General features: G+C 38.6%; 1 protein-coding gene and 1 long non-coding RNA gene across 2 annotated transcripts; both read right to left on the bottom strand.

The window, feature by feature from the left end:
• Positions 1–50,304: 50,304 nt before the first annotated feature.
• Positions 50,305–63,707, bottom strand: LOC119262429. Its single transcript, XR_005129625.1, has 2 exons — positions 63,612–63,707; positions 50,305–50,666 (listed from the first exon to the last, which is right to left on the bottom strand). It is a non-coding gene; the product is annotated as an uncharacterized LOC119262429 (long non-coding RNA).
• A 20,977-nt stretch (positions 63,708–84,684) lies between these two features.
• Positions 84,685–97,459, bottom strand: sall1a (spalt-like transcription factor 1a). Its single transcript, XM_017693222.2, has 3 exons — positions 97,211–97,459; positions 87,739–91,151; positions 84,685–86,357 (listed from the first exon to the last, which is right to left on the bottom strand). Exons 1-3 carry the CDS (start codon positions 97,281–97,283, stop codon positions 85,914–85,916), a joined length of 3,930 nt encoding a protein of 1,309 aa, XP_017548711.1. The 5' UTR covers positions 97,284–97,459; the 3' UTR covers positions 84,685–85,913.
• Between the last annotated feature and the right edge of the window lie 46,720 nt (positions 97,460–144,179).

Raw genomic sequence — 144,179 nt, 5'->3', positions numbered from 1 at the left:
ATGTACTTGTTCAGATCTCGTGGTACAACACACAACAGCAGTACAGCACACATGACAGCATAGAATGCAGATACACATGCTGTACATGACAAACACACGACGCAACTAGACGTGACAGCAAAACAATACTCAAAGACTGGGGTCCCACAGCAGCATTACAGATTAAATAATTGAAGAATTCACAGTGCAGGCATGCTGTGATAGTTAAGGGCTATGTGCTCAGTCTATGGCTGACGTTGGAAGAGTCTAGATTTGTTCACATGGATGTTGGGGGTCATCAGTGCTTTCAGTAATCTGACTGCCTCAGGGAAGAAGCTGTTACAGAGTCGGGTGGTGTTTGAATGGATGCTGCAGTAGCTTCAGCCATATGGCAGGAGGGTGAAGAGTCCATGAGAGGGGTGGGGGGGCGTCATCCACAACCACAATGCTAGTGGCCTTGTGGATGCAGTGCTTGTGGTAGGAGGTAGGTAAAGACACCCCGTGATATTCTCAGCTGTCCTCACAGTTTTGCAGGTTTTTAGACAAAGCAAAGCTAAACATAAATCTAGGTTAGAGCTAAGTAGCTGCTAGCTGTGTCTCTCCCTGTCACACAGTGCTAGCAAGCAGGGAGAGTGAAGGCTAGCACATGCTTCCTCCAAGACAAATGAAGCACCACCATGTTTTCAAAATTTTGCTAACGCCATTGGAAGCTCAACACACCTAGGGAAAACACTAACTGCCAATTCTGTTGTGTCAACTAATATCACACTCAGTAACGGGGGAAAGGGAGAGCCACCCTACTCCCCCGGAAAGTGTGAGGCCAATTATATTAGACTCCCAGCCACGGATGGAGGTGGTATCTCTTGGGGTTCAAACTTGTGATGATGGGCCAACACTTTTTTTTTTGCACCACATAATATACACTTAACAGGTTCTACAGTTTAAATTGTGCAAACATTCATATGCAAAAGTTTGAACAACCCCAGTCACATGATGCTTTATTGATAGATGAAGTGGAAATAGGCTAACACATCCTTTACAGCGAACAAATGTAAATATGAGAAATTTCTGCAAATTTTAATACAACTTTTCTCTATTTGCTGAGTTCAACATTTTGCACAGACAACATTTTTTCATCAGATATGTAAAATTCAGCAAATACATAGTAATTTTGCATTAAAATGTGTAGAAGTATGTTCTTAATAGAATATGTGTTATGTAATTGAGACATGTAGTGTAGTTAATTGTATTATGCAGAATTTAAACCACTATAAACAACTGATTTTGGACACTACGCATTTATAATCAATACAAGTAAATGTTAAAAAAGAATTCATTTTTATGTTGAGAAAATGGCTTAGAAATGTGGATGTGATAACACTGGACAGAAACTGCTAATTGCTCTATTTCCTATAACAGCACAGCAATAACATGTCAGCACCAAAAATGGCAGTCAATAGAATGTTGTAGTATTTAGGCAGGAAGGATGGCGTAGTGGTTTCAGTGGTTAATATTCATCACAAAGTAATATTTGATTTGTTGGGCAATGATGAAAATGTCTTTGAATGAGTCATCTAGTGGATCTGTGTCGTCCCCGGGATAATAAGCGTAATTCAGAAATAAATAAGATATGAAATAGCGGTGCAATACAACGGCCGTCAGAAATCAATAGCTTTCTTTCAGAAATAACAAGGACATTAAGTTATCTTTAAGGCCAGATAGAATTAGAGAGCCATAGAGGCGATATCATGAGCATCTCTTGATTGAAACATCCTATTAGTGGAGAGCTCGGTATGATACGACAGACCATTCTTTTCGTCCATATCTTAATGGCCCATCATTAGTCATATAATCAATATGCTTCTTGATTAAGAGGACTCAAGAATGCACGCTTCATCTTCAAGCATTTTTTATTTTTTTTTTCCAGATCGATGGTGAGATTATCTGGCAAATGACAAGGATCCTAGAGGAAACTTCAGGCCAGTCTCTCTCTCTTTTTTTACACTCTTAGTCTCTCACTTTTACTCACACAAGCATTACAAAGTAAATCATGAAACACTGTGATCAGTGGGCCAGTATAATTGGAGGCAGAGGTTTTAATTGCCAAAAGTAAGACATTAACTAAATTACTTTTTAAAGATTTAAGGCGGTCAAAGATTTCATTCACGATCTTGTGGCTTTGAAATATCTGTAGAATCAGATTGATGGGGGAAAGAAAATGGGATGTTTCAGCTATGAGTCAGCACAAATCTTCTAAATCAAACCTAAGGCCAAACACTAAATTATCTGCAATCCTAGCCGGCAGAATTGCGAGATACCTTAGTAATGTAGAATGACAATTTTACTAGTAGGTGCTGCCAGTAGTACTTTCTTACGCATTGGTTCTTTGTAGTTCAATTTACGTTTCACTAGATTTGCCCTGTGTGTTCAACTGCATCCTTGTTTAAGGCTAAAATGCAGTTATACCTTCAACTATGTTCTATTAGCTCCTTCTATCCTCTGTCTACAGCTAAGATAATCATAAATGTACTTCTATATAAATGTATACATTTCAGTGTAAGCTACTATAGAGAATGTCAAAATAATGAGAATGTCTCTCATAATTATGACTTATTATATTATAACTCAGTATCACATAATAGTGACTTATTGTCTCATAATAAATAACAATGAGGAAGTTACGTATTGTCTTATAATAACGACTTGTTATGGGGTGGTAATGAGAACATTTTCTCTAATTTATGAGATGGTAAGTCATTATTATGAGATACAATGCGATAACTGTAAGACAAGTCATAAATATCAGATGCTTATTTATTATACTAATATATACTAATTACTCTCTCTCTCTCTTTCTCTCTCTCTCACTATATATATATATATATATATATATATATATATATATATACGATATAGTAAGTTATTCTTAAGAGATAGTAAGCCATTATTAAGAGATTATAAATCAAAATTATGTCATAATAAGTCACTTTTATGAGATACTAGGCCACAATTCTACATCAAAATTATAAGACACTAGGTCAAAATTATGATAACCTTTCTCTGTATTATGAGATCTCATTATTACAAGATGGCAAGTCATAATTGTGAGATATTAAATCATAATTATGAGCTAGCATGTCAAACTTTTGATATGTTACTATTATTAGTAAATCAAAATTATAAAAACATTCCATAATATAAAATTTGTATTAACATCATTATTGTTTTTATTGTATATTAAATCATAAATATGAGATACTAATTGATAATTATGAGAACCATATCATTATGAGATTAAGAACAAGTCATAAGTATGAGACACTAGGTGATAACTATGACATAGTCTCTCATTCTTAATCTTATTATTATTAAACATTATGCGATAGCAAGTCATAATTATGAGATGCTAATGTATAATTATGAAATACTGAGTCATAGTTATGGAAAACATTTTCATAATGACAACTTGCTAAAGGGATAATTGTTTCCAGTGGCGGACATGAGCTTCCATACATATAGCTTCCATACAGTTTGTCAACCAGGGTGAACTCAGCATTCTGGTCAAAGTCCCCTTCCAAGGACATTAGCAGTAAAAAGAAAGACCACATGATCCATTTTTCCATAGCTGAGCAGAAATCAAACATTTAAACATTTATAGGTCATCCTGTTAAAGACAGACCACTAAAGTCACTCTCACAGACTTCAATTAACCTTCTGAGCTGATAGCCTACTGTCTAGAGACATGAGATTCTTATTTTCTCTCTCTTGCTCTCTTTTGAACTGCTGACACAAAAGGAAACAGGGAGAGAAGCTTCGTTGACTGCAGTAAAAGATGGTGTGAGTGTAGCACTGCCATCACATCACATTGTACATCCTTCCTTTGTCCTTTGTCAATAACTTTCTCAGCAATTCCAATCACATTTTTGATATTTGCTTTGTATGATGGGACATTAGGCTGGAACAGCCAGGTGAATCTATTGGCAAATTCGGTTAGCCCTTTTAGAGGCTCTTGGGAAGTCAGTTCCTATGGAATAAAACTAAGGTCCTGTTGGCCTGTATAATGATTTGTGCTAGTGCATATTTACACATAGTACAGGTGCCCTTGATAAAGCCTAGTATGACACTAATGCCTAATGTGGGAAATGGTTGTATTCTGGTTAATACAGAATGTTTCCATAACATCAGTAAGGTTTCACTGCCCTTTCTGAAAATTGTGCTTTCACTTAGCTGCCAATCTGTATGTTGAGTAAATGAAGACGCTTTGCATAGTGCCTAACAACACCCTTAAACTGAGGTCAACACTGCTGTAACACCCAGTCAAACAAGGTTTATGGAGGCAATACAACATAAAACAATGCTTAAATGTTTAAGAAAAATGATTAATAATAATTTTAATGAACAATGCTTCTGGCAAGCAATGTAGTTTATTAGCTATAGGCTAAGGGTTGACCATATCGTCAGAAGATTTTGAGTTTGGTCTCGATGCTGGACAGCCATTCTCCTCCTAACTCCTAACACTGAGCTGTCCAATGAGATTACAGTAGACAGCAAACAGTTCAGAAAGATGCAATGGCTGGCTTCATGTGTCTTGGAGGAAGCACACGTTAGCTGTTAACCTCCTAGCTTTGGTAGCATCATGTGATAGATGGAGATCTAACTGGAGGGTAGGAACTGGCCATGACAAAACTGAGGAAATAAAAAACTGGGGTAGAAAATGGATATAAAAAATGAAAGAAAATAACTTGGCATATTAATAATACATTTTGTTGCCATCATATGCCTGTTATATTAAGTATTTTAAAATGGCTCCACATGTGTCACCTAATTGAACTGCAGAATTGAAACAATCTATTTTATGTGCTTTTTTGAACATTAAAACATACAACTGCATGCAAATGTTTGCACATCCCCAGCCAAATGTCATGTTTTGTTGATTTCTTAAACAAGAAAAAGGTAAGACATGCCCTACAGAGAACAAACTTAAATATGGCATTTTTTCTGCAACTTCTACCGCACAATTTCTGTTATTTTCCTTATTGTAACATACTGGAAAAAATAAAAAGTAAAATATAAACTGTGCTATAACTTTTGCACCGGCCACATTTTATTATTAACAGTAATTGTGCATTAAAGTGTGCAAAAGTGTGTTCTCTGTAGAGAACGTGTTATCAACAGAATATATATAATTTGACCAGGGGTGTCCAAACTATGGTAAAAAGTCTGAAAAATTGGCTTAAAAGCAGCTGCAAAAGATCTGACAATTCTGCAAAGCTTGGCCAAGCATTCTCACAGAACCTGAGCTCATATGAAGCATGCAAGATAGTCTGTGTTAATGAGAGGAGAAATACATTTTGAACACAGCTTACGTGCTGTAGAGGGATGAGAACGGCTCAATAAAATATACACAAGAGGTCGAAACGGGGGAGTGAATAAAAAAACCTTTTTGACAATGTTAAGCCAGGCAGAAGCTTTGAGGCAAGCAAGAGTTTTTTTTTTTAATTATCTCTTCTGATGTTGGATCATGGGGAGAGCAAAGCTTTCCAAGGGTAAGCAAAGTCAAAGCCAATCCCATACTGTAACACTAACAGAGCTATGTACATGCTATGCACAGAGAGACCAGAGAATATGTCCAGGAACACTGTGAAAACCAAATGGCATTGTGAGAAACCACAACAGGCCTTGACAAGAACTCTTCAGATTTTTCAGTTTCGCAGCCATTTGTAGACATTTATAACAGCTGCATTCATATTTAACCCCCATGACTTTTTAAAACACTAGCTGCCTCATGCATTTTGTGAGTGACAGGATGTAATGAATTCTAAACATTAACACAACAAGTATGTCATAATTCTGTATCCTATAAACCATGTAGAGATAAACACAGTGCAATCCATTTCTCAGAGCCAATCAATCTCAACGCTACTTGAAGAGTGTCTACATAACACATTCACAATATCTTATATAAACACTTAATGTATTAATGAATGTTTACATCAACATTTATAAAATATATGGAGTACTGTGTAATTTTGCTGAGATACAAGTCTCAGATTAAAATTCCTCATTTTTTATTTTGAAAAAGTTTATTATTGTCAATAAGACACCTCATTTCTGAACAGCCAAAATAAAAAATGACCTCACTTTATCCCTTTGATTGTTAAGTGATTTGATACTCAGGCATGTTTCGCCTATACTTTTAATTTCTTTTTATTTATCTGTTTTTTTCTGAAGCATTTGTTGCTTTGCATGTCACTTTACTACACGGACAGTAAATTACTTTTAAATATGCTTAGGAACAGTCGTTTGACTGAAATTTAGTATGATGGTGTGCCTAAGTGTCAGAGCACTTAATGGCCATAGGCATAAAGCGAGTTCAGTTTTACTTTGGCTGTCCAGAAATAAGGCATTTTAATGTACTGTTTCAAAATAAAAATGAGAGGAACGTCTCTCAGTATAATGACATAATAGTCCATATTAATTTCATGTAAAACATGCATGCTTTATGAATGTTGATTTAAACATGTTTGAATGTGTTATGTCACCCTTCAAGTAAAGTGTTACCACATTAACATATAGTAAAGTGAAGAGCTGTTGTTCCCTCTTCTGAAAGTTACTATTTCAGAATTAAGAGGTTTATTTACATCATTAATGGTATACACATCTCATGGCAAAAAAAAAAACAGACAACAATAAAAAATTCTGAGTAGCCTTGTTTCTATGTTGCATTCTTCTACAGGCATGATTAAATTCACCCCAGGCATGACTGAATGCCGAACGTGATGAAGCACCAGGGCAGTGTCATGCTTAAAACCATGCATTCTTGAGGTCAACAGCTGCTTATGTGAGTAGGAAATGAGTGTATTGATGCATGCCAGTGTCTGCGCCTGGTCGAATAAAGGACAGGTCAGGTAACAAAGTCTGCTCTTTCTCAAACAGGGGAGGCTCCTCCATCCCATAATAAGCTTGCTCTCACGCTGCAGCAGAGGTTAATGACTCTACACCTGGCCTCAGTCGGGCCGGATGATATTTTAGCCCCTTCGCAGGACGTAGGGTGATGTATGAAGAGCGGAGTCGTTTTGGGGGGTGTATAAATTAAAGCAATAGGCTCGGCTGACGGGCGGGATGATGAAATAACAGGCACTTTAGGTAATTCCTCTGATAAAAACAGACCAACCCTGGTGCGGGTGAAGAGAGGAGGGGTGGTGATAGAATCAAATGCACTTGTAGAGGTCGCTGGCAGGATCATCAGTCTAGTCAGGGCCATTACAACAGCACAAAGAACAACCACCTGCCAAGAGCATCGGCCAGGTGTGTATGTGGAGGGGGGGGGGGGGGGGGGGGGGGTGTTAGGGGGGTGAAAAAAGAGAAAAGGAGATGGGTAGAGGGATAGACATGTTTTATTTTTTTAACCAAAGGAGGGAGATACGTACTAGTGTATTTTACCCAATTCAGAGTAAATGGAGAAAACTCTAGAGAAGTCTGTACTGGAAGAAGGAAATATATTGCTTTAAATGTATATGATTCAGATCTGCATATTGGTTTGACATTAATAAATTATATCACTGGACAAAAAATAGTCACCTGTTACTAAAACACATCGTGTAATACCTCCACAAGCACAAATAACAGCTGCGATTCAATTTGGTATGGACTAGACAAGTTTCTGGATGTAGATGATATCAGTGATCAGTCACTCTTGCATCAAACACTTGTGCAGTGTTTCATGGATGCCTTCTACACTGTACCACCTCTTCTCAATCTATGAATCCTGTCACACACCCCGCAGGTATTTATAGCCTGATAATCCTTGTACAATGTCATCTGCAGGAGCCTGAAGTGATTACCACCTTAAACATTTAAGGTGACAAATTTTTTCGACTGGGGAGCTTACGGTATTGCCAAAATAAATAGACTCTTGAAAACATTTGAAAGAAAGCTTCTAGGAAAAAGCTCTAACTGGCATAGAAACTTCACATTATGTAGGTGTTCTTTATCCCCTAATATTTTCAGTTAATGTAATGAAATATTTCTCTTGATATTTCTGTTATCATATTAACTATAGGATGCTGTGTGTGAACCTGTGGCTTTGTGTTGAGCTGATAGCAAACAATGAGAGGTGAGAACTCATCACTGTAATTGGAGTTCAGGTGTCACAGCCACACCCATTGATGACAGGTGGATAAAATTATGCACATAGCCTTTCTCGTTAGACAAACACTGGCATTAGAATGGGTCATACTGATGAGCCTTGTGACTTTAAATCTGCCACTGTAATAGGATAGCAGATAGAGTCTGTGTTTGGTGAATGCTAGGAGAACGGTACCTACTTGACTGCATTGTGCCTTGTGTAAAGTTTGGTGGAGGAGGGGTAATACCATGGGGTTGTCCTAGGCCCCTTAGTTCAAGTAAAAGGAAATCTTAATGCTTCACCATACTAAGACATTTTGGACAATTCTATGCTTCCAAATTTGTGGGAACAGTTTGGTTAAGATCCTTTTCTGTTCCAGCATGACTGAGCCCCAGGGCACAAAAAAGGTCTATGAAGGCATGGCTGGGTGAGTTTGGCATGGAAGAACTTGACTGAACTGACCTCAATCCCATCAAACACCTTTGTGATGCCTTAGAACCGAAATTGAGAGACAGGCCCTCTCGTCCAACATCAGTGTCTGACCTCACAAATGTGCTTTTGGATGAACTGACAAACATTCCCACAGACACTCTCCAAAACCTTGTAGAAAGCTTCCCATAAAAGTGGAAGCTGTTATATCTGCAAAAAAAATGGCCCAACTCCACATTTGTGCCTATGGATTTATAATGGGTCGTCATAAAAGCTCCTGTGGGTGTAATGTGTGGGTGTCCCAATACTTTTGTCCATATATTATATGTCCATTTAAAAATTATTTAAAGAAAACCAAATGGTTCTTTCATGGCTTCACTCCCCTTCTCTCAGTCAGTAATTGTTTTGTTGTGATTCATCAATTTGACTGAAATAAATTTGATGCTTTTTACTGCAAGATGCAGTTTTATAATATTGAAGCAGTGCATAAAAAGCCAAACTAGTTATTAGTAAATAAGTCCTAAATGAGCCTATTTAAGAAAGCACATACAGGCACATTTATTCAATCATGTGTTAATAACTTCAGTTTTGAAAATTGTTAATTGAGCCAGTAAACTATGGCACTGCATCATCTTACTGCTTTACAATGTTAATCCCTTAAGAAGAGACAAAGCTCCAGAGTCAAGGGGGAAGGGATGCTTAACATTATAAAAGATGATGCTGCATTGAGGCGATAAATAAATGAGTAAATATGTGTCTGGAAGCTGGATGACAAATGCCAGCACTTGTGCTGGTCCATTAGTAGCTGACAGGCATGCTGCTGGGGGTTCGAGCAATGCCAGTATTTCAGTCTCATTACCTCCCCTCAACACACACACACACACACACACACACACACACACACACACACACACACACACCTACACATGCATACACACACACACACACACTTCCCCACTTCGTCTCTCGCACCACTTCCTCTCCCGCCCCCTAATTCACCCCTCATAGCCCATCTTGTCTGAAAGCGCTTGTTTTACTGCTAACTAACTCATGCATCGCACCCGTGATTTATGGCCCGGATTGAGCTCTCGCAAATCAGGGAATATTTTCATTGATTACCACAAATTGTCTAATCTGCACGATGTTGGTGGATCTTGATTGGGTGGCGCTCGCCGATTGCCCACTGCTAACTTAAAAATCAATCAGGAAGCACAATAAGGGGGAAGGCCGGATGGATCCGGTCCAGGCCAGGCAAATCGTCCTCAATCAAATTTGTGGCAAATTTCAATCCATAAAGCCATCAAATGAATTCTAATTTGATGCCTACATGTGCACTTTCTCAAGGAGCAGGACCGAGCAGGAAATCGATGGGCCTCTCTTCTATTTGCTTAAATGCAACTTTAATGCAACAAACAACACATTAACAAATTACACTTAATAGACAAAATGCGAAATGCAGAATGCAGTAGTAGTTTTGATATTTCATTGTCTTGCTTCTATTGGGCGTTGATAGGTCGTTGTGTAAATTCATGCATGGGATACAGATCATGCATATCTGTAGGCATTTGAATTGTAATCTGCTAGAGTGCAATATTTCAGCATTCAGTTTTCAGTATCATATCACATCAGCTGTTTTTTTAGCAGTATTTTAATTTTTTTACACAATTTGAAAATGGCAACTGTCCTTTGCATTGTGTGAGCAATTTATGACAAAAACTCCTCATCTCAACACTCATTTTATCATCTTCACTTACCATCTAGACACCCTTTGTTGTTCTAAAATTACAGACTGCTGTCCATCTGTTTGTCTGCATACCTTGTTATCCCCAGTTTCCCCTGTTCTTCACTGGACCCCCACACGATCACCACAGAGCAAAAATCATTTGGATGGTGTATCATTCTTAGCACTGAAGTGACACTGACATGGTGGTAATGTGTTGATGTGCATTGCACTTGACCACTGATGAAGGACTAGAGCATGACCAGCACAAACTGTGCAACAACAGATGAGCTACTGTATCTGACTACATCAATGAAGTGGATCAACAAGATAGGTGTGTCTAGAATGGACAGGTTGTAGACACAGTGTTTAAAAACTCCAGCAGCACTGCTGTTTCTGATTAATGTCTTTTAATACTATGGCTGATTAATGTATAAGAATTTTTCTAGCAAACTTGTTAAAAGTTAGTTCAAAAACCTTTTCAGGCCCTTAACTTACTTCGAACTTTTGACTCAAATTGTTTTTGCTTTGAGTGACCATATACCTTGAGTACGTTTATTTGATTAAAATAAATGAAGGAACATTCTATTTTGTCGCTCTCAAAACAATCAAAACTTTGCTAAATGTTTCAGAAGTTACTGTTTCAGTTTGAGCATAACTCAAAACGCTAGCTAGTACATGACTTACAAACACAGCTTTGAATAGTACACAAAAAACCCCACCAAATACGTGTTTTAGTAGTGACAGTTCTTACTCACTGATCTTCAGACTTTGGGACACATTTGCTTCAAAACATTCAAAACAACAGGATCTAACTGTTACCATGTGGCCAGGGGGACAAGGATACAGTCTCACTTCTTGCTCTAAAATGCAGGGGTGTGGCTAAAATAGGGCTCCACATATGGACTAAAACTCTTGCACAGGATAAATCTAAAATGTTCAACTTTAAATTAAATAAATATGATCAAAAATATATATATATATATATATATATATATATTTATTTAGCTTATTTCTATCTCAATTAATACCTTGAGTTTAAGTAAATCATCACATAATTCTTATAAATATCCAATTAAGATTGTAGTGAAATTAAAAAATGGTAAAATCTTATTCTAATTCTATTCTATTCTATTCGATTCTGTTCTATTATTTTTACATAGATTTCCACTAATTTGTTAAGCTGTAAAAAAATGAAGCATTTAAGATATGTACAGAAAGATAAACAGCTGTAGAGAAATACAGCCGTAAACCATTGAGACTGAAATTATGCTTAAATAAATATCTGGAATTTTACATAGCATACATAATTATGTTTTTGATGTTTTCCAAAAAATGAAATATTAAAGAAAACATCTTAAAGTACCTTCTAGGACCTAGCTTATAGCATTTCAAAAATAATATAGCATTAATAATAGCATTTATTAGTATGACAAATTTTGTGTGCCAAACTTTGGCACTACATATTAAAGTTGAAAACATTTTTCTGTGCCCTGTAAAATAATCTTTCTGGAAATCCTGAATTTTGCTGCGTCAGTGACAACATATAGTTCACTGCACTGGTGCACCACCAGTACATGTATTCCAGAACATCGTACATGTATTGCATTGCACCAACAGCTGCAGAATTGTTCAGTTTATAAAGTGATAAGTAGGACTGAGATGTCACCATGTTGTTGGTAATGTATTTGTCAGCTGTGTTTTGCTTCAGGTTGTGTCTCACTCTGCACTCTGCCCTAAACTTTGCCTTGCACTTTTAACACCAGGCAGCAGGTGTCACGGATACTAATTATAGCAGCCAGACAGGTGTGCAGCGAATCAGACAAATCGCATGCAGTCGGATCTGCTTAGGATCAAACTGTCAGAGGGCTGCAGGGTCCGGGGGGAAAGTGCTACACGGCCAAACAGTAGCGTAACCTTTCAGTGGACCTCAGGCACGACGGCATCTTTGAAGGCTGAGTGTGTGTTATATGAGGTGTGGATGACAGGTGGTGATTTTTATTAAGGCAGACGATGAGGTGACCAACCTCAGGGGGCAGTTCAGCTAGCCACACATTACCATCACTGTCGTTCACTGTGTTTCCATTTGACACTCACATATATTTGTATTCCTCCCGTTGTAGGGGTATTTCTGCTTTACTATAGCCAAAAGTTACTCTATCTGCACCTACAAGCTAGGATCCAAAAGATTTTTCCTCATGAACGCTAGCCAACCACAAAATTGTCACATTTTCAATCATCTTGAGGAGGGTTGGTCCCTGCAAAGACCTAAATATATGGACACACAGATGTTTATGTGCGACCATTGTTGCTTTTAGAGTCTTAGGTTGCGAATGTACAACAATCCACTCAGTAAGTCTTGACCAAAGTACATGCACAGCTGAAAATGAAGGATTTTACAAATGATACTCACTAATTAGCAATAATTTGTTAGGATTCGTTCATTAAAGTATTAATAAAAAAATCTGAGGACACATTTTTAGTGATGGGAGAGTTTAAAAAAATAACCCATTACAAATTGCTACTACACACACACACACACACACACACACACACACACACACACACACACACAGACACAGACACACACACATTTTCTAAGCCACTACTCCCTCAGGGTCGCGGGGAGGCAGGCTGGGGGGGGGTTGTGCTGGAGCCTATCCCAGCTGTCATCGGGCAGAAGGCAGGATGCACCCTAGACAGGTCGCCAGTCATTACTTTACTAATAGTTACTAATTACTTTACTCAAACTTTAATGAAGTTTTTTACTTTTTGCTTCCTGGAAAAGTCTCAGTACTCAGTCTCAGTTACTTATTACCACTTATCCATGCTCACTTTTTATGGCACTATTTCTTTACTTCTATGTTACTCTCTAAAACATATGCATGTCTGTATCAGCTAGAAATTAAATAAACAAACCCAAGTGTCTTTTTCAGTGTTTTATTTGAATAAAAACAGCTAGTTATATTTAACCCTTGTGTGGGTTTTATTGATGCAATTTATCATTATTTCAACCTCAGGTCCTTGGCCTTTGTTCATTTTCTGTGAAGAACATATAAAACAACACATTTTCAATGACTTCACACTGTTCACCCCCTACACATTTATATTACACATGTAGTGTTGGGCTGAACCCAGAGTGAATAAAAGTGTGGAGGTGTTGTGTCCCTTCACTCTGTTCTCCTACATGGCCTGCGTTGTTTGTATATGTGTACATGTGTGTGAGGGTGGACAACATGGACAGGCTGCTGACTGGCTACAGCTGCTAAAGGAGAACCCTATGCCAACCATTGTGATATTTTTAACATCTGATATTTTTACATCAATTGTTATGGCTGTATAGATAAAAAAAACAATAATAATAATGTGGTGGGTCCACCAGAGCACTGAGTAACAAAAACCTGAATACCATATAAAGGTTAATTAAAATTCTGAATGGCTAGTCCTTTTTGAAAACTCAGAGACTACCCATACAGAACAAAAACATTTGTGAATGTTTCTTTACGCAGAAAATATAAGTGCAAAATATCAAAATATGCAATACAGAAGCTTCATAAACAAGTAAACAGAAGCCTGATCAAAATGCAGTTTCAAGGAGTGGTGTAAAGCTTGCCACCACTGGACTCTGGAACAGTGGAAATATGGTCTCTGCAGTGATGAATTATACTTCACTATCTGGCAATCTGATGTACAAATCTAGGTTTGTTAGATGCCAGGAGAACACTACCTACCAGAATGCTTAGTGCCAACAGTACAAGTTGGTGGAGGAGGGATATAATGGCCTGGGGCTGATTTTCAGGGTTTGGGCTCAGCTCTTTAGTTCCAGTGGAGGGTAATGTTAATGCTACAGAGTACAAAGATATTTTAGACAGTTGCCTGCTAACAGCTTTGTGGCAATAGTTTAGGAAAGGCCTTTCCCATCACAGCATGACAGTGCTTCTGTCTATGTTATTAGACATCAAGGGAGTTTTTATATTATTTATATTATATTATATTTATATTATATAATTCCCTATGAGTCCAACATGGTAATTAAGGTTAATCAAAACCTTGACTGAAGCTATCAACCAAAGATTCACCTAGAGATTCAAATGTATAAAAGAAATAACTATGTCATAACAACACTTGGGAAATATATCATATTTATATGGCATGTATGGAAGTATATGCAGATTAAATATGTTATCATAATAAATAAATATATGTAAATAAACATTCTTTGCTTATTGGCAGGTGCTAGAAATAGACCAAATACCTGTGCCTCAAAGTAAAATCTTTAAGAATAAAATGCAGCTTACAAAGCTGTTCTTCAATTAAAACAAACAAAAAAACAGGACTGTTTAAGTGAGATTAGAGTTCTCATTGCAGCATGACAAGATGCTCTGACAGATACTTCCTGCACATGCACTGTGAAGCTCATATTCATAATCTAAGGCACACTACACAAGGACACACAAAACAGTATAATTTTTAGAAAATAAACGTTAATTTTAAGCGCATCATATCTGATTAATATTGTTAGAGACGTGAATAACACAAGTATCAGAATTCTTACAAAAACAGTAACTAATGTGATTAAAGGAATTAAAAGTATCAGGTGTTACATTAAGAAATCACATTACTGTTCACATCACATCACATGATCTCAACAATGCTCATACAGGGATGTTATAAAGAAGGAGTAGACAGTTCACTGGCTGAAATATGTGCAGGACAGCTTGTACAGCATGGTGACTGCATTACTGGAAGTCTAATCCTTCAATGAAAAGAGTCAGTCACTTTGTTGGTGAAAGCGTAAGTGATACCCTCTCCCTTGCTGTGTATGTATGCATATTAGCCAGAATACCTTGGAAAATATAATTGTTGTGCATTGTTTATAGGCAAACACCACCAACAATTTATATAACTTTAGTCAGACTTTTGAAAGTGATTTCAATCATTTCTTGAAACAAATGAAGCATAATTTGACTTTCAGGTTTAGGTCTATAGGTCTTAGGTTTAAGTAGAGAGGAGCTTGGCTTAGTATGACTGTGCAAAGGTGTTGATAAGATTGCTGCAGGATGAACAGACTTTTGACTTAATATGAATTGAAACTTTCTAGAAAGAAATCTTTAATGTAATGAATTTTGGACCGTTGCTGTTTGTCCATTCATCAGTCACACAATGTAAAAGACAGCTGGTGTTTCAAATACTGTTAAAAAAGGTTTACAAGGTGTTGATATGACAGCGACAAAGTGCTGATGACGTTCATGAAGGCTGAAAGTGACTTCAGAGCGAGAGAGAGAGAGAGAGAGAGAGAGAGTGAGAGAGGTGAGAGAGGCGAGAGAAAGAGTAATTACTCAGTAATTTCATCCCCTCCTCCTCTGATTGTGGGATCATTTTAAACCTGCCGCTCTGAAATGGAAATTTTTTAACTTGGCCATTAAAAAGTAAGAATTCATATAACTTTCTCCATCCAAAGGTTTATAGATTCCAGGTTACAAATGACCTTGAAAGGAAAGAAAACGATAAAGAGGAGAAGGCTTAATGAAAAAAAGTGGGACATGGATAGAGTTACTACGATAGAAGGAACAGTTAGACAGATACATATGGGTGTGAGCAGAACCAGCTGGATATTACAGCAAGGAGATTCATAGCACTTATATAACTCATTCTAACAAAATAATAAAAACAAGTGACACAATTTCATTTTCATACTCAAGTTTTATCTTAACTGATATTAAAATGTTGGATTCAGAGTTCATACATCATGTATTTGGCAGAATCGGTTGAAAGCCCATTATCTACTGTAGTGTGTTCTATTTCTGCGTGTGCTACGATAGCTGGGTTATTCAAAACATAAGCCAAAAATAACTAATGAGAACAAGTCATTATTGTCCATCAGCACTGTAATAATGTGGGAAATTTGGGGGCGTATGGCGTAATCTACTCTCACACAGATGTACATACACACACACACACACACACACACACACACACACACACACACACATACTGACTGCTGGCATTCTGAGCTGATTAAAAGCATATTTATAATGAACTTCCTGTTTTGACTGCTTCATATCCTAGGCCTGCAGTGATATGTATTGTGGGTTTTGTATGCTATGCGTGTGTGTGTGAATTTGGTGTGTAAGGTTGTGTATGCTGTGTGTTTTGTGAGTTAGGCTTCATATGTATCAGTACATCTCAGATTTTCCTGCAATCACTTTCGGTCCATTTAACTTGAGTCATCACTATAGTTGCACAAAAGTATTTTCTCAAACAGTGTCTGCTCCATTGTGTGCTTAAAATACTCTGTCCTGATTGTCTTTAAAATTAGAATTGTGAGCAGGCTTGCTTTTGTTTTTTTCTGTTCATTTTTAAGGCTGACAAATGATTAAAATAATTGATTGTGTTAAATCACTTTATTATGTGTAGTTAGTCAGGACTGACCATAAGCAATGTTTGATAGATAGTGATAGAAAACATTGGTAACATTGGTGTTCATAATGCTACCAGATACCCACATAAGGGCTTAATGACAACCAGTGGTGGATTAAAGCACAAGTTACTCTAGGCTGCAGCCTATGGGCCCACACAAAGATTGGGGCCCATTGATTAACCAGAGAAATATTTTCTCTTTTCTTTTTTTGTTTTAACTCCTTGCATGGCCAGTGCCTGCCAGCAGGCCCAAAGTTTTATTACTAGCTTCTTTAACCTAAGAATAGCTCAACCAGTTTGCACTGAGGTCCCTGTAGTTACTAAATAATAAGCATTAGTGTTGGAAAGGTCTATTAAATGCATACTGGCTACAAGGTTTAGCTGCAGCCAGCTCAAATACTAGGCTTGACACAAAGTACACTATTTGCAATCAGGTCCAAAAACAGGTCCCGCCACTGAATCAAAAGAAGAACATGAGACCAAAGCAAAGTCACCTGAAATACAACCAACAGCTGCCACAGCCTCCACAGCTATTAGCTGCTGTGGTGCTAGTGTCAACAGAAGCTGAAGAGTGAAGGCAAGAGACATTGACAGTAACAACAGCTCCCTCTTTGTACAGCTTGGAACCAGCGTGCTGAACTAAAACTGATGAATAGATGCAGGTATACTCGCTCTTTTTCAAAACTGGAACAGGTGAAAAATGATCACCAGTGCACAGACTGAGTCACTTGGCCCTGATGTGAAGAAGACTAACATTCGTTGCAAATTTGATTTCTCTGCAAGAAAGACATAGGATAAAATTTTAATGGTATATTAAGAGGTTTTTGTGTGTCTGTCATAACTGGCTGCAGTTCAAATGTGAAGCTCTTGTGTAATGTGCTCATCCAAGGAGGTGGATCTCAACAGCACTGTTATCTAGTGTATGATTGGTCTCACAGCTTATTGTTTAATCAGCTCAGAGATTTGCTGTGTACTGGTTTATAAGCTGCATTACTGTACTTGGTTACTTTTCAAGCTTTAGTGTCGAGTGTGTGTACACATGTGACTCTGTTTCACCTGACAGTAGCAGTATTTTCTTTTGATGTTTTCTAATATCTGTTTGGTGGTCGATAGATAGGATGTTTGGGGAAGGGGGGGTATTCAAGTGCAGCCACTGATCTCATCAGATAATCTGCCACTGATGACAACTGACATAGGCCTACACAAACATTTCTAAACACTTATTTTAATAGATGACATTTGTCAAGGTTGTATTTGCCCACTTTGATGTCAAGTTTATCTATGTCAGGAGTTTATTTCTTACATTAATTTGTGTCATGACAGTTTCTGGTGTGAAATGACAGACTATGTAGCTCAGTGTAAGTCACAGTGACATAACATTAAAACTATGACTTGCCAAGTCAAAAGTAAGAATGAGCTGGATTAGTTTTCCTGGGGCGTTGCTGTAATCTGGGTGATTACTAATGAGTGTATATTCAGTTTTTACAAGTCTGCTAAGCAAAAATAATTATATTTTGCTGAGCTCCTTAAGTAATAATACCATATTTAACAGTTGATGTAATTTTCTGCACTATGATGTTTTGATCCAGGCTATTGGGTGATTTAAAGACATGACACAGATCTTGTATCACATACAAATCAGCCAATCAATTCCCCCACAAATTACATTACCAGACCTTTTCTGGTAAAACTAATCTTGCTCAAACTGAGCCTAAATCATCATCAGCATTGTGGGACTGTGATATACACTATGAAGTCAACTGTTATAATTTACATGCAGATTAAGAAATTTAGTTTATTTAATTGTATTATTATTATCATTATTATTGTTGCTCTCTCTGAACATATGTTTCCAAAAGTGCTGTAAAGTGGGAGCTTTCCTTTTTAAAGGACTTTCATCTTTTTCTCAGTCCAACTACACCTCTCCTTTGTGTGTTTATTGTAAGAGGCACATGAGAGAAATCTGTCACATGACAGTAGATTTATATACAAATGCATTTTTTTCTGAAGAAAACAACTTATAATGTGTATTTTTTTCACATTTCAGGTATCAATATTATTTTAAATTTTAAAATGAACTGAAAAAGGTTTGATGACATTTATAAAGTATTGCTCACAATACCCATTTCCAAAGTCTACATCAACAAACTTTTTATACCATTAAAACTTTTTTTTTCATTTAAAAAATCCTTTGAATGGTAAACATCACTACATTCATCTTACCTCAAATTTGACCCTAAAGAAAGATTTTTTTTCTTTCATAACACTGTACATTTTGTAATAGCTATAGAAATGGACACAAATAAGCTTCAGCTGAATGTATTTATTACTTTCAGCAATTCACTAGCATTATCTCCATGGTATGAATGCAGGGTTTACATGAAAATCACATAATTTCCGAAGACTGAATATAGTTTTAAATTTTCAGCACCAACATCCAGTGAGAGCAACGGTGGCTGCATGTAACAACCAATAAGTATATAATGTACATTTAATATAAACAGCCAGTGGTTCCAACTTCTCTGCAATTGTAGCCTTTCACTGTGAATTCTTGTTACAGTGGAGGCTACTAAGAGGAAGTGTAGTTTTTCCACTTTGCCATTTTCCTTTAGTTTAATTCAATTGTTTTGTTAATTAATTTATCTGTGTTATGCTGTTCAGCATAACTGTTCATCACTGAAGGTGCTGAATGTATTGCTTCAAAAGCTGTATTTGAATGAGAGGGCTACAATTGCAGAATCTATCATAGCATAATGGAGTGCAGCTAACAGCACTATGATTAGTTAGATTAGCAAACCAGGAAAAATACATGAACATCATTAAAAATAGTCAAGTTAATAATAAATCAAATGAATGTGTTATTAAACCCCAGTTAAATTATGTTTTGGCATTGGTGATATTACTTACACATTGTGTCTCACTGATTGTGGAATGTGGGTGCATATTATTTATTATATATCCGTAATTAATTACTTAATTTAACACTGCTGATCACTATTAAGAGTAGTATGAATACAAATGAGACTTGAATAATGAACAATAGAACTTACAAATTCATCCCTCTTCATATCTGTGATTTTAGAGGCTTTATCTCTTTATTTTGCAAAGATTTTAAAAATATTCATTTGACTATAATCTTTAATACTTATTAATGCCCAAAAACAAAGGTAATTCAAAAACGTTTAGTAAATATAGCTGAATTTAGCACATAGACAGTGACTATAAAAGTGCTATAAAGAAGACCTGTCAGGGTGTAAACCTTAATTTCATGTTTTTTACATATCACACAACATTCTTCCCCTCACACAGAGTGAGTGAGTGTGAGTAAGTGTATAGCTCATTGTCTGTCTGTCTTTGGCTTGTCTGGCTTTCTGTTTGCTGCGTGAGCTCCCACAGCTCCCCCCTTCAGCTGTCCCGCCTGTCAATAGATCCATCCGGTCCGATCGATGGCCCCCAGAATCACTCAAAGTGATCAGCTGAGGGCCCGGCCAATCTGCAAACACAATCAGTATGGAAATCCATCTTCAGAGCAGCAGCATAGACTTGGAGAGAGCCAAACACTGCATTAACAAGGGCTTACTTTCTCTCTCGGATGCTAATAGCAATGTATGGCACTGACAACTAGGCTTGGACTGCAGCATTAAACTATATGTAATGTATCCTACTGTACAAACAAGTGCTAATCTCTAGAAGAAGCAAAGATTATACCAGAAAACGTGCTATGAGTTGGACAAACTCTAAAATTACTAATGTGCTAAATCAGAAGCTTCTCTTGGCAGCATCAAACCTAGCATACATTGTGTATTGATGTGTGCTAGTTGACCACCATGACCGAAACAGACCGGCATACATAGACCAACTTAGAATGACCATTTCAACATGCTAAATCTGCCACTTCTCTTACCACTGATTAGCATTTTAGCAGATTTATGTGCTTTTGCATTTGTTACTTCTTATCGCCGTAGCTAAGCTTGCATGACAAAAATAATGCTAACATGCTAAATCGGCCGCTTTCCTTAGCATATGTGGTAAGAGACCTGATTAGCAGGCTAGCAGATTTGTGTGCTTGTGCATTTGTTACTTCTTAGCTTTGTAGGTTACATGACTACAAACATGCTAACATGCTAACTCTGCTGATTTTGAAGTATAACGGAAGGGAAGCAGAAGATTTAGGATGTTGAGTTTTTTTGTGCATTTGCAACTTCATAGCTTATAGTTTACATGACTACAAAAGGCTAAATCAGACTGTTAGCAGGTCACTGTGAAAAGCAGCTGGTTTACTGTGTTAGCATTTAGTGCATTTGTAACTTTGTAGCATCATAGCTTATTAGCCGAATACATGAAGGCAGAATGATAACAACAACCTCTCTTAGCAGTCCACAAAATAAGGCAGCGGATTTATCATAGTTTATAATAACTCTTTCAAATAGCAGTTCTTGAGTTTCTGTAGTAGCAGTAATGTTTTTTCCCCAAAATCCCATGCTCTCTCTCTCTCTCTCTCTCTCTCTCTCTCTCTCTCTCCCTCTCTCTCTCTCATCCTCTCTTCCTTTTTTATTTACTTCACTTATCACATACATTACCAGGAAGACCGCTATTATTGTTGTACTTATTAGATTGTGTCTCTGTGCTCCATTACTTTTTTCTGCATTTATCAACTTCCTTCTGGTCAATTCTGAGCCATTTCTGGGCTGTGACATCTGCGTCTGGTAAACAGACTTGGCTCCCATTTTAGTCACCTCTGTCTCTCTCTCTCTCTCTCTCTCTCTCTCTCTCTCTCTCTCTCTCTCTCTTTCTCTCTCTCTCTTTCTCTCTCGCTGGGCAGGAGAGAGGGATCAGGGTGATGGTCCTGAGAGAGGCAGTCGTTCTCTCACTTGCAGGGTCATTATCTAGAACATCACAGACCCCGGGGGACCACACGGGAGGGAGAGATAGAGTGAGAGAAAGAGAAAGAAGGAAGAGGATGAACAGACAAGGACTGGGAGAGTAAGAAAATTGAAAAATTGAATTGAATGGAGAGGGAAAAAAAAGGAAAATAGAGGCTGCTTCTCTGCTTTCTTTCTGTCAGGTTGCTTGTTCAGAGAGAGAGAGAGAGAGATTGAGAGAGAGAGAGAGTAGAGAAAATGAGAAAGAGAAAGGTGGATGGTTGATAGAGAGAAAGCAGGATGGGTGGTGAAAGATGAATGTTAGAGAGAGAGAGAAAACCAGAGAGAGAAAAAGAGACAGAAAGCAAGGAAGTCAAAGAGAAAGAGATAGAAAGAAATAGACTGGCAGAAAGAATATATCTAAAATATATCTCAACAATACGAGAGAGAAATAGATAGAAAGAGAATGAGAAAGAGAACGAGAGAATGAGAACAGGAAGCATGCTTGTGTGAAAGAGAAAAGTGCAAGAAAATTGAAAAATTGAGTTGAAAGGTGGTGCGAAACAGAAAAAAGAGAAGACGAAGATGCTCTTCCGCTTTCTGTTTCTTTGAATGTTGTCTTGAAAGCAAGAGAGATTGTGGGTTATGGAGAGAGAGAAAAAAGAGAAAGAGAGTTCGAAAGACTAATGGAGAAAGAAGAGATAGAAAGTCAAGGAGAGAGATAGAAAGAGAAAGAAAAGAGGGAGAACAAGTGTGTGAGACAGAATGAGAAATAGAAATAGAGAGTGAAAAAGAAATGAGAAGAAAAGAGAGAAGGAGAGAGAGAAAGGAAGAGAGAGAGAATGACAGAATGACAGAGAGTGAGAGAGATAGAGAAAGAATGACAGAGAGAGAGAGAGAGAGAGAGACAGAGAGAGAGAGGTGGACGGTGGAAGACAAATGAATGTTGCAGTTGCTCCGTACACAGCGGAGATTGCTTATCGATCCAGATGGTAGCGTTGGGGCGCGCCCGCGAGAGCCGCGAGAATTTTCTGAGGGAGTTAATAAGCAGGCCGCTCAGCTGTCCTGTCCAATTCAGCACACCCTGACACATAATCATGCCAGGATCCCTTTTTTCTGTCCTCCTTCCCCTCCTTCTATCCCTCACTCCTTTTCAGCCTTTCCCTGCCCTCTTTCTCTTCTGTCTGCCTATCTTGTTCACTCGCTCTTGCTCTCCCTCCCATCCCTCCTCTCTCCCTCTCTCTCTCTCTCCTCTTCCACTTGGCTAGGCCCTTGTGATAGATTGGAGTGACAGCCTATAGAAGGAGGCTAATCAAATTGTTTATTATCGCTCCGAATCAATATGTATGGATCGCTAAAGCATCAAAGTGGGCTCCAGGAGAAGCAGGCTGCAGCTGTGGGTTAAAGCAGGAGCCCCCCAGACCAGCGCTCAACGTTCAACACACTTTTCACTCTTACTTAAGTTGTGATGACCCAAAGGGGTCAGCTAAGCACAGGCGAAGGGAGGGGGCCAAGCACCGACTGGATAAAACACACTTTCTTCCTCTCTCTCTCACACACACACACATATACACGTGCCCTCCAGCCTCGAATGAGTGTCAGCCCCAGCTGAATGATAAACAGCCTATCAATCAAATTACCTACGCCAAACAACAAGAGATTGAAATGCAAAAGCTTCATCTCCATTGGGCACTAGGGTCACGCGGGTGGAGACGTTGTCCGTCGCCACGTCTCACTGTTTAGAGGTTATTGTGGGAAATATCAGGAGAGCAAGAAAAGCCTAATCTACTTTTAGCCTTTTGGGATGAACTCCATGGCACTGAGGTCAGACAGAGTAATCAGATACACAATAATATACACTTTGACAGTCGCACACATACGGCTACATTTCTCATCGAGACTGTGAGCTCTATAGTGCCTTTATTCAACAAAGAAACATTGCCTTCACTCTTATAATGAACGTAACTGACTTGAACTAGCCACATAAAGGCCTCTCACACTTGCTGTTTTCAATGATTCATTGAGCTTTATAAAACGAATTAGAATGCAAGTACATACATCCAAGGTAGGGAAAGGTGGAGAAAGCTTCCATACAGTAGTTTGTGTGAACTATGTACTATCTGCTGGGGTAAAAATGTTAAAATATAATGTTTCAATATCCTTTTCATAACTTTGGCTGCCCTTGCAAAAACAAAGCATACTTGAGTATATCAAAAATATACATGAAATATATACAGAATATTAAACATATTGTTGCTGTCGGAACAACACCTTGTATCTCCATTTGTGTTGTTTTTCAGGTTTTGACCTAATTTGAAAATGCTTGTTGGCATTAATTGATTTGGAAAACAGTGTGGTTACAACTTACATTAAAATAAAGTATGTTTTTGCCTTTGTCTGTAAAGGTACCATTTTGGAGATCTGTTCCAGCAGAAGTGATATATTTTTGTTTCATGTATATTTATTTCAAGTATATTTTAAAGTAACATATTGTATACTTTATTATGCTGTAAGGAAATACTCCTGAATAAATGTTTCTTCACATATTAAAGTGTACTTAAAAACATAACTGGTACCCACTTAAGTGTATTATTAAGGACATATATTTTAAAGCAATGTGTTATGCTTTTGTTCATCACTTTTACACAGGTACAAAGTGAGTGAAAATCTTAGGTGTGTAGCCACCCTGTAGTAGGGGCTAAGATAAGCGGACTAAAACTCTTTGTGTTTCAGTAGTTTTACATTTTTTTTTTTTTTTTCCTTTAATTTAAAAATTAAAGATGAATCTAAAAGCTCATGATAAAACGAAATCTTTCGGGTTCACTTAAAATTTCAATCTTAAATTTTAGGGTTGAGGTTTGACACAGCCATCTAGTAGAAAGTAGCAGAAAGTAACCTGTAAATGATAATTTATATATTTAGCTTAATACTTTTTCAATTAATATACAATTCAACAGCCTGGTTTGAATTAATTGTTTCTGTGATGTCACAAGGACCAACTAATTTACATATATCTGCCATTCAGCCTACAACAGTTTAGCCCCGCCCACCCATATTGATGTTGTAGGGAGTGTTTCTCCTTCTGTGCCTTCTGAATGAGGCACAGTACAGGGCAATAAAAATATTTACTGTTTTTGGTGCACGAAACCACACAAATATTATTTGCGGACCTCAAGGGAAAGAAAAATACAAGAAGAAGACTAGAAATGTGCCTTTTAAGCTGTGGTAGGGTGGTTAGCTCTCTGGAAATCTTTGTCAATTGCCTCAACGGGTGAAGTGTGATCAGGACCCCTGACTGATCACAGGTATTGATCCATGCAGCAGAGGACCAAAGGAGTGAAATGTTTCTCTGCTATCAATAATTGGAATAATAACCATGACTGAGAGACAGAGAGAGGAACAGAGAGAGAGAGAGAGAGAGAGAGAGAGAGAGAGAGAGAGAGAGAGAGGGGCGAGAGAAGGGTGGGTCTCATCTGTGGCATAAATAACGTCTGTCAACTCATGGTGGGAATCAATAAGGTCAAACATGGCAGACATCACAGATGACTGTTAACGTTTAAACGGTGCATTTGTATAGAACATGGGGAATACTCAGCATGATCCACTCACCATGTTTTCTTTCTTTATTTATTTATTTTAGCAAAACTGACACTTGCCATCTATGACAACTTACTAGCACAGAGTATGGAGCAGCTGAAACCTGTTCACGTACTGATATTGACCAAAAGTAGTATGCAGTATTTGACCAACATGAGCTTCCCCAGATGGGGTACTACTCCAGCCAGTATACCACATGCAGCCAGAATTATTAATGATAATAAATTAAATTAAATGAAATAATCTGCTGCACTTAGATTATGTGCTGCCTAGATTATGTGAACTTAAAATCTCATTTACAAAAGATCTTTATATACTCCGAGTCTAAATTAATATTTGGGTTTTTTGGGTTTCTCTCCAGCCATGCTAACGTATGCTCTATTCATGGGCTAATGACAGGTTTGTTGTGCAGTTGGACAATGTTGATGAGCACACCTTTACCCACTGCTTTGAGCTCCACCTTCAAAAGGCAATCTCCAATTCCTGCCCACATTTAGCCCAAGTTTTCTCACAGTTGTCCTCAGACTTTCTCATTCTACCCCATGTTTCTCCCTCATACTTTGTGTTTTTCCTGCTCTAACACACCTGACCTGTCCAGCTCAATTAGTTACTGGCTTGAATCAGGTGTGCTAGATGTGGGAAAACACAAAAATGTGCATAGTGTGGGATTCTCAAGCCTCAGAATGGGAACTCCCATCATTTCATCACAGTTGGGCAGTGACGCAAAATCAACCCTACAGTGAGTAGCACAAAGCACCAGCAAGCAGCTTCCACAGCACTGGCGCACTACCACGCGTGCATTCACTTACTCAATCATTGCCACGGTGGTGCCAGGAAAAGTGAGGCCGTTCTGGCAAATGATCACCAGCTTCCTCAAAAGCCCATCCGGGAACAACCTCGAAGCATTGCCACCCAGAACACAGGTTACTAATTAGAACTGTGCAACACAATACTGCCTTTCAGACACTTCACCACCAGACTGCTACAACAAGATACTTTGCCATACCTGAACACACACACATACTGCATTATTCATGGTGATGATTTAAATCCCCCCTAAAAATCCTATTAATATTTAACTTGATAATACAAAGACGCTTTACTGCACTCCTTTCCTTTCTACACAGTTTCTGGTGTGTATGTGTAAGTGATACAGGTATGCAATAGCTTTCAGGTCAGCCTGGATCTTTGCTGATAAGCTATGAATGAACAAAAAGTGAGGCCCTCATGAGCAAACATCTAAAACCCAATACAAACAAGTGAACCAAAGGGATGGCTGAGCTGAGCAGAATTAATGAGAGAATTATTATTTTTTTTGTTTTCTGAAATTACAGCAATTTCAGACCAGGAAGTCTGTCTCACACATCAAAGCACCGTTTTACAAAGAGGCTGGCCAGCATCACCGGTTCAAATTCACCCCTGGTCACCCGGAACGCTGCTCCAAGGATAAAGCATTACTTCATATGGTGATTAAAACAGCATCTCATATTTGAGCTATGCATTCAAGTTTAAAAGCTCAGTGAGCATCACAGAGAGACAAAAGAAGTGGTCATTTATTCTAAAATAATAGCAGCTGAAAGCTAAGAAGGGACGGCCCTTTCCTGTTCTAGCATCACTGTGCTCCTGCGCGCAAAGCTAGGTCCATAATCATGATTTGACAAGTTTGATGTGGAAGAACTCCAGTGGCCTGCCCACAGCCTTGACCTCAACTTTGTTGAACATCTTAAGAATGAATTGGAGTGCCAACAGCAAGCCAGACATTCTCATCTAACATCAGTGCCAGACCTCACAAATGTTCTTTTGATTGAATAGGCATAAGTTCCCTAAATCTTGTGGAAAGCTTACGCAGAAGAATAGAGGCTGTTACAGCTGCAAAGATGGGGCAGCTCCATGATAATGCCCATAGTTTTGGAAAGGGATATCCAAAAAGCTCCTATATGTGTGATGGTCCAGTGTCCATATACTTTTGGCCATATAGTATGTATTTACAAATAACTTTATGTATTTACAAATTACAATATACCACATACACAGCAAAGTGTTCCCAGTTACCTGGTATTAAAGTGGATCTCATCTTTCTGAGTAGGATAACTTGCACAATCCACTGTATATATTTCTGTGAAATCAAACTGTCCACTTAGGAAGCAACACTGATTGACAATCAATTTCACTGCTGTTGTGCAAATGGAACAGACAACAGGTGGAAATTATTGGCAATTAGCAAGACACACTCAATAAAGGAGTGGTTCTGCAGGTGGGACCACAGACCACTTCTCAGTACCTTTCTGCTTTCTGGCTGATGTTTTGGTCACTTTTGAATGTTGGTGGTGCTTTCACACTCGTGGTAGCATGAGACGGACTCTAGAACCCACACAAGTAGCTCAGGTAGTGCAGCTCATCCAGGATGGCACATCAATGCGAGCTGTGGCAAGAAGGTTTGCTGTGTCTGTCAGCGTAGTGTCCAGAGGCTGGAGGCGCTACCAGGAGACAGGCCAGTACACCAGGAGACGTGGAGGAGGCCGTAGGAGGGCAACAACCCAGCAGCAGGACTGCTACCTCCACCTTTGTGCAAGGAGGAACAGGAGGAGCACTGCCAGAGCCCTGCAAAATGACCTCCAGCAGGCCACAAATGTGCATGTGTCTGCACAAACGGTTAGAAACCGACTCCATGAGGATGGTAAGAGGGCCCGACGTCCACAGATGGGGATTGTGCTCACAGCCCAACACTGTGCAGGACGCTTGGCATTTGCCAGAGAACACCAGGATTGGCTTATTCGCCACTGGCGCCCTGTGCTCTTCACAGATGAAAGCAGGTTCACACTGAGCACATGTGACAGACGTGACAGAGTCTGGAGACACCGTGGAGAGCGATCTGCTGCCTGCAACATCCTTCAGCATGGCCAGTTTGGCAGTGGGTCAGTAATGGTGTGGGGTGGCATTTCTTTGGAGGGCCGCACAGCCCTCCATGTGCTCGCCAGAGGTAGCCTGACTGCCATTAGGTACAGTGGATGAGATCCTTAGACCCCTTGTGAGACCATATGCTGGTGCGGTTGGCCCTGGGTTCCTCCTAATGCAGGACAGTGCTGGACCTCATGTGGCTGGAGTGTGTCAGCAGTTCCTGCAAGATGAAGACATTGAAGCTATGGACTGGCCTGCCCGTTCCCCAGACCTGAATCCGATTGAGCACATCTGGGACATCATGTCTCGCTCCATCCACCAACACCACAGACTCTCCAGGAGTTGGCAGATGCTTTAGCCCAGGTCTGGGAGGAGATCCCTCAGGAGACCATCTGCCACCTCATCAGGAGCATACCCAGACGTTGTAGGGAGGTCATACAGGCACGTGGATGCCACACACAATACCGAGCCTCATTTTGACTTGTTTTAAGGACATTACATCAAAGTTGGATCAGCCTGTAGCGTTTTTCCACTTGGTTAATAAATTTGATTTCCATTGATGATTTTTGTGTGATTTTGTTGTCAGCACATTCAACTTTATACAGAACAAAGTATTTAATGAGAATATTTCATTCATTCAGATCTAGGATGTGTTATTTGAGTGTTCCCTTTATTTTTTTGAGCACTGTATTTATGTATTCTTATCTCTCCCTACTGAATGATCAGTCATGTCCCCTCTACTGGTCAAGGACATTTCAAAAAGCTACATGACTGGACTCTTCACTTCTCCTTGTTTTCCCAACCTACTATACCATATTAAGCCAACCAGCATATCCACTTTATAAATATTGTGGCATCATCATTGACTTCTCTGATATGCTCCCCGCAGATCTCATGATCCCTTTGTCAATAGTCTGATGTCCAGTCATTCTTTATTGCTCTGCTAATCCACCATTCATCTCACCCTCAGCTGTAAGCATAGTCTGAAGATTTTTGATATCCTTGCTCAATCCCTGTGCTGGTCTATTAGGGGCCTCTTTTTTTCAACCATCCCAATGACTTCCTCACCTCTGACTATCCTTCTTGCCATCTCACTTACAGCCTTTCCACTCTGACCTCATCTTTTGAACAAATTAATGAGCTTTTCCAGGCTTCTCTTGACTGTATCACCTTCATTTTATCTCATTCCATTTACCAAGCCTGATCACTGAACTCCAACTTCACTGTCACCTGGGTCACCTAAGCTATGCTATTTACATCATATGCCTTTCATCTCCAACCTTCTATCTCCTATACTCTTAAAATTGGTTTGTCATGGGTACTTTAGTAAAGAACTCATTACTATACCCTTTCTATATAGAACCATTTCATGTTTAAAAAGGTTTTTGCATAGTGAAATGGTTCTTCAGACTGATGGAGAATGTGTTGTATATGGTTTCATATACAACCATTGTAAATGGTTCTATTTAGCACTAAATAAGGATCTTCCACATGAAATATATTCTTCATCAATCTGAAGAACCATTTCTCCATGCAAAGTACAATTTAAGCATAGAATCGTTCTATATAGAATCATTACATTTACTAAAGTTACTAAACATGTTTTTTACTTCTCCTGTCCCAATACTGCTTATTTCCATGTGGCAGGTGCATCATTTTGTTTAATAAAGAGTACAGTATCTGTGTTTGCCTAGTGTTATGTTAAAGTCATCTTGCTGGAGTTGCTTTTCTTTTTTCCTTATTTATTTAAATAACCTACAAAGACAAACAAAGCAAAAGCAACAGAAAGTAATCAGATTTTGTTACTTTAACATACACTCTCAGCCACTTTCTTCTCAGAAAGTGAATGTAGTCATTATGTCTTTCTCCATGGTGGCCCTGTGTTAAACGGGTACTCTGGTTTAACAAAAAAACTAAACATTACCACAGTTATCCTACAGTGGTCCCACTAGACTCTCTAGAGTGAGATTTTCTGGTTTAAAGATGAGGATCCCACTTCTGATGATGTACCTTGAAGGTGGAAAGATACTTGAGGGCAAGTTGTTTGATTTTTTTCCCCCCATTTGATGCATAATGCAAAATGAATTTGTATTTATCGCACTCCATGAACTGTTTTTCCACTTTAAAGGGTTACAGATTACATAACATATATATGTACCAAAATACATATTAAACTAACACATCCAATCCTGGTTTAAAAAGATTAGGTGGATTTGAAGTTGATTGTGTTCAGTTGTCCAGTGCCTGTATGTATGCCTGCCTGAGAGAGTTCCAACGACTTCCCTGCATTAGGCTTAATTAATACACACTAGTGGGTTGATAAGTGTGGGTCTGAAAGGAGATCTCTTTAAGAGACACTTAATCCTACTATAGCCAACCCCTCTTCCTCTCTCTCCCTCTCTCTCTCTCCCTTTCCCTCTCTCTCTCTCTATCTGTAGGGGCAGTCTCCAGTGGACTCATTAGTAGGCCATTCAACAAAGAGGGCTTCCCTTCAATCCTGCCCGACTTCCTCCCTCAGTATACACACGCACACAGTAAGTGATGCATGCTGCTATTATTATGTTGTTCATTACTCATATGAATGTCTGACAGATTCTTCATCCTTACACAATCCTTCATCAGCTGTGTGATTAATCATAGGCTTTTATCCGCCTCTGTTCATTGCTGAAATACAGGCACAGTCTCCGTGACCCATACGTACCAATAAAACACCAAGCCTACTGCGCAGAATAGAATACAGCACAAGAGAATAGAATAGAACAATTTACAAATCCTATTCCTGAGTTTCATGTGATGTCATATGAGAGCCATTTGCCACGTTGATGACCTACACTGGCTAAACTGGTTTGTCATCAGCAAAGTTGAGTACTTTATTAAGAACACTATACTAATCCTGGGTAGGGCCTTCCTTTGCTCCCAAAACAGCCTCAATTCTTGGCACTGTTGGTCCATGTAGACATGATTTTATCTTTCAATTCCCACAGTTTATTCAGGTGTGCTTATATGCTGTGGATCTCCCGCTCTACCACATCCCCAAGGTGTTCTATTAGATTCGGATCTAGTGGCTGGGAAGGCCTCTGAGGAACACTGAACTCATTGTCATGTTCATGAAGCCAGTTTAAGATGCTTTCTGCATGATGCATCATCATGCAGAAAGTAACCATTGGATGATGGGTAAATTATGGTCATGAAGGGATGCACATGATCAGCAGCAAATCTCAAATAAGCTGTGGCATTTAAGAAATGTTTGATTGGTATAAAGGGGCACAAAGAAAACATTCCCCACACCATTACACTACCTCCACCAGCCTGGATTGTTGACAAAAAGCAGGTTGGGTAAATGGATTTATGGTGTTGATGGCAAATTCTGAAACTGCCATCTGTGCGCCTCAGCAGAATTTGAGATTTATCAGACCAGACTATGTTTTTGCAGTCCTTAACTGTTCAGTTTTGGTGAATGTGTACCCAAAGCAGCTATCCTTGGCTTCTGTCTTGTCTTCTGCCGTTGTAGCCCATGTACCTCAAGGTTTGACATGTTGTGCATTCTGAGATGCTTTTCTGCTCAGCACAACTGTACAGAGTGGTTATGTGAGATACCATACCCTTTCCGTCAGCACAAACCAATCTGGTCATTCTCCATTCACCTCTCATAAACAAAGCATGTCCATCCAAGTACCTTACAATAGATGTGTTTTCTTTGTTGCTACATTCTCAGTAAAATCTATAGACTGTTGTGCATGAAAACCCCAGGAGATCCGCAGATATAGAAATATTCAAACCAGTCAGTCTGGCACCAACAATCTTGACATGGTCAACATCTTTGGTAATTGATGTGAACTGAAGCTGCTGGCCCATATCTACATGATTTTATTTATTGCACCACTGCCACATGGTTGGCTGATTAGAAAATTGCATGAATGAGTAAGTATACAGGTGTTCTTAATAAAGTACTCAGGGAGTGTGTATTTATATATGGATATTTATTACTTATCATTGAGTAAGCCGGCTTGAAAAATTGCCCAAAAAATCCTGATATTAGCACTTTGTTTTTAACCTTCATATTCCAACAAAGAATTCAATTACCCGCATCATTCACACATTAAAGAACTCAGCAGACCCTGTAACCAGCATGAATTCAGCTATGAATTCAGCTTCAAAATCAACCCAAGCTATTATATTGTGCTTCATATTATAACAAAAGATTAAACATAGCAACATGATTCACACATCAGAACACTCAGCAGACCCTGCCCTGACTAGCCAGGGTGAAAAATGTGGAAAACACCAGCCAGAAATCCAAAGAAAGAAAAAAAATATATCTAGAAATCCGCTGTTATTAACTATGGGGTTTATCCTTCAAAAGAATGTCCCTTTAAAATGAATGCAAATATTTTAATTGAAATCTGCATTTACCACTTTTCACTGTAAAAATGATTACCCCTTTTTATGTGCAAAAAAGACCTTAAAAAGTATCAGTAGCTGTTCTGATACTAGCATAGGTATTTCTTTGTATTGGATTGAAATCATCCCTACTTTAACAGTGGGAACTAGTTCTGTTTTTCTAGTTAAACTTGTGTAAATGTGAATATATCTGCACCAGAAGGATTATTCTGTGCACTTTAAAAGGTCATGCACTGTATGTGTGTATGTGTGACACCAGCTATTATTTTTACTCAAATCATTTCTCACATCATCAGAAATGAAAGGAAGGAAAAATAGAGAAAGTGTAGCAGATAAAAGTCATCCGTTAACTTGCTGCAATGCATTAGTCTGATGTAGAGTAAATCCCCTCCTCCATCCATGCCTTTCTTTCAAGACTCATATTGATGCAGATATCATTTCCATCGTGTCATTTATTTGAAATACTGTGTGTGTGTGTGGAGTGTGTGTGTGTGTGTGTGTGTGTGTGTGTGTGTGTGTGTGTGTAAGCTCCAGCAGTGAATCAAATCAATTGATAGAGCAGTTAGCCTTCAGCCTCCCGGGCGCTGAGTGAGCATGAAATATTACGGAGATTGTTCTTTAAAGTGATCTCTTCATCATCATCAGAGAGAGAGAGAGAGAGAGAGAGAGAGAGAGGGAGAGAGAGAAAGCGAAGAGTTTTCGTGCGTAGCACAGCTGTCATAACTCAGTCACCCAAATAATATAGCAGTGGGGGGTACACACACACATGCACACGCACACACACAAATATCAGTGTGTGTATTTGTGTGTGTGTGTATATATATATATATATATGTATATATATACACACACACACACAATGTGTATATATATATAAACCCATTTCCAAAAAAGTTGGGATGCTGTGCAAAATGTAAATAAAACCAAAATGCAATGATATGCAAATCATTTAAGCCCCTTTATCTCATTATACTACAAACATATATCAAAATACTACAAAGACAACATATCATGTTGAAAGTGAGAATTTTTATTGTTTTTTTGAAAAATATATGCCCATTTTCAATTTGATGCCCACAACACGTTCTAAAAAAGTTGGGACGGGGACTTGTTTACCACTGTGTTTCATGACTTCATCTTTTGACAACACTCTCTAAGCATTTGGGAACTGAGGAGACCAGCTGCTGTAGCTTTCAAAGTGAAATGCTTTCCCATTCTTACTTGATCAGCTGCTCAACAGTTTGGGGGCTCATTTGTCATATTTTCATTTCAGAACCCTCCAAATGTTATAGCTTAGCACCTGGACTCTTCTAATACAGACCCATGCTGTTGTAATACATGCAGAATGTGGTTTGACATTGTCTTGCTGAAATTACCAAGACCTTCCATGAAAAAGACATAATTTGGATGGCAGCATATGTTGCCAAAACTTACATATTGTTCAGCATTAAAGGTGCCTTCACAGATGTGCCAGTCACCCATGCCATATGCATTAGTGCACCCCTATTCCATCATGAATGCTGGCTTTTGAACTGTGCACTGATCACAAGCTGACTAGTCTTTAGCTTGGTAATTATGTCAAATTTGCCAATTCTGAAACCAAAATGAAACCAAAACCAGAAATAAAGTTTAAAGAGGATAGGCTGGCAATTCGTTCAGAAAACAGGTAAGTCTAAAGTGCCAATACAGTAAAAATGTTGCAATAAACTAGCTTGCTAACTAGCAATTAGCTAGCAAATAGTCATTCACAACAAGCACAAGCTAATAAAGAAACAGGATTTGATTCAGTGCAGCTTGTAAGCATTTTAATAATAGTTCATGTGGCTGACAGTGTTTCTGTGACCATAGTCCAGTGAAGTTTAGCCATGGCCCAGCAGCTAACCTGTAAAACACATACTGTTAGTTGCAGAAGTCACTGAGGGAGAGAGAGCAGCACTTCTTCCTTTTCTGATGCAACTGAAGACATGAGAGAAGGTGAGCTCATCAAAACAGGCAGCTTATAGTGTCTCAACTGCCGATGAACAATTTGTTGTGCAAACAATTATTTGTTGTTTTTGGAATTTCCGTCAAATTACTTTGAGTGAGACTAAAGTTACAGTTAAGTTACTGCATAAAATATGGTAACTTGGCAAGTGAAATTTCCTTAAATCTTTTATTTTAAGATTATTTAACTCTATTCTAGAAATGTTGCTTGTTTTAGGGCATTTTAGTAAGTCCAGTTATCTCATATTGGCAGATATTTTTGCCATTAAAGAAACTTGCTTGAAACCAACAAATTGATCTGCCAATATGGTGAGATAATGTTACTCAACAAATCTACTTAAAACAAGTAAAAGCCTACAAATAAGTGACATAATCTTAAAATAAGTGCATCTCAAACTGAGAAATTTTAGATATTGTAGTTTTGAGCATTAGAAGAAACACAAGGGTGACCATGAATCTGCTGCAAAAGTTGTTCTTTATTGAACACACAGACAGAAAAGGCACATACAGGACAGTGAAATCAGGTGTAGGTGACCACTAATTCACCCCTCATCCACAACCCCCCAACTAAACCCACAACCCTACACATAATAACACAAACACATTTACACAACTTTATCCTAACAACAACCAACATAAAATAACACAAACAGTCCCTTTTCAGAAGAGTGCCTTTTACCATGAACCCTTGCATGTGTCCATCTGTCTGGCCACACCTCCAGAGTCTCTCAGGGCCAGTTAGCCAGTAGCAGTGCACCACAATAAATTAACTAGATTTAAGATTTCTCTGCAAAAAATGGCATCTTGTCAAGTAATCTTAAATATTATCTATAAATCTAATATTTTTCCTTTTGAGATTGTCGTAAGCCTAGTTTATTTACCTTATTACTAAATGTTGTCTTTACCTGTTTCAAGTAATTTTATCAAGAAAAATGATCTCACTATATTGGCAGATAGTTTTGTTTGTTTTTGGAAGTGTGCTTGAAACCAGCAAAATCATCTGACAGGATATTGAGATAATTTTACTTGATAAAATGACCTAAAACAAGTACAAAATGTCTAGAAATAAGCTAGAAAATCTTAAAGTAAGTGCACAACAATCTCAAAATGGGAAATATTAGATATACTGACTAGACTTAAGATTATTTCATTTAACAAGATACCATTTTTGCAGTGAAGGTACTGTTTAATGCAGTGAAAGCACAACTTATTGACTGTTAGCTTTTTCCCTTAAATGCATACCAGACTCATAAAGAAAAACAACATAAACATGTTTTTTTCTCTTTTTGTGATTTATTTGCAATGGGGCCTGGGCACAACTGTGCCAGGGGCCCAGAATTTGGCACTTCACTTTGGTTCAGAGCTAAATGTGGACTTGGTAATGGTTTTGTAACATAGTTCATGATTCTCCTTGACTCTGGGTTGGTGCTTTGTACCCTGGGTAATGATAATGTTCTGTTCAAAGGAAAGAGCTACATTATTGAGCGCCACCGGATCACCCGTCTGCTGTCCTACCTGTATGTGTAACCTGGTACCAGGTACCATGACCAATCGCGATATGTTCACAGACGTAGTGAGTGACAATGATTCCATTAGCTATGTTAGCACAAAAAGCTACACTGCCAATGAAAATGGCAGGAAGAGTGTAGAAAACCAAGAAAAACAGAGAACACATCGCAGAAGAAGAACACAGAGACTCCGAACTGAAGTATTTGTATTGCTTTTTCCAACCGGAATGACGTAAGCTGTTGTACCATATGACAGAACAGAGCAGAAAGGAGAAGGAAACCAACTACATGCCAATGCTTAACAAATTATTGCTATGAGCACTCCTTAATCCACACCGAGAGGTGCACAAGGAAGCAAAGGAACCAATACTCGGGCCACATTTCAGTGCATTTACCTTTCAAAAATATTGTGCAAAGGAAAGTTTAGTATCAGTAATTGCAATAAACATCAAGTTTACGAGCCACACAAACAACAGCATCCTGCACTGCATGTGTGCACAGAGAGTTGAGGTTTATGAACGAGCAGAAATCCTAAACATGCTCAGAAACTGCTCCCATGTGGGAGAAGCCTTCCTCCAGTGTGCTGGGTGATGCACATGATTGAGCTTCTCTACCACAAAGTGAAATATGTACAGTTATATTCCACATAACTCTGCCAGTCCTCTCTTCTCTTCTCTTCTCTTCTCTTCTCTTCTCTTCTCTTCTCTTCTCTTCTCTTCTCTTCTCTTCTCTTCAGGTAAACATAGAAACATATTGGTGCTATTTACTATTTTCCACAGACTCAGCACAAATGTTTTATTGTGCATATTCCCGCAATTCCAGCGACATTAATTGAAAGGAATTAGTTTTTCAGAGCACCCCCACCAACCGCCTACCCGGCCAACCACTCAAACACATTTTATTCAACTCCATTTACCGAAAATTCTAAACACATACCCCTAAAAAGAAGGGAGGGTTTTTTATACCAGTTGGAAGCCACATGTAGAGCAGAGTTACTGCAGTTACCTGACTCACTTTCTCCTATATCCTGTGCGTTTTCCCATCACCCATTCCTTCTTTTTCTGTAGATCACATCAGTCACGTAATAAGTATAAACATATTTATCATTCTTTATAGAAAATAGTAAGTTTACTTTAGTAACAGTAAAAAGACTCTTAAGTACGCAGTGCAATTAAGCAGTAAAAGTAAAAATAGAAATGTATCTGCTTTGTGGTAGCTCAAAAAAGTAATGCATTACAATTACTAATTACTTTTTGTAAATAGATGACATATTTCTTCCAGGAAATAAGTAATGTCATTACTTTAAATTCATTTTTAGAATCTAAAAATAGCCCTTTCAAACACAAGAGCTACAGTAAGGTGTGGTACACTTTGTTAAAGTTTAGGAATAGCACTAAAACCTTAAAACTAATCCATGCAAACATTAGCAGTTCTAAATAAAATCTTTTACAATGCAATAATGTAAAGCTGGCCACACAGTTTGACTGATTTAACATGTAACATTATATTAACTTTTTTCTCACCTCTTGTAACTAGTTGACTTACATCATACCAGTGGTATTAGAAACATGAATACAAATCAAGTCTGAACTGTTTAGGTGAGTTCAGGACACTCTGTTCTCCAGCACATCTGCACATATTTTTAGCTGTTTAATCTTTCAGCCTTCAGTCTGATTAGATGCTTTAATGGACAGATTGCATGACATGATTACATCAGTAAATTTATCTTAATATTGTTATTCACTTTAACAGCTAAGAGATGCCATACATTGCAAATGTTGGCATACTCTTGTTTGCAGATGGTTGATTTAACTGTCAGTTTATTAGAAATCAGATTGAAATCAGATTGATTAGAGCAAAAAATGGCAAAAAATTGTTCTAGACAACCTCTGTCTGGGTAGTTTGAAGCCTGTGTTAGTCTGGCCTCCATAACAAATGTCTTAAGTTTCACCAGGACCACCAAACGAGACTTTAGAATTTAACATAATGGTATGTTGTTGGTGTTAATAGGTCTCATCGCTTATCTGTCAGCATGAACTGCTGCCCAGCTTATGACCATCTAGGAATTGAGCCCCAAATATAAGATCCTATACCTAGCCAAGAATTTAGCAGGCATGATGAAATGAACAAACCAGGCACCACCTCCTTGTTTCTACGCTCATTATTTTATCAGCTCCACTTACTATACAGGTGCACTTTGTAGTTCTACAGTTACAGACTGTAGTCCATCTGTTTCTCTGTATCAGCACTGCAGAACACCGACGTGGTGGTGGTGTGTTAATGTGTTTTGCTCTGGTCTGAGTGGATCAGACACAGCTGTGCTACTGGAGTTTTTAAACACCTCAGTGTCACTGCTGGACTGAGAATAGTCCACCAACCAAAAATATCCAGCTGACAGCGTCCTGTGGACAGTGTCCTGTGACCACTGATGAAAGACTAGAGGATCAATACAAACTGTGCAGCAGCAGATGAGCTATCGTCTCTGACTTTACACAAGGTGTATTGACATGGTAGGAGTGTCTAATAGAGTGGACAGTGTATGCACACAGTGTTTAAAAACTCCAGCAGCACTGCTGTGTCTGTTCCACTTGTACCAGCACAACACACACTAACACACCACCACTATGTCAGTGTTCATGCAGTGCTGAGAATGATCCACCACACAAATAGTACCTGCTCTGTGAGGGTCCATGGGGGTCCTGACCACTGAAGAACAGGGTAGAAAGTGGCTAACAAACTATGCAGAGAAACAGATGGACAGTCTGTAACTGTAGAACTACAAAGTGCACCTATATAGTAAGTGGAGCTGATAAAATGGACAATGAGCGTCAAAACAAGGAGGTGGTCATAATGTTATTCCTGATGTGTATATTCTGTGTTGAGCTGCTAGTGCGCAAGGTGCTGTGAAATGGGAGGGGTGAACACCTCTCCACAGAGACTGTTGGGGCGAGATGAAATGGACAGCACCACTGCAGCTTTGTTGATATATAAAAATAGCCTTTAAACAGAATAAAAACACTTTTATAAAAGTTGACTTGCTAACTTACCTCCACTGTGATTGTGGTTTTGTAAATCATACACATTTCCATCAAAATATATTCCATAAACATGAAGAACATAAAGTATAGGAGTAGTAGTGACCTCCTCCAAAACAGAGGGAAACTACATTTTATGACCACTGCAATAAGTCACAGTAACAAAAAGGGATAAAGAGGAAAACAGTTATGAAAGAATATATTATGACTAATTAAATGACTATGACTAACTAAATAAAATACAAATAGTGAAAAAAAAATGTAAAGAAATTATCAAAAACAATGGGAAATTGGACCATTTAAAGGATGAATTTGTCAGATTATATCAACTCTGTTCTGGTTGCTTTATGACTAACTACTGAGGCAAACACAGATGAAGATACTTGAGTTTCTGCCTCATTTTTAAAGCCTGGCTTCTGTGATTCACCAGAAGATGACCTCTCTCCAGAAGGCTGTTTGATTGTACAGTTCTGTGGCTCTAGATGATATTCTATTGCCTGAAATCTGAGGTTATAAGGAGCATGACACTTTAAGAAAGAGACCAAAAGCAAAAAATAAATAAATAAAATAAAATAAATCAATTCTTTTAGTATTCTAGTATTATGTTATTCTTTTCAGCTGTTAAAATGTAGGAGTTAGGTGGTGACAGCTACCTCCCAAAACAAAGTATTCCATAAATATTATATTTTTGGCTTAATACTATTTCAAGAAATGCCTTCAAATCAATTCATACATCATAAGAATGTGACAAAAGACCTCATATATACGAATAACAACCATCAAACCAATGCTACACACCTTGATGTCTCTGTTGTCTGTCATTCTAGACAAACTGTATGCAAATGAATATTAAATGACTGAATGATTGTTGGTTATCTGGCGCTGTTATGGTCATAGTCAAGCTAATGGCCATAAATATAAAAGTACATCTGTTTATTTTAGTGGTTGCCTGGACTAATCATTAATGATTAAGCATTTAAAGATAACTGTTGTCATCATTCACCAGGGCTAGTTTGTTGTGAACCTTAGAAAGCAAGTAAGCACAAACCTTTTTAAGGTTTAGTTGAAGACCCCTGCTCTACACACTGCTTAGCAAACAGTCAGCACAGCCACAACCACCACCACATACTCCCATTTCCTCTGACTTAAAATTTTGGCTACAGCTTTTCCAGCCTGGCCAAATGCCCGAATCCACGCCTACTTCCTGACCCCCCTTCCCCTCTACTACACTTCCCTTTGCTCTTTCATTCATGCCCTTCTCTCTATATCCTCTCCTACTCTGGATATCCCACCATGCCGCTTGTTTTATCTCTGCTGGTCAGTCCAAACCGTATTGTCACGCTTGCCCAGGGAGCATGCTGGAGCTTGAATGATGTAATACTTTTGATGACTTTCATCTTTGAATTTTGTGATATTTTGTAGGGAACTCACTGCACTGTTTTGGTGAGAACAATATAATATTAAGAAAAATGTTTGAGTAATTGTATTTCCTTACTATGCTTAAGTCTTGTTTTGGAAGATTTTATACTTCTAGTCAAGTATTACTGAAATGTAATAGTATGAAAATGGCATAATTTTTGTTCTTCTTATATTTCTATTTTTACTTTCAAAGCACAAGTGATTTTTCACATATTTTTATTGGAGGAATTTTTACAAATATCTTTTATTTTTGTTTTTGTTAAAAAGTCATCAAATTAATTTAATGTAAAAAGAAACAGACACATTTTTGCTAATTGCAAGAATCTGTTCTACTTTAGTTACAACACCACACTTACGGAGATGAAAAGCAGGAACAGTGTGTTACTGCACAATGCAATAGTTTTGACATCAGGTTATTTTGCACAGTGTACTTCAGTACTTTTTGCAAACATTTAAGAGTTTGTTAACTCATTAGGCTGAGTTACATAAAGCATGAATAGCTTGTGCCCAGCGTTAAAGTTAAGCATGTTCTTAATTTTATGTGTTGTATGTGTACATTTTACTTTTATATTCATCATTATGTAATGTAAATAAATATACCGTGGAGGTGCATTATACTTAGAAACCATATAAATGTACCATGAACCACAACAGTGGTTTTAATTGTTTTTTTTTTATTTGTTTTTATTTCCAGTGGAAAAAATTGGATTTGTACCTTTTCATATCCAAATGTTTTAAATCAGAACAATAAAATAAAGAGAAAATTAAACATGATTTCATTGGATTATGGTGCAATTATGTTTCTTGACTAAAGGTACTGAGATGTACCCTTGAGGGTTTCACCCCAGTGACAAGAGGGGTACTGCCCCAATGATAGTTTCATACCCTTATTTCTGAGAGTGTGGATACTTTCACTCATATGTATTTCTGGCTCCATAGAAATATACATCCATTTAAGCTGCTTAATTAATTAATGTTTAATATAGCTTGTTCTCCAATTTTGATAAAGAGAAAGGGGGAGAGGGAAAAAAAATAAGAATGAACTACTTACATGCATACAAACAGATTATGATTTCTTTAATGGCAGTGGTTCTGTTTATGAATATGCCATAAATAAAGTGTTACAGAACATTCTTATATATAGACACTCACATGTACATAATACACATGGACTTGTTATTATTTCATAAAGTAATACAATTATGGGATACATTATTATACATAGGTGCTTAGATATTATACATGTGGGGCATAATATGACCCTATAATCGTATAAAAACAAACTGTGTGTGCATGTGCGTGCGTGTGTGTGTGTGTGTGTGTGTGCGTGTGCGAGGTCCTGAGAAAGTACGAGTTCTGTTTCTGTATGTTATCGCTATCACATTTGTGATAAAGTGAATGGAAAGACTGAGACGTTGTGACTAGCAAGGCTATAGCACTATCACAGGAAAGACCTGCATTTACACACATGCACACACAATGTCTAACCAATCAGAGGTGGTTAGGTTCATCAGAGAGATGACTGCCCAATATGAACTTTTCCTGATGACATGCGACACAAACGACCAATCACACGAGACACCGTTGAGGATGTGGCAACAAAGCTGTCCAACATCAACACTGGTAAAGACAATACTTCATAGATGTGGTCATCAATTCAACAACAGTGATGCTCACATACACATAGAAATAGTGATCTCAGTTACCCATCGCATGATATTCTAGTTCCTGACTACTAAGAGTGATGGTTTGGCATTCAGCACTTTAAAATTCAGGCTTTAAGGTGCCTAATGTTGTTATTAATGTGACATGCTTTTATCATTTTACAGTTGCCATTTTATTCAAAGAGTGTCAGAAACCACAGGTCTGGTTAAGGCATAAAGTATTAGATTCCATTACGTAACCTTGTAACTTCATTGGAAAAACTAAAGAAGCAAACCACACACACTGAACATCGACAACATTTGTGGTAAAGAGGAAAAATGTGTACTTGATTTTTGGCCAAACAGTCACTTTTACAGTTCACCATCAGAAACTATGTAAGAGAGAATAAATACTACATATAATTATTTATATTTTAAGTGTTTTTGACTAATACGTACACAATTCACACCTATATTATGTTTTGGTGGCAGTATTATAGCCCCATTTTGAAGCATATAAGCAACTCACAGTGAGAGCTAGCCAAACTAATGTACAACCTCTGTACCATGAGGTTAGTCTACAACTAAGCATCCCAAAATAAACAATCAAAGAAGCCCATATGCCCTATATTAAGTAAAAACTGTTCATTTTTAAGTTTATATGCACAGATTCATAAAAAAAGCACCATAGATATCATTTAACCACTTAATCCCACTTAACTGAAGTGTTTAATAAAACTTTGGGTTAACTGGTGGCCATTTCAGGGATTAAATGAAGTATTTTTCAGTATTAACATGCTCTTTTACTTTATGATCACAAAAAACGGCCAGATTTGGCATAGCCTCTATTCACTAATCATATTAGTGTTGATATATTTGTATGTATTTACATTGGAAAACTCATCCAATCGAAACAACATAGACCTAGGGTACATTATTTAGCTTCTCCTATGTGCCTTTGGGATAAGTTGTAACATTGGCACTCGCTACACTTTTTGGCTGAATTGCTCATAAATGGTAGATGCTTGAAACAAAGTTTACATCTTCATTTGTAGCCAAGATGTGCAGGTTGCTTATATTGTATATTAAAAGATTAATCTTGCTCAAATCATTAAGCAAAAACCAAAATGTGTTGTGCAGTTGTGCAAGCTGGCACCAGTCTGGCAGTCACAGACACATGCATGCGCATGTGCTCTGCTCAGTCCACAACATGCTGCATATGCTTTCTCAATCAGCTCTCATATACCTGCATTACAGTGCACAGCTGCTCTTAAAGATCGTAGAGTCACTCAACTGTCATTTATAGACCATCAGGAAAAAGCCCTTTACAACTCATCAAGTAAGTGCGTGCATTCGCATCTAACAATGACTGATTATTTGACTATAGAGGCTGTTCGTAAAAAATCAAGGAAATATCTTTCTCCTGACACAGTGTAATATATCCCCCCATCCAGAAGATCCAAAAGCTGTAACTGTGGCTTTCTGATTCTTTCAATCACCTAAAATGCCCTTTTGATCAAATTTAATTAAAGGCGAGCAATTACCTGCACTGAAATTAGCAGCATTTAAATGCATCCATTTACTTGATTAAAGTTAGATGATGAGAGAGAACGAAGTAGAGAAAAAGAGAGAGAAAGAGATGGGAGAGAGAGAGAGAGAGAGAGAGAGAGAGAGAGAGAGAGAGAGAGGAAGAAGGAGAAGTAAGCTAAACCCATAGCCCTAGAAGAAGTGGAAGGACATGAGGTGTCAGGTGACCGCAGAGAAGCGCGCTACAAAAAGCCACAGGTAAATAAATGACGAAGGGCTGGCATGTCACTTCCTTGTCGGTTGAGCTCGGTTGAGTATCGTGTAAAGCTCAGCCCAGACTCAAATTCTCACTGGCACAGACTCTGGTTACATCATCGAAAAACACAGTCCTGTCTCTCGCTCTTTCTCACACACACACAAATACACGTTTTCATACAGTGGAAGGACGTGAGCTCATACGTGTAGAGATTTCCTACTTGTATTGTTATATCAAATCCTCTTTTTTAAATCGTTTTATACTGTTAAATGAAAATTAGCCCTGCTTTTTACATGGTGTGAATATTTCATGATGAATGGACCAATAGATACGGTTTAAAAGTAAACCTTGTTGCTGTTGGAACAAAACCTTGTATCTCCAAAATGGTAACTTTACATGAGAAGGACAAACACTGTGAACTTGTACTAGAAATTAATTCGATCAGAATTTTGAATTTCTATTGGTCTGTACACTTAAAAATGTTAATATTGGTCCTTTTTTGTTATATCTATAGGTCTGTACATTAAAACAAATTTCCATTGGTTATTTTTTGACTATTTTGACTGCTGTGTAGATTTAAACAGGTTTCTATTGGTTCTATTTTGACCATTTCTATTGGTCTGAAATTTTAAGGCAACACAAAGAGTAACTGGAGTCAAATTATATACAAAAGAGTCCTAAGTGGTTCATATGTTATCCCAGGTGGTTGCTTGCATGTTGCTAACCTAGTTGCTATGGTTTCCAAAGTGCTTACTTGGACTTTGCTAGGTGGTTGCTCTGTAGTTGAAGGACATCCCAGGTTGCTGCATAGATGTTGTTAAATGCAATGCTAAATCACTTATAATAGAAATACTATAATAACAGTGTCTGGGGTACATAAGACACCTTGTATTGCAATCATGTTGCACATTAATAAGATAAAGAATTTCAGGTACACTTCAGTATAGGGGTACATTATAATGACATTGTAATGTTTTATTAAGCATTATCAAACCATTTGGGAGTTATTAACATACTTCCCAATACTACTGTATAAAACAGTAATTTTAGTAAATTAAGCATTTTCCACAACCCTTTATTTGTGTATTAGAAATAGTTTTTTGCACTTCATTTTAGATGCACAATAACATCCAAATTCAAGCAAATAACGTATCAAACCAATAATGCTAAAGAACTAGCAGGTCACTATTACTGTATTAAGCAGTTAAGGCTGAATTAAGCATTTCTCAGAGCACTTTTAGTTATGTGTTCACAAATAAATGCTTTTGTATACCTCAGTAGTAATTCACTCTAAAGAAAGACAGACTGACCCCTATTCCAAAGTGAAACTTTAGAATTTTTGTTAACATTTACACATAAGAAGGTGTTTTCGCAGTAGGCCTCATTACAGTAGTAATGAAAAGCCAGTTAATTATGAACTGCTGTCTTGCTAAGGCTTGATTACAGCATGACAAGGGCATTATGACCCTATCTGAACCACAAATGTTTTTGCCCTTTCAAATGAAATGTGGCTTGTAGGTCCTGAAAACACACAAAAACAAGCACACCTTCTCTCTCAGCATAGCTATGCTACAATGCAGATTTATAGAGCTTAGAGAAGTAAAGTGACCAGTACAGGACACCTAACACTGACCCCCTACGATACACGATCACCCAATTAGCAGCTAATGTTAATAGAATGAAGTACACGAACCTGCGGTCGGAAAGTTTCTGTTCCCTTTCATTCTCCACTTCTTAATCTTGTTCTCTCTCTCTTTCTCTCTGTCTGTCATGCTATCTCTCTCTGACAAAAATATACTATTTTGCTTGACTTCAAATAATCTTGTCGCATCTCTTTACTGCCTTACCAAGGTAAGCACATGGTAGGCAGCTTTGAGACAATCCAGAAACCCAAGCCTGACCACCAGAGTGGGCAGAAGAATTCAGATCTAGCCCTGCTGCTGTAAAAGAGGCAATGGATAACACAGGCTCCTGTGCTTCTGTGTGGGCAGCTGTTGCTGGCAGAGGAGCAGGTAGCCGTCATCTTTTATCCTCCTGCAAAATGTTTCAGCGTAGCTGCTTCTGTAACATGTTGAAGGGGCCACCACCCAGTCTGAATGACTTAACAGAAGTCAGGACCTATATCAGTACTGCCTTATCGCGATAATGAAATTTCCGGTTTGCATTTTTTACACTATTTGAAAACAGCAACTGCCCTTTACACATTAACATTGCCTCATTTCACTATGAATAGACTAATACAAACTTCGAAAAGAAAACCTGTATTACACATGCTCCCTGGGGGTGTAGACGCCAGTGTCTACTCGATGCCCGCTTTAAAAACTTGATTTAAATGGCCAGGGCCCAAAAGCAGACCCAAAGTTTTCTTACTCACTTTTATAATCCAAGAGTAGCTCAGCCAGCATTAAAGCCCCTATAGTTAGTGAATAATAAGCTTTCATATGTACAAAGCCTGAGATTTTTAACAAAAAGCACTGATCTCAGTGAAAACTATACATTTGAAAATTTTTAAAGATGTAAAAGGTCAGTATGCCAAGTTTATTTTCAAAGTCGCTACATTGACTAGCATAACATTTCATAACAATAAGGATTTTATGTCCTTAAAGTCAAAATGAATTGGAAATCTTAGTGTGTTTTCACACCATACCACGACATATTTCCCATTGTCATTGAGGGATGTTTCCACTTGATGAAATGTGAAGGTGTTTGAAGTTGAAGGTGAAACTTGATTTATTTGGTTGAAATGGTAATCAAAGCTCAGAAAACATTTTAGATGCTGACAAAAGTTACTACGTTTTGATCAAAGTATATTATTTAACAGCAATTTTGCCTTTTAAATGAAAAGATATGGGGATTGTTATTCGCTTAATATGAGCAAATAAAAGGTAATAAAGGTCAGTTTTGATTTCAGATTGACTTTAATGATTACTTACAGTTTGATAATCCTCACTATTAACAGATGGTTGATGGATTAGGAATGAAGTCTTACTGTCAAATATGTCTGCATATCAAGTCATTAGATCAAGTCAAGTCTAAGTTTATCGCACTTTTTATAACAGGTGATGTCACACTTAAAATACAAAAAAATATGGAAATGTAGGTGAAGCAATGGCTGTAATTAAATAGTTTGAGTCTGTGCAGCAGTATCATCCGGAGGGTCATGAGTGGAAAAATATTTCTCCTGAAAAGAATGAAAGCTGTATTTAAGAAAGGATACACTAAATATTGAAACATTTGACATTATATCTAGTTGCACTTTTCTGTTAAATAAACATTTTCTACTTTTTTCTTGACAGTAAAAAATGAATTTGTATTCAATGGCCATTTTGACTGGGAACTCTTTTCATTAAAAAGTAAGGAAAATTGAATTATAAGCCCTTTAAGTCCTTTTTCATGTCTCCAGTAACATCACTGCTTCAGACAGCATTGAAATGTTAATTGCTACTGAGTGACAGATTAACCTCATTGAATCATAACATATTCCATAATCTGTCATATTGTCATATCTGCTCTTGCTCTTGTTTGCTCACTCGCTTTTGAATATGAGTGATTAGTTTAAAGGTGAGCTGTGGGTCAGGATCTTCTCTCTGTGGTCATTAATCCTGCAGAAGGGGCTGAATTGATCACATTATTGCGTTAAGAAGGCCCTGATTCGTTATAATCAGCCGTGTATTGGCAGGTCGGTGCTGCAGGGCCGGCGTAGACGTTAGCTATGCTTCAGCAGCCATAGGTCAGCAAGTCACAGGCCATTTTACAACTCGCAGTCACCCCTCCTCACCTTTTGATGAGCACTTTACAAAATGGAAGGGAGGCTGGAGGACAAAGGAAAGCGGATGAGAGGGAAGAGGAATGGAGAGATTAGAGGAAAGGAGAGGAAGGCGGAGGAGAGGTGAGGTATTCACTCTGTGACCACAGTGCATCATCGTCCAAAATGACAAACGCATTCCATGAGCATGAAATCACTTCCTTGGATTCACTGATTCAGTAGAGCACAGAATCTGCACAAACAATATGAAACATTGCAAAAAATAACAAAATGTTCAATCCATTTTCTGTGGCTTTGTTGATTTTGGCTTGACTTTTTATAAACTAATCACTGATATTATTTTAAGCGTTATACTGTAGGGATATCAAGCAGCGGTGACTTCACGCTTCTAAAAGTGGTCACATGAAATGCACTGGTTCTTTAAAAACAAGAATGCAAAGCATACAGTCAATAGTGACCCACCACTGACAGCTGGGCCACTGACTAACTTAAACTTACTTGGGCAGTAGCCAGAATAACCCACCTAAAAACATATTGTTGTATATTACTTGAGCCAAATGATAAACTATTTATGCCACTGAAGGCAGATTCTACCTGTGACTTTAAATATGGTTTTCAAATGTTAATGTAGTTCAGTTTCAAATGTAGAGATCTCTCCCCATTCTATGTGATAGGAAACTTGTCTTGTATGAGATCCTTTATAGTATCTCTGGTTAAGCTCAGATAGCAAACTTTGCTAGCTAACATCTCTGAAGAACATACAATCCTAATTTAGCAATGCAGCAATGAGAAATATTGAAACTCATATTTAATAAATTGGCAAAATATGGAACTGTGTAGTTGAAAATCTTACTTGGTTATAAATTTTGTTATAACTGTTATACCTGCATGCAACAAAGAAGCACAGATGATCCAAGCAAAGTTTATGTATATAGTGCTTTTCACAACAGGTATTGTCAAAAAGCAGCTTTACAGAACAATCAGTATTACAGAAAGAAAAAGAAAAGAAAATCCGGGTCCCATGAGCAAGCCAGTGGCCACAGTGGCAAGGAAAAACCCCCTAAGAGCAAGAGGAAGAAACCTTGAGAGGAGCCAAGACTTAGAAGTGGAACCCATCCTCCTCTGGTTAACACCGGACAGCAAACATTGTTAATATAAAGTATTATAGTACAAAGCGGGAAAAACAGGTGGGGCAGTGGTTAATTTGATGAGTTTATGAATATGCAGCGGCAGCGGCAGCATCTGAGGGTGAGGATTGTACAGTGTTGCACTGCAAGAAGCTCAATGGTGGTCAAGTTGGTACAGAAAGCTGGCAAGCAGTAGGCACCCGATCAAGGCAGAAGATGCAACAGCATCAGATGCACAGGGTATCCAGAGTTAGCTCTGTAATGAGTGAATGAGTAGAGGCTCTGACAGGTCTAGATCTGACAGGGAAGAGTAAGTTTTTAGCCTAGACTTAAAAACCGAGGCTGTGTCTGAGTCCCGAACATTAACAGGAAGATTATTCCAAAGCTGGGGGGCTTTGTATGAGAAGGCTCTCCCCCCTGATGTAGGGGCGAGTCCGTTTAGAGCTTTACAACTCAGTAATAGAATTTTATAATCAATGAGAAAGTTAACTGGTAACCATTGTAAGGCTGATAAAACTGGTTAATATGGTCAAACTTTCTGGTTCTTGTGAGGACTCTGGCTGCAGTGTTCTGGACTAGCTGAAGCTTGTTGAGGCTTTTGCTGGGACATCCAGACAGCAGGGCATTACAGTCATCTAGCCTTGAAGTAATAAAAGCATGAACTAGTTTTTCTGCGTCCTGTAGAGATAATGCATTTCTTAATTTAGCAATATTGCGGAGATGCAGGAAGGCTGTCATAATAGTATTAGTTTTGTGCGTTGAAGGACAGATCAGGGTCTACCATGACACCAAGATTTTTAACAGATGAGTTTGATGCAACTGAAAAATTGTTAAGTTTAAGTGTTAAGTCAGATAGTTTGTTTCTAGCTGCTTTTGGACCAAGAAGCAGGACCTCTGTCTTATCCAAGTTAAGTAGGAGAAGGTTACTCGACATCCAGTCTCTTTTATGTCTTTTTTTATACAGTCCTCAATTTTGCTAAGTTCAATTTTATCATCTGGTTCGCTTGATATACAACGGAGTGTCATCGGCATAGCAGTGGCAATTTATGCCCTGTTTTATGATAATGGTGACCAGTGGTAGCATATATATTGTGAAATATAACAAACTATGCAACATGTAACATGCAACACACAAACAGTACAAACCATGCTCTTTTGGGGTTAGTCTTAACCTAACATGGACACCACAGTGCTTCTATTTACTCTCGTACCAGCTGCATCAGATAACCTTCTTGGAGTTCGTGCAAGTAAAAAGCTGTGAAGCAGATGGTACTATGACTAGAGAAATTTGACAAAGCAAAGGTTGGCTTCTTATTTGAATTTCCCATTCCACCTTAAATGTTGCAGCAATTACATTCAGCCGGCTGTACTGTTGCCAGAATGTAACTGCTGCTCCATTTAAGGTGGATTGGGAAATTTGATCAAAAAGCTGGTGAAGAAGAAGCTAATCTACAAATCAGCCTTGTGTAAATTAAGATGTGAAACAATATTTAGCACCATTTTTGCTGGGCCTGTAAGGCTAGTGCTAAAAAGTAAAACTGACATATTTTTTTAAAATCGGATGTACTTTGGAGGTTAAAAAGGTTAATACACACATACCATGATATGTACTGAAACAGAAATTTTAATGATGCTGTGATGAACAGTTTTGGCCATTCTGACCAACACCAACCAAGTGCACTAACCAGTAATGTGTGCCTCAGTAAAATATTTTTACTGGGATAGTGAGCTGCAACAGTCCTCTGATGAAAGTTTTGTTTTTTCGTTTTGTTGGGAAATGTCCTGCCGAAAATGGAGATCTTGGCTGGTTTTGCTGCTGAATTTGACTGTCTGTTCTTGCCTGTAGGTTAGTGGGCCATCCAGTTTAAGGACTGGAGATTTTTATGATGTAAACTTTCTGAACTCAATCAGGTGGTGGGGCATTGTCCTGTGGACAGGACTGTGACTTCAACAGGTGCAGGTGAACCACTAGGAGGACAAGCACAAAAGAAAGAACAGTGAAGAGATAAATTATTAAATAGTTATTTCTGACTAAAACATTCTGCAAGACTGTAATTTTACTCTAGTTAGAACAAACATAATTTCTTAAAGAATAGTACAGATGTGTACACATATTGTGGCCATATCACAGCATATTTTGCACTGCATTGTGATCTTGAGAGCTGAAATGATGTTATTCTTCTGGCAAATATCACAATGTTTGAGGCCTCCTTCTTGCTGCTCTTTCGTCTGCCGTTGTTAAAGAAAGCACCCCAGTAACATGTATTTGAGAGAGTGCTGCAAATGTATACCTGGTTTTGAAAGGCTAGCTGCTTAAGTTTTAGTAAATCGAGTGGAAAATGTAATTAAGCTCACTTCAAATATCTCCACCAGTTTTCTGACATTTTATGCATTTCTCATGCTCATAGCTCACCATGGAATAGGCTCATGTGCTGGTTTGGTACAAAACATGCACAAAGAATGTGCTTAAGTTGCACCTGAAACCGCCTTAAAAGGCTTAGTTCACTAAGCATCTTTAAAGAATTTAAAGAGTTCCTATCTTACATTTTTCATATGTTTTATTTTGCCTTCTCCACTTACTATGTTCATGTGATTTTGTTTTGTACCAAAAAATATCATAATTTGTTTTACATGAATATTTTGTATTGTTCACAGTTAAACAGGCTTTTTAAACTGATATACGTAAATGACCTCTGTTCTGATTGGCCGGCCTGTTTTGTACCTCATTCCAAAAGCAGTCCAGGCTCAAACACTCCTCATAGCTTGTTTTGTGTGTAGCTGGGGCTAAACTACTATTGAGTTAATGGATGGATGCATGTAACTGCACTGTTTGTGAATTCAATAATTGCTGTATTTGAAGCTTAGTTTCCATGTCTGGACTATATGGACTGGTGAGTGAATGCAATGTTTTAAAAAATAAACAATGTTCACATACTATGTTATTCTCTTGTCTTCTGAAAAAGTTTTTTTTTTTTTTTGCATCATTACATTTAGAAGTGTGCTGTGAATAATTCAGTAACTACTATGAAACATAACTTGTGATGTGGGTCACATAAACGCCCTTTGAATTAAAGGGCTTAACCAGTTGATTTCTTATCTTTTCAATTTCCAGTGCAGACTATTGTAAAAGTTCTTAGTAGCAGTTAAGAAAGGCTTTGGCACCAAGTCCATTTGGCATCCATTTTGAGACATTTAATCATTTAAGTAGAATAAGGCATGCTTTAATAACAGCCCCCGGAGGTTAAAGCATGAACAGAGACTGATTGTGAACAAGTCAACAGACAACATCACTCCACTGAGAGCCCTCTTTAAAGTCATGGCATACTTTAGTGATAAAAACCATCCTCTTCTCGTGTTTATGCCCCCGAACTCTATATGGAAGCAATTAGTACAGACTAAACAAATTAAAAGGTCTAAGAGGCATCAGCAATCAGAGAGCGATTTAAACACACAGCAAATAAAAGCTCGCGGCACAACTATGGCCTAAACTCTAGAGTATGCTGTAGCCTTTCTCTTGCTTTTGTGTCATTTCCAAGCTGCATTTGTCAAGTTTAGATGTAGTCAGGACTGGATTTTGTTTGTTATTTGTCTTTTTCAGATTTTTTTTTTCTTCTGAATGGTTTACATGTCCTCTTGGTATGTGTTAAAAAAAACACTCTGGAAAGTTCGACTTCATTGTTCTGTGCTAGCAAAGCAGTTACATCTAAGATAACATTTAAGTTTGGACATGTTTTATCTTTCAATTAATGTACAGAAACCCTAAGAACCTTTTGGCAGTTTTACAGCTAACTGTTATTAGATATGGAGATATTTTATTATGATTTGAATTTGATAACAAAGTAATTGCCATGATTACAGTCTTATTTTGAAGAAAGAAAACCAACCTTCACATTCTTTCTCCATGTTTTCTCATCATTTGAGATTGAAATAAATCAAAAAGGAACGTTGCAGAACATAAATCGAACATAAATGTAATTCATTAGTTCACTACTATATAATTACTCACATAGTTATGTAATTACATTTAAGTAGAATAGCAAAATAGCGAAGGGTTAATGCAAAAACCTGAACCTAAACACATTTCTATCTCCAGCTGTTGGCAGCCACGTTGTTAATGGCTCTCCTTGGACATGTTTTGGTGGAAAGTTACTGCGTTAGTTGACCACTGTGGTGTGATTTATCTGTGCATTCCTTCTGTCAACAATCACTCATTAATCACCATCAATACACATTCAAAATCCATCCAAACAACCTTGTCCACAATCTTTGATAACTTGATCGTGTTATTGCCATGAAATATTAAGTACTGAAGCTTTAGTGCAAGAAATTGGTGTAAGATTGTCTTACAAAAGATGTTCTTTAGACAAAAAAACGAAAAAAACGTTATTAATTATAAGAGAAAAACATTATTATGTCTCTGCTCAGGCCTCTTATAGTTGTTTAGTTTATTTATTCTCCTTTTCTCTCTCTCTCTCTCTCTCTCTCTCTCTCTCTCTCTCTCTCTCTCGCTCTCTCTCTGGAGTCTCTTTGGCACCCTCGTTTATTTGACTGTGACTGCTGCGCTTGCTCTCTCTCACTGTGTCTCGTGAGTGTGTTTGGGGTGAAAAACATCTGTATTTAAATTATTCCACTTCCTCAGGCTTGAATAGAATCACTCTGCTCTAAACAACAACAGGAAGTAGGCCATTTTTTCAATAGCTGCACTTAAATATGCACAAGAATTCCGAGACGCCGTTACACAGATGCACACGCTGTGAAACTATGTTAGTGAAAAAACAAAAACACCATACTAACACACTTAAAAAACACTGACAGATTTGATTTAATATTGAGGTCCACTGATGAATTTACTCACTGTGTGCTGTTTATCTATCTGTCCCTGTTGGTCTATAGAACAGTCTCTTATATATACTCTATATACAGTCTCATAATAGTAAAAGTAGATGGTATATTGTGGCTTAAAAAACATGTTTGGAAACATTGCTGGTAAGAAAAAGTGTACCTTAATTAAAATTATCTATATTAACCCCTAATATCACAGGCTTATTGCATACTAAGGCTTATTATTTAGTAATTACAGGCACTCCACTGCAAACTAATTGAACTATTCTTAGGTTATAAAAGAGTGTAATAAGTCTCTCGGCCTGTCTGCAGGCCCTAGCATTGTAGTGTGGTTAAGGAGATATGTAGAAATATGCTGTCATTTGATGCTGTCACTTTCATGCTGAAAGTACAAATGCAAGCCTGTCACTGCACAATACAAACTGAAAAGAACTGTCATTCCTTCTGTTATAACTGTGTTATTAATTATGTAATTGTACAGATATATTCAAACAGCATAGTAATGCAATAACAATAACACTTCATCCAATTTTAACAGTATGTATCTGTTGTCTCCTTGCATCCCTAAACCAACATGTGGCATAAAATACATTCAGATACTCTTAGCATACAGAAGACCAGTATCACTGTGAGCTGTTTGCACAGACTGTCAAAGCTCTAAATTAATATTTACAGCTCACAATTAAGACATCGCAGAATTCCCCTTCTGACAAGAGCCACGGAGGTTCCCCTGTGGACCGGGATCAGTAGCTTTGCTGAAGGGTGTGTACACACACGTCTTGTGGTTACTCAAACACTGTAAACTGTGTAACTAAAGCTTTGGCTTGATTCATACACAGTTTACCCTGTCGATAAATCAGTGAGTCTCTGTTGGGACCATGATGACAGACAGCCACAGAATGGAGCCAAGAAAGAGAGAGAGAGAGAGGGAGAGAGAGGGAGAGAGAGAGAATACTGTAGTGCAGGCATCAAGTGAAACTAATATACCTATATATTGCCATTGTTGTAAGAAAACCATCACCTCTGAAATTAACTCTTTGAAGTAAAAGATAAAAGCTTTAATGTATGTTAATCTAATGAGTTTTTTTGGAACAGTTCTGTTGATCATTCATCATGAAATGTTCATTTAACATAGCGAGGATTTAAACACTTTAAAAATCAGAAAATAAATAAACAAATGGATACTGTTTTGATATTACAGTGAATGGGGCTCAAGGCCTGTTAGACCATCAAATCTGTCACCACCAAATACGCTGTAAACAAATAAGACTTTCAACTACGAGAGAGAGGAGAAACTCAAGCTCCACTCTTGCTTCAGCTCAAATCCACAGGTGTTTCTGTCAATCCTTCCACTGTGAGAAGACAATTCGTCATTATGAGTCAGAAAGGATGTGTAGCTGTCATGAAGCCCTTACTGAGAAAAAAACACAGACAAGGTATACGAACATTTTCTCTGGAACAATGAAACTGGGAATCTAAATACGGTTGTAGTTAACCTTAATTGTGGGAAGGAAAAATGTAACTTGTAAGACGGAACTTTGGAGGTGTAGGAAAACATCCCTGCAGATTTCTAAAAGCAAGTTTCCCAAAAAGCATGGAAGTACTAATGACAAAGGGTGGGCACACTAAATACTAATTCATATTGTAAAGAGGTAAATATGTTCTTTCTGCTTTTTTCTAAGAGTGATAAATAAATAACTTCTACTTATTAACACTTACATGTATATATATTTACTGGGAGGTGGTTGCCCTAAACTCTAGCCCTTTAATTTTATCTTGTGAAAATAATACAAATAATATGTTTTTGTTCTTTTTTCAAACAATGCTGTCCTGCATATTAATGTATACTAAAACACTGAGCTTTAGCCCATATGTGAAGGTTTATTTTAGCTACAACCCTGCGTTTTAGAGTAGGAAGTGAGACTGTATCCCTGTCCCTCATGGTGGACAGGTAGATCCCATTGTTTTTAAGTAAATGTGTGCCAAAGTCTGGAAATCAGTGTGTAACATTAAGAACTATCACTACTGAAGCACATGTTTCCAGGAATTAAGTAAAATTGTTTGTATGTATAATTTTGTGTAATTAAATAATTAAAAAATTATATTTTTCATGTGTAGAAGCTAGTCAGTTCTGTTAAAATATAAAGGGTAACAGGTATTTTCAAATTATGTCAAAAACTGAAAAATGTCAGGTTTTCTTTGGACAACAGCAGTATATATATATATATATATATATATATATATATATATATATATATATATATATATACACACATATATATATATATATATATGTAGATATAGATAGATATAGATAGATATAGATATAGATATACAGTATATGCCAGTGCCAGACCATTGTGCTGAACTGTGCCACACATCCGATAAAATATGATAAGTCTTTCCTTCCTCTCATCATTTACCCAGTTCCCTACTCTTCTTACCTTTACTGTACCTCTCTCCTCTCCTGCACTGTCCTCTGCCCCCTTGTTCTCGGCCATATGCTGTTGTCTGAGTTAAAGGTCAGCCTGGCCAGGTTATGACTGTGCATTTTAGAGCAGAAAGCGTGCAGAAGGTTAAACTGACCAACTGCCCCCCCCCCCCCCCACTACCTTCCCAAGATCAATGGTGCTTGACCCAATTCATCATGAGTCTCTCATACGTATAACAGCAATGACATGGCATTTAACAGCTAACCCCTTCAGAGCCCCTCCAGCATTACTCTGCCTCAAAGACTGCAAGCTTTCCCGAACACTCTTTATAGGTCACTTTACATCTACTTGCATGGTAAGGTCAGAGCCCTCACTGTCCTGTATATTTCGCATGGTCACCTGTGGCTGCAAATGATGACGGGTCTTAGTAAAACCAGAAGTCTGCATGTAAACTTGAAAGCAATATTGGGCACTTTATTGTCTGTATACTACTGCTGTATAGATAGTTTAGTAGATTGTTGTCAGATTATTTATTTAAATTAATCCTATATTGTACCAAAAGAATGGAATCCAATCTTTTCCTAATGAAATCATAATCACATTGAAGTGTTGTGAGGTCAGAGATGAAAAGAAATCACCATGTGTGGCTAAATCCTCAATCTTTACACATACATTGGAAGCATGTGATGGAATTGAAGTACATTACCATGAATAGATACCACAGTAGAGCTCAATGTTAAACATTGCTACAATACATTATTCTGCTTACTTTTATACAACTTATATAGTGATACTTTATTGGTATTTGATGTGTGGTATGAATGGATCATCATCATCACTCCCATATTTGAACTCATATCAGAATAACTGCCAAAATGCTGCCGAATTGCTATGAAATCTGCCACAAAATGTAAGCAACAGGAACATAAAATGTATGTGCAAATATCACAGGTGTCATAAGCCTGTAATAAGTTTTTTACTGTGTTTTGCTTTTGACAGTTATTGCATTTTTACAAACGACACAGTTTCAAAATCTCATCACTCCTGAGACCAGCAAGAACATAAACTTTGCAGATATCATTACGCAATATCATGAGAAGAGTCTGAGCTTACTATTAGTCATAAACCACTTCCTGCAAAGACTGAGTACTTTGACAAATACCAGAGCTAAACAATTGAGATACTCTTGTTGCTCATGCACAAGTTATGCCATACATGTAGTTATAATCTTAAAACATATGTAGAAACTTACTGCAAAAAACCACCTGTCATTCATTTAATTTCCAAACAAATCAGCCATTACCAGTTATTCATGATCTAGGAGATTTTAGCATAAGGAGGAGAAAAGTCAAGGAAAGTGGGAACAGAAAAAAAAAAGGTTTCCTCAACTGCATTTCAAAACAATAAAGATGTTCAGGACCTGGTAGACTACCAAAGCAGTCACCATAAGATAAACAGCACGTTTAGCTATGGGTCTGAACGGATGTGCAAGAAAGTTGACAAACAAAGAAGACGTCAGTGGTCTCAGAACAATAGACTGACCACCCCAGAGTCCAAACCTCAACATGATTGGTTGTGATTACTTGGACTATAAGAAGCAAGAATTGCAAACAGTTTCGAAAAGAATGGAAGATGTAATAAAAACAAAGTGTGAATGCTGAAAAAAAAGATTATATGTACTCATTAAGGCTTCTGTGTAATTATCTGTTAAGTCTATGTTTTTTATTGATGCTGATACATGAATAACTTGTACTTAATGGACGTTCTAATGGGAAATTTTAAATAAATGCGCCTGGTCTCTGCCTTATCTCACTGTACTGTATGTGTGAACAATATTGAGAATATCATTATTCTTCCACTAAATTGTACAATCAGCTGAATAATGCTTCAGTGTGTGTTCAACCACTCTGCCCATTTCATACAGTTTATATGTCTGTATGTGTGTGTGTGTGTGTGTGTGTGTGTGTGTGTGTGTGTGTGTGTGTGTGCGTAAAGATAGCAGAGGCTCTGATAAAGTGGTAACTCACCCCGTTCAAGACTGAGAGTGTTTGATCCAGTGTTTGGTCCATGAGTCAGTGACCGAACATGAGACACACACACACACACACACACACACACACACACACACACACACACAAACCGTGTGAAATGGCTAGTGGTTGAAAACACTTAAACGTGCCATGCATGGGAACCAGTGGGTGAAAATGCAAACACACACACAGACACACACACACAAGCACTTTAAAGAGCTGAACTACACACTCACAGGAAAACAACTCTGCCAGACATCTATGACTTCACAGTGTCTGTATCTGTGAGAGACTGATACCAACATGCCACACACACACACACACACACACACACACACACACACACACACACACACACACACACACACACACACACACACAGGACTGTATGCTATGTTTGGTGTCTCCATTATGAAGTTATACAAATGTCACTGAACAAACAAACGAACAAAATAATTCCACATCATTTGAGCTCAGCAGCTGCCCTTTACATTGTGTAAAAAAATCATCATGAACGGACTAATAAAAATAAAAACTAAAATAAAATTTCTTCACTTGCATTTAAAGTACATGTTTTTTGGACAGCACCAATACAATATGTACAACAATTTCATATCACATCCTAAAGAAGTTGTCATACCCCAAAAATGTCATTAAAGCACATCAAAGCAGAGAGTGCTATTTTTCTTCTCACATAAAATGTAAATGCATATTATATATTCTTTCCATAATATAAAACTAGTTTTGTTTCAGGTGCATTTAGAAATGATTTTTGAAATGCTAGTAATCTACAACTTTATGGGTTCCTGCTCATGTGTAGGAAGCTCTAAAACTGAATGTTGATGTGTCCAGAATAATGAACAGGGCTGTGGACAATTCTGTAATAATTAAGAAACTGTTTAACATCAAAAAATAATGATTAATAATGAATAAATTAATGATTAATAATTATAAAAAGAATGCAAAAAAAAGCAAAATCATTTAAATATATTTTTAAAAATCTATCAAAATAATAATGGTCTGTTGCATGTAGGGTTTCAGTAGCCAGTGTGTATTTTACTATTGAAAGAAATAACAATGTTTAATATATCTGATTACAATTTAAAAAAATAAATGAATTCTCTTTTTATTTGCAGAATAGCAGGCAGGCTTGGAACATAGTTATATTAAGAAGATTAATATTTTGTTCCAATATATATAGAATTTATACATGTGGCATTTATAGATCTGATACTGCTAACAGCCTTCAGGAAAACACACACACACACATATGAATATATATATATATATATATATATATATATATATTTGGTATGCATATAATATACAGTATATGTACTTTTTCATTAGAAAAGACATCAAGAAAGAAAATCATGTCAATAAACATATCATGCATATAAACAAATGCATAGAAACACTTCCACTTCTTGAGAAACTGAAAACAGCAGCAACAAATAAAAGTAATTCAAATAAAAGTGTCAGGAAAAAGTCATTATTCTCTTTGTGGCTAAGGATGAGATTACATTGGATTAGAAGAATTTTTGCATTGCAAATGAAAGCTCATGAAATCAATAAACTGCGTTCAACTCAATATACAAACTAATTAAGTGGTAATATAATCAAGGCAGAATAAGGTGGGGGGTGCAGCTCTTTTAGAGGAGAAAAAATCCAATCAAAGCTTTTTATGTTAAAGATAAAATCTCAAACGATCTCTCTTTGTACAAATGATGACCCGGGCTTTGTGCTGGTTTAATAGAGGAGCCTTGTCTTAAGAGGTTGCATTCAATGTGCATATTCTAATCAATATGAATTACATAGGCTCTTATCTATGGCATCGTCTCCAGACAGCTAAACTAATTAATGTTTTATCGAGTGTTTTAACTCAATTATTTTCCAAAGTCACAGAAAGGCATAGAGAAATGTTCAGCTCTGTGGGGTGAGACGCTGGCCGTTCTTCAGCGCTGCTTCGATAAGCATTAAGTTTTTTGAATAACATTTTCAACACTTAGCTGTGGCTGTAGAACTACAGCTTAAACGAATTTGCCTCAAAGGAACTTGTTACTGCAACATATAAGGCATTCTCTTTGGTAGCATCTATCTGGTTTCATAGCATCTTCCAAAATATTATAGTTTCTTAACTTGATGATCATTTACTTAAAGACGAATAGCAGCAAAGGCATTGAAAACGGTTTGCTGTGAGAAGTTTTGCTCTAGAGAAACGCATAGAGTCAGAATTGCTCACAATGGTGGCGATAGGAACCAGACATCCAAAGCATCTAATGCCTCTAAAAGCAGTAGAAAGCTATTATACAAAAAGGTAATAAATACCCTGCATTGTTTTATGGTAGTTTTCAGAAGGTTTTAGATGAAATAATATTTAAAAAGCCATTCAGCTTAGAGAAGTACATACACAGAGTTGTGAGGCAAAATTGTCCCAGAAAAAATGCATTTACCCCTGTTTTATCATCATCCGCATTACATATAAAAACTCAGAAGACACATTTAGGTCTGTGGAACTGGTCATTTTCGATATCTTGACCCCACTGTAAAGAAATCTGACCCAGCAAGTTTTTCTGTAAAGCATCATTTCACATCAAACCGATATGAATGACTTCTACAGCTTGGCCATTGAATGATGCAGAAATTCTGAAAATTTATCACAAGAAAAGCTTCAAGAAGCCCACCTTTACCTTTATTATTAATATATCTGAAAATGTGATGCTGAATGTGTTGTTTCACGTTTAAAGACGTTCATACAGGCTCAACAAAACCTCCAGCACACATACCGCTCACACACACTCTCACCACTGTTTCCTTTTTCTGGTTCCCCTCTGCTCTGATTCATTCTGACTGATGGCTCATTTTCTAATGTTAATGTCCGTACGTGTTTGTGTGTGTTTGTTCTGATGCTAATGCCTGCACGTGTTCTAATGCTAATTTGTGTGTGTGTGTGTGTGTGTGTGTATGTGCTCTAATGCTAATGGGTGTGTGTGTGCGACCGTGTGTGTCGCTGGGGTGTGTCTAATGCTCTGTGACAGAGGTAGCTGATCTCTTTCAGTAAAGATTTGATATGTGGCGTGAATGTGGTGATGCTCAATAGCCTTATTAATGACGCTTATCACTTCGACACCCAAAGCCCTCCTACAAACACTCATTCATAAAGTCCCACTGCATGCACTCACCACCCAGCTGCCTTGCTGGAAGAAGAAAAAGAAACACACACACAAAAATGGTAAATTCAGCTCAACTGGTGGTCCATGATTTCCACACTGTTTATACCACTATGATTGCTTACAGTTATACTGTTATAAGTATGGAACTACACTAAATACATGAACCATTGTAAATAAATTTGTTCTCAGAATAAAAAAAAAAAAACATTAAAACAATTATGTACTCAGACCTTAGATATTTACAAAGACAATTTATGTTACAACCTATTCAATTTAAATGCATTAACTGAGATAGTTATAGCTAAATATACACAAAATCATAATTAATAGGGTACTTTCTATAGGGAAACTCCAAAATTTCAACAAAAATAACACTTTCTAATTTAGTATTTTTTTTTCTTTCACACTTTTAAATGTCATTTATGATATATTTTAAAGTGTCAAAAGATTTACCTTTATCACGTTTAATTCATTCATAAAATGTTGGTTTACATTTTCATGTCACTACCAAAACACAGAGTTTTAGTCCATAGGTGGAGCCTAGTTTTAGCCACACCCCTGCATTTTAAAGCAAGAAGTGAGAATACATCCCTGTCCTTTATGGCCACATGGTGAGAACTTATATCCACTCCATCTGTAACCTGAAGAGTTGTTATTATTGAAACACATTTCCTACAGTTAAATACATCTTTTTTGTTTTAATAAAAAAAAATATGATTTTATGTTCAAAGCTCTGTTTGCAAGTCATGTACTAGTGTTTTTGGTTTCTGCTTAAAATGTCTCTCCTGAAACAGTCACTACTGAAACACTGGTAAAGTTTCAGTACATTGTTTGATTGGATTGTTTTGGTAGTGACAAAATGGAAGGTCCAGTCATTTGTTTTAATGAAAACATAATTACGACATGGAGTCGTTTAAAGTGAAAGGATTTTAGTCTGAAGTCCAAGGCAATTTAAAACAATGCCTTTATAGACTGAAATGACGTCTCTGCATATATGCAGTTTGCCAAGTTTGGTGTTTATCAACACTCTTAACTAACAACAGAGAGTGTGTGCATGTGTGTGTGTGCGCGCATATGTGTGTGTGTGTGTGCGTGTGTGTGTGTGTGCGCGCATATGTGTGTGTGTGTGTGTGTAAATGTGTGTGAGGTCTGATGTGTCATGTGGCAGCTGTACAGGATGCCAGTCCCCTGACACTAAAAGGTGTCAACAGCACTCCTGCATTTAAAATTCAGATTTCACATTCTGGGCATATGTCGATAGTGCAGTCACATCCGCACTGTGAGACCGGCCCTTCTCTACACACAATCTGTTCATTTCCATCAGACCATTGTTAGAAATCTCTGCTTCTCTCTCTCCCTTTATATATCAAATATTCAGATCTGCTTATGCTGTTAATGTTCATCATGTGAAAAGTGAAGTTTAATGTGGATCAACAATTCAAATGTGTTTTGCATAAACTGAAATAAGGAAACTGAACTGAGAGAGGGTTAAAGAGGTGGTTTGGACAAAATTCAAATGTGCATAATGTTCCCCTTCATAATATTTCATCAGCCAGGACATGTTTGTTTCTGAAGTTTGCCTCTTGAGTTTTGCACTAGAGCTATGAGGCTAATGCAGTTAACAAGCAATAGAAACGTATCAGTGCTGCATTAACTAAATGCCTAATACATGTTTTTCTTTGCTGATACTATTACTGATATTGAAACCTTGAGTATCGGCTGATGCTGATATTGATCTAATATTTCGGACTGACACTTGAAATCTATTATGAGCTAAACTGAATCTAAACTGAAGCGCTCATGATAAGCATTTAGAAGAGTCTATAACACTCAAACACAAACACTCTACTACTCCACAGAAATACACAGGTAACAACATCTGTGTAATGTGGGGTATTGCAGGACAGATTTCAGGATAGGGTCAGATTCATTCCTTCTGATGTCCAGTCCATCACATTCTACTGATATCAGCCTGAAACCAATGCCTGGTATTGAACTAGAGGTATTGGACTGGATGCTTATCAAGAAATCCCCTCAAATAGACTCACTTGTGTGGGTAATGACACTGTACGACATTTTATCTACAAAAATAAACAAAGGTAAGGATATCATTTAGACAACAAGATAGCTACTACCATTTTAATGACGCACTTCGGTCCTAGTTATAGCTAACAATGCTACAAATATGAAGTGATACACACAAGTCAAACCACACAAGCAAGTCTATTTGAGCTAAGAAAGCAATTTGACATGGTTTGCACAATGCTAAACTAGCAGCTAAAAGTTTCCGTTACTTGTTAGCTACAATAGCCTTGTAGCTGTGGCAATACCAAACACGTCTTAGTGGCGCAACTACAGACAGAAAGTGAGAGAAAACGAGAGAGAGAGAGAGAGAGAGAGGGAGAGGGAGAGAGGGAGAGGGAGAGAGAGATCCACCTCTTACAGCCTTTCATCCCGCTTTGTCACTTTCCTGTCACACTCCATAGATCACAACAACAGCAGTCATGCTTCCCTAGATGGTTTGTGCCTCTGTGTGAGTGCCTCTGTGAGAGAATGTGGAGATCGTACTGGGCAGTTCTTAGGGCAGGATAACGCAGAAACCTGTTTTTGTCATATCACTGCAGGGTATATCATTAACTCCCATTAAAATGGGCCGTTGCCGACGGTTACCACTGCGTTGTTGGTGGCCCTGCCGAAAAAAACCTCTGGTTGGTTGCAGTGTGGTCCAACAATACACCCACCCAACTACAAATACACAGACATATAAACACACACATATATACACAAACGTACTAACAGACAGACAGGCATACACACAAACGTATATAGACAGGCAGACATACACAGAAACAAGTTAAAAGGCAAACACACACCCAAATATGTATAGACAGACATACATATGGAGATACATGTACAGACAGACATGCAGACAGGTATATGTGGAAACATACAAACAGACATAGAGACACAGAAAGTTATACAGGCAGACAGACATAAATAAACATACAGGCAAACGAACAGACATGGAAACATGAACAGAGAAAAAAATATGTGCAGAAATATATGTAGACTGAGAGACATACAGAGACAAGTGTTGTAAAAAGGTCGGAGACCACGCTACATTTATTTAATTTTCAGTCAAATCTCGCATTAAGATATTTATTTTCCAGTATCCGAAAACAAAACAAGACAAGACAAAAATACATATTTAATCGAAAATTGCTGTGTCACAGAAGCCTCAACAACTAAATGGAAAATGGAATAGAATTTTTTCAACACCTCTTGTGTCCATTCTTTGCCTTTATGACAGTTGCTATTCTTTTTGGGAGACTTGCTCTTAGTTCTTCAAAGGCATATTTCCCCACACCACTAAAGTTCAGTCTTAGATGTTGGTTGCATTTTCTACTTCTCCCCTTAATACCAAACATTAGTGATGTTAAAGTCTAGACTCTGGGGTGGTCAGTGTCTTCGAACACCTGCAGCTTCTTTGTTTGATTTGAAAATGTTCTTTTTTTTGTCTGTTTTCTCAGTAACAGCTTCTTGACAGCTACACTTCCTTTCAGAGTCACAGTGTTAAGCTGTCTTCTCACAGTGGAAGGATGGACAGAAACACCTGTGGATGTTTTCAGATCTGAAGCAAGAGTGGAGCTTGATTTTCTCCTCTCTCCGAAAGATGAAAGTACTATTTAGCTGATGATGACAGTTTTGGTTGGCTCCCAGACTTTGCTTGTCTATGTCTATGTACCATGTCTATGTCCATGGTAGTCCAGGTTTGAAAACTTTTTTTTCCAGTTGACTTTCACTTTCCATATACAAGTAAATTACCCTATATCAGATCTAATCAGAAATATCTCCTTAAATAATCAGTGTTATTGTTAAAGGTTATTTTGAGTGGAAAATAAATCAATGAATGTTTAACTTTTGCTCATTTTCATACAGACAGATACACGAAACACATGCACACACACACACACACAAATGTACATACATAGACATACCCACATTCACACTCAGTAACAACAGCAAGCACACAATGTTCTCCTGCTCTGCTTTTAGACCAGCTGTATCAACTGCGTTCTTGCTGTTTAACTGTGTCTCAGTTGGTGTTTTCACATTCGGCTGTGTTTTACAGTACTGCTATCACTGTGAGGATACTGGCAACCAGCCTCTTCTTAAAGCACTTGGGCCAAGCATTCCTCTTTATAGTTCTTGGGACGTCCCAGCCTGGATGAGGATTCCTCTGCTTTTCTCCACTCCCTAATTACTGCAGAGCCTAGTCTGAATGGAGCTGGGGAAGCAGAGAGCTAATTAAACGGCTCTTGTGGAGCGCCCTCGCACGCATTCACACTGTATGATTCATTAGTGCCTACCAGGAAGAAAGAGAGGAGATGAAAATAAAGTGCTAGAATGCTTTAGGAAAGTTGAGCCTAGTCTATGTGTATGTGCATGTGTGGTGTATTCTATAAGAAAATTGAGCTGTATCTGTCTGCTGCAGTAAGGATAAGATCATGGTCAAATTACATGTTTTGTTTATGTTCTAAGTGAAAATTGTGCACAATTACAGGTTCTGTTGCTGAATTTAACATTGGAATAATTAATAAAGTGATGTAATAAAAATATAAATATTATATAATAATAAAATATTATGGGTTTAAAAGGTCACCTCATAGACTTCAACAAACTGTTGTCAATATAGACTGTCTGTCACTGATTCCACATGTGCAAGTTATAACTGCAGTATGCACAGCAAAAGCCATATGTCAGCAATGTCTGGAAATGCTGCTGACTTCTCTGGGCTCTGGCTTTTATGAAGTGGACTGATGCACAGTGGAAACAAGTATTGTGGTCAGAAAAGTTAACCATTGCTTATGGAAATAATAGACACTGTGATAATAATAGACACAGAATAAAGTTCAAAAGCCAGATTTGTCTTGGTGTGGGATGTATTAGTAAGACCATGTCTTTCTCAGGGAGGTCAATGCTTATTTCAATATGACAACACTAAGCTACAGTCTGCACCAATTACAACAGCAAAGAGGACAAGTGGAAGACAGGCCTAGATCATTATGAAGTGCAAAATAAGACCCAAAAAACTGAAGAATGGCCATGGAAGTTGTCCTATTAGTTAAAACTTTAGGAGATGAACTGAAGGCTTAACATGACAGTGAAACCAGCCAATCACATTTTGATTTTGATTCAGTGGGTGGAACCAATTTTGTAAGAAAAGCATCACCCTAGGCCTAGATATGTCACTGACAGCTGCAATTGGAAGCCTCACCAATGTGTTACAGCAACCTGTTTATTTGGATTGGCCAAAAAATGGTCATGTAAATTGCTGTTAGCTTAAAATTTCCATTCTACAAGAATCCTGTAAGAACACAAGCAGAAATGAACATTATCATAGTGGTGTTGTTTTCCCCATATTTTGACTTAATTTTGACATTTATGGCCAAAACTAATAGTCACACTTCTCCGCTGGAAGCAGGAATATTGTTTCCTACAGGCTGAATACAAGTTACACTCCAGCAAGCTTGTCAAATGTGGTAGTTATGTGACTTTTACAGTTGAAGGCTTTTACAGTTGAAGGCTACAATTTGTTGTATATCAGTTTTGATTTTGGCCTCAATTCACATAATATAGTGACAATATTAAGTCAGTAAAATACACAGGAGTGTGAGAATGCTTGTAACATATTTGTAGCAATTTTCAAGTCCTCAATTCCACACTTGAACAGGAACAACACACTGTAGCAATAGAAGTGCTTGGGCAAAACTAATGCTACTCTGTAACATGACTAAATTGTAAGTTACTCTGGATACAAATGTCTCACCAATGCATAAATGCAATTGACTACTTAATGATCAGTGATATAAGAAAATGTGTATACATTTTCATGCTGTACATACATACAGCAAGTAAAAGCTGGGGTGTCTGGGTTACATTACATGTTTTGTTGATGTTCTGATTGAAAGTAAGTACATGCCCTCTACACATTTCTGTGCATTTCAAGGCACAATTAATGTGTATTTACTAAATATAACATATTGACACATTTTATTAAGTTGGGAAGTTATTAAAGCATAGTTTATGTAGCTAGGAGGACCCATGTGCAGTTTAAGAATTTAAACTGGTTCAGTTCAGTGTAGAAAAAAAAAATCCCTTAGCTGGTGCCATTCCCTGTCTTTCTGTTTATGTGTGCCTTTACATGCATGTGCGGGTAAAAAAGGATCTTTTTTTACATGTGCTTTCATTCACCTCTCACACTCAAGAGACTCACTTTAGCTTTAAAGAAAAAAAAGAAAAAATTTGTTTCATTCAGCTGGCCACCAGCGCTGAATATAACGGTGCTCAGCCTCGCTGGGTCGAATTCACGCTTCAGCTGCCTGCGATAAAGGCCAGCCCAGGCCCTGGGTAGGCTGCTGCCTGTGAGGGGCCCTATTGAGAGCGAGCTCTGTTTCATACAGTGCCACTTACAAGCGAACGTTTTCATTAGTGACGCTGAACGCATTAACCCTGCGTACCACCCAATTACTCCCAATCACAGAGTGATCCGCTCCGGAATGCAATCTTAAAATGTTGTCATGCAATATCGAGAGAGAGAGAGAGAGAGAGAGAGAGAGAGAGAGAAACCAAATGAAAGAAAGAGGGATTATTTCAATAAATTAACACCCATTACAGTGAACTGATTTTAAATCCATTAGTTCTAACTGCCATTGATTCTCTTTGGATACAGAAATTTTCCTTTCACATTCCAAATTTGGTGCCACGAACAAAAGATGGACTTGACAAGTGATTTCCCTGTCTCTCCCTCCCTCTCTCTCTCTCGCTCTATCTGGGAAAATGTACTGCATCTCCATTCATATTTAATTACAACCTCCTGATGTCATTACAGAGTAAAGTTACAGAAATGTAGAAGTCAGGCTTGAATTACATTAATATATTATCATCAACCCCAGCAGCTTATGATTGTCTAAGTAGCACCAAACAGTTTTGAACTTCATAGTTATTTACACACAAAGAAAATATATTAACTCAACTCAATTCTTATCAAACCAATTCTGTAGTTACTAAGTGTTAGTGATAATTTGTTTTGATATAATTCCGTTTATTCATGTGGAAATAATGTAGAGTTGAATCAGGTGAATTCATTGCATTTGTAATGTGCAACAGATGAATTCCAAATCCACACTGCATTGACTGGTGCTTGAAGCTGATCTGCCAACAAGGGAAAGAACACCAGCCTGTCAATATTAAATATCTGAGATGTTTTACGGCCTGAAGTGTCACAGGACGCTGTGTTGAGTTGCGCTGGATGGCTGCTCGGGGAGTTGGGTGATAGCATTGGAGGGATTTGAGTTATGCAGCAAGGAGGATAGATTATCTTGGGAGATAACCTTACCTGGGTCAGCCCTGCCTGTCTCTATGACCAGGTAAGATGACACCTGGGGCTCATGTCCCAATCAATGTATAACACTGGTAAATGTAGTATGAGTCACAGTGGGGTAAATTCATTGTTATAATTCTAAACAAGCATTACTCAGCAATGAAGACATACACTTTAGGTCAATTTTAGTGAACACAATTTCATGTGTAGTCCAAAAGCATTTGATGTTAAAATATCATCAACATACTACATATTAAGAGAGGTTTCAACTTGAGGCTGAGGCAGGCAAAATGGCAATAAAAAGTCATATAAATGAATTCTTTAAATCAGGTTTTGGTAACTGAGAGCCAAACTTCAGAGTCTAGCATAATTTGGTGATTTCCCTGCTGTAGCACATCAGCTAAATGTAGTAATTAAATGAGGAGTTGAATCAGATGTGCTTGAGCAGGAAAATCAGCAAATTCAAACCCAGTAATCTGAGGAATTAGAAGTCTCATTCCAGTATCTTCTGTAAAAATGAACAACATTCTCCTATTGGCATTGTCATATACAAACCTTGTACCCATGAACAATTTTCCATTTAAAATTCCATTTTAATTTTCCTACACCATTCAATAATGCCAGCTGCCTTTTACGTTTTGCAAAGATTTTATGATGAATTGGCCAGTATTAATGACTCAAAATTATTGGGAATCTCATTACAGTTAATGTTAATAATGTTTTCTCCTCTGCCCTCCAATGGATTGGCGACCTGTCCTTGGTGTTTCCTGCCTTCTGTCTGACAAACGCTGGGAGAGACTCATGAGGATGAGCAGCTTAGAAGACTGGTTTTTTCATAGCCTTTTTTCCTTTCATGATTACCAAGGGTGCCAATAATTTTGGAAGGCATTATATTTATCATTCTGCTGACCTCTGTAAGTTGTGGAACACACAATCTGAAATCATGATTTTAAGTCAATCAAAATGTTTCGACAGTTTAATACTGCATACTACGTTCTATTGGTTTGTTACTCACACAAGCTTGGTGTAAATTTCACAGAATTTCACTGAACTGAATTTTGAAAAGGTAGAGGCTTTTCAACAAGATAGATTTGCATGTTTACTAGAAGTGTAAAAATACAAGGATATGTCATGATGGTCAATTCTAGAACGCTATAATGAAGAATTTTGATCAAAATAAAATTCTTGGTGTATTGTTTTCACTGTCTATGTTCCACTGCTGTGTGACCAGTTCCTCCAGGCACATTTGCATCTTTGCTGACTGTGAATTGTGCTAATGTGATTGAAATGAGGTGTAATTTGAAATTTCATGATGCACTGATTCATTTCTTACAGAATCAAAACTCCAATGAGAGATTCCCTGAGCTGAGCTGATGAGAGATGCTGAGGTGTTCTATCAATGTACAAACACTATAGTGTTGGTATTATTATGTACCGTGTACATGCATATTCTTATATGTATGTGTATTGAATTTGAAAGAAGTACATCGTTCTTTCTGGCCCGGATTTTGACCACAATTTTTGAAAATTGTGATATACTGAATGTACATTAATGTCAACAAAATAATTGGAAAAAAGAAAGTAAACTGATCATTTTCTCACAATATACTGTTGATGTCATATTTCTTAATAATGTGGAAGCAAATTTCACTACAGACCTTTTTCTTTCAATTACCTCAATGACATACACACATACATTCAAACCAAATACAATGTTTCTCTCTTATTCCTCTTTTTCTCACTCTGTCTCTCTCATTCTCTCTGTCTTCTCTCTGTGTGTGCGTCTCTCTTTCACTTTTCTCTCTATCTCTCTTCTCCTTGTCTTTCAGTTCTCTCTCTGTCCCTCCCTCACACATATATATATATACATATATACTCTCAGCCTCAATCTACCAGCTTTTGTTCTTAATCTTCTTTTTTTCTGTGTCTGATCCTACACTTTCTCACTCCTTCACCCCGAGAAACCAGTGGTCAGGCATTCAGAAACATAATCAAATAGTTTTTGCAACAGTTTAGCGACCCATTCTCCACGCCAGACCTCCTACCATTCTCACTTCTCACACACACACACACACACACACACACACACACACACACACACACACACACACACACACACACACACACACAGTACAGTTGTAACTTAACCTGATTAGGGCTTTATCGATGACCGCTGACATTCAGTATGCTGGAATATGCTGGCCGATTATGTCTGTGTAGTAATGAAGCATATGAGCCTCAGTCAATTCCATCTGCTGCTTTTACTGCACCCAGATCGATTATGCGGTAAAGGAGCTGAGCTTTTAATGAGGGTTAATGCAGGTAGATCCGGCCTGTATGGTGCATAAGCTTTATAAACCCTATGCATCATAAGCTTTATGACGCAAAATACAGAACAAATCATCAAATTGAAAATCACACTGCATTGTATTAGTTCTTTGCATGATGCCATCGAGGAACTTCTTTTAACTTCTTAGTAAGCTATTTATCTGGGCAAAAACATTTGTTTGTTAAAAAGGCAAATAAATAAATAAATAGAACAGAATAAATGGTTATCTAAGATAACCTCAAAGGAAGCTCAATATTTACAATATTTAATAGTTACCTTCAAAGTTGGACTAATCATCATTCCAAATTCATGTAACTGCTGGAGACCACCAAGGAGTCAGGAACTGAACTTGTGCTCTTCTAACTGTATTCTTCACACCATCACTGAAAACAGCACCTTCTTGTTTGCATTTATTTTGACATCATAGCATTTTTTTTACTGTCAAGATAAAGAGTCGTAAGCATTTTCATGACTGCCAATGCTGTAATTCATTCATGTGGAAATAATGGACACATTTGAATTCAATGGTTAATGCTTAGCATTTGTCAGTGCATTCTGCTGAGGCTGAGCATTGAATTATGCAGCATATCTCAGATACTTGTGTTACAGGTGTATGTGGTTAAGTACTACTACGTTATGCAGACGTCAGCTAAGATGATTCAGTGTCATTAGTCCATATACTGTGACATACGAGTAACACATCCTACGTTGCGTTGGAAATGGCAAGGAAGTAATTTTATATTATTCTTAAGGCACTTCAATATGTTTCCTTTCAATTAGGTCATGATTGGCTCGAAAAGTGTTTATTTAGATTTTATCATGTATAAATCAACTTTTTCATGTATAAATGAACTTTTATCATATATAAATCAATATTTATTAAGGTTAAAACACAAGAAGAAATTTGGACTAAACAGGCTTGAAAGCTTTTGTTGTGAAATATTGAAAGCTTTCTCTCATTGTACTGAGAGGTTTTGTACTGTTGAATTAAAATTAACACAGAACATCTTAACAAGTAAAAGTAACCCAATATGCTTAGCAATCACTGTTATTCTAACAATATTATAGATATTATAACCTTTTTCTAGACATTCTTTGCACTTGTTTTAGGTCTTAATCTAGTTGAATCATCTTTTCCATTGGTAGATAATTAGAGCTTGTGTCAGAAAATAATGCCTAAAATAAGAAAAATTATCTGCCAATGGAAAAAAGTCATATCACAAGATATTTTTCATATAATATTAAGAAAAAATATGTAGAAATAGACATTTTTGAAAAACCTTACAATCTTATGTTTATAAAGTAACAGTAATGAGAAATAATGTTCTTATAATGAAATAACATTCTCATAATGAGAAACTTTTTATATATTGACTACATTAATTATTTCACCTACCAATATATAATTTTTGCTGTATTCACAAGGTTTAAAAATTGAGCTTAGCCCTCAATAGTTAAAGCGAGACTTTCCCATCACTGATTGATTGAACATTAACCTGGCAGGTGTGAGATATTTTTCATTAGTACTAAGTGTCATGGTCACTGCATGGTCACCTCAACATTATCTTTCAGAATCAAAGGCTTTTTGTTTCTACTTCAAAAACAGGAAAACTCAAATTTATCTTTTTCTTATTCATGGTCAGCTGCCCTAAATACCACAGCAAGGTCTACTCATCAGTAGAATGGTTTCAGGCTTGGACCTACAGGTCTCCACCAACCACATTAGTGCGTACTGGAAAAGATAGCTGAGACCCGTATCATGATCTTTTTTCTTTTTTTTCAGGCCCATACGGTAATGCTGGAAAAAAACAGCAGCTGAGTGTCCAAAACAGTGCTATCGGGACCTACATCTCACTTCCCACGATTCCGAGGTGACTAAAAGGGGCCAGGGCCCATTTACACTGCACACATACATATTCATGCAGACAGGACCTGTCAGTCTCCAAGTTGCTGTTCATCACGGTCGGGTTAATTATCAATCTGCGCTGCCAGCCAGAAGTTTGTCCATAGAGAGAGAACAGAGAATGGGGAAACTTTAAGGAACCATCAGGGCTAAAGTGATCTTCTGGACCTATACCTGCAAGTATGGTTTTAAAAAATGGTCTCAATTTTGCTTTCCTAAAGAGCCTTTATCCTGAGTAGTTTCAGCTTGGTATTTAAAAAAAAAAAACACCCACGGAAAGGTTCTTTCAAAGAGTTTGATGCAGTGTCAAGCATCGTTAAAGAAATGTACCACTTCTTTCTCTGTCCATACAGTCCATATGTGGAGTCTAAGCTACAAAAAAAGTTTCATTTTGAATATATATATATATATATATATCCATCCATCCATCATCTTCCGCTTTATATTTATATTTATATATATATATATATATATATATATATATATATATATTATTTTATTTATTTTGCGCTGTCAAAAAAACTTAAATAATTTACACTCATTGACCTATTCAGCTTAGAGCAGCCTAGCCCCACTCATTCATGTTTTTCATTAATTCAAGTTATAAAAGATGTTTCAGCATGGACTGTTTTTAATGAGGTGCAATGCAGAGCATTCAATAAGAACAGTGATCATATATCTGGCGTATATCTGTCTTAAAGGCAAAGATAGCTTGTTTGATTCAAAAAGACACGTAAATGATGTAATATATCAACATTATACACAAATCCATTGGTAATAATATGAAGTTGGTCCCCTTTGCAGCTATGACAGCTTCCACTCTTCTGAGAAACTTTATGCAAAAATTTTGAGTGCATCTGTGGGAATGTTTGTGTATTCATTTGTCGGAGCATTTGTGAGGTTCCACAAAGTTGGAAGCCTAGAATTATCCAAAATTTCTTAGTTCCAACCCCTCCTCATTATCCCTCCTCCACCAAACCTTACACTTTGCACAAAGCAGCCAGGCAGGTAACATTCTTCTGGCTTTCACCCACTCTGACTCATCAATTATACTGCCAGATAGAGAAGCTCGATTTGTAACACCACAGAATGACTTTCCACTACTCCAGACTCCAGTGACTGCATACTTAACACAATTCCACCCCCCTCCCCCTTTTTAAGGTGCACCATAGGATTGAAATCTTAAGCTTGCGTGTAGTTGCTCAGCCATGGTAACCCATTTTGTTGTTTTGTTATACAGTTATTTTGCTGATGTTGCTTACAGAGGCAATTTTAAACTCTTAGTGACTGATTCAATAGAGGATAGGCACTGTGTGCTTCAGGACTCGCAGCCCCACTCTGTGAGTTTGTGGGGTCTTAATGAATAAGTTGTTGTTGCATTTTACAATAACAGCACTTACAGTTGACTGGGGCAGATCTAGTAGGACAGAAGTTTCACAAACTGACTCATGGTAAAGGTGACATCCTGTGACAGTGACATGTTTAAAGTCACTGAGCTAATCAGTATGACCAATTCTACTGCACAGCTTGTCTATTAAGACTGCAAGGCTATGTGCTTTATTTGATCCACCTGTTAGCAATGAATGTGAACTTCATAATTAGAAGAGGTGTCCCAATATTTTTTGTCCATACAGTGTATCATGTTGATATTGCTGCTATTGTTACGCTTTTTATGATTATGGTATAATCATGGTATAATTGTATAATTTGTCCAAGTCAACAAGGGGCAGTCAGAGGCAGTCATGGGCTGGAGGTTAGGAGACCAGCCTTGTGACTGAAAGGTTGCTGGTTCAATCCCCTGAGCTGACAGTATGTGACTGAAGTACCCTTGAGCAAGGCACCTAAGCTCCAACTCCTCCCCGGATGCTGTGGATAGGGCTGCCCACTGCTCTAGGCAAGCGTGCTCACTAGTATGTATGTAAAGTTTCACTGCATGGATGGGTTAAAGGCGGAGGTGAAATTTCCCAGTTGTGGGACTAATGAGGGTCACTTAACAACCATATAGAAACCTTTATTGTTTAGAGTGCAGGGTGATTCTCACTTTCCCTGCAATGCAGTGATAATTTCCAGATAAGATATGGTAGTGCAGGTAATTTTGATACACTCATGTTTATATAGCACATGAATTTCTTGTATTACAAAAAAATGAGGAAAATTCAGTTTTCCATGATGAAGGCCCTATTGATAAAGTTTTGGTAACACCAATATACAACATAACTGAACTGAATAATATGCATTTTTCATTTGGGTGTACAGTCAATTGCATAAACAAGAAAATCAGCTAAGGTCAATATAATTGAAACGTTTTCAGACCTCATCTATTTGTGACAGATGCAAACTAAGTTTGCTGTGAAGGAGTTTATTTTCACCAGGCTGCAGGGCACCATCAGTGTTTTTCCTGCCACTCATCTTAAGCCCAGTCCAGAGGGAGCCTTCTCCTCACCTCTCAGCATGCAGGTGCCCTCTCCAGTGCCCGCACAGAAATGACAAATTCAATAAAACTCAGGGCACTGACACAAACAGTTTGTGTATCTGACAGCAGACCAGAACATCTATCAGAACATCCAACACAGTCTCAGGAGTAACGTGGAGGAGAGGCTCATACAACTGCAACACAACCTGCGCATAATGTTGAAAATGTGAATAATTCAAGTCAAAGATAAGGTTTTGGTCCACTTTTCATATGTTCTGTAACATACATTTATTAACATTCTAAAGACACATTTAAGGCTGAAGCCGAGCTGCGCAGATGTATTAGGAGAATAAATGTTAGTATTTAAATACTAAACTACAGTTTGTGACTGACTAATATGCATAGTGTCAGTCACTGAATTAAAGTGTTGGTTCAAACACATGGGCATTTACTGATTTACTGTAAGACTCACTTTACTATGCCTTAATCTAGCTGTATTCCATGTATTTGAACATTTATCTTTATTATATGAACAAGAGGCCACACTTAACACTTAACATGCATTAATAATGTGTTACCGTAGAGTGCAGTTATATAGATATAGATATAGATATAGTTAGATATGTAAACATTATAATGTTTGGATAGCCCTGGTCACCTCATTGCCAATATATGAAATATAACGCCATTTAGTACAGCTTCCATTCTTTTCAGAAGACTTCCTTTCAAAGAAATCTGCAAGGATATTTTTCCACACCTCGAAAGTTCAGTCTTAGAAATTGTTTACATTTTCTGCTTCTCCTGATCCAAATAATCAGAAACATATTCAGTGATGTTAAGGTCTGGACTCAGAAGTGGCTAGTTCTTTCTTCTGAGAACCTCAGTAGCTTCTATGTTTGATTTGCAGTTTTCTTCTTCCTTTTGTCAGCCACAGCTTCTTGGCAGCTAGACATCCTTTCAGATCCTGAGCATTGAGTCTTCTTATAGTGGACAGATTGCCAGAAACTCTTTAAGGGTAGGCATTAAGAATGAAACTTGATTTTCTTTTCTGTCTCAAAGATGAAAACTTTAAGTACTGTTTATCAGGGGGGTGGGTGGGATGGGCTTCGGTGGTCTTCCAGGTCTAGTGGCACAACTGTACATTTTGCCGGCCCCGTTCATTCATGTATGGCAGTCTTGGTCTTACAGTCTCAGCTGAGGCAGTGGGGCAGTGAAGAAATGCAATCTCACAGATGACATTAAGAGAGTGCCCGTGTATCTCCTCATCCCTGAACCCGATGGCAGACAGTGCAGGCTAAGGTTACTGGCCGTAATTCTGATGGTGAAAGGGACACAATCAACCTACTTAATCTCCCAGGCTTGCTTTAAAGACGGAGAAAAACGATCTGGCTTCCATTCTGCTGCACCAAAACCACACAAGGGTACATGGGCTTCATCTTAAAATGGAAGTACACATTAAATTACACTCGAGAGCTGGACGAAGAGCACAGATGGCCTGAATACAACCCTGTCCTCTTTTGTTCAGGCCAATAAAAAGACGGAAAGGAGCCCTGGATCTGTTTTTCTTTTTTGTTTTGTTTTCATAACAGCCCAGACTCTTTGACCCAACCTCTCAGAAACTTGAAGAGTAAAACTCTGAGTCCCCTAAAATTTAGGGCATTAGCATCAGAAAAGGCCTAAATGCCCCGTCCTGCTAATAAGGCTTCGGTGAAAAAAGACGCCCTGCAATTTCAACAGTGATGAACCCGATCCCGAAGCGGCCAGACTTTCTGTGAGAAAAGGGGACGGGACCTTACTGTACAGGGCATGCTGATACCAATGTACGCATTGTCGAGGCATTGCAAGCATGAGTGCTTTATTAAAGTGTCTGCCTTCTGCCGCCAGTGCCCGCAGGACCCCACATTAAGACACCCACCTGTTCCAGGAAGGACAATGGACGCCGAAATGCAATATCGGACTGCATCCTCGGCCTGTGCTGGGGACAAAAGCCCAAGGAGTGGATGGAGAGGAAAGATAAATGACCCTCGCACTTGGACGGAAGCCAGGTCTCAGGGCCGCTTAAATAAGGCATGTAAAGGGTATCTCTGGAGCCAGAGCAGGCCAGGGCACACAAGGGAGGAGAGCGAGAGAGAGAGATACATACCTTCAGATACATTCAAGTCAATATACTTATATATTCATGTCTATTTGACTTTAATAGGTGCATATACATATATATGGGGGTACACTATGTGGCCAAATGTATGTAGATGCCTAACGATCACAGCTATGTGTGTTGGCTCTCCTTTGCAGTTATAATAGCTTCCACTCTTCTGGGAAGGCTTTCCATAAGGTTTTGTAGTGTGTCTTAGGGAATTTGTGTTCATCCAGTCGAAAGGGCATTTGTGACAAGAAGCGCTCAATCAATGTTCCAGTTTGCCCCAAAAGTGTTCAGTGGGGTTTTACATGCCACTGAAGTTCCTCCATGCCAGATTCATCAAACCATGTGTTTTTGGAGCCGGCTTTGTGCACAGAGGCACAGTCATGCTGGCACAGGGAAGTGCCTTCCCCAAAAATGTTGCCACAAAGTTATAAGCATATATGTATTTAATGTCTAAAATAGTGGCCCAAGCCCCTAAAAATCAGCCCCACACTTTTAGCCCTCCTCCACCCAACTTTACTGATGGCACTATACACTCCAGTAGGTAGAGTTCTCCTGGCATCTGCCAAACCCCGATTAGTCCATCGGTCAGCCACATATTGAAGTGTGCTTTATACCCTTCTGTAGCTCCAGAGTTGAAGTTGTGGAGCACTTTACACCACTCCTGCCAATGCCTGGCATTGTTCATAATGATCTTAGGCAGATGTGCAGCTACTCTGCCATAGAAACCCATTTCATGAAGCTTCTGACACACATTCTTGTGCTAATGTTGTCTCCATGGTCAGTTTGCAACACTGTAGTGAGTGATGCAGAAGAGGATTGACATTTTTTTTACACACGGTGCACTTCAGCACTCAGCCTCCTCACTCTGTGAGTTTTTGTGGTGTATCACTTGTGGCAGAGCTGTTGTTGCTTCTAGGCTTTTCTATTTCACAGAAATAGCACTTATGTTTGACTGGGGCAGATTTAGCAGGGCAGAAATTGCACAAACTGACTTGTGGAAAAAATGGCATCTTATGACAGTACCTGTATGAGTTAACACTGAGTGTGGCTATAACACCTGAACTTGATCATTAGGAGACCACATACACCTGGCCATTTAATGTATTATGATCCCTGTTATTATTAAAGTGTCCATATCCTACATCTTCTTGTACTTCATTTTATAAATCGACATAAAACATTTGCATGGTTTTACATACCAAAGATAGTCATCATTCTTTTTTAACAATTTTACAACCTCGTTTATCCCTATTAATCCCTAATTAACCAGGCTGTTTTTATTACTGAGCCTTTTAGACTGATATATGCAAATGAGCTCTGATTTGATTGGCTTCTCTGTGTTGTGCCTCTTTTCGAAAGGAATCTGGGCTGAAACACTCCTTGTGGCTTAGGTGTGGATAGGTCAAGCAAACTGTTAGGCTGAATAGACAGATATATGTAACTGTGTTGGTTTTCAGGACATAACACAAAGAATGAATCGAATTTGGCCTGTTATTATAGTTTACCTTCCAAATATGGACTGTATGAAACAGGAAGACAATAGTACATTTTGAAACTTTAAGAATGTCTACATACTACATCAAACACTTTAAGCTCACAGAAGCAAGGGAAATCCAGTTTGCCATGATACGGACCATTTAAGAAGTGGGGTCAAAGTTGATAATGCATTAATGTGTGATGAACAGTGTTTATGAAAATAAACACTGTTGTTTTTATATCAGCTTTCCTAATTTGACCCTTAGAATTATCCATATCCATTCTATGCTAAAGTATTGAGCAGAGAGAGAGAGAGAGAGAGAGAGAGAGAGAGAGAGGAAGAAAGAGCAGGTAAAGACAGAGAGAGAAGCAAAGAGAGAAACAGAGTGAATGAAAGAGAGAAAGAAGGAAAAAATAGAGAGATGAGAGCATGACAGTGAGAGAACAGATGTAATTATAGAGGGAGAAAGAAAGTGAGAGAAAAAGAAAAAGAGACAAAAGAAGTCAAAGTGAGAGAGAAAAGAAAGAGAGGGTGAGAAGAAAGAGAGAGAAATAGAAAGACAGACAGGCTTTAAATGAATACATTTGGGTGGGGAATTTTGTCAATGTTGACCTTGATTACTGTGCCATGCAAATACACACACCCACACACACACACACACACACACACACACACACACACATTCTATTTGCTTTTGTAGAATCAGCTGTGTACATGTCTCAGAGACTGGGACTCTTCCTCAGGAAACCACAGTAAGATGATGAGAGAGAGAGAGAGAGAGAGAGAGAGTGAGAGAGAGTGAGAGAGAGAGAGAGCGAGAGAGAGAGCGAGAGAGAAAGAGAGAGAGCGAGAGAGAGAGAGAGTGCTGCACAGAAATAGAAGACGATAATAAATGGGGAAAGTGACCAACAGTAAGAGAATGTTAATCCGACAGAGACGGAGGAAACCAAATAGAGGAATGGGGAAAAAGAAATAGGCAGCAGAAAAGAGCAGTGGAACCAAAAATAAACACCAGTAGGATCCTAATTGGAGCTTCAGGTCATTGGTCATTTTGGGTAGTCTGAGTGTTTGGTCACTAATAGGACTCTGGACGCACATGTACATGCACCCACCCATACCCGTACACGTCTACGTCACCTGCAAGTGATTGGCAGGTGGGCAGGTGTGCTGTTGTGCAGCGGATCATTGGAGCAGTGCTGCCATTGTTCACCGCATTGCTTTGATCTCACCAAACACGGAGCAAAAACACAGCGGGGAGCTGCAGCCAGCCTCCAGGCTATAGCCACTATCGACTCTACTCTGTGTGTATGTGTGTATATGTGTGTGTGGGAGGAACAGAGCAGAGGTGGGTCTGTTAAGCTGAAGGGTTGCACACTGCTGCTTTCCCCCAGAGACACAGCCCCTGGATCTTGTCAGATCTCATAACAATCCGCCATGATAAACTACAGCCAGTGCCGCCTTCCCCTCTGCTGATGCATCTCTTCTTTTACCTCCATTAGTAGCCCAACTGAAGCGCATGAGACGGGAACTGTTCAGAAAGCAGGCTGTGAGTGAAAGAACTGACTTAAGACACCGACAACACCACTGCGTTCTGTAAAAATACAGGGTCCTCAGTGGTTCTTGGCTAGGACCTATGGTTCTAGGAAAACCTTGAGCTGGGTGATGTAAAGATTCTTGAAATTATGTGGAAACTTTCTTGAAGGTTCTTCACACTCCCACACCTCATTTACAAAAAAGAATCTTTAAAAATCATCTGATGAAAGGCTCTTAGGAGAACTAAATGTGATTCTTCTCAGGTAACTGTCTCAGAGGGTCTTCTGTAACCTAGTTCAGCAACCTTAGAACCCCTTAACCTCTAATGTCTGAATTTCAATTAGTCAGTCTAATAACAATGTATTAGTTTCATAGAAATTACTAAATGAGTTATAGTCTTGGTGAGTTCTTTAAGTGATACTATAGTAAAACCACTTTTAATCCTCTAATAAAAAGAGATGTGAGTATCTTAATCGTTTTAATGGTATAAAGAACCTGTACATGAGGAAAAATTTATTTTCCAAGTTAAAGTTCCTTTACACTATGCATAGGTTCTTTAAACTTAAAAGAAAGTTCTTCACACTCACACATTTCAGTTGAAAAAAAAATCTGTAAATAGCAGTTCAGTGAAAGGCACCTTACAGAGCCAATTATGGTTCTCCTAAGGCATTTTGTAAAGAACCTTTTTCAAAACCTTTATTTTTAAGAATGACCTAATAATACATCTTAAGATGAATAAGTCTGCAATGTGTGTGTGTGTGTGTGTGTGTGTGTGTGTGTGTGTGTGTGTGTGTGTGTGTGTGTGTGTGTGTGTGTGTGTGTGTGTGATTCCAGTGTAATTTGCATCATTCAGGGCCATTAAGCTCCAACACTAAAACAGCATGTTCACGAATCCCACAAACATCCTGATCAATAACAGGCAAGACTGGCACGAGTGACGTCTGAAAGTGAGGGTCATGAAGACAAACAGGTGTAGCTACTACTGTTTTACATGCACCAATCTGTGAACATGTTCCCTTAATATAATGTCTTATCTACTGGAACTGTGTGTGTGTGTGTGTGTGTGTGTGTGTTTGTGTGTGTGTATGTGACTGTAAAGAATGAAGATGATTGGCATTTGGCCCAACTTTACCCTTCTGGTGTGAACTCACTATGGGGTAAAAGCCACCAGCAAATGTGCACCCCCCCACACACACATCAATCCTATAGCCCTGCCACCTGAGATTTCTCTGTTTCTGTAATTCAGCACAACTCAATCAATACTTACCAAACAAGAACCACAACCCTACTGAGAAAACACACACACACACACACACACCTGGGATCACTGTCACTGATCACACAGCATCTCCAGCTAGAACAAATGCTTGTCTTTTCTTTCTCTACTTATTTCAGAAAGATACACAAGCAAATGAACCATGAAAAAAAAGCTCTTAATAAAAAAATGTTTTTTTTACTTACACCTAAATTATGACTGTTAAAAATGGTGCCTGATCACGTTTGGGTGTTCTCGTTTTCAGCTCAGTCTGGATGTGAGGTGTGCTGTTCAAATACATGGCAATGTTAAAGCAGATCTAATATATGCGAGGCATCCACAGTGCTGCCAGTGTGAATGATCTGTATCTGAGATATAACCCGGTACAGAGCAGCCACCTTATTCGCACACAAGGCAGAATAATAACTAAGACATTAAACATTAACTTTCCCACCTGCGCGTGCATGATTAGGAGGCATATCATGTGCTCACGATTTGCATTGCAACGACAGCTTCATTATTTTCAGCAGAGTTGTTCTGTAACGTTAAATCTATCTATCCCCTCAAACAGCTGTGGTATTAATGCTCTGTGATCTGTAAAAGACGTAAAACAATTAGTTGGAATAGGAAGGACCTGTTCTCAATATGAGCGGCGTAAAAAGAGCGAACGTCAGGAAAGTATTAACAGCGCAAATTCAAAAGGATTATGCATATATATATATATATATATATATATATATATATATATATATATATATATATTCAATAATAAGAAAAATAATAATAATGTGCATATGTTCTTCTTCTATTATTATTATTTTTTTTATTATTACTATTATTATTGCGAATTTTAAAAACTCGCGACCCAGAAGGAGAAGCGGCTTAGAAGACGTGCAGCAGATGGAATTGACTGAGGCTCATATGCTTCATTACTACACAGACATAATCGGCCAGCATATTCCAGCATACTGAATGTCAGCGGTCATCGATAAAGCCCTAATCAGGTTAAGTTACAACTGTACTGTGTGTGTGTGTGTGTGTGTGTGTGTGTGTGTGTGTGTGTGTGTGTGTGTGTGTGTGTGTGTGAATTTTAAAAACTGTGACGAGAACAATTTGTAGAGAAATTTAAGAATGAGAGTTCTATAAAGACGACAATAATATTATAGTAATAATTTATAATGTAATAATTAATATAATTGTTATTATTGTTGTTGTTTTGTGTAATATTATTATTATTGTTGTTGTTGTTGTTGTAAAAATCTACATCTCCCGTTAAAAAGCACCAGAAAAACGCGGATCGTTGTGAGCGGAATAAGAAAGCGCGGGTCTGACTGCGCAGCAGAGCGCAGGCTTTCACGCATCTGTGTCTGATCGCTTTATTTACTTTTACCAATTTGGCTGAGTGACTGTGAGCCAAGATCTGAGGAGTCCTGTGTGTCCACTGAGTCAACAAACAGCGGCCAGTCAGGTGGTCGCTCCGTAATAAAACCGTCCGGAAGCTGATGCTGTTTAAACAAAGCGCGCGTTCCAATATGCGCGCTGGAGTTCTCAGTAGGTCACTCAGCCAGTGGACAGCGAGCGTGGAGAGTTACACGCGCCAGCCAAGAATCCAGTCTGAGTTCAACAGGAACCCAGGTTTCTAATTAGACTAATGAGAGCAGTGGTGTTGGGACACGTCCCCCAGCCTCCGTGGAGCTAGCTGTGGAATGTGAAAGCACGCACTAGCTCAGTGATCTACTTAGGGCGCAAGTACACGTATTGGAACGCAGCCGGAGCTTTTATCTCGGGTCCAGATGGGACAGTCAGAAAAGAACAGGATCTGGGGTGAGGAGGGTGTGGGGCGGGACCCCCTCCGCCAGTGCCAGGCCTTTTGCAAGGATCATTTAGCATCGAGATCTTGTAAATATTGGGGAATTTAGCCAGCTATAAAAATCCGCGGATGAGGGGGGAGGAGAGAGGGGGCAGAGGAGAGAGGATGCGGGGCTCGAATTAACAGATCCTGCGCTGCAAGGAAGTGCAATGATGTGTTAAATTGAATGCAGCTGGTGGGGGGGAAATAGAAAAAGAGAAAATATCACTTCGGATAAAGGTGGAGAAATCAAACGCTCGCTACTCGTTGGCGACACTCGTCTTTTGTTGCGACGCAGTTGTGGTCGTTTAAAAACGCGCGTATTGGTGTGGAGAGAGCACCATGAGGAGCAAGGAGAAATGAAAATAAAACATGAATACCTGTTACGAGGTGTCATTTTCACGCGATCACAAGAAAACCTAGCCAAGTAAAAGCCTAACTGTAAGATTTGTCTATGCTTCATATTTCTGGGCTACTTCCAACCAGGCAGCCCAAGAAAGATCCAAAGATCCAATCATCAAAATCTCATTTTATAAATTCGCTGTAAAAGAGGAAACATGAAAAAAAGTTGCTCTTCCTTTTCTCAGGCAGGTCTGATCAATCCATGGAAACAAACGCAGAAAGACAGCGGCTCCCAAACGGATCGATTCTTTAATTAAAGATTCAGAGGCCTGCCAGCCGGCGGAATGATGAACTGAAATCTTGACTTGTGCTGCGGCGTGTGTTTTAATGGCCATGGGCTATCCACTTAAATTACATCTGCGTCCGAGCAGGCGTGGTGGGACGCGTCCACATGAATGTAGACTGATCATTTAGCACGACTACAACTACACTGTGAACCCAAATATGTTCAAGATGAAAATAAGGTAATCATTGCCAAAAAGATTACATCACGAAGTCCAGTGGACTTAAGACACTGAGCAACATGCATAGTTTGTGTTAGATACACTTAAATACATGTTTCTGCTACTTTTAGAGTTAATCCAACTAAATGATATCAAATCATATCAAATATAAATGATATCAAATCAAATGAATTATATTTTTCATAGCTATTGGCAATTGACGTTTGCTGATAAGTGAACTCTTATTGTGACACACACTCAGCAGCAGTGAGAAAGTTAACTTGCCCAAGCCTCTGAAAAGACCAGTAGAGTCAATAGAAGAAGTGCCCATGTTCTAATGCTGTCTATATGTAAAACAAGAGAAGCAGCGACACAAGGTTTCTTTTGGAAAAACAGATGTATTTGATTATTAGAATAAAGAATTACAGTATTGTAGTTGTTAGTAGGTATTAAACTGTAGAGAAACTGGACCCTTAAAGATTTTCCAACTTTCCAAGAAAGTGCATGTAACAGTCCAACGGTTTTCAAACCTAATATATATTTCTATTTATAAAAACACTATTGTTTGTCCCCTGGCCGAGATGGACCTTGTCTTTTGAGCAACATTTATGTACATTTGTTGGGATGGAAGTAGATGTTCCACATTCGAGAGTATGTACACGCCTTTTGCATTCGATGTCAAATGAAGATGCTAGAACGTAGCAGCAATGTGGAAACCCAGTTCATCTTCTTTTTTTTTTACTTTTTTTTTTTTTTTTACTTCCTGAAGTAGTTTAAAATTTGAATTCGCCTCTCATTTACAGGCCTAAACCAGGACGTGGACCTTTCTCGGTACTTGTACATAACAATGATGCTAGTTGGAGCTTTGTAGTCTACAGCAACAAGAAATCAAGAAACAAAACTTAAAAGGAAAGAAAGGAAGAAAGAAAGTGAAAAACCACAATACAATAAACATCCAGAAACAAAGATTAATTTCTAAAGGTAACAGCTGAGATGTAGTTATGCCTGCCTCTTTTTACTTAAATAAAAGTCGATAAAAGGACTATCCTGTATGCCCTCTGCCTGAAGAAAATCTGGTGTTTTTGATGAAAAGTAGGGGATTGGGGGAGGGGGGGTTAATACACAGCTGGTAAACCATCTAGCACGGATCAGTGTACATTATTTACAGCCTTTTGTTTTTGCTTATTCAAGCTCTAATGCATCACAAACATCAACAGTTTTGTTATACATACTACAGATAGAAATAATTTAATACCAAGGTCAAAGTCATCTAGCCAGAAATGCTAAAAGTTCCAAAAGCACACTTTTACACAATCACACAGCTCCATTCTGGCGGTAAAACAGAAAATAAAATGAAAACTAAGTAACTGTTAATGTTTCCACTTTTTGAGCAAGGTTATAATCACTAATAAATAAGCTCCGTAAAACTTTAACGTGTTGTACATTGTACAAAAAAAGCAAGTCCTCTTCAAACTAAAGTCTCAATGGCAAGCCAGAGCCGATTTCTTTTTCCTGCACTTGTTCTCTCTCTTTTGTGCATGTGTGAGTACATGTCTGCAAGTGTTTGTGAGAGTATCAGCATGTACCACATTAGCGCCGCTCATCTCCTAGTTAGTGACAATCTCCTTGTTGTCCTCCATGAAACGAGTGAAGCGGAAGTGAGTTCCATTGTCTGTGTTGGCCATCTTCTCCAGGCCAGCAAGTGCTGCGTTGGGCTCGGAACTGTGCAGCTTGTCGATGCTGCCCGTCAGGCCACTGATGGGAGAACTGCCTCCATTCCCCACGCTCCCAGAGAGCGAGGGAGGCAAGCCCCCATTCTGGATCACAGATATCTCATTGGTCTTCATGGCCAGGCCATTGGAGAAGGCAGCGGCGTACTGGTTCCAGAAGCTAGCTGGGTCTCCATTCCCCGCCCTTCCAGGCAAGTCCTTTTGAAAGAGCTCAGGGAACTTGACTGGGTTTGTGCCCAAGAAGGCCATGGGGCCGTCTACAGAGAGTCTGCGTCCTCGTCGAGCTGGGGCACTGTTCCACATGTGAGTACCCATGTGAACCTAGATACAGAAAGACAGCAAGAAAGAAAGAAAAAGAGGTCAGAAATGTTTACAAATTTGGTCTCAGATCAGCATGGTGCGCACAAGATGAGGCAATGGAAAAACAAATAATAGAAGAAATAATTAGTATGCCCCACTGAAGGCTATGTTTGAGGTCTAGACATTAGGATGAGAATAATACATCTTATAAACAGTATCTCACTCCCTTGCTCTCTCAGAGCAGAGGGAGCCTCTCTAGAACATTCTATGTTCTGGATAAATTACATTACCTTTTTGCATTAGCTACAATTAAATGTGAGCCATACCTCTGTTTGGCCCTTTAAGCAGTACAGTAAAATGAGTGATTTGTATAGCTGTGATAAACTTGTGTGAAGCAGATGATATGTGGGGTATACTGACTTAAAAGGCAAAATATTTAGTGTCCTTAAACTACTTGCAGCACAGTTAGCAAACACATGATATCAATTTGCACTTTTCTACAACATTGCAGACCATTTTGTTTCATCCTTCCGAGCCTGTGGTTTAAGCAGCTGAAACAGTTTTAAAAGTAAAAAAATATGTTTCTACTTTACAATTAGCAAAACTGTATGTAAGTGGGAAAATTGTATGCTTTAACATTTAACTTATTTTAAGCAGTGTACTTGAAAATTATTTTCAAACAGACTAGTAGTTTAAGGCACAGACTGCTAATGAACCAAATAATGCATTAGTACACTGAAGTCCAGTCAAATACTTTAAATTAGTTGTAAAATCCAACTTCATGCAAAGAGGATTTTCATGTTCCTTTCTCTACTACACCCAATGAGTCAACTATAATTACTGATTTATTTGAAGGGGAAATTTGAATCTAGTTAGAGATTTACGTTGCTTCCTGAAAATTAAGCCTTCGGTGTGTCAGGTTTCGTCAATTCTTCACAGGCGAGTGGTGTGATCACACATGTCCACATAAAACCATCTGTGAGTGGGGGCCCTTTTCTCTTTATGATCAAAGAGAAGCTCACGTTTTTCACAAGATAAACTCTGGAAAAATACAGAGCATGCTGCAGCTAAAGGTGGTTGCTGCTGGTAACTGTAGTTAAAGCCTGTTAAACGAAGCGTTCCTGGCTGTGCTCCATCAATCACGCTCTCGGGTTTCTGCCCAATATTCATATTAATGGGGTGACTCAACCTTTCCACTTGTACACCTTTATTTCAGCCCAGCTGAGGTGATCTTTTTCTCCACCCCACCCCTTTGTTATTGCATAATGTTAGTGTCTAAATAAGTGGGAATCCAAAGAGTCAAAAAAAAAAAAAGCATAGGAGAAAATGACACACATGTTGTTTCTAACAGACTGGACTACAAAAATCCCACACATTAGCTATAATTACTAGAGATGATTACCTTAAGATTTCCTTTGGTGGTGAATGCACGTCCACAGATGGTGCAAGCAAAGGGCTTCTCCCCAGTGTGCGTCCTCTCATGGATCTGCAGAGCACTGGCAGAGGAGAACATCTTTCCACAAGTGTTGCAGTAGTGCTGCTTGGGCGTCCGTCTTGGAGGAGCAGCAGCAGATAGCACTGGAGATGTGGAAGCAGATGAGGTCACCAGGCTTGAGGGAAGATCTTTTCCATCATGTGGTGGAGCATGAAGGAAGCCATTGATCTCAGACTTGTTCATGGAGGATAATGATCCAACAGAGAGAAGGGAAGGTGTAGGGCTGGATGCCAAGCTGGTATTCGGCTCAAAGAGCTGGGAGGGCAGATCTCTCATCTGATGGGTCAGCATGTGTTGCTTGAGATTGCCCTTGGTGGAGAAGCCCCGGTTGCAAGCTGTGCAAATGAATGGTCTTTCTTTGGTATGGCTTCGATAGTGGATGTCCAAGGCACTCTGACAGGCAAATGTCTTGCCACAGATGTCACATGATGTGTTCTTGGAAGTGCCTCTCTCGCGAAAGGGGAAAAGCATGCCCAGAGGGTCTTTAGAGGGATTCATGGAGGTTAAGTCAAGAGCCCCTAGACTTGAGGAATGGGTCTGCATGATGCCTGCACTTATGTGCTCCAGTGATGATGCCCTCTGACGCTCCTCCAGACTGGGGGATTTACGTTGCTGGGGAACACAGCTAGAGGGTGATGGAGCTTGCATGGAGGAGGTAGATTCAGAGACAGCTGGACTCCCTGCACTTTGGCTCTCAATATCACCTCCTAGAGAGGAGGAATCATTAGTGAAGTGGTCCCCTTCCATTGAGCCATTTTCTGTTGCTTTAGCTCTATTTGACTGTGAATCCTCTACCAGCCCCTGAGGTGCATTCTTATCCTGATGGTCAACACCTAACTGCTCCTGTGGCATAGGTGAAGAACAAAAGCTGTCCTGGGATGCATCAGCAGATTTGGGTGTGTCTGGAACACTGCTATCTGGACCATCTTCCATTCCTTCCATGTTGTCATCTGAGAAGTTGTCCAGATCATCAAAGTTTCTCTCCTCAAATGAGCCAGCATCAGAGCCCATGGACTCTGGGTAGCTTTCAGGAAGAGGGGTGTTGGGGATCTGGCCACCCATGTGCATACGAATGTGCTGCTGCAGCACCACAGCATTGGTGAACTTCTTCTGGCAGATAGGGCAAGAGTGCTGCACCCTTAGAGGTGGCATGGCACGATGGACACTGTAGTGGGTCTTCAAGTTGCCCTTAGTGGTAAAGGCACGGCCACAAATTTTGCACTTGAAGGGCCGTTCCCCAGTGTGGGTGCGATAGTGCATTTTCAACGCACTCTGGCAGCTCAGAACACGATGGCAGATGACACACTCATTGGGGTCTGTCACCTTTCTATCTATGTTCTCCACCAGTTGCTGTAATTTGGAAGTTTCTGAGCCTTGCAAAGGATCTAGAAGGCCCCCAAATGGGAATTTGGCCTTAAACTGCTCTGACATCAGGGGCATCAGAGGATTGGTGGCCATGGGAGGACTGTTGGAAGTGGTGTACTCTGTCTTGCTCTCACCCACTAAGCTTGTGTTTATTGTGAAGCTTGAGGACTGACTGCTTTCTTCAGTTTTCCCATTTGAGGTAGGCAAGGTTGCACCATCGCCTTCTTCTGAAACAATATCACTGCTTTTTGTGGATGGGTCGACTGGACCTGAGTCACTCTTAGCAGAGTGGGAAGGGCTTGTTACAGCCACAGAATGATTTTCTTCCTTCTTGATAAATGGTGGCAGGCTTGGCATAGTTGGTGGGAGCAACATGCCAACTGATGAGCTCAGAGTGGATAAGACAGGTTTGCTGTCCAACCAGCTGGTCACTGGCTTCTCTGGTGCTATTGACATGCCATAGGGAATACCAGTACTGGTTGGAATATTGTCCAAATGCTCTGGGACTGGGTATGGGTTCATCTGGATGTGAGGATACTTCTCTTTATGACGCTGGAAATGTACTTTCAAGTTGCCACGAGTTGAAAATCGGTTGCCACAGATGTTACATTTGTACGGCCTCTCTCCTGTGTGTGAACGCAAGTGGATCTGCAAGGCACTGTCGCTTCCAAACACCTTGGCACAAAACCTGCACTTATGTTTGAAGAATGCCTCCTCTGAGCTGCTCTTGGGCTCAAAAGAAGACACATTGGGTGGCTTGCCTTTTCTTTGTTGGGCTAATGCTGCTAGGGAGTTGAGATCCTCGACTGTGGTTCCAACACTAGGAAGAGCACTAGAGAACATTGGATTTCCTGGGGGAGGCTGAGGTAGAAGTGAGTTTGCCACAGGATTCAACAGGCTTCCAATCCCAAAGGCTGGTGTAGATGACTTTGCTAGTGATGGGTTGCCTAGTGGGGGATGCAGACCTCCAGCATATCCAGCTCTCTTGTCTGATGCTTGGCTATTGACCACAGCTGTCCCCAGTGCTCCCAGACTTTGAGATGACTCTCCCACGCTGGAGTTGCTTTGAGGTAGCTGCGCCGTACTAGCCATCTGCTTTAGGCTACTAATGCTAGCAGACTGGCTAGCCAAGCTCTGTGCAAGCCCCGCTGCAGCTGCTAACTGCTGGGACAAGTGGGAGCTGAGTGTGGTTAGTGGGGTGGTGGATGAAGCCAGATTCCCAGGGGAGGAAGTGGGTGGCACCTGTAGCTCAGGAGACTGGGATGCTAGCAAAAGAATCTGGTGACGAATCTGCTCTATTAACTGCAATTGATGAATCTGCTGCTGTTGCAGGGCTAGAAGTTGCTCCATAAGGGCAGGCACTGCAACTCTCTGGCCTCCTGATGATCTTGTCTCCTGAGAGAACTGGGCCACTGCCACTTTGGTGCTCTGGAGATTTTCAATGATAACATTGCTGTTCATCACAGAGAAGTTTCCCAGCTCTGTAAGATTGCCAAGCTGAGGTAGTGAGGCTGAGATAGCAGAGCTGCCCAGATTGGGTCCAGTACTGCCCCTATCGCCATGGCCACCTTCACCACTGCCACTGATGGGGCTGCTTCCCTCCATGTGTCCATTTCCACCGTCATGGGTGGCAGAGATTGCTGACACATCCATATCCATGGCTTCCTCTTTATCCAGTGAGTTATGGTATAAAAGGTCAGCACACTCGACTTGATCTGCGTTATTAGTCGTGTCATTCACCTGCTCATCAGGATTATGGGGAGAGGAGCTTGGAGAGAAAGTTCCGGAAGGAGATGCAGGATTCTCATTCACAATCAGAACTAATTGATTCTTAGTGCAATTCTTCTGGTGTTGTTCAAGATCCGACAGTTCAAAGAACTCAGCACAGCATCTGCCACAGACATGGGCACCCGAGTCCTTGCAAGGGGGGTCATCCAAGCCAGGCTCTGTGTCCCCTGAAAAGAAAAGGTTGGAGGGGGGGGGGGGGGGGGGGGGCAGGGAGAGAGAACAAGGGGATTAGTGATTAGAAATGTTTTGCAGCTGAAGAAGCAGCTTTATCTGTTCAAATTCTTTTGTTGTTAATCTTCTGTTAATCAGTTTAACGCTTATCCTCTTGATACATTAAAAAAAACAACTGTTTAAAAAAGGGAATAATAAAAGCAAAACAGATTAGAAAAAGGTACTGCTCTGCAGCTGATATGTGAAAGAGCATAAAAAACAGGATCAATAACACTTAAAATATTGCTGAAAAGTGATCTTTGAAGATGTGTAGCTGAGTTCCCTCATCCCCACCACCTTAGGTAATCATTTTCTTCAGACAATCCATCAAAACATAAAATACTATGAACTGAGGACAATGGGGCCTAATGAAATTTCATAGAGAGGCATTGATTTCCAATATTTCATACTCCTCAATGCCTACATGTCCACTAGGCACAAATCAACCATTTGAAAGACTTATTAGACTTTCAATTTGCTGTCAACTTTGCTCATTTTCAACCAACTGTGGGCATCTTGGACAGGTTATCCCTGTCACTAAACTAATTTGTATCCAGTCAGCCTGCAATCAGGATCTGACAGGAACAAGCAAGCCCTCGGCATTCAGATTGTCTTGCTTTACTGTTTGCAGCCACTATGGACGCTAAAACACGGGCTAGGCTGTGGTTGTGTAAAAATGTGTTCTTCAGATTCTCTTTCATGGTCTAATCCAATGAACACATAAAAAAAGTAGATTTTAAATTTACAAAAATTAGTCAGTAGTATTTTATACTTTAAAAGTTAATCATTAAAAGTAAATTGATGTGCCAACACTTTACTGAATGTATATAAATATATTAAATAAATAAAGACAGTATAAATATATATACTGTCCCCTCAGACTACACACTGCACTCACTAAGACCAAATGATAAGGTACAAATGTACTTACTGGAAAAACTTGTATATAAAAATAAAAAGCAGCTGATATTTCTCCACACAAAAACAGAACAGGCGTTTGCCATTTTCTTTTAAATAAAACACTAGCATTTTAAAAAGGCGGTGAGAAATACTTCTCTGTCTCTCCCTCATCCCCCTCTGGGGCTGTCCAGACTTCCACCTTTCTTTCTCTTCCTCACTCTCTTTCTCACTCTCTCTAACCCCCCTTCTTTGTATCCTGCTAAAATCTTGCTGTTTAACATACAAGTTGATTTACAAATTGCAATTTTCTATGAATCCCCTTCATTGTGGGGCTTCGCCCTCTACATTTTCATCAGTGTGGGGATTCATTTGCAAATGAAACCCCTGCAGAAGTGTGTCCCAGCCCTGCCGGGAGACAGGATGGCTCCCTATTGTTCCCCAGCATGGGAGCGTCAGAGCAGGGCCGAGGGGGCGAGGGGGCAAGGGCCCGGCCCGCTCATCACGGCTGTTTCTAGAACAGATCCTCTTTAATTCACGGATTATCCTCCCTCAGTGTTTCTCTGTGCTGGAACATCAGATAACGCTAAAGTTGCCATGACACTAAAGCTGTGCCTCACACCACCAGCGCGCCCATCAGACGGGAAAAGTCAACTTTATGATGAAAAGTTTTTAATATTACAGCAGAAGAGGTTTAGGCGTGGCTAATGAGGAAAAAAAGTGGTTTAATTTAGTTGAGGGGGGCGGGAATTATATGGCAATACGGAATGGTTTATGGTAAAACCTTTAAGTTAATCTGTGTGCATTACTTTATGTAAGTGCATATCTTTACTTACTCTAGTTAGTGGTATACAAAGAACTTTATACTACTAAATAAAAGGATCAGTGGTTGACTGGGTATTACCTAATAACGTTGACTTAAAATATGAACAAGGAAACATATTTCAAAAACTTTAAAGTAAAGCAGATTTATGACAGTCTAAATAAAGAAATAAATTAGTGATCACATCACATGACTTCTTTCTGCTGTTGTTAGTATTTTCTAAAATACCTTTACATTTACACCCTATGAGTAGAACATCTCTAAAGTGCATTTAACATTAAAAATAAAAGTAATACTAGTCATTATAATCTTCTGTGAAGCTGATAAAAACATACATGAAGTGAAACAATTCATACTAGTCCCAAAAAAACAGGTAATGATGAGAGCTAAACCAATTTTTTTGTGGGTAGGTTACTGATTTTTGCTTTTAAAAGAATGTTTTGACAATTCGTGAGGCATAAAAATAATTATAATATTAAAGAAAGCGAATCAAGAAAAATAATTTGAATAACTGAGGAACTCAAGTGTTTCTGAATGCACACCTTTGTATAACACTAGTCCGCATAAAGCTGGGGAAGCACATCTTAGAATTGCTGAAAAATATGCACCACAGTTAAAGGACTACCAGCATTTCTATTGTGTGGAGACTGAAACGGCTCAGACATCAGCAGCATTCCTCCTACCCCTCAATAACAGCACTTCAGAGCAAAATTGTTAGAATTAAACATGTACACAAACGTGTGGCTACGCCCTCTGCACAAACTGAATTATTCAGAGAATAAGCAAATATCTCTGTCTGCGCACAATATGAAAGAGCTGCTAGACTGAACTACAGAGCACATGCTGAGAGCAGTACAGGCGAACTCTGAAAATGCTCGAGGCGAGTTAAAGATTCTGATTAAAGTGAAGGATTAGTGTGTCAAGTTGAAAGCAAGCACTAGTTGAGAACCCACATAACTGTAGCTTTGGGTCCTCAGTATGCTACACAGGCTCTGAGCAAACCAAAACATGCAGAAGGAGCGGAGAAGTAGTGTGGGGAGTCAGTGAAAGAGTGAAAGATCCTTTAAAAAAAGTGATTCGGAAAGTGAGTAGATGAGAAAGAGAAGAAAAATATACTAACATACTCTAGTGCCTACGTTGTTTTGCTCTGCTGCAGGCGTCGCTCTACTTCGAAGAGGGAGTTATTGTTCGTACACTACCTCTTCATTTCTCTCTCACACTCTCTCTCTCCTTCCCTCCCTTCTTCCATCCCTCCCTCCTCTCTTTTTCAGCCTTTAGGAAACTTCCCTGTGAACACTAGATGGGGTTCCTGTAAAGCTCTTCTCCACTGGTCAGTATGTGTTGGGCCCATGCACTAGTGATATTGCCTCAAACAGTTAGAGGACTTACAAAGCAAAGCTGGGTCCTCAAGGCCACTTTCCAAACTTCCACTACACAAACGAAGGCAGAAAAAAAGACAAGCGACCAAATCCCTGTTGATTGCAGGGGTCCAGCACTATTTGTTTGCAAGAGCGTATGGTGGAGGGGAGCTCCCTCTGAATCTCTCTCTGGGTCGGGAGCATGTTTGCTGGGGTGAAAGGGGAAAGCAGGCACATTTATACCCCCCACCCTCAGACCCCCGCAAACCTCTCCAACCACCCCCCCCCCCCACCCCCCATGAAATAAAGCAGCAGCTCCTGCTAGGCTGGCTTTAACCAGACACTCTGGGGGTCAGTAACGCAGCACACACGGACACGCCGTGACCTGATCTCTCCTCGCCTCCCCACAGTATGAGCCTGGCAAAGGTTAAAACAGCTTCACATCCCACCCTTGGTGAGGGGCCAACAGGGACAGAGACCTCCTTTCCCTCTCCATCTTACTGCTGCCTTGGCCTAACACTGGACAAGCCTGAAGAGAACAAGGCCGCTGCATCAGTCCTGACAATGAAGCCCTGATTTCTACACCAAGAAAGTTGGTAAAATAGTTCAGAAAGAAGTAATGCAAAATTTGAAGGACCGTGCACATGTAGCCTGGACGCTCTGCATTTTTTGTTTGTTTACTTTGCATTTGGTGAAATGACTGAAAAGCATCTAGCTTGGTCAGCTGAAACTAAATGACAAACGCTGCCATTCACTTCTTTATTGAATTTCAGGCGGGGGGAAATCCTGCAGGGAAAATTCTGCTATTGACTTTATTTTCCAACGGTTTTGAAATTCTAACAAAATCACATAAACTATGACGGCTCGACGCACGCTAACACAAAATATCCTCATTATAAGATATTTTCTTCAACAATCTGACTAGTCCCGTTTCTCCCTAATTTATGGCAAAATAGCACATTCTGAATTTCAAATTTGGTTCTGTATAAAACAAGACTGAGCCTGCAGGCCTGCGTAACTTAGCGTCTAAAGCAAAAAAAGTCGTTAAATTAAAATAAAAAGATAAAAGAAATAGTCTTTTAAAATAATAACCAAGAGGAAAAGAAAATCAACTAGTGCTCCAAATATTTAAACGCCAAATGTTCTGTTCTAAACTTACACACAGCCTCATTCAGCCAATGTAACTTTGGCATCTGCGAGGCTGGCAAACAGTTATAGCGGCCACAACAAAACACAGCCTTATCTTGAAAGTGGAGGAAACCATATGACGGACATTAAGATGACACTGGCCAAACGACAGCCTTTCAAGTTCTGCCTCAAACGAAATTCTCTGCGTAGATGAAACTTCTGCTGTCTCCCCATCGCCAGCATTTGGAAGCAATATGCAAAATTGAATTAAAAAAAGCCCAATTGTGTAGAAAATTGCTCGAGTTTCGATACTAAAACTAAATCCTTATCGCATCAAAGCCTCCTTTCAAAATCAGCAAGACGAAACCTGCTATCAGACGCTGAAAGCTGAGAGAGATTCTGCGAGGGAACACTTTTAAGCCATAAATAGGCCACTTTATAGAAGAAATGTTAATGCGCTTTAAACGCCTTTTATAGCTCAAATGAGCCTTATTCAGCCTTTGAAGGGCGCAGGTTTGAATAACCTGAGATAGACTTAGACATATATGCTTAACTGCCATCATCTTTTCAAAGGTAAAGACTCACTTCAAAAAGATAAAGAGAAAAAAGTAAGGCACATTTAGCACGTGTGGCTTCCATTTAATGTCTTCCAATGCCTCGTAATATCTGTCGCAATCACCTGTAGCCTAAAGTCCCAGCAAGCAGGCTATAAGAAGCGGTGCCTTGCCTCAATGCGCGCTTAAAGACGGGCTAAATTATTCACAAATATAATGCGCAGAATTGATCAGAATATTATATACACGTGTGTAATATACACATTACGAAGCGATCGCGATTTGCTCGCTTTTTGAGGAAGTGTGTTCGCTTCTCCTGCATGTTTATTATTTTTCAGACGCTGCACATTAGAATCAATGCATTTTTTCCCGTTAAAAATCAAAGCGTTAAAATTGAGCTAAACTCGCGATTGAAACGGAACGAAAAGAGTGGTGTAAACATTTTAGGCTACACGAAGTAAATAACTATCATCCGTGCAATTGACGTCGATTAAAGCAGAGCTGCGTGGAATTTGAACGTATATGATGTGGCGGTGCCAGTTATAAAGTCAGGGAAACTTCAAACTTCGCTACAGTTACAGCGAGGAGGCTCTAACTGAACAGGGTTAAGCTAAGCCTTTTGCGACAAGGGCGACGAATTAAACTGAAGACACTGGGGAAAAATAATAAGCGAGTCCATTTGTATTTTTATAGATAAAATGATAATCAACGTAAGAATAATAATAATAATAATACTAATACTAATAATAATAGTAATAATAATGATAATAAGATTCGCTTTAAATCAGGCCTGTTTGTTCCTCTCACTCACTGTAGCTCTATTGGCCCCTCATAACGGAGGATATGAAAGAGGGAAAAGCTGAAAGCAAGACTCCAAACTTCTGCGGGCAACTTTGTAGCGAAGCAAGCGATAAAAAGTGTCAGCAGCGTATCAGCTCTCTTAGTTTACCTTCTAAAACAACACTTTGCAACTTTTTTTCCAAGTCGCGCAATCAAGCGGAATTCAGCTGCGAACGGGACCGACGCTGCGCTCTTTTAGACTTTTTACTTCAGCTTTCCTTGTTAAGACAGAGGAAGCAGAGCGTGAAGTCTACAACTTTAAAAACACACACAGCGCCTCTCCTCTGGTGTGACTTCAGCTGGCTCCCTGCACGAAACTCCCTGCGTGCGTGAGCCGGACAGGACGGGGCAAAGGAAGCCCCCTCTGAAGCCCAGAGCGCCGTCGAAAGCCCGAAAACCCGAAAGCTCCAACTTACCATTGTGCTCGGCTCCGGGCAGCTGCGGCTCGGACTGGAAATGCTGCGGCTTCGCCTGCTTCCTCCGCGACATGCTGGCCTCGCGCCTCAGCCACGAGAGAGCGACGGGGGGGAGAGAAAAAAAGTCGCCGAGAAATGTCCCGAAATCACGGCGCGCGAGCCCATCCACCGCGCGTGTGTCCCGTTATGATTATCAATAATGCCTCGCGATTAATCATACGGGTTCTTTGAAAGGCGATTGGCACCTCGCCAGCCACCACCTCCCCCCTCCTCCTCCTCCTCCTCCTTCTGCTGCTGTCCTCCTCCTCCTCTTCCACCGCCCCCTCCTCTCACACACACATACACTCTCTATTCAAATGAAGTCTCTTTAATCAATTAGCCGCTGATTTGCTGGGGACTCCTGTCTCTCCGGCTCTCCCACCCAATGAGGCTGGATTTCCCAGGTCCCCTCACACTCGCTCTCTCGCTTTAACCCTTCTGAGCGAGCCGGCCAGCCGCCGCCGCTGCTGCTGGCTACGGAGAGCTTCTCTCGGACACTACAGGAATGTCCATTTCTTGACCGTATCTTCACTTTCTTTTCTCCCGAACGGTCAGATCGTCATCGCCGCTCGCTCCCGGTTCAGTTTCAGGTCGGCCAAAGTGTCCGACAGGCTGCGATCAAACATCCGCGCTCCGCAGAAACAGTCGTTTGCCTTTTCCCTCCCAGAAAGTGCTCTCGGAGTGAGTTTCGGCTCTCCTCGTTTCTCGTGATTGAGTCCCTGTGTGATGGCAAAACTTCACCGCCGTCGTTTGTTCCTCAAGGCCAGAGAGAGAGAGAGAGAGAGAGAGAGAGAGAGAGAGAAAGAGACGGGAGGGGGGGCAGGTCGGTTAAGTCAGTTTGGCGCCTAATGGCCTCAGAGATCGGGCTCGTGTGGGATCTGCCCGAATCAAACTCGTCTGATTATCGCCGAGCGGGATGACTAACACGTTTTCATCACGACGCCGCGCGCGGAGAACAAACAAACTTTAAGCGGCCCGTGCGGGACCGCCGAGAGCTGCGCAGGCCCCGCCCACCCCGCGTCCTATTGGCCAGAGCGGTGCTCCATCAGTGACCCCCCTCATCCTTCTCCCTCAAGCTCTTGCGCTCGAGCCGAACGCAGCGCGTTCGTCTTCTCCGTGTTCTGTGTGTGTGTGTGTGTGTGTGTGTGTGTGTGTGATAGCCGCTCACTTCACATCGGGAATTTTGTTTTTAAATGATTCTTATTATTATCATTATTACATTGTTTTCGTCCAGGCGCGCGCTCATACTCATTCATATTCATTTGTTCAGTGTCTCCGCTGATCAACTTGGCGCTTAAACGTGCGGACAAAGACATTTTGCGGACATTTCAAACGTGTTTACACTGAGTTGATTTTTAAAAGCAAACTAAACAAATTAACGGAACTTTATTTAGAATTTGCCTCATTATAGTCTCTCTCTCTCTCTCCCTCTCTCTCTCTCTCTCTCTCTCTCTCTCTCTCTCTCTCTCTCTATATATATATATATATATATATATATATATATATATATATATATATATACATACACATACATACATACATAAAACATAAATGTCGCGTTTTTAATTCTGTGTATGTAAATACATTAATTCTAAACAAGTGTGACTGTTATATTTAGATACAAGTCGTAATACGTAATATAAAATTAGATCAACAAGTAAAATAATAATAATAATAATAATAATAATAATAATAATAATAATAATAATAATAATAATAATAATAATGTTCATCAATCGCAGGAGGGCTCGAGCTTCCTGCAGGGAGCGTTAAGGATGAGCGCTCCCTGCAGATCCTGTACAGCGAGAGATTTATGGGCAGGAAAAGACAAACGAAGCCATCAGTCGGGCTGATGTTGAGAAATGAAGATAATAACGTTACTATAGGTGATGCCTCGGATGCCATTATTTTTCCCTGAATATTTAACGAGCTGCTGCGGGCGAGATGGATCAGCTCTTCTATAGTGTCAGCTATCTATACTTAGGGCGTGTGTTATTTACTTATTAATGAAAGAAAAGAGGGGAAGGCGTGGGGGGGGGTAGTGGGGATGGGAAACGGACGGCAAGCTCGGGCACTTTGGGCTGGAACAAGCTGATACACTGAGGGGAAATCAATATCCCACCTGAGCCTTAAAACACACGGGATGCGCTGTTTTAAGTCGTTTCAGTGTGTTACACGCTCTGAGAGAAATTACGGCTAACTAAAGCGAAAATCCCCGCTGCTCTCCTGAGCTTCTCGTCCCCACACCTACACCTTAAACACACTCTGACTCCGAAAAGGGAAATATGGAGGTCGGTGCGATTAAATGCAGATAAAAATAATGAATGACATAAAAGAATTTAGGGGGAAAATGTTGCACATTAACTCATAGAAAGATTATTATTATTATTATTATTATTATTATTATTATTATTATTATTATTACAACTGTCACATCACATGAATCTATCTATCTATCTATCTATCTATCTATCTATCTATCTATCTATCTATCTATCTATCTATCTATCTATCTATCTATCTATCCTAAATAATAATTCATTAAATCCCATTAATAATTATAATCCATGAAAATTATGTGGTAACTCGAATTCACTTTTATAAAAGGGCTCACGCAAACTTTTCCTCCCTGTTCCTCACACCGCCGGGCACTGAGACAGCCCACATCCACGCGCCCGGTGATGCGCACGCTCCGCTCTAAGCTGGTTCTCGGTGAAGCGGCTCAAGGAGCGACTCGTGTGTGGCAACAACATTGAAATGATGCTGCATATTTTTGCATATATTAAAAAACTAAATAAAAACGAGTAAAATGAACCATTAAAACTTTCACCAAACTTTGGACTTTCACAGACCTGATCTTCACCTCATGAGCGGTGCTTGTGAAAAGAGAGAGAGAGAGAGAGAGAGAGAGAGAGAGCGAGAGAGAGAGAGAAGGATGTAAGCGCCGCGCGCTCACCGGACAGTCCGGCGCTCAGAACTGATCGCTGTGATCATTCATACAGGAGAATGACGCGCCCAAAAATGCGAAGGGCGCGAGCGGAGAATGGAGGGGAGACGGACCACGCTGGGCATCATCACCGCGTGTCATTATCTGCCGTTATGGTGTCTGTCTGTCTTCTATCTATCTATCTATCTATCTATCTATCTATCTATCTATCTATCTATCTATCTATCTATCTATCTATCTATCTGATAGGGTGGGCATATATATATATGTGTGGGTGTCTGTCTTAAATCTATTCCTCTCTCTCTCTCTCTCTCTCTCTCTCTCTCTCTCTCTCTCTCTGTCTCTCTCTCTGTGTATGTGTCTCATTCACACACACACACACACACACACACACACACACACACACACACACACACACACACACACACACACACACACACACACACATACAGAGCGCTTTTGTGTCCTCGCGCACGCAACACGTTTCTTTCCCCCTTATCCCTTCACCCCCCCCCCCAAACACACACACACACACACACACACACACACACACCGCTCGGCGAATCCCAAACAGTTTGGATCCCACTCTCAGGCCCGAAAGAGAAGGAACTCAGCAGTTACGATTTAAATATTCAGCTGTATGTTTGTGTGTGTGTGTGTGTGTGTGTGTGTGTGTGTGTGTGTGTGGTGGAGGGGACTGGTGGGTGTTTAGAGTCCTACACTGCGTAAACAATTAGGGGGTTTTAAGGGAAGTGAAGGTGGTGGCTCTCATCACAGCACTCTCTCGTAGTGTTTATTCACATCGTTATCGAAGTGCCTTGCACCCATGTGGGAAGATACAGTGGAGAGACAGATTGAGAGAGAGAGAGAAAAAGAGAGAGAGAGATGGAAATAAAGTGACTGCATTACAATCAATGCATTGATTATAAATTGAGCAGTGCTCTTCAGGGGGCCAAGCACTGTAGACATAAAGCATCTTTGAATATAATGACATATAGATTTATCAAAGGATTTGTTCTTGGACAGAATCTTTTCACTTTCTAAGCCCATAGATTTCATCTCGCAAATATACTTAAATGTGCTTCGCTTCGTTGCAGCTGTGATGGTCAGCAGCGGCCGCTGGACCAACAGTGACCATCTGCCCTAAACAGATGACACAGATCATCAACCAGCTGCTGATGGCTGTATTTTGTACTTGCTAACTTGCTCTCCTCAAAGTGTTCGGCACTAGTAATGAATTTACCTGCCTCAGAGTTCTGAATGCTGAATATTTGTTTTAATAATATTCAATAATAATTTAGATTTCGAAAGAAACAAACACAGTGGTGTTTACTGCATACAACGTAAATTTGTTTTTAGTTAAAAAAAACAACAACACTGAAAAAGAACCACAGAAGTTATAATTCTGCCACAAAACCTAACACATGTAATAATTCTTGCACAGCAATTGTATACAAAACTATTATATTCCTAAAACTACTTGACCCTGGTCCTCTGTGAGTGAGATGCTGCATTAAAATGCAGTACCTGGCCTACTAGAGAAAGCTCCATTAATTAAGAGATCAGAGTGGAGCTATTGTCCTCCAGCACTACCCCCCACCACACATACCACTTTACTACATTCTGTAGGCCTTATTGTGGTGGTGACACAATTCCTGCTGCATCAGTCGTTATCAGCGAGGCATGTTTGTTTTTGCATTTTCTCAGCTGGAGCTGGCCCGAGTCAAAGAGAGCAAGCAAACATTTGGAGCTCGGACAACAAAAAAAAAAAAAAAAAAAAAAGAAAGTCCCACCGAAGTGTGAGAGGGTCATCTGTCTACAGCCCTCTCTCTCTCTTGCTCACTCTTTCTTGCTCTCAGCATGTTCTAGTTGGAGTGTGTGAGCATGCCACACACAAACCTATGTGTTTACCAGTATGCCGTGGTGTTTACGGGGAAAAAGAGATTTTCAAGGCAGATAAACAACAAAACAACAGCCTGCTGTATGAAGCGGAGATTTGTGGCCTATCAAAGGCCTGCTGCAAATGAAGTATGAAGGATGATGATGATCGATGGCCTCTGCTAGCTTACTCTCTTAAAAAAAAGTAGGGAACAAAAAAAGGTATCATAAAAGAACTTTTGGTTCCCTAAGGAACTTTTCCGTGGAAAAGTATTCAACATAACATCAGTATTAGAACATATGAAACATATGTAACATATATATCAACATATGAAAGGTTCTAGGAACCAAAAAATGGTTCTTCTTTGGGGGCCCTTTTTAAAAGAGTGAACAGGAATAATGTATCTCTGCACTGCATCTTTAGATCTTTTAAGCTCAGAAGCCATTGGAGTAAAGTAATCTCTTATTGAAATGGAGAAAACAGGCAGCGGTGATGCTGCACCTTTATTATCCATTCTTTGCTGTATCTTCTTGTTGTAGTTTTGTCTTTCAGAGTCATTCTCTCTTTCTCTCTTGCATGTGTTCTCTTTCTTCATGTGTGGGTGGCCTTTTTCTGAAAAGTAGTAGCCCTGCTGTGTATTTTGCTGCTTGTGATGAGGGCAGGGTATCTAATTTCAGCACTTCTGTGGTACTGATTGAATTACTTACTAGCAATTATCAAAAATATGAAGTCATTCAAGACCAGATTTCAAAACCAAGAAGTCAGTGAGCATCCATGAGCCAATAGACATGGTTCTTCCAAAATCTGGACATGTGATTGGCTGTGTAAATTACATTCCTCAGGCATGTCATTAACATCAGCACTTCTTGGATAGTCTGTAATCCATCAGTAAGTATGCCCACTTCCTGCTACTCCTACAAAAGATGGTTTTTCAAGGGATCTTTGGGAAAGATCTTTAGGCATGGGTGAAATTGTTCTTTAGATTGATGGAGAATGTGTTTTAAGTGCTAAAAAGAGCTATTTCAGAAAAGGTTCTAGATAGCACCAAAGAAGGCTCTTCTCCTGTTACAATGTTGACATCACAACAGCAGAGCCCTTTTTGGTGCTATATAGCACCACTTTCAAAAAGGTTCTATGTAGAATCGTATGGCTGCTGTTGGAGCAAAACCTTGCTTCTCCATTTTTCAGTTTTTCACATAATTTGAAAATGTGTGTGCAAACATTGTGTGTAAATTTAATGATAAATGGACAAAAAGAAACGGTCCAAAATGACTTGGAAAATGTCTGGTTCCACTGACTTGCATTGAATGTGTACTTTTACTATCTCCTGTGAAGTTATCATTTTGGAGATACAAGCTCTTGTTCTGACAAAAGTGATATACTTTGAGCTTATTTGAGTGTTTGTGGTTCTATATAGAACCATTGTCTTTACTAAAGAACTCTTGAAGAACCATTTTTATAAGAGTGTTCTAATTTCTGGTTTAAACCACACCCACTTTTCTCATTTATAAAAGAATATATCGCTATTGTTAGAACAAAACCTCATCTCTCCATTTTTGTCATTTTTCAGTTGTTTACATAATTTGAAAATGTGTGCTGTCCTTTATATTGCGTGTAAATTTTATGATGAATGGACCAAAAAAAATGGCTCAAAATTACTTGGAGAAAAGTCTGGTTCCATTGACTTACATTGAAAGTAAAGCAGGTTTTTTCCTTCTCCTGTAAAGTCATCGTTTGGAGGTTAAAATATTTGGAGATACAAGGTTTTGTTCTGACAGCAGCGATATGGGAAAAATACTCAAATGCTATCAGTACCAAAAGACTTTAAACGCAGCCCAGTCTTACTCACAACTGCCAAGTGCCAAACTGGTATATGATTTAAGACATCTAAGATAATCATAGACTACCTATGCAAAGTCCACTACAAAACCACTAAAGTATAACAATGTTGTTATTTATAGGAAGTTTCATATCTTTAGTTGCAATCCCACAAATTCTGTAGAGGCCTGTACCAGTTTTAAGTGCATAGCTCCTCTCTGGATAGCATCACTGTATACACATAAGGTTTCGTGATGAGGTTTTGATGAAGTACACTCATGGTTAACTTAAAGTGAGAAATAAAGTGGATCTCAGAGGCGTTAAAAATGACATCTGGCATCTTTTGAAGCACATTCACGTCGCTCTTTATGACATTGATGGATGATATTTGGAGTAGCTAGCAGCTCCTTCGTTTGTTAGCCATCGCAGTCAGAGAGAGAAATTATGTCGATACACTTCACTTAGAGTTCGAGCACGGAAGGAGTTTAAAAACAGCCCAGAAAACATCTTGAAGAAATCATAGGCATCAAAAAACAATGACCGTGTTTATGTATTTGCAAGAGCTGGGAAAGAAAAACTTAAAATTATGCTTTAAATGCACTGCACCCGCAACGCAATGTCCCCAGTCATCTAGTCGGACTACACAAATACGGTGATTACTGGAACCACGGTAGTATATAGTAAGGGAAAAGAAAGGGCAGAAGAGGCTTAACAAAGAGCCAGCCACACACAGTGAACAAAAAAGAGCAGAGTGAGAAAGAGACGAGTAGACAAAAAAGCCACGTAAAGATGCTCCTCACCCACCGTAAATAACTCACTGGAGTTCAAACACATCTGGTGGGTTATTTCTGAGGACACAGAGCAGGAGGTATTTGTCAGGGGAGGGCAATGCATGGGCACACATAAACCTGTATTTCTATCTTTGTGAGATTTTGCATTTCCATTAAACCATGTATTACTGTAGGTTAATGTGGCTGTGCGTATACACAAACATAACATGAACTTTCATTTTAGTTCAGAAAACTTTTTGCTCTTTTTCAGGTTATCACAGCTGCAGTGTAAATAAATAAAGCTCTATTTTAAACAAACAAATCAAAATGGAAAAAACAATATATATCCTTGTATTTATGTACATGAGCATGTTTTACTATCATTGTGGGATTTCCTGGTGGGAATACTGGTGTTGGCTACACATAAACCTAACATTAGCTTTAATTTCTGTTACAAAAAGATAATGTTTCCCTTTTTCAGATGAGCGTAGCTGCATTTTAAACAATTAAAAATGAATAAATCTAGATGGAAATAGCAAAATAAATCCATGTATTTCATAGCTGCTCCCCACAAAGGAAGTAAAACAGAGTACACATACACACTTACACAAACAGGTTTTACTATCTTTGTGGGATTTCCATTAAAACAGGCATTACTCTATGTAAATACTGCTGTGGCTACACACAAGCCTAACATTAACTGTAATGCCAGTGACCAAAAGGAAATCATTTGCCCTTTTTTTAGGTGAACGTGTCATCATTGTAAATAAACAAAGCCGCATTTTAAACAAACAAACAAACAAATCAAAACGGAAATAGCAAAATACATACATACGTTTCAGAATTGCTCCTCACAAAGCAAGTGAAACAGAGCACACACACACACTTACATATGCAGTATTACTTTGTGTTTTTTTGTTTTTGTTTTGTTTTATGAAACAGAGTATTATTGTGGGTAAATCCTGATGCGCCTACATATGCATCTAACATTAACTATAGTTTCAATGGCCAAAAGGAAACCTTTTTTCCCCTTTATCAAGTGAAGCTACCTGCATTTTAAATGATTTTAAATAAATAAATAAATGAATCTGCATTTTTAATAACTAAACAAGCAAGCAAACAAACGAATCAACCTTAAGGAGGTAGAAACATGTCCAATTGCATAATTAGTCCCCATAAAGTAAGTTAAACAGAGTGCACACACGTACACACACTTCTAAGTCATTGTCTGACACGGTGTCAGTGCTTTTGATATTTAGCTTCTGTGAAGCAACAGAGAGACAAGACAGCACACAGCCTTGTGGGAAATATTGATCCGTCCCCAGGGCCTCAAGAGAGATGAGCAGAGAAAGAGAGAGAGAGAGAAAGAGAGGGAGAGGTGCAGAGGGAAGGAGGCTGGCTGGAGGATAGCACCCTCCCCACCTTACAAAGTGTGTTTAAGATGGGCAAGTGTTCTAGCACATGTGGATCACTCAAATCTATACATAATGCATAATACACACTGAGCAATAAAACTGCACCAATTCTGTATTGTTGTATACATCATGTGCTTTTAGTTTACACACAGTGGATATGTATATGTTGCTATACTCATGCATATGAAGATATATCCCTGTGTTGTTTAACATATCCTGTACACTTAGTCCTCATTCTGAAAATCAGAAAAACAAATGTTTGTAACAGCATATTAAAATGTAATCTGTGTCGCAGCTTTATTGCAGATACAGTTCCTCCTCAATTCTTATGAAACTAATGCTTATATCTACTTAATGGTGGACATTAAATTAGGCTTTAGTTACATATTGATTTTGGTATCTGTTTTGGGGGTCTGGAAATAGAGGTATCCTATATAAGGTTTATATAAGGCAGTTCTGAGTCGTACATGGTTTATAGCTCAGTAGCACTGTTTCTAATAGAATCAACATTTTAACCCATAAAATCTTAAAATTCTAATTGAGTCTTGATGTCAGAAGTGTAGTAGATAAAAATAGGCCTTGAAGTTGAAAATGTGTGATATCTGAGTCTATCAGGGCTGTAATAACACCCCTAATAGTTTACCCTTTGTAGTGTTGTAGGTATATTTAGTTGTAGGTGTGTTTACTATTGTATTCTATATTGTCCACTTGTATCTCCAATGTAAGGAAATATAACAATATTTTACAAACTAGTGATAAATAGACTGATAAAAAGACCATTTCCATTGGTCCATTCATCATAAAATGTTTAGAAGATATAAAAGGAAGCAGGTGAGCTAAAATATTGAAAATAAAAATGAAAAATAAAAAAATCAGGAGTGATAGTAATGAGTGATATGAGTGACAATGTACACCAATTTGACCAAGGCAGATTCAAAATACATGCACATGGCCAGTAAAGTGATTCTTCATTTTGTTTAGTCTTCATTACACGCCGCAAGCCGCAAATAAATGAGAAAAAAAAACAAAAAAAAAAAACGGTCAGGTCAGATTTTATTGTCATTCATTCTCATCATTCTTCAGAGTGTGCTACACATAAACAGAGCAAAATAAAAGGTAAATAAATGTAATAAATACAGACAGACGATGTAGTTCACTATACACTAAACCTTAAGTACAGGAATTACATTACAGGCAATAAGTCCAAACACCAGACAATAAAGTCAAATGATTACAGCTGTAAGTCAATAACAAAACAGACAAACAAACTAAAAATAAGGCACCAAAGAGTCAAATTTGCTGTTGTTGGTGATGATTCATAGAAACTAAGATCTTCTTGAAAGCACTGAACATTTTGGGGTCTCAAATGTTTGTTCACCTCGTCAGTCCGAATGTGTGTGATGTTGTGAAGTTATTATGGTTGGCCTGCAAAAATATTTCCTGTACATTGCTGGAATTGCTGCTGTAGGTAACGAGAAGCTACTGTTCTTTGCAGCGCTGCTACGTACTCAAAGAGGGGAGAGACATCAAACAAATGTTTTAAAATATTTACACTCTCATTTACATCCATTCCACGCCCCGAAACGGGGGGGAAAGTACATTAAATTCAGCTTTTTTGTGTTTTATTTTTTTATTTGTGCTTTAAAACAAGCAGTAACACACATTAGGTGCATGTGGTGTTTTGGCGGTTTTGAATCCGCCACCGTCTGGAGGGAGAAAAGAGGAAGGAAAGATATGTGAAGCTGCTTTTAAGAAAAGCAGCCTGTGCCGTCTCATTCACAGGCATGGCGCTGTGAAACGCGCACACACAGACTGGGGAAAGGAGTAACAGTGGCGTGAGGCACATCCTACAGCAGACTGGCACAGTTCATGAAGCAGTTATCTTAAAAACAAAGGTTCTTAAATAGATCTGGGCTTAAGCCAAGTTTTAGTTGCTGCAGAAATGTTACCTCATATATAAGTTTCTTTAGAGTCACAAATCCCATTTATATAAACAGTTCCATCAAGAGTCATCCATTGCAAGGTTCTTTAGCGAACTAAAAGCAGAAATGAACTGCTAACCAGGCCACTGGTTGGCTTTTTGATGACCACAGGCCTTGGATAGCCTAGTGACTCAAGTACTTGGGAAAATCCACAGCAGACATAAACATTAGACCAATTAATTAAACAAATATCCCTTGAATATGTACAAATGACATAATAAATAAATGAATAAATTCTGCTTTAAACCTCTCACGTTTTGTATTATTCTCAAATCATGGGACTTTGTTATTGCTAGTCAAATAGGCTGGTGTAGACAGCATGTATTAGTAATGTTAGCACTTACTCTTCCATGTGTGCAGGACTACATCTGTTTTTGTATTAGGACTCAAAAAATATCTCAAAAAGCACAAAAATTTACGATATGGTCATCTAAGGATATTGCTCAGTAATCATTTTTTAATTAATTGAAATAAGAGCAATTTTGCTTACTTTTAAAGCAAGACATTTCCAGTGGTGCATAAGTGGACATAACACAATGAATGGGATATGTTCAGATTTCACGTCTTAAGGTTTCATTAAGGTTTTATTTATTTATTTTTTTTATGCATTATTCTTGGGGGGGGGGGCGCTCCGAAATGTTTTTTTGTGGCTAAACTGAGAATTATACTCCTAAAAATGAGACTTTTCTGTCAAAATCCCCTTCAATGGATGGTTCTTTAGCACACCATTTTTTTGTTAATGGAATGAATGTGAAGTAGCTTTTACAAGTTGAAAGAACCTCATATATAATGGAAATTGTCTAGGAAATTTCACACTCACAGATCTCTTTAATACATGCTTCTTCGTGGAAACAAACGTGGTTCTTCTATGGCACACCTCAAAGAACCAGATGTATTTTTCTCTCTTTCCTCCACACATACCCATAAAGACACACTATGAAAATGACAATGCAAATGTATACACACACACACACACACACACACACACACACACACACACATATATATATATATATATATATATATATATATATATATATATATATATATATATATATATATATATATATATTCCTTATATATAACTTCCTTTCCTTTCATAGATTAGCAGTCCTCAACAACAAATCAATACTGCTTGCTCTTGTAATCTGTTGCTCTGACACTTTTCAAAATCCTCACCTTTATTCACCAAGTCCTGATCTGGAGTCAGTTTTGAATGGGATCCATGGGTGTTCAAAAATAACACTGTTCCAGAAGCACTCTTACTAACACACTCTTTCTAATACACTCTTTGTGAGTAACACAGAGCGATTTGCTGTGTGGCAGCTGTGGCGTCACATGCTCCTCTTCCTGTCTCCCGTAATGCCAGTCAGGTGTGAGTGAGCACTCATCGCCAAGGAATATTGTTTTAATGCACAATATGCATGCTTACACAAATGGTGAGTCATAGGTTTACGCGTGAAAGCATGCACAGTCATTCAATTAGGAATGACCACACACGCTGGTTTCTTTTCAGAGTGGTTTGCTGTTTTTTTTATGACTTCCTTCGTCTTAGGTTGCCCCTCCCTATCTCCCCCTCCCTTGTTCCCCCCCCGCCTCTCTCTCTCTCTCTCTCTCTCTTTCTCTCTCTCCCTTTCTCTCTCTCTCGTTGATATTCACAGTAAGAAACCTGGCACTTGCTGTGTCTCCCCTCAAGTCACAGCCAAGTGTGGCCCAGAGAGGGTAAACACACACACACACACACACACACACACACACACACACACACACACACACACACACACACACACACACACACACACACACACACACACACACTTCACAAACATCCCATAAGAGATGCCATCCAAATCAGCCTCATTCAAAGTTTGGCAATGGTGCTAAATGCTAAACATGGAAAGAAAGCCTAAGACGACCCTTGACTAGCTTTGTAAACCAAAACATGAGAACAGTAACACTCTGTGGAATAAGACTCCTTTTCTGATGCTAGTTGGCAGTCCAGAACAAGACTACTGAGGGTGCTTTAGAAGGGAGGTGTACACACTCATTTACATATACCAATGATAGCCTATTGCTTGCATTTTCTCATTAACAGACATGTTGCATGCTAACTATAGACATTGCTATCTGCAGCACAATACATTTTGACCCCCTTTCAGTACTTTTTAACATCACCAGCTTCAACTAATAATTAACATCTGTGTTAAATCTGCCTGAGAATCATCTGAACATGAGCAATAGTAGAAAAAAAGGAAGTATTTTTTGCTAAACAGCTTTGTCCGCCATTTTTGGGGGCTTTGAAAAGGAAATTGCATTAGATTTCTGGGCAAGTTCTGTAGCCGAATCCAATGCTTGTGTTCACTCAATGCCTTGCCCCGCCACAGGCTTATCTAACAAGCTTCCTTTTCAAATGCTAATTACATAGATTAGCAAACCTTGACAACATGCTTCATGTTGTTTTGCAGACTGTCATTATGACATTTTTTAAAATCTTTGAGCTAATAAAGTTCTACAACAGTCTAAGACAGAGTTGGGGATGCCCCAAGAAGAAATGGTGAGGTGAGTTTGACAAGGACATGAAATGAGTATTGAAACAACCAGGTTGTTTGTGGTAATCACATGAACATTTGGGGCATTATTGGATGCATGAGCACTGTGTAGGCTAATTATAGTGCAGCCTACCCTATCAGAGCTGACTTAAGTACCTAAAAAAGTTGGCACTGTAGTTTGGTAGGTTGTCTAGTTTTTTCTCACAGCTCAAAAATTCAAACAGGGTGAAAAGTATGCTTTTGGACCCTTATAGAACAGGGCCTGCTAGGCGAATATATTAACAACCTTTGAGATAAACACACCAGTGCTGCTTGGTGTAATGTCATAGATGGACACACTCACAAGACTTTAATTCTACTTTTAACTAAATTATCCTTTGAATGTCCATGTGCAAATTACCATTATTTAGCTTAAAACACCTACACAGTCAAAAAAAAACACACATATACAAAAACGCATACAAAGGGTAACCTGTATTTAAAGGCTGTTATGCTCCCAGCAGTGCGGATGCGCCCATATGGGGTTCTGTCTGTAGCCCCCTGGTGAGAATGTACTGTAATTATCCCAGGTGTGATCTCTTCCCTATCTTTTCCTTCCATTAACCTCCTCATTATCATCCTAATCAATGGGGCTGCTCCCCACCTTCAGCCTCGACGCACACACACTTCCACACACCTACACTAAGACTAGGCCATAGTGGCAAATAATGGTAATGGAGGCAAGTAATGCCAAGCAGAACCAATTTTTCAACATATCCAATGAAAACCTTTGAGACAGGTAGGAGGGGACCTGGATTGTCTGGCTGAAATTACAAGGTAAAGTATAATAACGTCTTAACGTCTAAAAAGCCTTGTTTGCTTTTTGATGACAAGAAAATATGCACTGCAGTTCGGTGAACACTATATAGTTGGTGTTTTGTGAAATGACACAACAAAAAGAAATGCATTCTAGAAAAGATAAAAGTCAATAAAACAAGACATTTTCAACTTATTTTTCGATACCTGCCAATAATAGCACAAATTGTAATTAACCCTGAATGTACTAGCTTCAAAATCACAGCAGATTAGTGAATGAATATGATGTGACAAGCGTGATTGCAAGCAGATAGTCTATTGAAGAGTTCCTCCTGATTTAAAGAGCTCCTGATTGGGCAGCGAACTCACATTAAGGGCCTATTGATCAGCCTGCTGTTTCATCAGTGATCAATGCATTGATCAGAGAAGGCTGCACCTAGTACAGCACAGAGAGAACAGAGACAGCTATCTGCTTTTCTATGCAACTTGAGTGGGTTTAAATAGCTAATACCAGAAAGATGAAGGATGACCACCAATAAGGCTCATGAGTGACTATGATAGCTATACATATAAGCTATCCGGTCATTGAAATAAAATGATAAAATAAATCTAATATATATATATATATATATATATATATATATATATATATATATATACATTATATGTCAGGAGAAAACCTCATATCTCCAAAATGGTAACTTTACAGGAGAAGGAAAAAACCTACTGTAGTTTTAATGGAAGTCAATGGAACCAGACTTCTTTCCAAGTAATTTTGGGCCATTTCTTTTTTGTCCATTCATCATGAAATTTACACACAATGTAAAGAACAACAGGTCGTTTGAAATTATGTCAAAAACTGAAAAATGACAAAAATGGAGATATGAGGTTTTCTTCCAACAGCAGCGATAATTAATTTACACTGACGTGTTGTCTCATCATGAAATATACGGTCAAAATATCAAAATGCAGGGCAAAGAGGGAAGACATTCTGCTCTGGAACTCTCTTGTCACACCAAAAAGCCTGAAGAGATTCAACACTGATTAATAAAATGAATCACTTGCATAAATGGAGCCAATTACAGACAATTAACGACAATGGAGGTTATGAGTTGGAGTTCATGTTCAGCAATTAGGAACAAAGCACTTCTATTTTATCCACTCTAGCATGCTAATCACTCATTACTATGCACTAATTATGATGAATATAATTACCTCAAGAGTTCTCATTGGTCATTAGTGGCAGGTTTAGAAAGGAAAAGCAAATTTGTCCTTCCATTCATTTCTTAATAAGGTTAACGTATTAATTATTCAATTAGGCAATGTAAGGCCTATTACTTATAACCTTTGAAGCCAGAAAGATTGATTGTATTGATAATGACAAAAGTGATTTATCAGTTCCAGGGCTATTAAAAAAGAATGAAGCTCTTGCTAGGTCTCTGCAGAAGTCTGGAGAGTCATGATTTTTGTACTTGTGACTTCTAGGAGCTGTTGTAGTTCTCTTGATCATTCAACTGAACTTTGCCTTAACTTAATATCTTTTATATTTCAATGCAATTTTCTTCAGCATGTTTCCAACAAATGAGATGAAAGGCATACTGCAGATGCAGTCTCTCTGTGGATGACTAAATGATGACCCAGTGCGTCCTGCTCTGCAATGCCTGGCCTTGGAAGGAGAGGTCAGGCCATTTGAGTGATTGGATCAAGGTCCAGTGCAGTTGGTGTTAGGATAAGCTACACAGCAGTGTGTAACACAATAAGAGTAATGTGATAACATAGCGAGACTAGACCCGTCTTATTCAATCAGGGGCTGGAAATACCTACTTCTAACACATACTAGCAAGCATGCACATACTCACTTAAATAATTATAATATCCTGTACTTATTTATCAATACCATTTTTGTATGTTCTTAACACTCATATGTAGATACCCTCAAACCCTCATACGTTCACAAACACTCCTCTAACAAAGCTGAAAAAACTGCCCAAATTAGGAAGCCTCTTATAATTCAATGTCACCAAATGCAATTAACATTAGTTGTGCAATTTCATGTGACCCCTTGAAAATAATAGCTCAGCTAAACTAAACACTCTAAAAATACAGGACACATAGTTGAATGTTTGTCAGGGGCATAAGGCAAACAAATGGAATTACAATATATCTGTGAAAAAAGATTCCGCAGAAATCCGCCGTACAATGTGGAGTTTAAAAATAGGGCCTGGATTATTGGGAGAGATTGTAATTGGATTGGAGCAGCAGAGCAAATGTCCTCTCACACCACATGCAATCTATAAAGTCTCTGCTCTGCTCCTTTTCATTCAGAGATGTGTTAAAGCACCGGACGTTAAAATCTGCCCTCTTAGAGGGCCGCTCTGAGTCCAATGCGAGCTGGCAGTTTGTTTGTAAACTGTGCCGGAGAATTGAAAATGCGATAAAGAGTCAAAATTGCTTAATGCTGTGTGTGTGATACATGCCATAATATATCACTGAGAAGAAAACAGAGTGAGGGAATAACAAGCCTGCCCAAACTCTTCCAAATGTACCGAGGTGAGAATCACTGACCTCACAATTGATTATCATAACGATTATGATTCTTTGGGAAATTCTACAGTGCATCCTGAAACCTCTAATTTCACCATAATTCTGTTCAAATTTCAGCATGATTTAGAATTCTATTTAAAAATGCACTGACCAGCCTACACAAATGTGAATTGTTTACCCAGTGGTGAGATTTTTCACATAAAAGCACATTTGTTAATTAACACCAACCAAACCAGAACTGCCGTTTTCAAATCTCATAAAAGGAGTTCATACATCATGAAACATCACTGTAATCAATTCTAATATTCCAACGCTGATGTTACACAGCAATGCTCAGATCAGTGCATCACAGTTGATCAATGCATTTTATCTTATAGAAATATGTATGCAGCGTGCAATATGGGAATTCTACACTGATGCCATTGTCTAGTATTATTGCATGTACAGTTATGTGCAAACATTTGAGTGTCCCTGTTCAAATGATTGGTTTTATTGATATTCTAAGTGAAAATAAGTACATCTTCTCTACACAGAACACACATTCTAATGCACAATTACTGTTTATTTGCAAAAGATTTGATGTAAAATAAATAAGTAAATACATAGGTAAGTAAATAAATAGAATTAATTATTTGTTCATTGCATTTTAAAAAAAAGATACAGTTTTTCTTCTGCCGATACCAATATGAGTCTTATAATATTATGCAACCCTTTATACATACTAATAGAAAATGAACTAGGCTTGGAGGTGAATACGTGTGTGTGAGAGAGAGAGAGGGAGAGAGAGAGAGAGAGAGAGATGGCTGTGATGGTTGTAAATATATCATTATATAAATGATAATATGAGGAGATGGACTCAGCCAGTCGTAAATCTGAGCACTGCCCCACAAATTAGTGGAGTTCAGAACCGCACTATGAGAGAGCCATAAATCCACGTTTAATCAAAACTTCCACTGCACACTTTAACAAGGCCACTCTGGCCTGATGCTTAACTCACAACGAGGAAACACAAACCGCATCCCACCATGTATGTTTCATTGCAATATATTCACATTCATGTAGAACAATTGAAATATTTGAACATGAAATATTCATACAAGTAATGTACACAAAATATGACATTGTCCAATATCTCATCAGCATATTGTCAACATCAGAACAAAACCTTGCATCTCCATATTTGTATGTCTTTACACAATTTAAACAAATGACTTGCCTTATGATAAATGGGCCAAAAGACATAGTCCAGAAATACTTGGAAAATAGGTTACATTGACTTACATTAAAGTTACCATCTTGGAAATACAAGATTTTATTCTACAGTGATGATAAAATAAAGTTCCATCGAAGTACAGCTGACAAAATCAGCAGATGTCAAATGAAATGAAATGACATGAAATCAAATCAAATGAATATAAGGTGAAATTCCATAGAACAGCCAAAGTTTTACCAAAGTAAAGTTTGGTGTTGTTCCAGGTCAGTTTAGGTCCAGGCTGGCAAAGTAAACATAGAAATAAAGAAAATGAGCAGAAGTAAGAAAATGTCCAACCATTTAGCCAGTAGCATTCTGTAAAACTGTAAAAGAGAGAAGCAAAAACAGTAAATATTAGGAAATATTGATTATTTCAGTAATGAAATCCATGTCCAAGTAACACAGGAACAGTTATTTTAAAGTAAAGCTGGAATGAAAAGAAGAAAAAGGAAGAAAATCAGTGGAAGTAAGAAAATGTTGATCATTAGTCATGAGTCGGTTTATCATTCTAATTTGAATAATGATTCACGGACGCTGTGTGCGACATGCAGACATATCTTACAGCAAACAAATGAGCGAGAGAGAAAGAGAGAGAGAGCGAGAGAGAGAGAGAGAGAGAGAGAGAGAGAGAGAACTATTGGAAGCAAAGGCGCTGAGCAGGGAGGGGGTAAAGGAAGGAAGGTTTAAAGGAAGAATGGTGGGGGGTGCAGGTAGCAATTTCTCTTTGTTATCAAGTGAAATGACTCTGCAAATATGACAATAAATCACGTCGGGAATCAATCTGTGTGGAAGCGACTGGGACGCACTGATAATGCATCAATCAATATTTAATGTTTGGACTTTAATTAATCCAGAGCAGGAAAGCATTCTTTAAGTGACAGAGAGAAAGAGAGGGGAGGACAGAGGGAGGGAGACAGAGGTGGTGGTGTGGGGGGTTTGGGGGGGGTGCATGTAGACCACTTTAACTGAAGGATTCTTCTCTTTTTCTCTTGCATATTGACTCTCTGTAACAAGAAAGCTCCTGGTTGTGCTCCTTCTTCCCTTTTAATTCTCACTCGTTTATGCTCTTCCATCTCTCACTCCACACAGGGAAGGGCAAGTCGTGGGCAGTGCTGATGCTGAACATCGAACATCAAAGAGTTATTAGCAGAGAACTGACCGGACGGTGTGAGAGGGCAAATATCCAATTGTGGGGACCAAATATCCAAATGCGGGATAAGTTTAGAGGGCTGGAATATTTCCTGTTGATTCCAGAGGTTAAAGTTGAGGTTCAGTTTAGGTGTAGATATAGCATTACTTAGATACAGTATTATAGTATTTGTCAGTGGAACTACCCTTAAATTTAGTTGTACAAGACTGTGTGTAGGTGTGTTTGTATGTGTCTTAGGCCCAAACACACAATGTTTTATTCGTCTATCACTATCTGTCTCTTTCTTGCTTTCTCTCCCCTCCCCTGTTTTTATGCATTATTTCCCAAGTTTTATATATTGAAAAAGAAAACTTTTTCACAGCCCACATTTCATGATTCTCTTTTCCAATATATGTTAAATTGAGTTAGCAAACCGTAATAAATAGAGTGCACTGAAGTATGCAGAGGTGTGTTCTCTGTAGAGTTTTAACTTTTACTTAGAAAATCAACAAAAAAATGGCCAGGGTGCTTAAACTTTTACGTCCCACTTTGAAAATCAAATGTGTATTATAAATACAGCTTTATCCTCCAAACAAAAGCTGTTTTTAAAGGTGTCTAAATGGCTTAATGGATTTTTTTATGAGGAGATATAGAGAAAATGCAACCATTAACAACAATGGAAGACCTGGTAGATCACCAAGACTGTCTTCACCAGATAAACAGTACTTTTATCTTTCAGAGATCAAGCTCCATTCTTGCTTCAGATCTGAAGAAATACATAGATATTTATGTCCATCCTTCACTGTGAGAAGAAAAACTCAACACTATGGGTCTAAAAGGATGTGCAGTTGTTGAAAACAATTACTGGGAAAGGTTCTGAAATTGGACATCTAAGATGTGCAGTAAGGTTTTATGGACTGATAGGATAGAAAATTATCCATGCAGATTTCTGTGAAAAAACTGAAAGCAGGTTTTCTGAAAAGTAGCTGTATTAAAGGCAAAGGGTGGATCCAATAAATACTGACAAAATGTGATATTGTGTTCAGTGGTTCAGGCGTCTTTTCTGCTTTTTTTAACTTTTGTAGACAACATTTCACAAAGTGAACACTGTTTCATTGGTCACTACTGGCTTTGTTGTCTTTGATATGTTTTGTTTTTTGTAGGCTTTTCTCTAGTTTTTCCACAAAGTCAGCTAAATGTCAAGAAAAACGTCCTGAAAATGTAGAAAAACAAACAGTCTAACATACACACACACCCTTCCCTGAGGTACTAATTACAGTATGTGAGCAGGAGAGAGGCTTCAGCGCAGGAGAGCACAGGGGATGTGTGACATTTGGCATTTGGATACCTTCAGTAAGACTGGGGATGGTAATTGGGCTCGGGACCCAGTAGGGTGTTTAAAACACTCAAACGCCCACTAATGATAACTAGAAACAGGAACAAAGCAGCGCACCCAAGGCACGGATGACAGTCTTTTTTATTGCTCTGCACTTTCCTTCCCTCTCTCTCTCTCTCTCTTTCTTTCTTTCTCTCTCTCTCTCTCTCTCTCTCTCTCTCTCTCTCTCTCTCTCTCTCTCAGGGATTTGTTTAAGAGGCTCTTGAGGTGGGATAAGTAGATTACCTGAGGGAGTTTTGATATTCCTCACTGCACATAGTGACAGTCTCCCTGTTCTAGCTTTCATACTTAATATATATATATATTGTAAATGCACACACTTACACTTATATACAGTACTGCATAAACATCTGAGACCACTATTCATTCATTCACCATTCAATCTCCAGTACAAGTGACCACAAAGTAGTTTACATATTATTGATTTTTCATTGTAAGTAAAAGAAAAAAGAAAACAAATGCGTCTGAAACATACATGGAAATCTCCACAACTACATGTAACAAAATACAAAATAATATTTAAAATGTAATATCCTTTCTCTCTTTTTCCTCAGTAAGGGCTTCTTGACATCTCCATTTCATTTCTCTCCTTATCTCACTCTTACATCTAATCTCCACAGAGAAATGCCCTGAAAAATGTATGCATTGTGTTTAATGACCATTTTGACATTTTTGAGCAAAAAGCATGCAATTACATCACCTTTAACTGTCAAAACAAACGGTGCATTATGTGGCTGCAAAAATGGTCAGTAGTGCAGTCTTTAAAATGTGAATTGCTAGTTTACTTTTTAAAAAAATACAATGTCAAGTGATTTCCTATTATACGTCTTATCATATCAAAACCTTTTTAAACTATTTGACTCTTAACTTTGTAAAGTACAATAGAAATGTAAGGTGAGCCGCCCTTCACAAGGCAATCTAGGGTTTGATTCCTTGTCTGGACAACCACACAATGCTATACCAATAACGGTCCTTGGGAAAGACTAATGATTATAATTGCTTGCCTCTGTAATCCAATTAAAACTGTAAGTTGCTCTGGCAAAGAGCCTGGGTAAAATGACACAAATGTAATAGATATGTTGAATAAAATCTTGAAAAGTTAATATATGCTGAGCTGCTTTTGCTTCTCCAGTAGGATCTTCCTCAGTCTGAACTGATAGCAGCGATACAGTATGTTTACATTTCCTTTTAATGCATGAAAGTGTTTTTGTCAAAAATGTAAAAAAAAAAACACCACAGCACGACACTTTGCACAGGTTTCCGCATCTCTGCATGCGTCCAGGGTGTGAGTTGGACCTCATACATTTTTCCACACACACTCAGTGCATTCATCTTTAATACCTCTGCTTCCACTTCAAAACAAAACGTTGCCTCATTGGTTCAGTCATAAAAAGGCCACTTTTGCACTATTTGCACAACAAGCATAAGAGCACCACTCACAATATAACCTAAATAAAAATTGCAGAGGTAGGTGTTAATTTTATACTCTAATTGAAAGAACATCAACTGTAACATCAATGTTACATTTTTCCTTTGGGTCGCGCAGAGTTCAGTGCTTCAGCAGTGAAGCAGTGTTTGCAATGCAACACCAATATTTCACAAGTGTGGAGGATGTTTCATGCTTTTCCTTTTGAAATATAAAATCTTCTGCAATGATGCAACTTGATGTAAGGTACAAAATATGGCAACATATTTCAGGGCCAATTTTGACAGATTTTAACTGACACTTCCTGTGGGTAAGACATTACTCAGTGAATGAGTGCATGCACATATTTATTTGGATACTCATGGTCAGACATTTGTGCTTCTTAGTGTGTGCAATCGCACTTGTGTATGGTGTAAATTAGTGTTATTTCCGTCTAAATACGGAACAAAATTATGCAAAGGTTTGTCCTTCATGTTTCTTGAAGTTATGAAGTAATAAGTTGTCATATTTGTATTTCCTCATATTTCGCTAGTTGAGTGCGACATATCCTTGCTTTCACAACTAAAACCTGATATCTGAAACGGTAAGTTTATGAGGACAACAAGTTTAATGGACATTAATGTAAGAAGCTTTTTCCAGTAAGTGATTCAGGGCCAATTCCTATAAGTACATTTGTCATGAAATGCTTACACAATGCAGAGGACTGGGTGTTTTTTTTAATAGAGTAAATGTTTTTGATAGCCCAAAGGCCACAAATATTACAATAATAAATTAAAAAATGTGTTTTATTACATGACACTACATTGTCTTCCTAAAATACTTCAAAAATACAATTTCAAAACACAACTATGACTTTAGTAAGCTATATTAACACTGACCAGACACTTTATTGAGTACATCTCCTTGAATTTACAGTTGTTGTCCATTTTACCAGCTCTGCTTACCACATAGGTGCACTTTTTAGTTCTACAATTACAGACTGCAGTCCATCAGTTTCTCTGCAATCCTTGTTAGACCCATTTCTTGGTCAGGACCCCCCACAGGACGACCACAGAGCAGGTATTATTTGAGTGGTGGATAATTCTCAGCACTTCAGTGAAACTGACATGGTGGCAGTATGTTAGTGTGTGTTGTGGTGGATCAGACACAGCAGTGTGTCTACTCACTGTCCACTCTATTAGACACATCTACCTTGTTGGTCCACCTTGTAGACACAATAGCTTATTTGTTGCTACACAGTTTGTGTTGGTTATCTTCGAGTACTTCATCAGTGGTCGCAGGATGCTGCCCACAGGACACTGTTGTCTCGATATTATTGGTTGGTGGACTATTCTCAGTCCAGCAGTGATACTGCAGTGCTATGAATGACACACCACTTAAGTAATACCTGCTCTGTGGTGGTCCTGTGGGTCTTTGACAGAGTTTGTAGGTATGCAGAGAAACAGATAAACTAGAGTTTGTAATTGTAGCACTACAAAGTGCATCTATATGGTAAGTGGAGCTGATTGTTTATCAGTGCACATACAAGCAGGTAGACTTGATTAAATGGTTAGTCAGTGTAGTATAAAAATATACTTTTTTCTCATCGGGTGAGGGGTTTTGGAGTTGGGGTAACTTTCTGGTGGACCAACTTTAGGCAGTCCAGGTATGAACAAATAAAAACAGAAAAACTGTATTTTTGAGATTTTCATCACCAGTGACACTGAATTGTAGACACTGAATTTGCAAAACTCACAGTAAGACATATACTGCAACAGCTGCAATGAAATAGAGAAATAGTTACATGCCTATTAGCAAAGCACGCATACAGTGCATTAGCACATACTGGTAGCATACGCACAACCTGAGACAGCTCCACAGCGCCAGACAAAAAGCATAAGCTGATAGCAAATCATATTTACTGACATGATTGTGGAAATATCTTAGAGCCTTCCCTTCTGGCTTTTTTCTCTATTCATTTCTCCTTCATCATTCATCTAAAGTACAATGGCTGGCTGTATGAGGCCACAGTGCTGGCTGCCAGTTGCACATATCCAATTTGTCACCCTCATTAAAATCACAGTCTAAAACAAGCGGCCCTTAGAGGAGGTTGTTTCTGGGACAGGACAGATTTATGTGGAGATATTAGTATGTTGTAGTAGTCTGTCCAAGCTGTGAGAAATGAAATAAAGCTTCAGCGTGAAACGGCCATGGACGGGACATATCTATGGTCATAAATAGGCAGACAGAGAGAGCGAGACATTGTGGATTATGCTTGACATTGCTTAAGTCTCTACTTAATACACATGTCAGCATGTGTAAGTATGATGTCAAACTTGGCATGCCAGACATCTCAGTGTGTGTGCTTGCTTATATATAGTATATGTGAGAGAGCATGTATGTACAGCATAGTACAAACTAATTGTATTGTGATATATATATATATATATATATATATATATATATATATATATATATACCCTTTGTGGCTATCCACAAGGTTTAGTGATGTGTTTATGGGAATTTTGACACTGATGTTGGACGAGAAGGCCTGGCTTGCAGTCTCCACTCTTCATCCCAAAGGTGTTCTATTTGGTTAAGGTCAGGACTCTATGTAGGCCAGTCAAGTTCTTCCACACCAAACTTACTCATCCATGTCTTTATGGACATAGCTTTGTGCACTGGTGCGCAGTCACATTGGAACAGGAAGGGGTCATCTCCAAACTGTTCCCACAAAGTTGGGAGATTGAAATTGTCCAAAATCTCATGGTCTGCTGAAGCATCAAGAGTTCCTTTCACTGGAACTAAGGGACAGAGCCCAACTCCTAAAAAAACAACCGCATACCATAATCCCCCCTCCACCAAACTTTACATTTGGCACAATGCAGTCAGACAAGTACCGTTCTCCTGGCAACTGCCAGAAGGATAACAGGCTTAGAAAAAGATGTGTCTTGTCAAAACTGGTCCTGAAGTATTCCTGCCCTGCATGCTATGCTGTTTCACTGTTCCATGTAGTCAGGGCCCAGTTTCCCAAAAGAATTTAAGTTAAACAGTAACATTTAAAATGGTTCATAACCTCACTGTAGGGTAACATAAGTAAATTTAATTCCTAATCATTTTGGGCCATTTTGTTTCTCCATTGATGCTGATTCAGTATGAAGCGTTCACATAATCTAAAAAGCAGCTGACATTTTCAAATGGTGTGAAAATAATGATTGATATCAAAGTGATAAAAAGCTAAAATTGGCAATGTAGTTGACTCAGAATATGACTTGTACTTTATTTGATGCTTTTCAAGGCAAAATGTTAGGTCTCATATAAACAACTTTGTATCTCCGCAATGGTAACTTTAAAGGAGGAGGAAAAACAGTATTAACTTATAATGGAATTTTTATACATAAATAATTTTAGGCTAGATTAGATTTCAGTAAAAATGAAAATAAAAAAATGATTAATAAAAATGCTCCATTCATCTATTTTAACATAATACAAAGAGTTTTTTGTGCAACTTTGATAAAATGTTCAATGTAAGATCAAACTAATGGCCTACGTAGGCATAGCTTTTCTGAACGCTTTGCATTTTACAGAGGATGGCATTAAGTTTGGAGGCCACAGTGCTTTTTAAAGGAATTCTTGGCCAAAAGTAAGAAGGATCCAGGAATTTTGTTGCTGATAGAACATGCGCATTTGAGAATTCTCTTAGGATGTGTTAACATGGACAACTGCTATTTGCCACAGGTATGAGGGAGAGAAAGAAAAGAAAAGAAAAGAAAAGAAGAGAGAGAGAGAGAGAGAGAGAGAGAGAGAGAGAGAGAGAGAGAGAGAGAGAGAGAGACAGTAGTGTACAGACACCTAGGCTTTTAAACCAGCAATGTGATGTGGTTAGCCAAAAAAGCCACAAAAGCCTGTTGAACAATAACAGCGACTAGGACACTGGCAATTAAGTACACTAAGAAAAACAAACTCAGAGACAGAGAGAGAGTGAGCGAGCTGTCTCCTGGGCTCAGTTGGAGCGGAATGGAGGAGTAATGATGTCATCCGTTTATCATCCGCTTGATTAATTCATCTGTCATTTTGAGCTCTAAATTCTCTACTGTGGTTTTCTGAAAGCATCCAACCAATATACAAGTTGATTGCATATAAACTCATGGCCATGATAATGAGCTTTGTGTGTTTATGCATGCGTGTGTGTGTGTGTGTGTGTGTGTGTACACACATGCATGTGTGTTTATTTGGGTCAAGGAACTTTTGGAATGCAATGTTGTTTGGCCTTTTTTTTTCTTGGCCCTTCAGTGTTTGCCAGACAGGAGTTAGAGCTTCAGTCTTAAGTAAACACTTACACTAATACTACATGCGTTTAGCCTTTAATGCCTTTGTTTTCCTGTGAAGAAAATGTGTATTTTCTTGGCATGCGTCTTTAAGCAGATGGAATATGTGAGGGCTGGATTTAATCGGACTAAGACGCGTGTGTAGATTGGAGCAGCAGATTAAGATCGTGGTCCAGCTTTTTTTTCTTTTTTTCTGAATAATTATTCCCTGGTTGAATTAAACGCATCCTCTTAGCACGAAGAAAAGATACGTAACTGCCTGACACTCATCTCTGATTAAGCAACGCTAAATCCTGTTGTAATTTCCGACATCTCTGTAAACATATTTTGTTTGGTTGCTTTTGATGAGAAAAACATGTTTTACATGTGATACTATGCTTATTTATGAGCTGCTCTCCATGACCAGTGCGACTGAAATATGTAGTGGTTTCATCACTACATTTACATGTACAGTAGAATATGCAGTTAAAAATAAGTATTTGTGTGTGTGTGTGTGTGTGTGTGTGTGTGTGTGTATATATATATATATATATATATATCGCTGCTGTCGGAACAAAACCTTGTATCTCTGGACCAACAAAGATGAAATATATATATATATATATATATATATATATATATATACACACTCACTGGCCACTTTATTAGGTACTAAAAGCTATTAAAAGTTGGAAGAAAACCTTGTACCTGCAAAATTAGAACTTTACAGGAGAAAGAAAAAACATACTATAGTTTTAATGCAAGTCAAAGAAACCAGACATCTTTCCAAGTCATTTTGGGCCATTTCTTTTGCTCATTCATCATGAAATTTAGAGACAATGTAAAGGGCAACAGGTCCTTTGAAATTACGTCAAAAACTGAAATTTATGGGAATTTTTGACCACTTTTTTCAGAAGCACATTTGTAAGGTTGTTGATGTTGGACAAGAAGGCCTGGCTCGCAGTCTTCGCTCTAGATCATACCTAAGGATATTGGGATATTGGGTTGAGGTCAGGACTCTGTGCAGGCCAGTCAGGTTCTTCCACACCAAACGCACTCATCCATGTCTTTATGGGCCTTGTTTTGTGCACATGTTGGAACTGGAAGGGGTCATCTCCAAACTGTTCCCACAAAGTTGGAAGCTTGAAATTGTCCAAAATCTCTTGGTCTCCTGAAGCACTAAGCTTTTTACTTGGCACAATACAGTCAGACAAGTACCGTTCTCCTGGCAACCGCCAAATCCATCGGATTGCTAGACAGAGAAGGGTCATTCGTCACTCCAGAGAACACATCTCCACTGCTCTAGAGTCCAGTGGCGGTGCTTTACACCACTGCATTTGACGCTTTGCATTGCACTTAGTGATGTAAGTCTTGGATGCAGCTGTTTGGCCATGGAAACCCATTCCATGAAGCTCTCTAAGCTGTTCTTGAGCTAATCTGAAGGGCACATGAAGTTTGGAGGTCTGTAGCGACAGACTCTGCAACTGCAGAAAGTTGGCGACCTCTTCGCACTATGCGCCTCAGCATCTGCTGACCCCACTCTGTCATTTTACATGGCCGACCACTTCATGGTTGAGTTGCCGTCATTCCCAATCACTTTCACTTTGTTATAATACCACTGACAGTTGACTTTAGAATATTTAGTAGTGAAAAAATTTCATGACTGGACTTGTCACTTGCACAGGTGGCATCCTATCATGATACCACGCTGGAATTCACTGGGCTCTTGAGAGTGACCCATTCTTTCACTAACGTTTGTAGAAGCAGTCTGCATGCCTAGGTGCTTGGTTTTATACACCTGGGGCCACGGAAGTGATTGGAACACCTGAATTCAATGATTTTGATGAGTGACTGAATACTTTTAGAAATATAGTGTATATATATGTGTGTGTCTATGTATCAATCTATGTTCATGTATCGTGAGTTCATGTAGCAAGACTTAAAAGTAAAAAAATTGTATACATGTAATATATGCAATTATAGTTGGGTTTCAGTCAAGCATAGCTTGTTCTTTTACATCATGTTAAAATAGTAAAAGCCTTTTTTTCTTCTTTGTGTGGGTATAGTAATAATTCACAGTCGTATCCTTATCATTGAATGATATATTGCGTAGCTTTTGGGCAGAATTATACAAAAGAACAGCTTGTAACTGATTGTATGCAGGCTGTGTCTACTCCATATGAGTAATTCAAACCTTTATTCAATTCATCTACAGACAAAGCTCTTCTTCAGGCCTTGGGCCCAGAACAATAGGCAATAAAGGTATCTGAGCAGCCCTCCCTGCCCTGCTTATTGTTCTTATTAAAGCCTGTCTGCTCTGACACAGAGACAATCACACACACTCGTTTGCTAATTGATGGCAAAGTCATCTGGGCATGGAGAAGACTGATGTGTGTGTGTGTGTGTGTGTGTGTGTGTGTGTGTGTGTGTTTATGTGTGTGCCCCACTGGAGGCTGTTAGCCCTATCTCTTCCCCTTGTCCCAAGGCCTGTACTAAACTATTGTTCATCTTATCAGCAATACCCCTCTAAATCTCAGCCAGCCATCTCTAAATCCTGCACTCCCTGTAAATACACAGGTGAAGCAGTTACCTGGCAAAACAATACAACCCCTCAACCCCACCTGATCTTATCACAGAGGATGTTGACAATGAAAACAGATACTTAGTACTCAAACTTAACACCCCCAACACACACATACACACACACACACACACACACATGCACATGCACTTGTCTCCAGGGTGGAGGTCTCACCCTTGTCTCCCCAGGTTGATGTTTTGATCTTATCAAGGCTGGGAAGACCCTTTACTCCTCACTCAGACTCCAAACCCAACATAGCACTATATATTTCACAAGAGACAGAGAGAGACAGAGAGAGAGAGAGAGAGAGAGAGAGAGAGAGAGAGAGAGAGAGAGAGAGAGAGAGAGAGAGAGATTGCATGGCTATTGTCATTTTATAGCAACAACATTGTAAGAATACAGCAAAACATACAGTGTCAAAAGCTTTATCCCAAAAGTACTTTTTAGAGCAAGCAGAACTACTATTATATAAAATGAACACTGAGGTATATACAATGAGCTTTGATAAATATGGAATGAACATTGAACGAATTTTCAATATATACATATATAAAGCAAAAATAAGGCTAATTATTAATAGATAGATAGAAACATACATACGTACTTGCATACATATAATGCTATAATTACAAAAACTGAATATATAAATAATTACAGCAATATGGTTACAAGTTAAATAGAAAAGATAAGAGAGAGAGAGAGAGAGAGAGAGAGAGAGAGAGAGGCAGGGAAAAAGGCTGGGCTGAGATTAAAAAGCATATGTTAAAAGTCATTAGTGGGCTGAGTGAGTTGTTGCTGGGGGAGGAAAAGCAGGCCTGATTTATGCCGCCTCACTAAGCACTCTCCGGCCACTGACTTAATAAAGTATTAATTTTTAAACAGATTTCTTTTTTTCTTTTACAGATAAAAAAAGAAAGAAAAAATCTCCATCTGGCGTGGTGTGAAATGGGACAGTGTGAGATTAGAGTCCGGCTCCCTTATCACACACTCAAGCTTAATGTTCTACAATCAATGGCTGCTTCAGTCAGTCTGAACGTCTGAATTGAATATCATCAGTTTCAGATGGTCCATTTGGGAGCAAAGGAGTGGAATTAACTCCCTGAAATTAGAACAGAGAAAAGGAGTTAAAAGGAACAAATAAAATGCCAAGGAGAAGCGTATTCATGACAAAAGAAATGATGAAAGCCAAAAATGTAATTGTATATTTCTCATAGTCTAAACAAAGCTGATCAGTCAGAATGTTTGTCTTACTACTTTGCAGTGTAGCTAGAGGAAGAAGCTTGTAGCCAACAGCTAGCATGCAAACTGCTTCTCTAAATCATCACACTGCTTTATTAACTCTTTCATTTCTAATATGTGCCACTATACAATATTCAGAAGAGAGGGTATTATTGATTACAGTAATATACTGCTATTAATGTATACAGTGTTTAAAATACAGTACAACAAGCCATTACTTTAAACAGTCATTACAGTATGAATGCTGTAAAATATTAGTTATGGCAACTACCTGATATTTTCATTTGAAAACTGCACAGTATGTTAAATGTTAAAGGTGAAAAAAAACAACAGATTGGCCAATTATTTTAAGCTTAACTGTGAGGATTTATATGGAGTGGTTCGGTAGACAATTACAAAATCTTAGCATGTTATTCCTTTGCCCACTCCTTCTCTTTCTCCTCCCACTACCCCGCTACCAAGCCACCCCCCCCCCTGCCTGGGCCTTGACCATATAAAGTTGTCTGTTGTCAATAAGGTGTCATGCTTGGAATATCAATGTGTGCAGGTCAGATAGACCCTGGCGTGATATTAACCCAAATATTATTCCAACTCTGAAGCCATGGGTCATAAATTAGCAACCACTGACCGCTGTCCTGTTACAAGGGCCGAGCTATTGGCTGGTGACACAACGGAGTAATTACACAGCAAGCATGGAGCGTGGGTGAGCATTCGACCTGGAGGAGCACAGGAGAGGAACGAAGAAGAGAGGAAAGAGGAAGACAAATTGGGAAAAGAAAAAGGAGGGGGTGTATTTAGTTCAGAGTGTTTCCTTTAGGTCATTGTAACCTGAGTGCAATGGTTGCCCCACTATAAGAGAGAGAGAGAGAGGGAGAGAGAGACCAGCTGCAGTTAAATGTCAACCAGCAACATTGTAAGCTCCAATCCAACAGGCCTTCTCAAACTGCAGCCCAAAGACAAAAACATATTGGCTGTCTAGCATTTTATTCTTTCTTATTTGGAGTGTTTAAGAAACCATTCATTAATGTATTCAGTCCCATTCCATATAGGTAATACTTGATTTGCATAGCCTTACATTCTGCTAATTATCTAAATTTACCTTCATTTACACTAACTCTAAACTTTGACCTAACTCTAACTGCTACCTCAACCCAAAAACTAAACTTAGGCCTCACCATTGACCTAAGCCTAACCTAAAGACCAAGAATAAAACTAATATTAAATTCTTTAAAATAACTTTTGGTGGAAGGTTTCCATCCATCCATACATGGTTTGTAATATTTAAATCCCCATTGTATAATTTGTTATTGTACATAAATTATAAATACAATGTCAACATGGCAATAGATTACAAACTTTTGAATATTAGTGTGTGTCATGTAACAATAATATAAGACTTGACCTGTACACTGTCAGAAAAAAAGGATACTGTCCAGGTAAATTTAGTCCTCCAAGGTACAAACAATGCAACCCTCAGAGGGGGTTGATCCCTAAAGTCCAACTGTAATATGTATATATGTAATATAAGTATACAGTTATGTTCCCTGAGTAAAGATACTGAAGACACACCCTTGAGGTGATGGGGTTTGTAACCTGAAATGTACAGTTTTTTTTTCTGAGAGTAGATGTCTGACAACTATGGGACAGCCTTAGTTACGCACCGGTGTGCTTGTAATGTGTCTTTAGAGGATGCATGGTGATAATGGATGGAACATCTGCTGATGTGAAGGTCTCTCTCTCTCTCTCTCTCTCTCTCTCACACACACACACACACACACACACACACACACACACACACACACACACACACACATATATGAATGTCTCCATGTCTTGGTTTTATGTGCATATGTATAAGTCTATTCATGCACATAAGGGTTAAATCTTCAGAAATTGAGACGTCAAGATTTGCTCAAGTTTGATTTCTTTTTCCCTTGTGAAAGAATTTTGCTAAAAACATGTATTTATGGCGGCGGCACGGTGGCGTGGTGGGTAGCGCTATCGCCTCACAGCAAGGAGGACCTGGGTTCGATTCCCCGGCCAGGCGGCCAGGGTCTTCTCTGTGTGGAGTTTGCATGTTCTCCCCGTGTCTGCGTGGGTTTCCTCCGGGTTCTCCGGTTTCTTCCCACAGCCCGAAGACATGCAGTCAGGCCAATTGGACATGCTAAATTGCCCCTAGGTGTGAGTGCGATGCCCTGCGATGGACTGGCGACCTGTCCAGGGTGTATCCTGCCTTCCGCCCGAAGACTGCTGGGATAGGCTCCAGCATCCCCCCGTGACCCTGACAGAGAAGCGGCTTAGAAAATGGATGGATGGATGGATGGATGGATGTATTTATGGCCATGTCTATACAGAAATCTCTTATAGGGTCTGGAATAAACTTTATATGTGAACATACATTATAATATATGTATCAAATATTGGACATACATGTATAATATATAGTCTGATAGGTGGGAGAAATCATACATAATCATACATACTTTTAAATATTAAATTATTTTAATGTCTTGGAATAATAGTTTCATCTTTTGATGAATACTTACTTTTAGTGCATAGTTTACAATGAGCATGTTAGAGTTTAGTTATGCAGTTATGAATTTTGACTTCATTAGGAAATATAAAGAAATAAAGAAGATGCATAAAACCTTATATTATATAACATGAAGGAAACATATAAGAGTAGTAAGTTCCACTCATATATGAATAATGTTTTATGTAATATATTGTTAAATATGTTATGTGTTATACATATATGCTTGAATATATGGGTGACATTTATGGCTCATATTTAAAAATGGCCAATTTCAAACAAGTGGGCATATATGTCTATATGTGACTATTATGAGTTGGATGTAAGGGAAATCCATATATTGTCACTTTCCAATAAAAAAAAAAAACAAGTCCATTTTTGTTATTATTATTTTTTGACATAATTTGAGAAAATCAGCTGCTGCTTACATTAAATCAAAATTTCATGATCAATGGACCACTAGAAATGCTCCAAAATCTGCTTATAATAAAATCTCTTTATGTTAATTTATACTGACATAAGGAATGTTTATGCCTTTTTTGTAAAATTGAAGATATTTGTTTTTCTTTGGACAGTGACAATATGCTAATTAATGGTGAAGTGTTTCATAAAACAGCTATTTAAATTTAAGGCATATGGCTGACGCTCTTATCCAGAGTACTTACAAGGTGGTGTTAGGAGTCTTGCCCAAGGACTCTTATTGGTATAGTGTAAGGTGCTTGCCCTGGTGGGGGACTGAACCCCAGTCTACAGTGTAGAAGGCAGAGATGTTAACCACTACATTAACCAACCACATAAAACAGCTCATTTTAAAGTGTATGAGATGTCACAGACAAACATATTCATTCTGTATCAGTATCAGCCCATACTCAAGATTTCAGTATCGTATCAGAAAGGAAAAAGTGGGGTTGTGCCATCTCTTAAACTTGCTCTCATTCGCATGTAGAAACACCACTCCATTGGGTTTAACAGTAAAGTAGAGAAGACCTTAAAAGTCAGTAGGGACTCTGTCTAACAGTTAAGACGGATTTGTGTGACTGTGAGCTGACTTTTTGACTCCTTTGAAGCCATGTGATGCTGAAGTGGACCTAACTTCCAAGTGACTTCATCTGACTCAGAAAAAGGAAGACAATATATTACAGCAAATACAGCTGGCTGTGGACCTAAAAGGACCATTAGTGAAGGGGCTAGTAATTGTGAAAAGATAAGGGTAAAGAAAGAACTGGGGGTGGGGGTGGGGGTGGGGTGGGGGGTGGTGAGGGGGTTGGAGAAGGAAGAGAGGAAAGGAAGGAGGGGAAAGGGAGGATCAGGGCCAGTCTTCAAAGACATATCAATTTTACCATTAGTTCAATTTGAATTGATTTCTCCCCCCTCGGACGCAAAGAAACAGATGCCAAGATGCTTTTGTTACATTGCCCCAAACACAAAAGTAAGTACCGGAAGAAAAAAAAGTGATTGTGGTGGGGGAAGAGAGAGGGGAGGGGGTTATGCAGCATCTTTGAGTCCTTTGATTGCTATCTTGGGGCTATACAGTGCAATTACTGGCTGGGAACATTAAAGAGGCAGATTACAAGCAGACAGGCTAGACAGGGAGGAACAAACACACACACACACACACACACACACACACACACACACACACACACACACACACTAGTGGCGGGCCAGGTACTGTCAGCTAGACACTGTCTTACGCACATACGTAGTCCCTTCTCTGGGCATTCCTTTGTGATCAGAATGACAGTTTAGAACTGTGTCTACAACCAAGACGCTCAATGCTGGAATTTCCCAATGAAACTGACACACGTTCACTCCCCGTCAAAAGTTTAGGGACACCTTACTTTTTGAAATGTTTTGAAAAAATGGGCATATTTTCTATGTCAGCCTGGAATTACATAAAATAATCTGCAAAACCTAAAACTTGAGAATAATGGCAAACAAAAGTGGTGTTTGATCAACACTTGGACCAAAATATTTTCAACACATGTATTTAAAAGTAGCTTGAAAAAGAGACTTATCGTGTTCATTTAACATTATTTAAAGGAAACCTGTTCTTACCAAAGAGTCCATTTTGATGAATGTGAAGTAGTTTTGAAACACATACCTATGTAGAAAGAAACTACACTACTTGAGGGAAAGTATATATATATATATATATATATATATACATATATAGTGCCAAAATTTGATCACCCCTAATCAGCACAATTTATGTTTATTTGATGAGTTTAACACATTGGAAAACAATAAAGCATAAAACAAAAATGTGCTATAACTTTTGCACAGGCCACGTTTCATTTTATGAAATAAATAAACATGTGCACATGTGTTGTTTGTAGAGGATATGTTAACTTCATTTTAATTTTGAAAAAACAATAAAACATATAATTTGACGAGTGGTGCCCAAACTTTAGCATAATGAACAAGTAAACTAGAAGTTAACATTGTTTGGTGATTTGTAGTATATGGTGACTAATGAGTTAGTATTGGTCCTACCCATTTTTCAATGTTATGAATTTGGCTGGATATTGTAATAAAAACAATACATTAAAATATGCAGCAAATGAAGTGATTAGCAAGACAAATAAGAAAGAAATTATGGCTTTTAAAATCTGTCATGAGTTCTTTAAAGGCCCAAAATAAAAATGTATGGAACAAGCAGCAAGTGTAGGTATACACTTTTAGTAGTACTCAAGAAAAGTATACTTACATTTTTAAGGAATAGTAACAAAGTGCGATTAATTTCCAAGTTTTTTTTAGCAGATAACAGTCAAGATTATTTGGAAAATTACAAAAGAAGGCAAAGTGGCAACAAAACTTTTGTGGCTCAGGGTATATGCTGGGAAGGTGACAGTATATGTATAGATGGATGGATAAACAGGGGGTTAAGAAGCAGAGAGAGGGGGTGAATGAGCGAGGAGGTAAAGATAGAAGAGTGAGGGTAGTGGAGTAGAGGAGGGGCGATCATTTGTTTCCAGTTTTCTCGCAGCTCTAGGGCTGGCACCCCTTCTCCCTGTGATTTACTGCTTCTGCCGACACAACCACATCTAAAGCTTTAATAATTAGAGGCCTCTAAAACTGGCCAGTTAAGGGCTGTAGTAATGAATTTTTTTGGCCTGGATATTTCTTGTGTGTGTGTGTATGAGCGTAAAGAGTTGCTATTGCTATTGTGTGTGTAAGTCTGCGTGTTTGTTTAGAGGAAGGTGTAACGTGGAGCTCCTCTTGTTTTCATAGCTTTGATTCCGGAGCATTGGGCCTGGCCTAGCGAGTGTATCTTTACAAGGTTGTTTCCTCCACGGAGTGCCTTGTTGTGGTGATTAAATATATCCCCAGAGCAAGGCATCAATTACCGGGGCTTCACGCGGACCTGGCCGCCGCTGCTGCCAGAGGGAGCTCCGTGCCCCGGCTCCAGCAGGGGGAGGCCGATGGAGAGCCAAGCCTGGCTGAGGAGCTCCACTCTGGGGCCAGATATAAGCCTCTGGGGGCCAACTCTGGGACAAGCTCCAGTGAGGCTGAGAGCAGGGGGAGTAAAATGTGTGTGCAAGCTTGTATGTGCCTGTATGGGCATGTTTTTCTTTTTATCACTGAAAGCAAATGGTCACTGTCATAAAAAAACTTTGTCATTTTTTAGCTTTTTATTTAATTTTAAACCATTTAAAAACACATGGACATTTGGGATCAACAGACATGGTCCAAAATGACTTGACAGATTATTGAAGTTAAGAATGCTCTTTCTTTTTGCTGATAAAGTTAGAGCTTCAATTTTTTTTATTGTGCAGTAACTGAACTGACTGGCAAGAGAAAAAGGGAAAAATCATGTAGCTTAGTAGTTTAAAACTTGTTACATGTGCTTTGAAGTTCTAAATGAAAATGTAAGAAATAAACAATATGTTTTTGATATTTAATTCTAATAAATACAGTAAAAATCCTTTAAAAATACAGTATTTTCTACCACTTTCTAAAAAGCTGTTTCACGTTTCAGTCAAAACTACACAGATGTTTTTTTTTAATAATAATAATAAATTACATGTGTGGACAAGTGCCAAAGTGATTGGACTGAAATCTCATTGACTTATATTGAAGTTTTTTCTTTTTCTGATATTTATCACTTCAGAGATAAGAGGTTACAACAGTGATGAAATGCTACTGCTTTTCTTAATCTCTGTATATGTTAGCATTGTAACTGTCAAACAAATAGCTATTACCTTATCTGAAGCTCAGATTCATTCATCTTTGACAGTTGACTGACGCTCAGACCTTGCTGCTGACCATGGCATGAACCCCGCAAGTTCATCCGCAGCTGTCTCAGGTTTCCCTTGGGAACGGAACTCCCCACCGGCCTCAACGGCGGTGGTCTCAGGTTGATGACTTCACCTCCAGAATGGCAGCTGTATCCTAATGGAATTGGGGAAATTGGGGTCATTCAGTACTGAACACGCTTCATTAACACCGGAGTTACCTGCCTTTATACTCAGGTCAGGTCAGAGAGAGGTATGTCAAAGAGGGAAGGAGTGGACTTCAGTGCAACTATACTCAAAACAATCAGGTTATGATGCAAACATGTTCACAAGTTATAATGGAACTCAAATCATACAGAGGAAAAATATGGAAGAAAAGCCAGTAAACAGCATTAACCCCTAAAACTATTTGATGTTTTGTCATAGATGTATAGCAGAATTTATTGAATGTATTAATAAAAAAAACAGCTAATACATGTTGCCTAATGCAATAGTTAGTGGAATGTAAACACAGGCCTAAAAAATACCTAAAACGGTCTACAAATTATTGAATATTTTACAAATTAAATATAGCTCTACTTTCCAAATCCATCCTTGCTTTTAAAAAGTTATATAAAATCCAGCGTCAACACTGCAACTACCACTTTGGCCACAGATTTAGTGAATGAGCCATTCCAGATCACTGTGGCCTTTCAGATTTATGCCAATACAAGCTCGGAAATTAAAAACCATCCAGTGAAAGGGAAAAGCAGACCAGTTCCATAAGCTGTATAATGGTGTTTCATTAAGAACGACTGAAATGGAAGTAAATAATGATTTTCTCAGCCACAGTACCTTTCCGATGCATCTTGACCAGTAAATTTGTCTTCTCTGCTACTACCAAAGTATTTTTGACCGATGATGGAAATTGTCGTTGAGTGGGCAAACAAGTGGGATAAAATGAAGAGTTGAGGAAGAGTGGAAAGCAGAAGTGATGAGAGAAGGGCCACAATAGAGAAAGAGGTGTGTTTAGAATGCTTTTCATATACTGCCTATCAAAAGTTTGGGGACTCTCTGTCTTCTTTTACTGTTTTGAATTTTGTTTTTTTTATTTTATTTTTTTTACTTTTTTTCTTTTTTTTAGCTCATATATATTGGTTTATACTAGTGACTTATAAGGCTTCATATTGGTGTGTCATTATTGGAAACAACAATCATCATTTGCTATGTACAATGTAGATGATCCCTTACAGCTCAGCAGGCAACAGAAATCAACATGATCTAGAAGTTGTGAAAGGCATTCAATTCACACAAAAATGAGGTGAGAGCTGATTGTTTTAGTTACCAGTTATAATAAAGTACACAGTTTAAGATTTTGCACCCATTCAAAAACTATTGAAGTAAGAAATCATTTACATAAGAATGAAACCATGAGGCTCTTTTCTCATTTATGTTATCTATGTTAGTTTTCTTAGTTAATGTTAATGTTCTGGACATATTTCATTTATAGTCAGTCAAATTGAGTAGAATTTTATGTAGCAAGAAACAGGAACAAAACAGCTTACTGTTAGATCAGATTGCTGCTGATGAATCATGCGTTCATGAATCAGCCTGATGTCTATAGGACAATGCTGGAGATTGTAGTTCTGCCAATAAAATTTCTAGACTGACTGAGTAAAAGATTGCGAATTGTTGCCTGTGAAGGGGATTCAGATTTCTGTAGTGGCAGCCTGACCCAAAATCAACTCTTTTCAAATCTACACAACTCATGAGATATTTACTATTCTGTGTGGTGAATTTCAACAAAAAGTGACGAGTTTGCACACATGCTGCTAGTAAGCAGCCTATTTTATAACAAACCTGTTTTCAGATGACTGTTTTTTCTGCAGCTGTAACAGATTGAAGTAATTTATTTATTTATTTATTTTTGTATAGTGCCATTACATGCATTCCATCACCACCCAAGCCTGAACATGGAGATACAGTGGGTTGGCATTATTCCCAAGACAGCACTGATGTCTCTGGTTTTCATGCAAGAAAAAAGAGATGGATCTAAACAGTTTTTGTTAACACTTTACTTGCATTTCACTGCCTCCCTGCCAAATAAACATGTCAGGGTAGATGTTATATGTGTCTTGAGCTGTCATGAGTGATAACATGAAGTGCTGTGACAGTTTCATGTTACTATTACTGGTATTTGTCATGTTAAATGTTATAATGCTTAATGTCATGTACACAGTTAATAAAATAATAGCTTATGACATAAGCTGTCATGGCATCAGACATTGTGACATCTGTCATGACAATCACTGGTAACTACAAGTAGTAACATGACAATATTACTGACCAAACAGCATCATATGAGATGTGATGTGATATCTACTATGACATGTTTATGGCAAGGTTATGTCAATGCTATGCAGCAGGTACAAGTGTTCCCAGCTTTAAATGTACTTTTTATCAGTGCTAACTGAGAAAGGAAGATAACATATTAAGCATGTTGATTAAACTCATTTTGAAAAGTCAGGTGTTCCCGAACATTCGATGGACAGTGTATTTACGCTTACATTCCTATTCTGCTCTCTCCTCTTCTTACTCAGTGAGGGTTAAGAGGCATTTGCCAAGGCAGAACTCTCTCTCTCTCTCTCTCTCTCTCTCTCCCACTCTCTCTCTCTCTCTCTCTCTCTCTCTCTCTCTCTGGGCTAGAGCCCTTGGCTCTTTCTTCTCTCTACAGAGGATGCGTTTGTCCTGGAGGAAGTGGCCGGGGCTGCGGGAACACAGTCTGTTGGAAACGGGGCTATGTGCTTGTGTGTATGTCGTACAGTGGAGCAAATATGTGCTTCTTTGTACATTCTCAAAAAAAAAAACAAAGTCATCCGTGATGTTAATAAATGGAACAACAGGTTATTAAATTGTATTTAGTTGTCTATTTATAGTGTTATAAGTGATAAAAATGTTTCTGATAAGCCTCGAGGCTTTACCACACATTTGAAATATTGAGGCATTATAGATGTTGTCGCTGTCCAATAAAAACCAGGAATTTCCATTTTTGTCGATTTTCATTTTTCTACATCGTTTCAACACACCAGATGTGCTTTACATCATGTGAACATTTCATTTGAAATGCTTTAAAATCACTAGGAATAAAGGCTAAAATCTCTTTATATGAAATTACACTGCAAGGTAAGAGTGTTTTTGCCTTCTATTTTTACTATTTAAGTTACTATTTTGGACATACTTGTTTTTCTTTGGACAGCAACAATATTCATGCTATCATCTCTTCAATTATGTTGATGTCTGGAGCTCTGGTAGTTTTCCAGATCTCATATGTTTTTCAGGATAACTGTTTGATCTGCAAATTTAATTCATCTTTTGAATTCTTGTTTTATTTTATTAATTTTTTTTTCTTAAACATAAAACATCGAATCTCCGCAGTAATATCTCCTAAAATGAAATATATATATATGTATATATGTACGCAATGGACATTTAAATTCAAAATTAGCAGAAGTAAAATATGGTGCTTTGTTCCTTACAAAATATATACATAATAATAATAAAACAAACGAGGTGTTATGAATAGTGTGACTAGTACATATGGTCAGGGGGTTAAGTGACATGTAAACAGAATAATATGGCTGTTAAATTTTGATGATTTCATAAAAGCTGCCGTCGTCTGATTGACACCTGGAACTTCCAAAACCCTTGAAAAATGGGCATGTACCCTTTAAAAACCACACACACACACACACACACACACACACACACACACACACACACACACGCACACACACACACACACACACACACACACACACACTCACTTCTTTTACACATCTGTCACTATACTCCCCTTGAATATGAATGTGTTGTGTTATGTATCTCTACCTGTACATGTGTGTATATCTTTTTTATTGCCCTCTATTTGAGTAAGATGAGTGACATCTAGCCATCTGTCCTTCTTTCATCCATCTTTCAATCTCTCCCTCTATCTTTCTTTCCCTATCTGTTTTGCAGTGTGTGTTGGGTAGTAGAAGGGAGCAGCAGAGGAATGAGTGTGTGTTTGACAGTGTGGGTATGTGTGTATTGTTTATAATAATAAACCATCTGGGCAAAGATATTTGTGCAGAATTTATACTGAACAGCTGAAAAAGCAGAGCTTCTGAATGCAGAGAGAACGGATAGTGATGCAACCAGACCACACTGAGAGAGAGAGAGAGAGAGAGAGAGAGAGAGAGATTTAAAAGTAAATTTAAAAGATTTAAAAAGTAAAGATTTAAAACTAAAGAGTGACCTATGAAACATTGTACTGAAAGCATGTGTTCTACAACAATTGGAGTATCATCAGTGGCAAACTGTGACTATTAGAGCTAGGCCTTCATTTCCAGCAAACAAATGTCAACACTTGGTAAAAACATGAGAAAACACATCTAGCATCTGCTAGCAGACCTATGGGATTCTACTAGCTTTTAATAATGAGTTAATGGTTATAGAATAACCACATTTGAAGCTTCTAAAGATATTCTGTTTTACTCGAAGCTTGTGATTGACATGTTAGCATACGTTTTACCACGTAACAGTTCCACTGTGTTTCAGTAGCCTAGATGATGCTACGGCTTGTATTTACAGTCAGTGGCATATCTAGGACCTCCTAGAGGTGGTAGTGTGGTAGTTAATCTAATGCCTAAAGTCTTCTGTTCAGCTCTTAATATCATAACCAATAAAAGAGCTCACGCAGCTATAATTAACCAGATAGCATAGAGAAGAACAATTCCTGATTGGCCAGTTCTTTGCTGGGCATTGCAAGATTTTATCTTTTTTGTTTCCATCTAAAACTTGACAAGAGGTTGTTTCATTTACAGAGTAAAAGTCTATACCTGACTATATTTGACTGAATTGAAATGATTTATTTATTTTATTTATTGCATGCATAATATCCCTGTGTGAAAGTTTTTCACAGAGAGAGGGAGAGAGAATCAGACAGAGAGAGAGAGAGAGAGAGAGAGAGGGAGAGAGGGAGAGAGAGAGAGAGAGGGAGAGAGAACATTGTGGCTTATTGTAAGGAGAAACAGATTTGAATGGTCTACATACAGTGGCCACCTGGCCAAGGCAAATATTGCCTTTGAGTACATCTCTCTCTCCCTCTCCCTCTCCCTCTCTCTCTCTGATGTGTATTTGTCTAATGCATTGTCCATGATCACTCTGAGGTGTCCATCAAATATTGCCCCATGATTAACCCTTTGAAGTCAAGAGTTGTTACTATTTCAATGTAATGAAAATAGTAGTTACATAGTTACACATACAATTCAATTTTCATTTCAATTATATTCTGTATCAGTAGCTTCAAGTCTGTATCTTTGACTTTTTTCCATTTGTTTCAGTATTAAACTATGGCAAAAATATAAAATATGGTTCTTCCTTCCACAAGACACAATAATATGCTTACCATAAGATATTATCAAATTCAAATTATGATAAAATTCTACCTACAGACAAAATCGAAGAATTAAAATGGGTCCTCTACATGGATTCCTGCTCATTTACTAAATTCATGAAAAAATGACAAAATCTAAAATATGGCTTGTGCAAAAAGCATGAATTGTTTATATTAAATAAATACATAAAAAGTGTGCATTAATATTTTAAGAAAAGTTCCATGTTTCTGCTCTTTTGAGGATGTGTTCACTTTTTTTTCCCTAAGAAAATCAACAAAACAATCAACAAGACTACAGGTGCTCAAACTTTGCATACAACTGTGTCGATGAGCTACAAGTGAGGAATTGTTCATACAGAATTTTATCACCAGAGCTGACTGTGACCACTTAGAGCTGAAGAGAGAGACACAGAGAGGGAAACAGAAAGAGAGACAGAGTGGTCATTCTGAAATAAGTGTGAAGTAAACACTGCAAAGTTCCTCTAATGTCTGTGTTTCTTTTGTTCTCTTTTCAAAGAAATGCCAAATCAAACAAACCAAACTGTAACACAGGAAAACCAGTACATTTGAAATGAGTAGAGGTAGACAGTCTAGTGTGAAAAGCAGAAGTTTTACACTGACACATGATCATCTCACTGAAAATCAACATCAGCTGTTTTAGAGGCAAAAAAGTCTGTATAAAATAAATGCACTGAATTTATTTAAGAATAATGTATATTTACAATAAATCTAAATGAAACAGATCTTATAAAGATGCATGCTGCTTCAGCTATCAGTGTACATTGCACTATTGCATGGACGTATATATATAGACTTTACATAATATATATATATATATATATATATATATATATATATATATATATATATATACACATAATATTGTAAAATGAAACTGAAGGCTTATGTCTTAGTGATTGAAGCTCATATCTTGTGCTATTATCATTAATTTATTATTATTGTTGTTGTTGTTGTTATTATTAACACTGAAGTGGCAACTGTAAATAATTAGTGCACAAATCAGATGTGGATTTTCTTGAATTCTAACTGCATACCTCACATACTAAAACTCAAGATGATTAAAAACTTTGCCTTGTTTTAGCTGACAATCACTATAGCTAGCATAAAGCTAGCTAGCCAGTGAAACACCAGAGAACAACTTTAGACCTTTATAGCCTAAATAATATTTGGAGGCCAAAATGACATAATTGTGCTGATAAATACAATCACATGGAAAGATTTTAAACCCTGTGTCAAACTACATTTTTGATTGTTATGTTGATTTGAAAATAGACACACCCTCTACAGGAAACACTCTTAAATATGATATTTCCCTGCAAATTTTAGTCCACACTATATTTGCTTGCTATGTTTATTGGGAAACTCAGCAAACAACACATATAATGCAAAATGTGCCATCATTTTTGCACAGGATGAATTTTACGTTTTATTATATGTTCCAATATGATAAAAGTAAATAGTAACTAAACAGTAAAATGTGCAGAGCTTTGTTCTGTGTAGAGGATGTCCCAGATAAATATGACTTTAAATTTAATTAATGTAGAAATGATACATATTTGAATCATTTAAATTCAATGCAGTCAAGTTATTACAAAACTAACAAAAAGAAATCATGATATCTGAGAGTTTTGATTGAACACACTTGCAGCACACACACACACAAACAGACACACACACACACACACACACACACACACACACACACACACACACACACACACACACACACTAGTATACAGCCAAGCAATCTGTTCTTATCGAAATCACCTTAAAGAGCACTACGTCATGGAAGATGCATTCACCTCTTCCTTTAATCAGCAGAGGACCAATATCCTGCAATTAACTCTAACATGCCCTGGAGTCAACTGCTAACCTTGAAAATTAAATACAGGACTCTCTGTTTCGCTCCTTTGCCATCACTTTGATGCTGTTATTGTCCCTTAAACCTCCCAAAAAACAGAAAACAACCCACCACACAAGCCATCAGACAGCTACAGAATCAACCCAATACACCTGAAGCAAAAGGTTCCCACAGACATGATATAAACTCTGGTATAACCTGCATTTCAGAAAGTTTATCCTGCTGACAGTTCATTGCCCACTACCAGGGCTGGACGCATTCAGCAGGGTTCGATTTGAGGTGTGCGAGGGTGAGAGTTGTGTGAAAAGTGACCGTGGTGCTGATTGCGATGGGAAGCGGTGATTGAAGTCTTTGTGCTGAGCCGATCAGAGCAGATATAAATAGCGGCCGAATAACTCCAGTGACGTGCTTCAGAATGCACTTTTAATTGGTTTATAAATTCTGCCAATTATGTGGCGGAATTCCCCCTGCCACTTAAGTCACCTTGGCTAAGCCGCCAAATCAAACAGGAGTGTGTCAACGGCAGCAGGAGAGAGCGAGAAAGAGAGAGAGAGAGAGAGATAGAAGGAGAGAAGAGAGATAGAAGGAGAGGAGAGAGGGAGGGAAGGGGGGAGAAGAGAAGAGATGAAAGAGACAGAGAAAAAGAGAGAGAGGAGAGTGTGAGTGAGAGAAAGACACAGAAAGACAGTGAGAGAGATAGAGAGGGAGGGAGGGACAGTGAGTGACAAGCTCTACACTCTTATTGACCCTTACCAACACACACTACAAGTAAATATTAGTAACTGAATAGTCATATTAGTTTACGAGTTATTATTATCATTTATACTACAGCTATGCTGTTATTATACGTTCTACTATAGAGTGATGCTAATAAAGCTCTCTTAAACTGAAGTGAAGTGAACTGGGAGAGACAAAAAAGAGAAGGAGAGAGGAAGGTGTTACTGGGTATGTGTATCAGTGTATATTTGTCCTGATGTATGTATGTGTGTATGTCCAAATATCCTTAATATTTATGGGCCAAACTGAAGACCTTTAATTCATGGGCCAAACTGAAGATGTGTGTGTGTACAATCCTTCAGAATAAGGGATCATGTGAACAGAACACAGCCACCCAATTGGATTAACAGATTAGCCTTTCTCACCTTTGGCCTCAAGATGTTCTCAGACATGCTAACAGTTGCCTGACTAATATTCACTCACACACACACACACACACACACACACACACACACACACACACACACACATACATACATCTTCACTACTATATGTATATACACACACACACATTTTCTAAGATGCTTCTCCCTCAGTGTCGAGGGGGTGGTTCTGGAGCCTATCCCAGTGTTCATTGGGCGGAAGGCAGGATACACCCTGGACAGGTCACCAGTCCATTGCAGGGCAGACAGACAGACAGATACATTCACACCTAGGGCGCAATTTGACCAATTTGATGTCCAAGTAGCCTGATTGCACATGTAGAGACTGTGGGAGGAAACCAGAGTACTCGGAGGAAACCCACAGGGAGAACATGCAAACTCCACACAGAAAGGACCCTGGTCACATATGATTTCTTCGTTGCATTTATAAGCTTTAATTGGCATTTGTGGATGCAGCACCAAACTGTTTTTATAGACTGAGGCTATGCAGTGATTTCCACCACAGAATCATATCTGCCTGAGGGCCCAAAGATCACAGCCAGCAAATATTGTTTTTTCATCTTGTTCCTTGCATAGAGATTTCTCCAGATTCTCTGAATCTTTTAGTGTTATTATATACTGTAGGAAATGAAAAGCAGAAGTTCTTTGCTATTTTAGGTTGAGAAACTTGCTTTTTGAATGACTGCACTATATGATGATGCAGTCTTTCACAGAGTGGCGAACTCCTCCTCATCTTTACTTTGAACAGCTCAGCCTCTCTGAGATGCTCATTTTATACCCAGTCATGTTACTGACCTGTGGCCAATTAACCACCAGGTGTTTTTTAAGCATTACACAACTTTATCAGCCTTATGTTGCCATTGTCCCAACTTTTTTGGAACACGGTTTTGGATACAAGGTTTTGTTTCTTAAAGCAGTGACATAAATATTCAATGGTCATAATGTGTGAATGCACACAAACTTGTTTTTGTAGCTTGTCAGGACTTCGGGTCATCTGTATCCTTCATATGTATGTAGACCATTCTGAACTAAAAAACAGTTAAATATTCAGATGTTTTGCATATACAAGGATTATGTTATGATCTATTTAAACCCTGTACCTTTGGGTAGTGCTTATTTTAACACGGTTGAAGTGAGACTGCATCCCTGTCTCTCATGGCCACATAGTAAGCAGCTAAATCACATTGTTTTGAAGTAAATGTCTGAAAGTCTGAAAATCAATGTGTAACCTTAAGAACTGTCACAACCAAAACATTGCAATTAAGCAAACTTTATGTTTTAATTAAAATGCTAAGAGCTTGTGTGTTACATGTGTAGAACTGTTTAATACTGTGTATGTTAGTCTGGCTAACATTTTCAAGTAATGCTTGAAATGAGCTAAGAAATAGTCTTTACTGATGTCCAGTCATTTGTTGTAATATAATAAACACAATTAACATAATTAATGTACTGGTCACTCAGTGGATTTTTATCTAAATTTCAAGTCAGTTAAAAATCTATAAGTCTGTGTTTTTAAGTCTGACTTTATAAGTAACAAATAAATAGAATGATCCATATAGTTTTTAACTAATAGTTATAACAAATGAACCAACAGAAATGCTCCAAATTATTTGGAATAATTGACACTAAAAACATTTGCTCCTCTTCCAACACATCTGTGATGAGAAAAATGATAATTAAACTGACTTTGATCATT

The sequence above is a fragment of the Pygocentrus nattereri genome, chromosome 25 (genome assembly GCF_015220715.1).
Source record: "Pygocentrus nattereri isolate fPygNat1 chromosome 25, fPygNat1.pri, whole genome shotgun sequence".
NCBI lineage: Eukaryota > Metazoa > Chordata > Actinopteri > Characiformes > Serrasalmidae > Pygocentrus > Pygocentrus nattereri.
The sequence above is the reverse complement of the archived record's forward strand: the minus strand, read 5'-3'. Positions and strand labels throughout refer to the sequence as shown.

What these genes read in the sequence shown, in the direction of transcription:
- sall1a (XM_017693222.2), bottom strand. Translation starts at nt 97,283, where the DNA reads ATGTCGCGGAGGAAGCAGGCGAAGCCGCAGCATTTCCAGTCCGAGCCG. An exon ending in GCCCGGAGCCGAGCACAATG is followed by an intron (nt 91,152 to 97,210) that starts GTAAGTTGGAGC and finishes TTTTCTTTTCAG; the next exon opens with GGGACACAGAGCCTGGCTTG. An exon ending in CCACCAAAGGAAATCTTAAG is followed by an intron (nt 86,358 to 87,738) that starts GTAATCATCTCT and finishes TTCTGTATCTAG; the next exon opens with GTTCACATGGGTACTCACAT.